General features: G+C 39.6%; 7 protein-coding genes across 16 annotated transcripts; 5 read left to right on the forward strand and 2 right to left on the reverse strand.

The window, feature by feature from the left end:
• The first annotated feature begins 17,242 nt into the window (after window positions 1–17,242).
• chn1 (chimerin 1) lies at window positions 17,243–28,430 on the forward strand. 3 transcript variants are annotated; one of them, XM_031297333.2, is made up of 7 exons: window positions 17,243–17,982; window positions 19,330–19,414; window positions 22,355–22,528; window positions 24,004–24,081; window positions 24,966–25,103; window positions 27,082–27,187; window positions 27,621–28,430. In XM_031297333.2, the coding sequence occupies exons 1-7, from the start codon at window positions 17,731–17,733 to the stop codon at window positions 27,790–27,792; spliced, it is 1,005 nt and encodes a 334-aa protein (XP_031153193.1). In that variant the 5' UTR covers window positions 17,243–17,730; the 3' UTR covers window positions 27,793–28,430. The 3 variants fall into 3 exon arrangements, with proteins under 3 accessions (XP_031153193.1, XP_031153202.1, XP_035860386.1); XM_031297342.2 differs by lacking the exon at window positions 24,966–25,103 and having other exon boundaries at window positions 17,731–17,982; XM_036004493.1 differs by lacking the exons at window positions 27,082–27,187; window positions 27,621–28,430 and adding an exon at window positions 25,901–25,938 and having other exon boundaries at window positions 17,731–17,982; window positions 24,966–25,288.
• Window positions 28,431–32,093: 3,663 nt separating this feature from the next.
• Window positions 32,094–41,291, forward strand: LOC116048322 (acetylcholine receptor subunit alpha). Of its 2 annotated transcripts, XM_031297362.2 has the most exons (9): window positions 32,094–32,335; window positions 33,416–33,558; window positions 33,648–33,692; window positions 34,004–34,113; window positions 34,552–34,747; window positions 35,839–36,076; window positions 39,978–40,201; window positions 40,441–40,680; window positions 40,773–41,036. In XM_031297362.2, the coding sequence occupies exons 1-9, from the start codon at window positions 32,293–32,295 to the stop codon at window positions 40,899–40,901; spliced, it is 1,368 nt and encodes a 455-aa protein (XP_031153222.1). In that variant the 5' UTR covers window positions 32,094–32,292; the 3' UTR covers window positions 40,902–41,036. The 2 variants fall into 2 exon arrangements, with proteins under 2 accessions (XP_031153222.1, XP_031153212.1); XM_031297352.2 differs by lacking the exon at window positions 32,094–32,335 and having other exon boundaries at window positions 33,367–33,558; window positions 40,773–41,291.
• Window positions 41,292–42,595: 1,304 nt separating this feature from the next.
• gpr155a (G protein-coupled receptor 155a) lies at window positions 42,596–49,902 on the forward strand. 3 transcript variants are annotated; one of them, XM_036003882.1, is made up of 16 exons: window positions 42,596–42,902; window positions 43,122–43,641; window positions 44,302–44,701; window positions 45,048–45,216; window positions 45,316–45,471; window positions 46,140–46,223; window positions 46,350–46,470; window positions 46,592–46,676; window positions 46,816–46,906; window positions 47,009–47,204; window positions 48,204–48,298; window positions 48,444–48,578; window positions 49,002–49,097; window positions 49,179–49,243; window positions 49,378–49,509; window positions 49,680–49,902. In XM_036003882.1, the coding sequence occupies exons 2-16, from the start codon at window positions 43,170–43,172 to the stop codon at window positions 49,873–49,875; spliced, it is 2,493 nt and encodes an 830-aa protein (XP_035859775.1). In that variant the 5' UTR covers window positions 42,596–42,902; window positions 43,122–43,169; the 3' UTR covers window positions 49,876–49,902. The 3 variants fall into 3 exon arrangements, with proteins under 3 accessions (XP_035859775.1, XP_031153236.1, XP_031153249.1); XM_031297376.1 differs by having other exon boundaries at window positions 48,204–48,296; window positions 48,448–48,578; XM_031297389.1 differs by having other exon boundaries at window positions 48,204–48,287; window positions 48,445–48,578.
• A 167-nt stretch (window positions 49,903–50,069) lies between these two features.
• On the reverse strand, window positions 50,070–54,171 carry scrn3 (secernin 3). 4 transcript variants are annotated; one of them, XM_031297423.2, is made up of 8 exons: window positions 54,041–54,171; window positions 53,640–53,806; window positions 53,325–53,506; window positions 52,914–53,113; window positions 52,261–52,473; window positions 51,997–52,159; window positions 51,718–51,898; window positions 50,070–51,614 (listed from the first exon to the last, which is right to left on the reverse strand). In XM_031297423.2, exons 2-8 carry the CDS (start codon window positions 53,793–53,795, stop codon window positions 51,453–51,455), a joined length of 1,257 nt encoding a protein of 418 aa, XP_031153283.1. In that variant the 5' UTR covers window positions 53,796–53,806; window positions 54,041–54,171; the 3' UTR covers window positions 50,070–51,452. The 4 variants fall into 4 exon arrangements, with proteins under 4 accessions (XP_031153283.1, XP_031153274.1, XP_031153264.1 ...); XM_031297414.2 differs by having other exon boundaries at window positions 50,070–51,609; window positions 54,022–54,164; XM_031297404.2 differs by having other exon boundaries at window positions 54,022–54,164.
• Window positions 54,172–54,916: 745 nt separating this feature from the next.
• On the forward strand, window positions 54,917–60,910 carry cir1 (corepressor interacting with RBPJ, CIR1). Its single transcript, XM_031297444.2, has 10 exons — window positions 54,917–55,132; window positions 56,436–56,530; window positions 56,767–56,840; window positions 56,986–56,999; window positions 57,139–57,191; window positions 57,295–57,343; window positions 57,737–57,857; window positions 58,717–58,823; window positions 59,156–59,241; window positions 59,729–60,910. Exons 1-10 carry the CDS (start codon window positions 55,061–55,063, stop codon window positions 60,432–60,434), a joined length of 1,377 nt encoding a protein of 458 aa, XP_031153304.1. The 5' UTR covers window positions 54,917–55,060; the 3' UTR covers window positions 60,435–60,910.
• A 2,050-nt stretch (window positions 60,911–62,960) lies between these two features.
• Window positions 62,961–65,111, reverse strand: sp9 (sp9 transcription factor). The gene is made up of 2 exons (XM_031297459.2): window positions 64,865–65,111; window positions 62,961–64,317 (listed from the first exon to the last, which is right to left on the reverse strand). Exons 1-2 carry the CDS (start codon window positions 64,883–64,885, stop codon window positions 63,019–63,021), a joined length of 1,320 nt encoding a protein of 439 aa, XP_031153319.1. The 5' UTR covers window positions 64,886–65,111; the 3' UTR covers window positions 62,961–63,018.
• On the forward strand, window positions 63,978–118,277 carry LOC116048374 (obg-like ATPase 1). Of its 2 annotated transcripts, XM_036003883.1 has the most exons (12): window positions 63,978–64,229; window positions 65,273–65,302; window positions 68,465–68,556; window positions 73,547–73,690; window positions 74,852–74,979; window positions 96,101–96,276; window positions 99,887–99,967; window positions 100,318–100,415; window positions 111,238–111,378; window positions 111,929–112,025; window positions 115,688–115,810; window positions 117,809–118,277. In XM_036003883.1, exons 5-12 carry the CDS (start codon window positions 74,973–74,975, stop codon window positions 117,908–117,910), a joined length of 825 nt encoding a protein of 274 aa, XP_035859776.1. In that variant the 5' UTR covers window positions 63,978–64,229; window positions 65,273–65,302; window positions 68,465–68,556; window positions 73,547–73,690; window positions 74,852–74,972; the 3' UTR covers window positions 117,911–118,277. The 2 variants fall into 2 exon arrangements, with proteins under 2 accessions (XP_035859776.1, XP_031153332.1); XM_031297472.2 differs by lacking the exons at window positions 63,978–64,229; window positions 65,273–65,302 and adding an exon at window positions 68,145–68,356.
• The last annotated feature ends 3,417 nt before the right edge of the window (window positions 118,278–121,694 follow it).

Consider the following 121,694-nt stretch of genomic DNA (forward strand, 5'->3'; position numbering starts at 1 on the left):
GATCCTGTTTTCACCTTTGACCTAAAGAAAGTTATTCAGCTGAACCTTTTTTCTTTTTTTTTCTTCTTTTTTTAGAAATTATACTTTATGTTTGTGACCTGCTCTCTGTGCTTGGGGCTGAGAGCCATAGACAAAGTAGGGAAGTCAGAATGTATTGAAAGATGGACTAACACATTGTTGATTATGGTATTATCATGGGATTGCTTGACAATAAGACGAATATAGAATACAGAATTATCTTTTAAAATAAACTATTCACATGTCCTCTATCTATCTCTATCTGTGCTCTATCTTCTATTCTGTTGCCCAGTATGAATTTTCAAAGCTGCTGTCTTCTCCATCTGCATTTCACTTTCTTTGTTCATGCCAGTATTTAAAGGCAAAAATGATGTTTGTTTCTGATTTATAATTCATAAACATTGATTCTCTGATGACAGCGGTGGGATTGTCTTCTGATCTCAGTGTGAGGACAATTTATTTTTTAAATGATTTCAAAATGTGCTGTCGAAGTGCCTCCTAAGATGTCTCTTACCTGAAGCGCTCACTGACCTTTCGCTTCAACATGCTTACACGAGGGAATCTTCTTCACTAACTGCTGATCAGTGCAAAGCCTTATTGATTGTCAGACACTTCAGCACGGATCTGAGGATTGATTTCTTTTGGAGAGGTGTCAACAGGAATTCTTATTAATTGCAATAATTACCATATTTATGTGGATTTATTTGAAAGTTTGTGCTGATTTATTTTATGGTGAAGTTTAAGAATAAGTCAAATTATGCATGTAAAACGAAGCTTTGCTCTTTCAGAAACCATAAAACATCATCAATGTGCTCTTGACATTGACTTGCAACGTCGACCCCCGTGTCTGTCCCCCTCCCCCCTTCCGTCCCCCCCCCCCCCCCCCGCTCCCTGACCAGTGGTACTTATTGCTCCTGTATCATTGTAGGCACAGTTGTGTTGATTTATTGGCTCTGCAGCGATCTTGATCCCCCTCATTAGCTCTTTCATTACGCTGTCGATCATTTCATGGTGGGCCATATTGTACACTGACTTTTATTGAGCCGGCTCTGAGAACATTCTTGTGCTCGGTGGTTATTATGTTAGATTCCCTATTTTCTCCCATTTGAGCTCCAGTTTTTAGTCCCTTGTTGTCAGAAATAACTAAAAACAGTTCAAGGACCAGAAGAATTTCCTCAGTTTACTTTATAGCATGTTGATAGTGGATAGATTTGACCAAAATAACTATTGGACTATACGTTATTAATACTCAACTGTTATGAGACACACACTTTGTTTCTGCTTATACAAGTGCAATAACTGTATTTAACACTGCTATCTGCAGACATAAGACACTTTATCCACTGCCCAATTCCATTACCTCAAGTGCAATGTTTGTCTTTTTTATTACTACTTCCTTTATTCCTTACTGTATGATTACACTTTACAGTTACTACCTATGTATGTTGGGTGTATGTATTGTAGTTCTAGATTAGTTTCGTTTCATTTTGTATAGTAGTTGTTCATAATGAATATAGTATTTCATGTGATCAATAAAGTTTATTTTCACCTTAAATTCAGAAGTTTTTCACTAAGGTTTTGGTCTTTTCTTAGCTCTACTAACACCCAAACAAACAACCAAACAAACAAACCCATCATACTACATCAGGGAAGTGTTAAATAGGTCCTGCTCAACTAATCGTTTGAGCATCATATGGAATGGGGGAAGGTTTTAGTTTCTAATTTGATGTGATGCAGAAAATAAGCAGCTTTAAACATATCTGCAAATAAGCCCGTGCCTGCTGCTGCTGCTGCTGCTGCTGCTCTGTTCATTTGTTCATTCATTATCAAAGCATCAACAAACTGTACACCAAATTCAAGGTTGAATACAACACATTGCTGCCTGGACAAAGCGTTTTTCTCTTTGCTTTGTATGTGTCAATAAAGTTACTGATTTATTACAGATATCTAAAAGAAACTCATTGGCTTCTAAATGATGCTTGGCTCCATTGTCTCTGCAAAGCGGTTGTCTCAGGTTCGACTCACCGTTGTGCTTACAGAGTGCAGCGGCACTGAAATGACCTTGTAGGATATACATAGGTGAGAATTCATACATGAGTCACATAAATACAGAATGCAAAACACACTTTTTCTGCTGTCACTCTGAATTATATCAATCAAGACACTCTGCTGTTTTCTACCACTTAATGCAGTTATTAAATAGTTTTCTTTTCATCACTAACCATCTATCTAAACTGTCTATGATTGTGCTTCTGCAATTTTTATTTTCATCATGAGCCATACAAAAAATGAGCCAAGTCAATTTTTGTCACAACAGCTGTATCTTCCAATTTCTTCAGCACTAACTCAAGTCAGTCACACCTTTTAATGGGATTTCCATAAATCAACTAAATGGGTTTAAAAACCGCCTAACCCTGATGTGGATTTCAAAACTCCTTATGTGGACGAAAATGTTCTTAAGATGCACAGAATTTGTTCTGTCTCAGCGAGCTCCTCATGGTCTCGCACCCATTTTCTCCAACGGTTAAATCGTGTCTGAGCTTGATGAAGTTAATGGGATTACAGAAGAGGCTGCTAACCCAGGATTTAACTATCAAATGTTTAAGAGCAGCGCCGAGCTAATGAGGGCACTTCTCATCACACATGAAGGGGAGCGGGATTACTGTGGTTTATCAGATGACACGGGGGACTGTGAGGTCACCGCTTTTATTGGCGGTATTAAAGTCTGTCTCGTGCTCCTCATGCTCATAAAGTGTGTTATAGCGAGGTGAAACAGGGATTGTGTCTGCCTGACAAGCCGACAGACAACATAAACTCCTCAGCTCTTCTGTGCCAGCTGTTGACAGAATCCAAACACTGAGCTGTGAGAGGGACAGGCATGATATCAGGAGATATATTGTCCTCAGTTGTCATACAATGAGCACCCACTGTTTACATATCAGTAATCAGTCATTTAAAAGGTCTAATATATCTTATTTCTCTGTGCCATAGAGCACCATTGTTGTCCATATAAATTAAGCACACTGTTCCTTCATTTCACACACACACACACACACACACACACACACACACACACACACACACACTGTAGTTTATTTTGAGTCAATCCCACATACACCTGCTGCTGTAAATACTTGTTAGAACACCAAATGTGTATTAATCCGCTGCTAAAAATAGTCCCCAACAAATACTCCTGTTTTGGTAATGTTTGCTAAAATACTACAGTGCCCAGGTGTTTTAGGAAATTACTGAGCCTCTCAAAAAAAGAAGCTATTCTGTATATATGCTGCATGAATGTGAGTATGAGTGAGTATGGATGGGTGATGAAAAGGAACATTATATATTTGTTTATTTATTTGAGCACAGTACTTGGGTGCACCTAAATTTCCATTGTATTTTTTTTTTTTTACAATGACAATAATGTCTCTATCTCTATTTTACTTAAGTGCCACTGTGTCAGCATGCATGATAGCAGGACCCTGAAACTGGTGAGTGGAATAACAGACTGATCTCATGAAGTATGCCATTATTGGCGTGTTATCAAGACGCATACTTGCTTTTTAGCATGTTTATCAACGCCGTTTGGCCTCCATTGACTTACATTACCTTGTGATTGTGTGTGAATTTACGCCGTAGCGAGTAGCGAGTAGTATGAAAGGGCGAAAATCCGCATAGGGAGGAAGGCTGGGGTGGTTGATGGGTCAAACACAGGACTTTCACGCAGGAGACCGGGGATTGTGTCCCGCATGCCACGTTTTTGGCAGTTTTTTTTAAATCAATATTTCTGGTATTAAGTTAATCTTGTAGGGGTCTCTTTGACTTTATTTTGGACATGGGGAATACAGAGATTTGCTTTTATGATCCACTGTCACAATATTGTGATTGGCTGATGAGAGCAACTATGTTGTGTTGGCTTTGTTAATTAGATCAGCCAGTATAAAGAGGAAAAAGACCTTGTCATCCACAGCCATAAATTGGTCATCATGCTCCATTTACATCTGTTTACAAAAAACATCTTGAATGCAAAATAACCTTTAAGAAGCCACATTTTATAAATAATAATTGAAAATGTCTTTTTAAATACTGGCAGTCACAGAAACCCACATGTAGGAGCCTTGGATTGTTCCCAAACCTGTGACATGGACGGGTCCTTTGTTTTAAATGACATCAAAAGATGACATCTCTTTAAAGCGTAACAAAGAAATCTCTCATCTACTCCTTTAAAGTGTTTCAAGTGATTTGGAGGAGTAGGCGCACACAGATTTGATTCTTGGAAGAAAAAATCCAAACAGCAAAAGAAATCAATTCATTAGATGCAGCATGGAGTCATCTTGTTCCTTATTTTTTACTCCTTTCACATCTTCCATTTCCATTCCCTTCTGTCACATAAAGGTTTAGTAATGAATTGGATGTGAATTTTGAATATTTGATGCAGTATCTATCTGCGTGGGAAATGCAGTGTATAAAGCACAGTACAATTCAAAGCACAAGATTAAAATTTGAAAACACCAAAGACATGATCACCATTAGAGGCAAATAGAAAAATATGTTGAATCACAGTTTTTTTTTCTCTTTTATAAATTCCAAAATCATGATTGATAGTTTTGTGCTCTATAATATCTTTCCTTTACAGCAGACAGTTGTGAAGATTGCCGTGTTGTGATGATTGTTGCCACTGATTAGCAGACTCGCAGCTGCTTGCTTTCACACCAGCGAATGAATTAATCAAGACAACAAAGACGAGCTAATCACTGTTTTAACATTCCCCCATTAAATAAAGTGACGGCTAATTACTGTTTGTGCTTTAAGACTGGCTTTCAGGAAATTTCAAATTGCTTTGAAGTCAGATATCATCTCTGAATGATTTTTAAAAGATATTGTATTCTATCCTTACACTGATGCTTGCATCTTTTTTTCTGTTCATGTGCACAGAGATACATAATCCACTTTATTTCATTTATGTACTGTATGTAATATGTACATGAACTAAATTCTCCCAGACATTTACACTTACAGTATGTCAGAGCATTTAAGGGCATACAAGGGTTAGTTCACCCAAATTAAAATAAAACACATTGTCCTACTTCTGCTCTAGTGGTGTCTGGCCATGCAAATAGTTTGTCCAGGTTATAGTGGTAACAGCACTGGGGAGATAGTCTGCAAGACTACAATGGAGGTGAATAGGATTTTGTGTGTGGCATTCACAGTGTTAAACCATTATGTTTAAAAATGTTACTACAGTCTCTCCACCAGGTACTCTGTATAATCCACAGAAACTATTTGTTCAGTAGCAAATAGTCAGTTGAAAACTGTCCTGAGTAATATAGGATATTTAAAAATGAACTTTAATCTCAACCTTTCATCCAATGTGGACAAAAACATCTTAAAGTGTTCAGAAAATGAACATTTTTGAACATCTGTGATAATTGGGCAACTCCATCTGCTGAGTAAGATCATGTAATACAATAGAAAGTCACAGAAAAGCCACTAAATGGACCATGTAGCGCAATTGTTTGGTAAGCTATTTTTTCCAATTTTTTTTACTTACCATTAGAGACAATTGCTAGTTTTTGTTTCTTTCCCTTTTTTCATAATTTTGGTTGAACCTATAATCTGGTATAAGTAACAAAGGAAAGGTATATTCATGTTACAGGCTTGTCTCACCCAAATTACAAAAAACATCTAGTTTTATCACTTACCTTTTTCATTGTAATTACTTTCTGAAAAAGAAATAATAACTATGAACACTTTGTATTTTGTCAATTATCCAGACAAAGTAACCGAGACGACATATGATTTTTAAAATTACCATTACACACATGCTATCCCAATCACCTCCATTGTGTTGGTGTAGTGACAGATATCTCCAAATTTGGGCAAATCAACCCAAAACCATAGGAATATACCACCAGAGGTAACTGAGAAATGTGTTTTTTTTTAATTATTATTATGTCGTAAAATTACCTTTAAACAATTAGTTGAATTACTTACAGGCAATCCAATGGCCACTAGCTGGTAGTGGGAGTTTACCTTTTTAGATCTAACAGAAAGCATTTAACAGTCAAAATTATTATTTTGTACCTTTTAGTCAGCAAATCTAACAAATAAAAACTTGTGATGTTATGAACAATGTTAGTCTATTTACAGTATGTCAATTTCCTGTTAGCAACTGTTCCTGTTATTCTGACACACTCTGGACTCTCCTTGTGTAAACATGCAGCTCTGGTACATGTCAGCCATGATGGATATTGATTGGTCCAGACATGTGGTGATATTTTCACCCTTTTATTACATTTATGTCTCTGTGCAAACAAACCCAATGCCTTTCTGCCATGTGTCAAATCTAAAATTGCAGTTCTCCAATATTTCCTGGTCAGGGTATCAATAATGGGGAATTAGTGCTTATCCACAATCTTTCTATCCACCTCATAAGCTAGGCCTTGTAAAGACTTTGACATTCTATATGCCACAGAGTGTGGTCTGAACACCACAACAGGAAAACCATTCAAAGAAAATGCAAATGCCATATCTTTATTTCACATGCAATTTTATCTACTGCATTCCTGTATTCTTCATTTGATCCATTCATAATCAATTCAGATTCTGAGCTTACTGACTGGCTGGGCGGGAAACAATCAGAGTGTGATCAATGTCGGTCTGCTGTGTTCATCATCAGGAGAGGCTTGCCCAAACAATCATATAGGGGGCCCGGATAATCAAAATGAGAAATGGTTTCCACATCACTACCTGCAAGTCCGTGGCTTCCCACAATAGCCATTTATTTGTCAGTTCACATGGTACAAAAGTATTAAAAAGGTGCACCTTATTTCTAGTTTGCTGTACAATTGTACATGCATTGTATTCACTCATAGAAACACTAAAATAGCGTTTTTGTTTCACCTGTAAACTGGGACTGCATATAGAAAGTAAAAGGGCTCATGACTACAGAAGTGCTCTTGAAAGTTATTTCTGGAAATTATGTAACAATGGCAGCAGGGTATCCATTCATCCAACATGAAATAGGTATTGTGCAGAGTTTCGATGTTACAGTACAGACTGAAACAAGTAAAACCTTTGCTTATTTATACTGAACACTGATCCATCATGAGTTTGAGCGCAAGTTGTTTACTCATCCGATGGATACAAAGGATGCTAAATTAGCTCCAACTCTCACAGAGACAGGCCTCCGGAGGAAAATGCAGCCCTCAGACAACCAGCCAGAGGCAGTCAGTGTCGACAATGAGGGAGATTGTCCTTGCTCAATGGCGCAGGAAGAGATTACGTAGAAACTGACAATTTCACATGGCTTTAAAATACATTCAGAAAATGGAGCGACCTCTACTTTCTTCTGCAGTGTGTTCTCACAGTTCAGGGGATTCATAAACAAGGTTGGATAATAGTGGTGGTGGTGGAGTTCAACCCTTAGAACAAAGAGACACAGTTTGAAAATCTTGGCAGATTACATTCATTAGCCCAGGGCTTATGTAATGTCTTATTGTGGGTTTTATGTAAAGTGAAGGTGTTTTCATGTGGATTAAAACATCCAGACAAAACAATATTTTTTACAGCTCAAATGATTTCAGTTTTTCTCTCTCTGTCTGACTAATACATTTCTGCCTTTGATATGCTAACAAGCAGGCTGCATGGGGAGAGTATCATCCACAGACACCGGTTGACCAGATGTCTGCCAGTCGCTGTGCTTTGGGTAATTTCGAATGATTTGATATTCATGGCCTGCTGATTTGAAAACTGCCTCGAGCCAAATGCCTTGGAGTGGATAGAAATACATATATACAATTTCTAACTGCTGGTTTGTTGTTTATGGAACAATCAATGTCAATCATTTTGCTTTTGCCAGCTGCCATGATACCACAATCCTGCATTACTGTTTGACTTGGGTACCACTGTTAACAAGATGTTTTTAATAAAGGATAATTTCAGGCAAATTAGGCCTTACTTTTATATGTTTGGCCATTTTTGTCTATTGGTTATTGTACTCTCAAAGCTACAACAGCAATATTGTTAAAATGTCCAACAATAAACCAGCAACAATAAAAACGTCCCACAGGGCAAGAAACACAAGCAGTCAGAACAGTTCAGCCAGATTATCTAAACCACTATAATGGGGTGGGGGTGGGATGAAATTGAACGCACCCATAATGTCAATAACCCTTCATTGGAGAGAAAACTGTGCTGGCAAAACTATGGCAAGTACTGTACAGTTTATTAGTCCGTTATTATTATTATTACAGATAGAAACAATGGCCCAAACTACAAAAATAAGATCCAAGCTATAATAAACTTTAATTATTCTTTTAAGTGTAATCTCTGACTTAATTGTTATTGAAAGCTGAACTCACTTTGAGGCACATGACCAATCTGGTTTTTGCTCACAATCACAGAATCCAGAGCAGTCAAACGCAGAAAGTGACTGTATGTGAAAAACACTTGTTTGAAAGGAATTTGCTCAAAAAATCCTTTAATTAAATGATTTTCACAACCTTTCCAGTCTGCACTTATTTGAAAGATGTGAAAAGCAGAAACTGACAAACGCTAATAAGAATCACAAGTACAGGCATCATTTTACAGTTGATTATAGGGAAGAAAGATGACTATTGCGAGCTTGATCTGATGTGTGAACATAACACAATGTAGCTGTCTGCATTTCAAGATGAAGTATGAAACTGTTCTGCATTAAAGAGCCAATGGTACAGTGAAGCTATCACATGTTAAGATGACAGGACAGACATTTGTGATTCCTAGATGATTTATCCTAATGACTTCGAGATCTCTTGACTTTTCCTCAGATGCCACAAGCAGATTTTTTAAGAGTGAAAATGAGAGAGTGAAATGCCTATTGGATTGATAACACAGACCTAAAGATGATTAACCTGCAGAACACCAGCATGCTAGCATTGTCATTGTGAGCATGCTAGCATGCTGATGTTAGCATTTAGCTTAAAGCACCGATGTGCCAGAGCCACTAGCATGGCTAAAGATTCTTAGTCTTGATACAATGTCCTTTAAAGAAACTTAAGACAGTCCCACATTTGGAGCGGCGACACAACCAGAAACACAAAGCAGTTTCTAGTTTTTATAATCTCTATTGCCAATCTAACAGTAATTCCTGCAGTTCTATATACATTTTGGTGACGGTCCAAGCTCTGGAACATTGGGCAAATAGAGAAATAAGCAAGAAATAGAAATAGAAAGAAACAAGAGAAATAGAGCAACACAGAGGTACTACCTTATGTAGTTATTTCACTGTAAGGTAAAACAATTGCTCTATAAATATATTAAGCATAATGAAGAATGATATATGCTGCAGAAGTGGTTTGAGAAGAACTCTTTACCATTGACTACTCACTGTAACGAAATCAAGCTTTTTACTCAACTGTCTGCCTCCTTTCCTTAAAGGTGCTGTAGGTAGGACTGTGAAGATCCAGGACTTAGCCAAAGAATTTGAACATCGACAACTTCTCAGTCCCTCCCCCCCTTTCTGCTAAAGCCCAAACGGTCTCCTAAGCCCCTCCCCCCACAAGGGAGAATGAATGTGTGTGCATGAGCAGTGATTGACACGCACTTAGACACCCCCCCTGACCATGATTGGAGCATCTGAACAGGGAGCTCTTATAAAATTACATTATTAGGTCTCATTGTGCTCGCTCAGTGATTACTTGTATTGTTTCCTTCTGGTGTTTTTTTACAAATGTGAGATGCACTTTTTTCTAAAAGTTACATAAAACACTCTGTTGCTCAGAAAGCAATATGTTTGCAGTGCAGTGTAGTATAAAGCACACTACGGAAATTATTCATACATCAGCACCTCTAAAATACCTATTAACATCACCTCCTCATGGGACCAGTCAGCTAATTTCAGCTGGTAAGATAACCAGCAGTGTATGAAAGAAGTCCACCAGCTCAGAAACATTGTTCTCATGGGAACCTGGCACTCTAAACAGATGCTCTTATTCTACAGCAAGTGAAACATAATAAGATACAATATGGTCAGCACTCCACAGGTTTGTGTCCTCTTCAGCCAGAGCAGACAGCCAGCAGATTACTGATCAGAAAGTCGAGCCCCGCTGCCAAAATTTGACTCTGGGCCACCTGTCCCCAAACACTGAAAAATAAAGCTAGAGGAGCAGTTCTTTTTTGTACTAAAACATACATTTTTACACTTCTTTTATGTACTGTAGCATGCTGTTTGAGCCTGTGAAGCTGTGAAAGCAACTGACTGTTGACAGGCGAGAAGCTGGTGAGGGATCATGTTCTTATTGCAGAACTACTAAGATAAGATAAGAGAGACTTTATTGTTATACATCTGTATACAGTGCACTACAGTACACAGAGGAACAAGATTGTGTTCCTCCTGGTCCCCACAAAACAAAAAGAATGAAAGATGCAATATTCAGTGGTAGTGAAGCAACATTCAGACTACATTTAAGGTGCAACATGCAAAGCAAGATACAAAGCAAGGTACAAACAATAGTGCAATACGCAGGACAACTATACAAGATGGTGTTGTAAAAAACAGTATAAACATAAATGAAAGTATATGACACCAGGTCAGTCAAGCTCTTCCACACCAAACCTGGAAAACCATTTCTTTATGGACCTCGCTTTGTATATGGAGGCATTGTACCGTTAATACAAGATAGGGTCTTCCCTAGTCTATGTCTTCGACGTTCCACTTCCGGGATTGCTCTGTATCCGACGAAAATTCCGCCGGATTTCACTCATTTAGGCCGGATATCCGTTGCCTTGGGCTTCCTTTGTGTTGGCATTTTAAACTCTGGTTAACCTTTTCTCAGATCTCTGCAAGGTAAATCCAGACAGCTAGCTCGACTATTTGTCCAATGTGAGTTTCCTGTTGCGCAACTAAAACAACTTTTGAACGTGCCAAAACAAGTTCCTTCCCAAGGCTATTTTGCAGAGGCGCCGTTGCTCCATACAGCGCTTAACGCCTCCCATGACGATTGTGATTGGTTTAAAAAAATTCCAATAAACCAGAGCACGTTTTTATCCCATCCTGTGTGGACTCGCCAGACCCTCTGCCGCAGCGCCGCGGTGGAGGAGGGTCTGGCAAAGCGAGACTAGGTCTTCCCCAAACTGTTGAACACCATTGAATAAAATGTTATTTTATTTTGCAGCATTTAGATTTCCTTTAATTGGAACTTTTAGGGCCTATAACCCAAACCACGAAAAGAAGGCTAACATTTAATTAATGTGTCTGTTATTTCCTTGTACTGTAATTGTCTAATGTTTTCTTGGTAGTTTCCTGGAAAGACCTATGCAATTGTATGTGTGCATTTTTGTTACACTAGCTTTGTAATTGATTAATTGGAAGTGTATAATTTGTCACTGTCACAGTCTCTAATTTATTTGTATACAATATATAGTACCAAAAGACATGCATTTTTCCAAGACACCTCCTAAGAAATTATTTGGAATCAACAGGCCCCTAAAATAAAGCGTCACCTAAACGTGTCCAAATCCTTTAAAACACATGGTGTATGTGAATCTAATTCTTCTATAAATCCGGACTACATGATAAAATCATTGAATCTGTTGGCAGAATGTTTTCGGAGTGGTCGGGTGGCCTCTGTATTCTTTAACCAAAATGCTTTCATTATAACTAACAGGATATGACATGATGTAATGACGCTGAAATAATAGTTCGATTAAATCCAATTCCTGCTGCACACCATGCTATTAATCTGGATGTTTAAACATGTGTGTGTAAATGTGCTTTTGTCTTGATTCCTATATGATGAGAACAGAAAGAACCTCTGACCTGGTGCCTGTTATTGATAAGATCCAGAACTGATTGATGATCGTGAAGCCTCGCTGTCATTCAGGAAGCTGCAGGGGACTTCTGGCCTATTTCTCTCCAGAGATTCAATTCAATTCAATTCAATTTTATTTATAGTATCAAATCATAACAAGAGTTATCTCAAGACACTTTACAGATAGATTAGGTCTAGACCACACTCTATAATTTACAAAGACCCAACAATTCCAGTAATTCCCCCAAGAGCGAGCATTTAGCGTGACAGTGGCGAGGAAAAACTTCCTTTTAGGGAGAAACCTCGGGTGGTGAAGAAAACTTCCTTTAAGGGAAAAACCTCGGACAGACCCAGGTTCTTTGTAGGTGGTGTCTGACGGTGCCGGTTAGGGGTGTGATGAACAGTGGCAATAATAGTCACAATAAAGATAATGGAACTATGACTAAAAATAGTAGTTGTAGTAGTTCATTGCATAGCAGGGCACTGCAGGGCGTTACAGGGTGTAGCAGGGCACTGCAGGGCATAGCAGGACGTAGCAGGGCACTGCAGGGCATAGCAGGACGTAGCAGGGCGTAGCAGGGCACTGCAGAGTGTAGCAGGGTGTAGGAGGGCATAGCATGGCACGGAGCAGGACCACAGCGACAGCTGCAACCATGATTTAGGTGCCACCCTAATCCAAGGAAAACTGCTGGGCGAAAAAACATAAGGACTCCGGGGAATAAGCTCCCCACAGCTAAGTTAGTAACAAGCATTTCTGGGACATGGATGCACACAGATGGAAAGAGAGAGGTAGAGCTCAGTGTGTCAAAGGAAGTCCCACAGCAGTCTAAAACACTAACAGCATAATTAAGAGCTGGTGCAAGGCAAACCTGAGCCAGTTCTATAAGGGTTGGTAGATGAATCTGACGACTATGAAGAGAAGCAGAGAAGAGAAACTGACGTGACTGTAGCTATACACCCTCCCCCGCCGGTCTGATGTGAAGGAGTAAGGTACAGTTATATAAGAATGAAAAAAAAAATACATAGCTGATATAGCTGCTTGATCCATCTATGATTATGCATGACCAGCGTGTGATGTTCTGCACTCAGATATTCCACACTGGACGCTCACACAGGGAGCTTTTCAAGCATTTATAAAGCACTAATAATCTTACAGGCTTTGCAGATATCATATAACATTTATAAAAGCTGTACACATGGTAGGAGACTTTACAACTTTGTTTTTATGACTCCCTAAAATATTTATGTTTAGGGAACAGTTTAACATGGAACAGTTCAACATTTTAAGAAATACTTATCCACTTTGCTTTGGTGAGCAAGATGTGAATATCGATAACAATCTCACGTCTGTGTCTTAAGTAAGGAGCTGCCAGGCAGAAGTGGAAGAAGTACTCACATCCTTAACTTAAGTAAAAGTAGAAATAACATATGATGACATGAACGCTCAGAAGTATGCATGGGGGATCTTTTCCATCGCAGCCATCCATCCCATATGACATGAAAACAGCAAACACACAGACATGAGATTGATATACATTCACTCATGGAAAGAAACATAATTCCAAAACTATTCCTTTATGTGAAACGCTTTGCTGCTGGAAAAGTAAATAAACCTGATCTCTTTATATTCCACAGATTTGGCAATCCTTTGCTATTCTATTAAAACACCCAAAGACTGACCAAATATTTCAGACATTAACTAAATCATCCTATCCTGTTATCATCACCCTGTTGCCAAAATAGCCGACACACAATGAGCCATTCATCATGCTCTAAGCACTGTTATTCCGACTGTTGTTGGGGGAAACTGCTCTCTGTAGAGCCACACAGAGATAAAAGACCACTCAAGTCTTTTAATTATTCCTCACAACCATTTGTCATTCCATATAATACAGTTGTTCTTTATAAAAGTAAGTGATTCCTAAGTAGATGGCTTTGTGGTTACCATAATGTTTCTCAAGATAGAAGTAATTGCAGCATTTGTACATAACTGACTGTAGTTATTTTGGTTGTGGGAACTCCCCTAATTCACATAAGTATATAGTATGAATATATAAAGCAATACCAATATTTAAGACTTATCTTCAGGATGACTGTATGTGAATGTAAGCTTTTACATTGTATTTATTTCTACCAGTAGTAAAACTCCATAAAAGGTAAGTGTAAACAGATAATACACATTTTAAAGGATTTCTATCAAGGTTGTGTTGCTCATTGCAATTGTGAACTGTGACAGAAGTAATGTGATCGCTGATTTGTTTCCATGTCATTGACGCACTGAGTCACTGTTTTGTTCAGCACTTTGACATTTTCAGACTATACTGTTACTGTTTGAATCAGAATCACAATCGGGTTTATTGCCAAGTAGGTTTTCACATACAAGAAGTTTCCTTTGGTATTTTGGTGCATAACAATAAACACAGTGAGAGAAAAGAAAAAAACAAGCATTGAAAAAGTAAAGAATCATATAAATGTATGATAAAAAATATTGAAGATATATAAGTATAATGTAAAATACATCTGTTTTAAAATGAAATGTGCACATATACTGCATATATGTGTGCATAAAATATATATTTTATACAGGGTTTTGCTTCTCAAGAGTAAAATCTCATGCTAGGATAAATCCACAGTTCAAAATGCAGATGTAATTATAACCGTACACTACATTGTCTCTGTATATTGTAAAAAGTGTGTCCTATGTATGTTCTGACCTTGCTGTGCAAAGCGTGATAGCAGCATCCCATACATCACTGTCAAAACGCAGACTGTTCCAGCCACATCCAGGTAATCTATTTGGCCCGGTAAAATATGGTGTAATTTGTTCCAGGTTTCTTGCAAGCCCAGCTAAAAAAAAAAAAGCAAGGATTTAAGCTGCATCGTATGCATATGTGGTATTTCCCGGTGCTGGTGGCCAAAAGTATGTAGCCTTTCTTTGTCTGTGATTCAGATTGTACTCTTCCCTCCCACATCCAATGATGAATGATTGTAGAATGAATGTTATATGTTATTTGCTTTATTATTACTATTATTAAGTACAGTCACTCCTGTCACAGTATGAAGACCTACAATGCATGACAAGATTTAAATTTATTGTGCTCATTTCACAAATGTAATGCCATGTAGCTCTACTGAAAGCTTTCAGTGTGCAGGCTCCCTCGATTTGACATCAGTCCTCTATATTCTTAGACTCTACTACGTGTTGGCTCTCACTCTTGTCATCATGCTGTAGTTTTAGGTTATATAACATTATGTAACTTTGTGATTTGCAGCTTTACTCAAGGATGAGGTTAGTGGATCAGCTTTGTGTATCACTATAACTGCATCTCTTTATTTTGGCTTTGAATGAATTAGGATTTATAGATTTAGATTATGATAACTGTTATTTATATATCTTAAACAAAGAGTGTTATGTGAAAGATAGCAATCATGGCACGGAGAGTTCATGAGAGCGAACATCGCTGTCCTCTTAATGAGTCTTTATGTCGGTGCTGGGTCAACAGTGCATTAGAAGAACATTTCCTCATGTAACAACCCTCCTAACCCACAGAAATAGTCACTTCACCATCTTAAGAGCTTACAAGAGAGTGGGAGGGAGTGAGGAAATTAAATTTGAACAAAGAATGTTTTGAGATTTTGTTGATTTCTGGGTTAAATCTGAATTGAATTGTTTAATAGCAAGATTGAATTATTGTTTTCAATCCTATATGTGGCTGGATCCAAACATTCAAAGAAACTCACTTGTCCAGGCTCGACACAGATGGACATCACAGAGATGTAAAAGATACTGCACGGTATACATCCATCCTCAAGAGTCCAATCTCTGGATGTGTTTGGGAAACAAGCAAATCAATCAGTGTCAATTAGAGCTATGTTCAAAGTAAACCACATCCTGGGAGTCAGACTCTCGTTCTGCACTTAACAGCAGGCAACGCAATTACGCTGCAAAACCCTTTAAAGTGCTCAGGGTCTGAGAGGATGAACGGGTGCATTTAAAAGCCTCTCACTGTCTTTTATCTATACCACTCTCGGGTACCATCCTGAGCAGAGACTTTCCCTGAGCATGAGAGAGGAGAGCTGCAGCACTGGAAGCCTTTTCACGTCTTTAATGTTGTGATCTGTACCCCGTCAAACACCCCAGTTCGGGATGCCATTCTACATAAGTACACTGATCTTCAAAGCCCCCTTTTCTGCTCCCCTATGCTGTTCATACTCTCATTTTGATACCTCTCTGCTGAGATGGGGGCAACAAGAGCTATAACAGTCCTCATTGATTTCTGAAGGAGAGTCTGTACAGTCACTTCCTCTCCAGCTGTCCTCTGTAAAAAGGTGAGAACATTGCACTTTCACAGCTGAGTCTGAATTAGACTCTGAGACGTGGGAGCATAATCACATGTGACTTGCAGTGTGAATTACAGAAGCAGGTTGCGGATCCTTTCTCCCACATCGCTATCATGATGCTATATTTGATACTTCATTTGCATGCACACAACACAATGCTTGTATCTCTGTAAACCTCAAGGAAATGAACATTCAGACAAAGGCTGCAAAGAAAGAAATTAGGATCCAGACATAGGTTTTTAAATTCTTCATTGTATATTTTATCAGAATGTAAGAAGATGGAGTAAGCTGTTGATAATAGCGAATATTGATTTACGATACAAATTATTAAACTGGATAATATTTTATACAATTTCAAAATTATATAATTCCTTTTGGGTGATGTTTACATTGTTTATTTGTAAGGCAAGAAAAGTGTATTTATATTGCTTATTTCAAAACCTAAGGTAATTGCTCATGTGCTTCACATGATGCATAAAATACATTACAATTACATAATAGTGAAGTTTTCTCAAGCAGAGCACTGGCATGTGATGTGTTTTTGGTGCATTAATATGTCACAAAGTGGGGATTTTTAAAGCTGTTTCATCACTGTATGGTGGATCAGAAACAATGCTCTACAGAAACAGAATTATGTTCAAGAGTTGCTTTATATTTCTGTTTATTTTTCATCAATTTCTGTTTTGGTTTCCTCTTAATTTGTAGTCCAAATACTACACGTAGAATATGAAATTCCTTTTATTTGGTTGAAAGCTCCAATAATTTGTTTGTGGGCTTGGTGCTTTTGTGTTTGTACTTTCTACTTTGTATCGTGGTCTCAGTCATGGTCAGTTTCTGTGGCAACATGATTTTGAAAATAGCTCCTCTCCAACGGCCCTCTGCTGTCGCAAATTCTGCAGGCAGCAGCCCACTCTTGATGCATGACTCATTCATTGCTCATTATCATCCCACTCTCATTTCATCCTACCCAGGGTCCCCTGCTTGGATATCTGATGGAGATGGTTGTGTGGGGGCGGGGTGGTGGCTAGTATAAACCTGGTGTATACATGCTGTGATTGGTTGGTGGGATCCATTTAATCTGCTGTGACTACTACAGGGTCCGCCTCTGTACTCCTCCCCCTCGCTCTGCCCGCCCTGACGGCATCCATACACAATAGTGTGCTGTCTCTGTTCCAGGGAGAATATCAGCTCTGCACAGGGAGGAGAGGATTAGCGCAACCACTCAGCTCATCTGCATATACGTTCCCAGAGAACCACATGAGCACCCAGGGCTGCACTTCTTTTGTATAAAACCTGGCACTCCTGTTACAGAGACTCCACTTAATCTACGGTCACTGCTGTGAGAAGATTTAATAAGGACCACAGTTTTTTTCCTTTTGGATTTTTAAAAATATTTTCAGACTCTTTTTTTGTCATTCACATTTGCAATTTTCTGTCTGTGATGTCTCTATTTAATTGGGACAATGCAAGTAATATCATTTGATATAGTCTTGCTCTGAGCATCAAACTGTTTTCTCCTCCTTTTTTGGGACTCTCCACTGAGGTTGTTCCTTCATCTGCTTTGGGAGACTACAGCACCAGAATGCCATCTAGAGAGTCCTACGAGGTCCACAAGGAAGAGAAGTCCCTGGTGCAAAAGGCCAAGCGAGAGGCCAATCAGGAGGATATTCTGGCGGCAGCTCTAGTGATGAGGATGGGGCCACAGAAACCTCCAGCCACTTTCTGGCAGCCACTTAAACTATTCGCCTATTCACAGCTCACCTCACTGGTTCGCAGAGCCACACTGAAGGAGAGCGAGCGGACACCCAAATCTGAGAAAGTCCACAATTTCAAGGTGAGACTTCAAGAACTCTAATCAGCTGTTGCATCTCCAAAATGTTGCTTTAATTTCATCATGTGTGGCCAGAGGGCTTCTTCTCATGCTTCTCTTGTGGGAGATGGGAGGAGGAGGGGGGAGTGTTACAGAGTCAGAAAGAGGGGATGAAAAACAGAGCTGTTTTGGTCTGTCCAGTGAGCCTTTATCAAAAGAAAATCTGTTGGGTGGTCTGTGAGCACCAGATGGAGAGATTAGGCCGATGGAGAGGGGAAACCGTGGAGGAGTGTATCCCTATTTGGCTCCAGCTCACTGTCCTATTTTGGCTGGTTAATGGGATGGAGAGCAGCAGGAGTAATATTACCTTCAAGGCTAAGAAATTGCTGATGCTTACCAATCTCTTTCTGCTGCTTTGTTTGCGAGGACTCGCAAGAGTGTATAGTTCCTGTGTTGAAAGCTCCCACAACGAAAGGATGATGTATAATTTGAGTGAAGTAATAATAAAGAGAGTATCAACAACATCTGGGCGTTAAAACAAGTCTTTTAATTTAAAACATTCCAAATTAAGCTCCCTGAGAGTTACACACCACATGTCAAAATGTCAAATTAAAGTACATTTTCATACCCCACCCTCTTTAATTAATTACTCTAAAGAAATGCATTCACCACCTGCATTTAGACGGTTCTCTTGCCTGTGAACAGAAAAGAAAGATACAGACCAGAAGAATAATTATATGACCATTTAAACATCACAAATTGATTAGATACATGTGAAATTGTACTAAGATTCTGTAACCATGAAAAGAAATGTCAGATGACATCAATCTGATGAAGGCAGACTGTCAAAGAACTTAGGTGAAATTTTTTTAACACAATGATCAAACTGCACACAGTGTTATGCCAACCAGAAGCAGGTCTTGTCTGCTGTATTTTGACTAATTGCAAAGAACAGGGAGAGTTGTGGCTTGCTCTCGGTCCCAGAGGCCTTCCTGATTGGCCGGCTGCTGTCACTTGGTGGAGTGTGGGGCTCCATTTCCTTCACCAGCAAGGTGGCCTCCTACTGTTTTCATAGCAAGTCTCACTGACAACTTGCACCTTCACTCTTGTGAAGTGTCAAATCCTACTCTGCCATGATGACAAAGTCTCCCTTGCTCGGAGTCACAGCTGCACCTACACCTCAGTATTGTCAGTTTGAGGGTCTGTTTGAACAACAATCCTCTCCCTAATTTAAAGCAGCAGCACCTACATATTTCCTGGACAGGTAAATAAGGGTCTGGGGTGTATATGGAGCAAATGGCAGCAAATCCCCACTGTCTTCTCATTGTACTTCATCACTAATATCTGTCACTGTCCTCCTCTCTGTTGTAGGTCCATACCTTTCGAGGGCCTCACTGGTGTGAACACTGTGCCAGCTTCATGTGGGGACTGATGGCTCAGGGGGTCAAATGTGCAGGTATATCTTGTTCTCATCAACACTTTGTTATATGAACTGCTTTATGGTACATGTTGCAAGCATGACTGTATATGGGTTACTTGGTTTTTAGTGCATCTGGAGCTGGATTATTGAGTTTTCATCGATAATCCCAACAGTAGTTTGTGGATTAGGGGTTGTATAATAGAGTGAAATGAGGGCTCTAATAGCTATGATGTAACATGTACTTTACACTATGTTAAAACCTTAGTTTGACCTACTATTTTCCTCACTGTTTGGAAATGGAGTGATCAGTTCAAACAAGCAGAATAATGAGTTTCAGCACTGACAGTCATCACTGACAGATTATTTTTAAAATCTTAAAGTAGCTCTTTATTCTTTTCATAAAATAATGACTACTTTGTTTTTTAGCTCAGGGCTCGGGTTGTTCTTCACATCCTGTTGTCATTATTACAGAAACAAAAGCTATCTGTGTTTGTACTCCATGATTTTGATGGATAAACATTTGCTGTATTATAAGTAAACACGCAACGGCAGGCTCACTACAGCAGCAGACACACACAATAAAGCTCAGTTCTTTGTGTTTTTTGAAAGACATTTTCTCAATGTGCTCCACGGTGTGAGCATATTTTGAAAAATATCTAATCATTTTCAGTCCTTTGTGAATATACCTTTACTTTGTGTAGATGTAACATACACACATTGTTATTGTGAGGTAAATGCTTCTGTTATATTTTCCCGTCAGTTTGTCAAATACTGTGATGAGATTTCGGTTTCACTGTAGCTGTTGTTGGAATTCGTTTCACATCCCAGAATAGTGCTATAATATAGTCTGATGTGTGTCTTTGATGTTTTATTGATGAAACAAAGTATGTCACACAAATCTGTGGGAGCTCTCGCGTTAATTATTAATGTCTTGATTTTGAACGCTGACAACATAAAAAAAGGCACATATGTTTGGCTTTATAAAGTCTTATGTTGCCATTCCTTCAATCTCAACCACAGCTACCAGAATCTAGGGCAGTGAAGTGTCACATGATGCTCAAATTTGCATACCAAAAAAATGTTCTCCCACCCCCTTTTTCTTTTTGTATGTGTGAACTGTTTTTGGCCGTGTGCCAGAAAGCCAGCCTCTGCTTGTGCTTGTTGTGCCACAATTCCTCATCAGAGTACGCCCCCCAGCCTCATCCCATCATGCCCATGAAGGAAAACAAAGCTGGCATGTCTCTTTAATGAGGAGCAGAGCTCAGAGCGTGGGGAAGGAACTCTGTTTCCACACACATTACAATTCAGCAGCTTCAACCAAAGAGCTAGGTCAAGCAGCTCAACCCCTATTTAACTTAAATACTTGGTTAAAAAAAACAAAACAAATCATCTAACAATTACAAGTGGTGTGTTTTGTTTTCAGATCCAGTCAGAAAGGGACCAGTTTTAACTGGTAGCTCTGCTGGTCGACATGGTGATAATGTGCTGATTAGAAATTAGCAACCAGTCACCATTAAACCTCTTCTCAAAGCCCTTTCGCCTAAACTGAGCTGGAGCCTCCTCCCTATAGCAACGGAGACAGAGCTGATGGTGCAGTAAAGCAGCATCCCCTGTCTCCCGGCTCCCGGTGTCCCTGGGGTCCCTTTCTCACCCTCACCCGCCCCACCTGGGACCCGGGGCCGTCAGTGTGCTTACATGGACAACAGGAGATCAGCAGACAATGTGTCTGATGACAGGCCATCCTCTATTATATTGCCTGTCTCATATCCTTAAGAGAATCATCTCTTAAAGTAATTACATTTCTGCATCAATGCATATAAATGCAGGCTGCGTAAATTTCTCCAGGGACCCATATTAATCTCAATATTGTCTGAGTTCCTCCAGAAGCATAGATTCTTTTGCTCTTAGAAGTATTTTTTTGTTAAAAAAATTATTTAAAAAAAATTAGCGTTTCTTCTGAGAAAATGTTATTTTTATGTTTTTGAAATCAAAAAGCAGATAGAGCGACGCATTGGTAAAAAAAAAAAAACCCAACCTTTTAGTAGTTGGAGACGGCTCAAAAGATCTAAGAGCTTGAAGAGCTGCCCCATTTTAGTCTGGGAAACTAGGTCTAGTGTAGCCTGCAGCGCCTCAATTGCTGCTTCCACAGCCATTGTGTGTGAGCTTGGATCTGGAAAAGAATAGAGCACACAGCAGCAGCATTGACTATCCCTCCTCCAGGCCACAGCATTTTCAGTGTTCCTCTAATTCCCTCCATGGGTCTCTGTTACAAAGCAGAGCTGCAGTTTCTCTCTGTATCTGCTCTCCACGGGCTTCTCTGTTCCCGACAAGGTGAATCCTGCCCTGAAACAGCTGTGCCTCAGGCCCCATCCGCTGTGACTGAAGATAAAATGCAATGTGGGATACCTAAACTGACATCATGACTAATATGCCATTTAAACACCCATTGTGATGCATCCTGCATCTGAAAACATCATGTAGGAGAAACAAAACAGAAATGTAATTATTATCAAATGCATTTTTTTGTTTGAATTACTATTAAATGCTTTCATACAAATTGAAAAAAGATACACACGATTATTTGATAGATTAATGTCCTGTCTTGTGGTTAATCATTGTTTTATATTACTGTTTTTAATAAACAAATGGCCCTGTTGAGGTGACTTTGGATCTGCCCATTGCTCAAGGGGACTCCAGTGCCATGTGTGGGGAAGAGAGAGGAGCTCTCCAACGGTCCTGTGACATTTAGGGGGCAAACATTGATCAAGGGATTTAACACTCTTCTGCAAGCCAAAACACACATGAAACCAGCCAACCAAATCCAAATGAACCTGATGTTGAATGGGAATTTGCATAACAGTCCTCAGTAGAGAGATAAAATGACTGACCCACAGGACTTTGTATTCTGGTTGTATAATAAGAACTCTACAGAAGATTCCTGAACTTAACCTCCTGGATGTCTTTCTCTCTCTGTAGATTGTGGTTTGAACGTCCACAAACAATGTTCATCTTTGGTGCCCAACGACTGCAAGCCAGACCTGAGACACATCCGTAAAGTCTACAGCTGTGACCTCACGACCCTGGTGAAAGCTCATAATACAGCGCGACCGATGGTGGTGGACATGTGCATACGAGAGATCGAGTCAAGAGGTCAGTTTAGGACGCGCACGTGTGTGTGTGTGTGTGTGTGTGTGTGTGTGTGTGTGTGTGTGTTTTTCATATGTCTAATATAAGACTATTTCTTTTCCAAGATGAAAATATGAAAAATGCAGTATATACTAATTGAATACATGTTAAACCCTAACAGCTATCTGATTTGCTGATAATAATTGGGTGAGGGGAGGCTTTCTATTGAAGGATTACAGTATAGCTGACCTGCTGCAAACTTAAGAGGAGGAATTATGGAAGCAAAGAAAGGCCATAATTATTTAAATTTGACAAGCAACCGAATACCTAATTGTGAAATTTAGTCACTGCTGAATGTTTAACATTCAAACGATTAACTATGGTTGTCCAAGTATGGGTGTTCAAGTTTTATTTTTTTATTTTGAATTTGGTGCCTGAATTTAACAAAGACAATTTGAGGAACCTGATTTCTTTCATCTGACTTAAATTTTTGATTTTTAAGAAAATGACCAATTGAATCTGAGCATCTTGGATATTGGATGCTTACGTTTTCTATCTGTGAAACCTAAAACATAAAGATTAACATCTGGGTTTGGAAATTGCAAAATTACCCTCGGAAATGTCCACATTCCAATAGATGGTTTTCAAAGTACTCAAAGCTATGAATTAAAAAGCATTTCAATTTCAATATTTAGTAGGCCTAGTGATTCAATTTCATAAATATCCATTACTTATAAGATCCAAACCTTTACCGCCTTTCTTTGCTTCCATGAAGACATTTAATAATTATTCTAGGACAACTAATCAAGCTTATGTCTGGTCAGGAGACTCTAAAGTTCTTCTGAAATTATATATTTTTAGAAAATGCAATAACTAAATTTAATTACTTTTAGAATTTTAGCTGATTTTATGCAGGAGTCTAACCCATTTGAAATTAAGTTTATGGATCCTGTTTACTATATTTAAGATGCTTGTTGTAAAACAGTTTATCTCTAATTTTGTAGTAAGCGATCTACAATATATAATTTGAGGTGTTAAAAGTCTGCTTACATTGCTAACTGAGTTAATGTTTTTGGGCGGGGGAATGACTGAGTGGACTGATGAGTGTACTGGTAATTGTGAATGTGTAATGAGGAATACATTACTCTGTTTCCTGCTGCCTTATTTGATCGCATTTCAGTTAAATCATTCAACTATGTAGGAAACCCATTGCTCCCTCATTGTCTGCCCTCTAATATATGTCTGTAGCTAAGTTTGATTTATGTCTCTATTATTTTGCCCAGTCATGCAGAAAACTATTTGCATCTGCCCATGTTGTTCCAGTGTGTGACATTGTGGACATTTTATCCTTAATTCCTTATGCATATTTAAGGGTGTTTAATGGCATCTCCTAAATTACCCAAGGCGATATATGCTGGTGAATTTTTTTTACATTACTTAAGACAGCCCTGACCGTGTCTGAAAGGTTGTTTTATTTTTTATTATGTATGTTCCACAAGGACTAAAGTCTGAAGGCCTCTACAGAATATCTGGATTTAGCGATTCGTTGGAAGAAGTCAAGATGGCGTTCGACAAAGGTATGTGTTCCTTTTTAGATTTCTGTAAGCTCATAACATGACATTGCATGCTTTCATATGTTTACATAAGACACACAGAACACTTCAGATTAATGGGAAAGTGACACATTTGTGGAAGATTAGTGTCCATCTGGGAAGGCAGATCCTATCCTGACATGTCCCTCTCACGCAGGGTTTCACAGTGTGGACAGACAGGGGGGACCTCAGGGGATACAAACCATGGATGTACTTTCACTACCTTAACCAAAGCAGTAAAATAAAATAAAAAAGGCTCTTCCGCTGTGTTGGGATTCAGTAGACTTAGTGAGAATGAGCCTGTCTTTGCCCAGTGAAGTGTGAATTTTAACTGTAAGAAAAACCCTGCAGCAGTGGGCTAAACTCTTCTCCAGATCCGCATGTGGGAGATCATCCATGACAGAGTGTCATTCCAACTCACAGCGCTGTGATGTTCAGTCTGCCAGCAAAAGTAGACCATGGCCTGCTCTGGAAAGCATGCATAACTGAGGGAAAGTCAGAATAAAACAGGCCAGGCGGATGATAGCAGCTACTTTGCAAAATACAGAGCGAGAGTAGATTTTTTTCCCACCCACAGTAATACAATCTCTCTATTCCTCAATCTACACTGTAGTGTCAAAGTGTTGATGTCAGACATGTTTACAGTGTGAAAACTCTCTTCTTCTCCTCTCCTTTCCATCACACATCCAACCAACAAGCAAATGTAGCACTTAAAGTAGATCAGTATATTTGATGTATTTGATGAAATTGCATATACTTGCATGATTCTTGCACTTTTAGGGTTGTACCCACATGGTTCACTGCACTTATTGTAAATCACTTTTAAAGCATCAGCTAAATAAATGTAATGTAATGTAACATCCACACAGATGGCGAGAAGACAGACATCTCAGTGAATGCCTATGAAGACATCAATATCATCGCGGGTGCACTGAAACTTTACCTCAGGGATTTGCCTGTTCCCATCATCTCATACGATGCTTACCCTAGGTTCATCGAGGCTGCAAGTAAGTTACAACAAGACAAATTAGTCAGAAACACACCTGTTTCACTGTGTTGTGTTTTGCTGCAGTTAAAGATAGCAGTCCCTGTAGCAGTTAAAATGTATTTATGTAGTTTGCCTCATGTGAGTCACATTACAGACATTAGTGTTTTTTATCTTTAAACATCTTTTATTTGCAGAAAATGCTTTGCGTAAAACAGTAATTCCCAAACTGTGGTCCGCGGACTACTAGTGGTCCGTGAGGGTACTGCAGGTGGTCCGTGGAGAAGCAAAATAAAATATAAAATAATAGTTTTTTAACCTTCATTTTTCCAGGAAATTCCCATCAAAATTAAGAATATGTATATTGGTATACAATTTAAATTAAATTGTCAAGTTATTGTGTGATTACTAAAATAGGCTAGTGGCGCTCCCCTAACCCTAAACCTAAAATCGCCAAAGGTTTTGAAATTTGGACTATATCCAAGTGTACATTACTCATTACTGTATAGATTTAATACTCCATTGCTGTGGAAATAAGCCTGTTGTTCAAATGAACCTGATTATGCCCTTGGGCGCTTGAGTAAATAAATAAATTAAATATGTGGCAGCCGTTGTGCAGTAAACTTTCTTTTAACAAGCCTGTTGTACTGAGGTGATGACCAATTATAGTTTTAATGCTAGTAGGCCTATTAAAAGATGCGGATTCATTCAGGTAGGACTGTGTGTAGACATATTTTATTATGTATATTATGAGGTGGTCCGCAAAAATTCTTGATTACAAATAGTGGTCCACACACACAAAAAGTTTGAAAACCCCTGGCGTAAAACACAAGACAGATGTCAGCCACAGTGTAATAACAATGTAATAACCGCCAATAAAAACAAATGTTTGATTTCTGTATACTAAGTCCATAAAGATGAACATATCATATCATATATATTAATATATATATATATATATATATATATATATATATATATATATATATATATATATATATATTACACGGCTTGGTTGAATAATTGATTCTCACTGGTCAATCACAGCATTCTGTGGTCTGCTATTTCAGTATAAGAGACCGTTGCGACGGACGGAGTTTGGATCATAGACTCTGGCGGACCATTTTCTAATCAATAAAATCTTTTTTTAAATCAATATTTGTGTTAATATGGAGCTCATACTGCTGATTAGCTGATCACAAAGGAAGAGAGAGGGTGGGGAAAATGTGGATCATTAACAGAGCTAATGGGAACAGTGCAAACAGAGCATTAGTTAGCTCCATGGTTAGCTCATTCACCGGGTCCACCTGGCTTCCGCCGGAGAGCTGTGTTCATCAGCAGTAAAGTTAACCGTCCTGACCTGGACGCAGGCGTCATCAGTGGGTAATCTCTGTATGAGTAGCCGTGTAATAAGCCGTGTAATAAGCCATGTAATAAGCGGGATAATGTAGAGCTAGCTGGTCATGATTGCGAATTAGAACCCCAACACAATATAGAAAATGACGGCTCGCTCTACATTATCCCTTACAGAATGTATACATTATTAAGGCTGTAGTTTGCAGGGTTGTTGTGTTTGAATGCACTTTGCACAACCACAGTCCTTTTCTATTCTAATTTATTAAAAAATATGCTTAAACAGATTTTGTGTTTGTTACTTATTAAAAGGAAAACATTCATTGTTAATTTTCCTCAGTTGCAGTTGTAACAGAACTGTGGAAATGCAGCTTAATGCAACTGACTGCCCATGACTTTGAAAGTCAACACTGACCTTAAGTCCTGAATAAGTATTCAACTCCATGCCCCTAATTTGCAAAACACAACAGTCCAGAACACATTCACAATGTTTATCTGCATTAGTCATCTCAAGCAGCCTCAGACATCCTCTCAGAGACAAATGGCTTTTATTACCCCACAGGAAATAACATTGATTCCTGCTCCTCTGAGGTCAGAGAGTGTATTCTGGCCACTCTAACAACACACTCCTTTATGTTTCTGTTCAGAGCTCACAGACCCAGAGAAGAAGCTGGAAGCTTTCCGTGAGGCTCTTGCTTTGTTGCCACCATCACACAGTGAAACTTTGAAGTACCTCATGGCGCACTTAAAAAGGTGAGCAAAGCAGTCGAACTTTGCAAGAGCTAAGGGGCTGTGTTTAAATTAAAAGGAGGGAGGGGTTCCAGAAAAGTGGGATGATTATGCATTTTTTCTTTTTGATGAAGGTAGAGTAGTATATAGTATAAAGTAATATACTATTGTTTAAATTGGAGTACACTATATCAAGTTCTTTGCACACTTTTAGTTATTGATGGCTAAATTAACTGTATCAGTCAATAGTTTTACATTACTTTGAGATATTGTTGGGAGGGTGTTGCAAAAAGGTGCAGGTCCAATACTAGTAACAATGGGTAGGGCCTTGCTTTAAAAAAAGAAAGTTTTAAAAGTAGAGTAATTTTCATTCAGTCCCTAAAATTGGATTTATTTCCAGAATCAGTCTATGTTTCTAACTTTTTAATATTTTTTTAATTTGAATACATATTCGCAGGGTGACACAGAATGAGAAATTCAACCTGATGAATGCAGAGAACCTCGCCATCGTTTTCGGACCCACCCTCATGCGTGCACCAAACCTGGACGCCATAACAGCACTCAATGACATCCGCTACCAGAGACAGGTGGTGGAGGTGCTCATTAAAAATGAAGATGCACTCTTCTAAACACTTTTATAGAACAGCTAATCATTCTTTTGTGTAAAGACTTGAATGACTGTGTGCATTACATTGATTGATACATTTTTTTAAATGCCCTGCGTATGGACTAGTGCTGACCTAACATCTGTCCTCCCCTGTTTCGGGTGTGGACGATGAACTTTACACTTGTACGTACTCTATGTCTCCCCATTTTTGTCGGGGGATTTTCAGAAGCTGACAGGCCAGCATGCTCGGTGCGTGGTCTTTGTTGCTTTGTAGTCGTAACCCAGCATGTGATAAGATCGTGTAGCGCTGTGATTTGCTTTTCTCTGTTCTGTAGTAGTCATAGTCTACATTCCTAGCTGCCTGCTGTGCAGTTTTTTTCTGTTTTCTATAGCTGGATGTACAAATAAGCTACTGATATTTCTGGGGTAATTTCTATGATGCTGTATTTTTTTACATCCTCAACTGTTTTTATTTAGCTTGAAGTAGTTAAATTAGCCTTTCCTGTTAATGTGTCTACACTGGTGCATTTGCCTGACCTTAACATTTTTATTGTGTTATAAACAGCATTATTTGTGAATTTTATTTTTTATTGTAATGTTTTTGTACCCAACTTGTGCATGATCACTTTAATTTATTAAACCTTACTCTGAGAAATAAAAGTGCTTATTGAGTACACTGACTTACCATAACAAAGATCTACATCATATTGTGCATTAAACATCCATTCATTTTTTGGGGGACAGCAGAAGCAAGCTGCAACACAACTTACTACAGTAGTTATGGCAAACATTATCATTCATTTAGAGTCGTGTTTCTGGCCACCTGCCAATTTTGAGTCAAATATTTGCTCTCATTTTAGTTCTGTTTTTGGTCTCCACCAACTCCTGAGGCTGTGTTCACCAGCTAGTTGCTAACTGGATCTGTCAGACGTTGCTGCCATAAATACTCACTAAAGCACCAAATGTGTAATAATCCACCGCTGAAAATAGTCCCCAACCACTGCACTGTTTATTCCTGTTTATACAAGCTACAGTGCCCAGCTGTTTTGGGAAAATACTCTACATATTGGTGGTTCTATTTTTTAAAGATTTTTGTCTTCAGTAGAAAATTATTTTGAGGCTGAACTGAGAATTGATTAGGCAAACGCATGTTAGCAATAAGAAAACTATTAACATTCACAGCATCTGTATCCTTGGAAATACTAAATAATATATTGATGCTTAAAACATTTGACCTGAGTAACATACTTGTTTGTGGCTGCAAGATGACCCTGGCAGATGACAGACTGATAGTCGCTCTGCATATTCAGAATGACAGTTGTGCCTAAAAGCCTCACATTATGTGACTTTACCCCTCTAACAACACATCAGTCACACTGATTCACTGTGAGATTAAAACCAACACACAACACCTAAGGCAACACCACTCTTGCACTCCAGAGACTGTTAATTATTGGATATATGTGCAAACAATGTCACATAAAATGTATGCATTTTAGGTTTAATTACCCGCGGGTTATGTCTTTCCAAACAATTTCTACGAACCAGCCATGCACAGCCAGCAGGGGCTCATTACACGACCACTGTCTTAATTAAACTGTGTAGGCTACAATAGGAGTTATTTGGATAGTGTCTTCATTCCAAATTTTGTGTTAAATTATATATTTTTTTCCGTTAGCTTTTAGGTGTGATTATTATTGTCAGATATAAAATCTGATGTGACCACATAGTTTTCCTACATGTTGTCTGTAGGTTCACATTGAGCTGTTCCCTGCATTTAGGTTTTATGCTTTAAATTTCCCCACAAAGCATCTGAGAAGCGATCACTGCTTGATCACTTTAGTTTTGTGACCACATCACATTGAGTTAATGTAAGCCAAATTCAGACTTGTCTCTGGTGATTGTGTGGCAAAATTGGATTTTCATCCAACCGTTTAGCCTCCCCCGCCATTATCAGCCATTTTAAATATATCATACCTTCATCTACATCAGGCAATGACTTTGAAAGGGAGTAAACCACACCAATAAAGCTATCGAGCTTTCTATTCCTCAGTCAGATGCTGTGATAACACCGTGCTGGAGTAATGTCTGCCAAATGCATTGTGCGGTGGATGTGCCTCATTCACAGTAATGAGACTAAATTTGAAATGCTGTGATCCATGAGATAACTGACCTTTCTCTGTTGACTGGATGGCAGTGTTTTCCTCCCTGCAAACAGCTGACCTGAATACATTTCCAAATGTTGAAATATAAAGAACTATTCAGTTTAACAATGTGAAGCATTTGAAATGAAAACATTTATTATGTTTGTATAGGCTAATCATTTTTAGCATTTCAGTGTAATCATATTAAAAGATGATGAATGTTGCTGTGCTTGAGTTTTATATACAATGTGATTTTACATTGAACAGACCAGCAGAAATACTTCCAAAGTATACGTGGCAACAGTGAAACCACACATATAATGGCTTAAGATCATGAAAATAAAAGATTGTATAATGTTGATTATCATGTCCAGTGTTAGACGTTTCTATATTTATGTTATAACATAATGTAAAATATACCACTCAACACACATCATAATCTCTACTATGAAAAATCTAATCCTCTTAATCTTCATTGAGGCATAAACATCCAGTATGTTGTCCAGTTTTCATCCACCCCCCTGCAAATATTACATGGACGCTTTCATTCAGATTCAATGAACATTTAATCACTTACAGAGCAGATAAAAACACACAGCTCATAGTCCTCTAGAGACTGGAGTTGTGGTGTGAGCCTTCAAAGTGTTTTAATTAACACTGGACAGAGCACCAAAACGCCTGGGACTACAGGTCGACTGAGCAGATACAATGCTGGCTTGTCCTGTGTTACATGACAGACTTGAAGAAAGCCAAAGCAGTACGTTTGGTGTAAATTCAGGTGGCCTGACTGATTGGAGATAGAGAGGGGGTGGGTTGAGACAAATCTCTCTTAATTCAAACATTGCCAAAATGGTCATTTGTCCCTAAGTGAGATGAATGAGGCGGGCAGTTGAGTGACTAGCTGATTGAACGCATTCGGGATATAAGGAAATTGAGTTGCCTGACCCATCACGGGCCCAACAGGGTGGGGTAGTGCAGAGCAAAAGAGGGAAAATTGGGTGTAACACCTGGCCCCCAGGAAACACACCAGGCTGTTTTAACATCTGAATATAAATCTGAATAATCTAGGATTATAATATAATTAATTTTTAGGGGCAACTGGACATGAGAGGCACTATGAGAATCCTTTCAAAATAAATAAAACAAAGCTTCATCATCCACACTGAAAGGCTAACTACCTTACTAAACAGAAAACACTGCAGTATATTAACATTTGATAAATTGTTTAAAACACATTAACATGTTGATGTAAGCAGATATGTTAGTCAGAGTAACCATGTATTAATTAGCATTACTCAAAAAAAAATGTTTTACCTTCACTAAAACTCTTATTAAGGTTAGTTAAAGTATTTAATTCTATTTGCCTTAAGCATAATTTCAAGGTTTAGGAAGTAATGTTCAAGGGAACCTTTTATAAATATGCATAAACAATTCACAGATATACATATAAACATTTACGTCTCATATCGTACATTTTATACATAGACAAAGCAATGCTCTGGGGTTTTGTTGATTTTTTGCATGCCAGATAGTTAAAGGTGCTGTATACGACATGGAGGGGGCTGAGCCGAAATGGCAGCGCCTAGTGGCGCCAATGGTCCTAACAGTACTAACAGCGCTAACAATGGCAACAGTACTGACAGAGCTAATGTGGTAATGGGGCTTAGCTCATAGTTTCAAAGCTAGGCACTCAGATGCACTAACATGCACAGGCGGCCGGCCTGGCTACCAAAACAAAGAACAGAAAGAACAGATTTAGTTAAATAAGTCAAACACATGACAAAGCTTTCTTATTTATTTATAGTCAAGATCAGAAGCTCTAAACTCAAATGAATGTCACATGTCACCCAAACTAAAATGATCACAACCAACACATCACATGAAACCATCACTCATAGAGTAGAAAGCTTTCCTTGGAACAAGCCGATATAGACTATACTATACATGTAAAATCATTACTCAATGTGTGTTTTCAAGGGGCTACACATTATTATATGGACCTGTATATGCAGATTTAAAGACAGCAATGATAGTTTATCAAAAAAGCAGCAGCAAGCATGTGCTCTTCTCACCTCGAGGTTGTGTGTGGCCAAGTTCACGATGGGATATTTCAGTGGTGGATTACTCTGGCATGTTGATCTCATAACAGATGACAAAGAATGTGGTGCTCTCAAATGACAAGCATTGACAGCCAGTCACTCACATTCGCTGTCAGACAATAACAACAAGGCTGCCAGTGGAGAGCTTGGAGCTTGTACAGTAAGTCATTTGGCAGTGCTGAAAGAATGTTTTAGGTGGGTCAAACCTTTCTTAATTCTCAAGTGGTCAACGGGCAGCGTGTTGAAGTTGGATCTTGGTTTTGGTATTTATTGGCAAGAATGAATACTGTATTTTTCATTTTTTATCTAGTCATTCTAGCAGGTAAGAACTTAAGAACATGTGTGTTGGTTACCTGTGGAAATAAATGTATGTCTACTTTAGTTTTTAATTAATAATGAAGTTAGAGAAAGTTGGAGTCCATAAAAACGATTACTAAACCCTGTTTGCATTAATTATGTTTATTGAAACTGCTCTGTAGTCAGTGAAAGCTGATCCAATTCAAATAACAAAACTAATAGTAATAACTAATAATTTGAATTCTGTGCAAAGTGGCTCTTTGATTGACAAGGGCATGTGTGCTGTTTTCATTTTGCTTTTTAACCTTTTGTTGGTCTGTCACTACATGAAGTCACCTGCATAATCATGCGATTCCTTAGTTTACTGAGTTGTATGTCTGGAGAATCATTCAACCATTCAAACAACATGTTGCTGTAAAATGACCTTTGTTTCAAGGTCAGCTAAAAAATGAAAGGGGATCCTGCTTTGGCTTGTGACAGATATGTAGCGGAAAAAGCATAAGAACATCTCTGTTAACAACCTTACAGGGGCGCCATCGCATGTTTGAGTGCAGTATTACCAAATTTAGAGCCCAAATACATATATGCAAATACATACATTTACTCTACAGGCCTACAGGTTTCAGAACATGTGCTTGACTGAAATTCCCTCATGATATTCTCTGCTATATAGCCTGGAAACTTTTCTCAAAACCTTTAACAAATTAACATATAGACTTTTTTTTAAATCACCAAAATGTATGTATTTAATAACCAGCATTTTTAGTGCTTTACTCAATACACACTTTAAACACACCAAGTAAAAGTGGGACCTTTTCAGTCTACTTAAAAAAAAAAAACATAGTACATGCATATATTCACCAACACCTTACACCTATAGTATGACGCTTGCTACATCTATTTTTAACTCACATTAAATGAACTCATCTCAAGTCAAGCCTTGCTCAAGTATCAGATGTTCTTAAAGCGATATTCTACTTTGGCACAACATGATCATTATCCAACACACTCAAGAGGCAGCATGAGGAGTAAAGAAAGACATATTTCACCGTTGAAATGCCTTCGATAACATCAATGAGCCTGTGTGGTGTGTTTTTTATTTTAGGTGCCGCCTGGGCCTCCTCTGATGAAACACGTCTGGTCAAAACCCTCTTCACTGGCTACAATAAGGTCGTCCGTCCTGTCAATCACTTCAAGGACTCGGTGGTTGTTACTGTGGGCCTTCAGCTCATCCAGCTCATCAGTGTGGTGAGGTCTCATGTCACATACCACATCACCCCATCTGTATTAAGATTCACTGTCATCAACTGTCTAAACACATTTATCTGGATTCACAGGATGAGGTCAACCAGATCGTCAGCAGCAACGTGCGACTGAAACAGGTTTGATACATGTTGGTTTGTGTTGTTGTGAATTCATAAAAAAAGACTTTGAACACACCATCATATTACAGAAAGCCTCAATAATGTATACAAATAAAAACGAGTACGAAAGGGATGGGCAAAAATGCATCATCATGCCTCTAGCTACAAACTATAAATATCTAAAATGTGAAGAAAAAAAAATAATGCTTCCAAGAAATATAATTATATTATATATATTATATCAATATGTTTGAAAACACTATTAACATTTAAAATGTTATTACATACTATATACTGTCTTTTGTTCTGGATGTCTGGATTTTTTTCAGCAATGGAAAGATGTGAATTTGCAGTGGAACCCAGAGGATTACAGTGGCATCAAAAAGATCAGAGTTCCCTCTACTGACATTTGGCGGCCTGATCTGGTTCTCTACAACAAGTATGTTACCAGGCTATATTTGATCCATGTCATGTCCCTCTTTTATTATTTTATAAACCCTTTTTTGTTCATTACAATTAGTGATACGTGACGTAGAGCATCCAGACCTCTAGTAACAATTAACACACCTATCAGGGATGTTTTGAATCACACTTTTCTATACTCCAGTATGCAGCGTGCAAAAGCTCAGATTTCGTTAGGCTAAATCTGGACTCTGTATTGCAGGTCCCCCCTCCTCCCACCATATGCTGCATCTGACACCCTGCTTTTTTCCCTGACAACCCGCTCCGCTGCCACAACAATTTGTGCCAAGCGGAGCGCTGTTTGACTGGGGTGTGACAGCAGCATGGACCCATCTTCAGGCCCTGATGGCCCCCTGCGTCAACATTTAACCTATTATCTCCCATGTTGATAATGCCTGTGTTTGTGTGCCCCCAGTGCTGATGGAGACTTTGCCATCGTTCATGAGACCAAAGTGCTGCTGGAGTACACAGGAATGATCACATGGAACCCACCTGCCATCTTCAAGAGCTACTGTGAAATCATTGTGCTGCATTTCCCCTTTGACCTCCAGAACTGCAGTATGAAGCTGGGTACCTGGACCTACGATGGAAACTTGGTCGTTGTCAATCCTGTAATTCCATTCAGACCATTTCTATTCTTCTTTCTAGGAATAGTTCTACATTTTGGGAAATGCAGTTATTTTTCTCACTGAGATTTAGATGAGAAGATCGATACCACTCTCATATCTGTTTATATAATATAAGGCTACAGCCGGCAGCCAGTTAGCTTAGCTTAGCATTAGCATTAGGGAGAAACAGCTAGCCTTGCTCTATCCAAAGGTAAAAATCTGCCTACCAGGACCTCTAAAGCTCAATAATTAGCATATAATAGATTGCTTGTTTCATCAGTACAGAATCCGAAGGGGAAAAACTCCTACATATTACGGTTTTATGCGGGGGTTGTTCCAGACTATTTCTTGGCTGGGAGTAGTGACTTCCTTGAGTCCCATAAAAACAAAACGGTTTGTGTACAGATTAAATAAAAGAGATATAACGTATTAATTAGTGAGCTTGTACCTTTGGATCGAGCCAGGCCTGCTGTTCCCCGCTGCCTTCAGGCTTCATGCTAAGCTAAGCTAACTGTCTCCTGGATGTAGCTTCATGCCATAGAGACATGAGAGAGTGGCAATATTGTCATCTAACTCTCGACAAGAGAGCAAATAAATGTATTTCCCAAAATGTCATCGTATTTTCCAATATGCCCTTTAAGAATACAAATGGTGTAAATCGCAGTAATGACTTTATATGATTCTTGACTGTCGAAATTTATCAGAACAAATACCACAAGTCCTTCTGAACAACATCTTGAACACCTCTTTATTGCTTAAGAACTAGGATACACTGTTTACCATCTTAATTCTAATGTTGATGTGTTTTGGCAAATAAGCCTTCATCAGGGCACCATTGGGCAGTATTCTCCTCCTTTTTTTTATAAAGAATAAGCAGTCTTCCCCAGGTCAACAGGATACTAACAAACTTTGCAACATAACATCACAACCCTCTCTAAAACCACATTTTATAGAACAGATTCTGTATACTCAGCTGTAGGAATACAACCTAAACACAGTTTAACGCCCGTTCTAACAAACACAATTCAGAGTACAGTATATAATAATAGAAATATATAAAGAATTTGAATGAAATCATCGTTGGTTCTTACCAGGACAGTGACCGCCCTGATCTGAGTAACTTTATGGAAAGTGGAGAGTGGGTGATGAAGGATTTCCGCGGCTGGAAGCACTGGGTGTACTACGCTTGCTGCCCAGACACACCTTACCTGGACATCACCTACCACTTCCTCATGCTGCGGCTCCCACTGTACTTCATCGTCAACGTCATCATCCCCTGCATGCTCTTCTCCTTCTTGACTGGCCTTGTCTTCTATCTTCCTACAGACTCTGGTATGTTGACACTGATTCCACATTGTTCCTTTTCACTGCATAACACTAAGTATCAGTTAATAGAATAGTGGCATTATGACATAAAAGAAACATCAGCACAAAGTTGCGTTTTTTCTGATTTTCAATAAGAAGATTGATACCACTGTCATATTTGTCTGTGAAATATAAAGCTTCAGCCAGGAGGCAGTTAGCTTAGCTTAGCACAAAGACTGGTAATCAGGGGGAAACAGCTACCCTGGCTCAGTCCAACAAGCTCACTAATTAACATGTTATATTTATTTTGTTTAATCTGTCCAAAAACAGTTGGGAAAAACTGGTTTAATGGGACTCAGCAGTCACTGTTCCCACCCAAGTCTGGCACAAAATCCTCCATAAAACTGTATCATGATGTTTTTACATTTCCGTTTCTGTATGGATTAAACAAACAAGTTACAAACATGCTAGTTACCAGAGCCAGTCTACGGAGGGCCATTTCACTCCCTATTTAGCCCCATTCGGTTGCAGTTCCACCAGAGTTCCACTGGGGGTGATTGCAGGCAAGTGCAAAATGAATGGGACTCTATGGAACTAGACGGCTGAATTTGTCTCTTTCGCCTGATTGCTGTTGACAAATCTCAGATTTGATTGTAGTCTTTGCAATTTCAACATGGATTCGGATAGGTCGAAAGTTGAATGACTGAGTACTTATGTCCTTTCGATTTCTTACAGGTTGAGTCGTTTTTGCCCATAACACGCTAGTATTCTGTTAATGAATGCTGATTGATCAGTGAAGGACTGATTACGACCAGAGATCCTGCTTGACGGCATCCGAAGCGGAACCAGAATGTCAGAGTGAATATTTCGGCGTGGTCTTTAAAACATTGGCAAACCTCTTTCTAGCACGTGTATTGACAGGGAGAGCCTTACCTGTTAGCTGTGTTGTCGAGGCCTCGAGAGAACAAAGGAAGCGACTCAGAGCTTGCCGTAAAGCAGTATCTCTGGCCGTATATGTGTATGACGTCATTGACATTTTAAAAGGCTTTTTAGAACAAAAAAGCCACTTTAAAAAAATCTAACACCCAGCAGTGTGTATTTTCTTAGCCTCCCCTTTCGAATGCAACATTCAAATTACTAGACAAAAAATTATATCCTGAGAAAAGTGGATTTTGCGGGGTATAGCTCCATAGACCACCATTCATTCACACAATTGCACTCGCCTGTGAGCGCCCCCTATACGGAACCAGAGTGGAACTGCAACCAGTTCAGAAGCCGGAAGTAACGAGAGAGTGGAACTTCTTCCTTTATTAGAAATTCTTTATAGTTACTGAGGCTTCGCAGATTTTTAACTTTGAACAGAGCCAGGCTAACTGTTTCCCTAGCTGCCTATCAGCAGTGTTGGGGAGTAACGGAATACATGAACCGGCGTTACGTATTCAGAATACAAATTATGAGTAACTGTATTCCGTTACAGTTACAATTTAAATACTTGGTATTTAGAATACAGTTACATTGTTGAAATCAATGGATTACATGACGATACTTCTTTGTTTCACGAGTTTATTCACTCTCGCAACTACATGCATTTCCCAGAAGCCCCAATATGAAAACGAAAAAATAAGCTATTTGCGTGATCACTGATAGAGGTAGAGATGGAGCCGGAACCGGCACAACAGAGCCAGGGCAGGAATGCGGAAATTGGAAATTGGAAATTCAAACAGCATTTCACATTAAATAAAGAGAAGGGAGAACGAAATATAACTGTGCAGTGCAACCTCTGCTTGCCAGCAACCATCTTCCTTTCAGCGTCCAAATTCCTCCACCTCCAACCTGAAGAAGCATCTTAAAGTAAGTTTTTTTTTTTAATTAGCCAAGGGTAGTCGTCTGCTGTAGTGTTACTGGTCACCTTGCTATTTTGTAGTTGACGTGCGACTTTACATTCTCCTACGTGCTGATTTACTATCCCCAGAGCCGTTGAAAGACTGACTAGCCCCGTGTGACATGTTCGCTAACGTTAGCTAAAATTAGCTCTTGGTAGCTTAGACTGCGGTTAGATTTTTGTAGTATGCAGTTCGGGACTACAAATACAACAATCTATCTGCTTGTTTAGGTACACATTCAGCCAGTTGGAACAGAAGAACACACCAGAATAGGCGTGTTTCATAAGCTGTATGTGATGGCAGCATTCCTACTTATAAAATGCAATTCAATGTGGAAGTAATCCAAGTATTCAGAATATGTTACTCAGATTGAGTAACGTAACGGAATACGTTACAAATTACATTTTTGGGCATGTATTCTGTATTCTGTAACGAAATACGTTTCGAAAGTATCCTTCCCAACACTGCCTATCAGCGCCTTTAAAGCCCAATTGGCTCACCGTCTGGCACATTCTTGGTGACGACAAGACTCCAGGAAATCACTGTATCCAGATAAGAAATTAGATTTAGTTTAAATTAGTGAGCTTTCGAGGTGCTAGTCGGAGCATTTTGTTGTCTTTGGTAGGAGCCAGGCTAGCTGTTTCCCCCTGTTTCCACTCTTTGGGCTAAGCTAAGCTAATTGTTTCCTGGCTGTTGTTTCATGTTTAACCCACAGACAGAGGTATTTTCTTAACTTTCAAAAGGAAATCAAATAAGCTTATATCCCAAAATGTAAACTATTTCTATGTATGTATGTTTGTGTTTATGATAGTAAATGTCAATCAAAGGTCTGATTTATTTTGTCAAAAGTAATTAGCTCTGTTTTCATGATATGATATGAAAACATAGATATGATATAATAACTTACATCGTGTTAGACAAATCCTTGTTCCTAATTCTGAGGTGCTACATCGGCTGCTGCAGTAACTGCACTGCTTGTGTGCACATCTGGCTGTGTTCCCAGTGTGTAGGTCTGCCTCATTACCCAGGGTCCCTCTGTGCTGTCATGTCTGAAAGCAGACCTTTGCTTTAATGTATAATACATCACTTGATCCCAGTTTCTGATATGGCTGCTGACAGAAAAGTGTAGAGGAGAGGCTGGTGCCAAAATATGCTCTCTCTGGCATAACTGAGCAACAAAAACATGTCTTACTTTTTACTTGTGAAACGGTGTCAGAATCTGTTTACTTGTTGGGTTTAGAAACAACAACTCTCACTCTTTAAATGTGATTTGCTGGTGTGGGTGAACAGTGCATATTGTGTTGTTGTGTTATAGAGGTGGAATCCTGATTGGATGGCTAGAACTATTTACTCATAGCAACAGCTCTCCCTTGTGGCAGTGTATTACGGTTGCTCCACATTTTCCACTCCGATTTCAGGGTTATTTCAATGTGTCCTTTAAAGTAAAGATGTGTTTAAATAACACAGAATGTTTTTTAGTTATCTTAATTATCTTACTGAAAACACAACGTGTCCTAACTACATCTATGTTCAATTAGAATTATGCTTTGTGGCCCCTCAAAATTAAGCAATGCTGATTTGTGACCCATCATCCTTGGTTTCATGTTTATCAGTTGTGACCAGTTCACCTGAAGAACTATTTATTTTTAATTATTTTTTATGATTATTTGAATGATTTGAGTCCTCAAGATGTATTATTCAGAAATTAACAAGAAAAAAGGCAAAAATTAGAGGAAGGTCTTAATAAATGAGTGAATAAGATATTGTGTAGCAAAAAAATAGTTTTTTTTCTGAGTTTAATTAAGTTGATATCAAGGACCTAGCTGTTTAAAGCTTTTGATAATCTCACATACGCAAATCCATCTGCTGGTGAAGATTATGTGTTACTAAATGGATCTTGAGTTGAGATTGTTTTGTCAATTTTTTTTTCTGCTTTCCAATTCTGTTACTAATCTCACGCTCCCATTAGATTCATCCTACCCTTCTAATCGACCAATTAAAAAGTTGGTATAGAAGCAGTGAAGATGTCATTTTGTGTCTCCCAGGTGAAAAGATGACTCTAAGCATCTCTGTCTTACTGTCTCTGACTGTGTTCCTGCTGGTCATTGTGGAGCTGATCCCCTCTACCTCCAGCGCTGTACCACTCATTGGGAAGTACATGCTCTTCACCATGGTCTTCGTCATTGCCTCCATCATCATCACTGTCATTGTCATCAACACCCACCACCGCTCCCCGAGCACTCACACAATGCCGGACTGGGTTCGCAAGGTGAGCACATAAGCAGATGAGAAACAATAATGACATATATTGTTTTGATTGTAGAGCTGAATTACTGGAAATTAATCAGTCCTATTCCCAAGCTTTGGAGAACAATCCTTACATTTTTCTCTGTATCATATTGCCATCTAGTGGTATCAGACAGAACATCTTTATTTTTAATTGAATCCAACTGCTTTCATGTTGTATAATCTTTGACATGGTGCATATATTTTGTCGTTCTATGACAGGTTTTTATTGAAACCATTCCCAACATCATGTTCTTCTCAACAATGAAACGCCCAGGGAAGGAAAATAAGATTAAATCTAGTATCTATGGTGCTGATTTTGATATCTCAGACATCTCTGGCAACCAGACCTCTTCTGTTCACTACCAGTCACCCATCACCAAGAACCCTGATGTCCGCAGTGCCATTGAAGGAGTCAAGTACATCGCAGAAACCATGAAATCAGATGAGGAATCCAACAATGTAATCTTTCTTACACAGAAAGTGTCACTAATATGGTTATTTAATGAGTCTTGCTTTTGTGTAGTGACACATTGTGCATTTTCTCTTTCCAGGCTGCTGAAGAGTGGAAGTTTGTGGCCATGGTGTTGGATCATATTCTGCTGTGTGTGTTCATGGCTGTCTGTCTCATCGGCACGTTAGGTGTGTTTGCAGGCCGTCTAATTGAGTTGAGCATGCTCTAAGGGCAGACACCTTATGTTTTGCCGGTTTTACTTCTCAGATGACACGTTTGTTGCTCAATGTGAAATGTATGACCTTTACTTTTGAAGCTGTAGGCTACAGTGCCTTCAGTTGCCTTGCAGCATTCACAGTGTATATTACCTGTCTCTGTTTACTCTTTGGTGTTTTGGTCCTATTTGTGTAAAGGATCACGTTGTATACAGTAGTACAGTATATCTTCAGTATATTTTATGACATAGCAGTGTTGCTTTTCTTTATTTAGGGAATATATGTGTGCAATTTAAATGTTGAATTCATTCAAAAGAAAACGTTGGATTATTTTCCTTGACATGTTTATAGGGAACAACTAAATAAAAGGGGTTTTGTCCGTTTTTCAGGGTGATTGAAGTGCAGTCTTGCTCAGTGTCCTTACTGTATATTAGAATCTTTATGACCTGTAACTTTGGCAAACTGACCAGTTATGTTGCACATTTTTAAATATTTCATTAATTTAAAGGTGGAAAAGTAGAAATTTTAATATGTAGGTACCATACAATCACACATTAACTCTGATATGGAGTTTGGACTTTTGGCTGATGATACTTTTACACTTGCCCCTGATTTGTAAGTGATCTGTTGGACAATAGAAACACAACCTTTCTAAAGCACCTTCGCCTTTCCAATTATGGCTTTTCTTTATGGATTGTTCACCACTGTTTCACACTGCATGTGTTTATTTTCCTGTCAACCCTTTATTTGACATTCAAAAACAAATGCCAATGTTACCTTGCATTATAAGCTCAACACATGTTTAGAGTTGTCTATTCACAAATCCAGCAGACATGAAGCAATGACGCTGATGAGACAGAACCAAAACAGTTAAGTTGTGGATTTCAGTTAAGTTTTAAACCGCTAAATAACCGCTGTCACATTACTACGGCAGCGCATTGCATTAACTTATCATAATTACGAGAAAAGATCTCGTAATTATCAGGTACTATCTCATAAATTGTCTAAATTATTTTTCTTTGGTGGATGCAATGCACTTCTGTACATTATACAGTCATACAATACATTGTTAACATTAAGATATTGATTACTGCAGCTTTAACTGAATAAATAAAACATTAAAACTACAAAGGATTAAAAAAAACTTGGGTGGATGTGTACAGGTATCATATGGTGTGGGGGTGTACAGGGGGGGTGACATTGACACATGACCTGTTTCCAACTGACTTTTTGTTGGCAATTTTTACATGTGTGACTCTTTATTCTGTGATGAGGAATTTCAGTCAGTTTCCCTGACAATTTGTGCCACCCCTTAAACATAAGGGAACCTTACTGTTTTTCTTTATTTAACAATATCATAACACATACATCTTTCACCTGCCAAATACATGCTGCATTTTTGTGCAAATAATAATTTAAGTTTGTATGAAATAAATAAGTACAAAAAATATAAACTATTTAACAATAATGGTATGACATATGAATTCAAATACATAATAATTGAAATAATCAATTTTCAAAAACTTACCAAGCAACTCTTCACAATACAATGCATACAAGCATTTTTTTGTTGCTTATGGCAAGGCTGAGGAGAGGAGTCTATCTCAAAGCCATTCATAAGAGGGGAAGACTTGAGTTCTTAAACCAACGTTAAGGTGGAGTTAGCCCCGCCCCTCTCCCCCTCTGGATAATGTGATTGGTTAAATCGTTGTTGTCAAATCAGGGATAACGAAAGTTGCTGTGTGGGAACTAAACTAGCATTAATACGTAACTAGCTATGTAACAAGACACATAATTAAATAGCTAACGCTAGCTAGTCCATAGTTATGCGGACAGTTTTCTAACAGTGGACTTTATAGTTTTTACTCCACGTAGTATTTTTTTTGACTCCACCGTGAGTCTCGGTTCGCCAACTAGCTAGCTAAACGTTAGCTAAAGTTAGCTGGCTAATGGTAACTCCTACTGACGTTTGATTGACATTTGATAGCTAAATGAGGAGGCACAACTGTAGTCAGATGAGCAACTTTAATTCAAACATGAGACATTGAAATGCTTGTTGGCTCTATGGTAACACTTCGCTTTACAATCGTAAAGGAGTCAGTCATATGGTGCTGTTTCGGTAAACTAACTTTAACGGTTATCTGATTATCTTTGCACCAGCCCGTTCAGCGGCTGTAACGGCTAACGTTAACCACTTTAACTCCTACTTTGACTGTAGCTTATTCCCCTCTTTTAGTATCTGGCAGTGCCGAACAGGACTTTAACATGACTGCAAACCAGGCATGACAGGTGACACTGGAGGGAGGATCATCAACAACATCATAGAGGAAATGGACAGAACCACCAACTTCAACTTTTCATATGAGGAGGAAGACCCTGACTCCTCTGCTCTCTCATCCAGCATGTCTATTGACAAGCTCTTACCGGCTCTCTTGGAGTGCTTTGGGATAATATTATGTGGATACGTCGCAGGGAGGGCAAACATCATCACGCCCACCCAGGCCAAAGGATTGGGGAATTTTGTGTCCAAGTTTGCCCTCCCAGCGCTGTTGTTCAAGAACATGGTACTGTTGGACTTTGGTAATGTCATCTGGCCATTCCTATGGAGCATCCTCATTGCCAAAGTGTCTGTATTTTTCATTGTCTGCGTCCTCACGCTGATAGTTGCCAGTCCTGAGAGCCGCTATAGTAAGGCTGGGCTTTTCTCCATATTTGCCACCCAAAGCAATGACTTTGCCTTGGGATATCCCATTGGTAAGTATAATACCTTTAGCTAGGCCAACACCCACAGTGCTTTTCATTCAATGCTGCAACAGCTGTAATCATGCTGCCCTAATGTTTGCCGATCCATCAAAGCAAAATTATAATTATCCAGGTGTTACACTGTAAACTACCTTAGCAAACATAATTGTATATCACTGCTTTCAGGGCCCTCCCTTATTAACATTGCCTTCATTCAAAAACAAATGTTCCTATACTGAGAATGTAATAGTTTCTAAACAAAGTGGGATTCATTATTTTGTACTCACATACATTTGCAGAAATATAAACACATCTCTGACCATGTTTATTCTCAGCTAGCTGTAGTTGAAATGGAAAGGTGTACATGAAACCCAGCAAAACTGGCCCAATTGTCAAATTTTGAGGGAAAAAAAGTAATGTTACTGTGCATTAATGGTCGCTTAGGCTTCAATAGTCATGCTGTTATCAATAAAATAAAGAAACCCATTTAAGCATGATTGAATAACTGCCAATTATTCAAATTTCAAATAGAGTGGATGTTTTTCAGCCATTGATCTTCATTTAAGTGTGGCAGAATTTATAGCAGCATCAACTTGCTCCCAAGACAACAACAAGTCAGATGTGCCAAGCAGGCTTTAATATGGAGTCATTTGTCATCCTCTTTATCCACAGTTGAGGCCCTTTACCAGAGCACATACCCAGAGTACCTCCAGTACATCTACCTGGTTGCACCTGTGTCCCTGATGCTTCTAAATCCAATTGGCTTTGCCTTCTGCGAAATCCAGAAGTGGAAGAATCAGGGAAACCGCCAGCAGAGAAAACTCCTGATCATGGGACTTGTAGTTTTACAGGTCCTGAAGAACCCTATAGTGTTCATGGTTGTCATCGGCATTATCGCCCATTTTGCACTGCACCAGACCATCCCTCCCTTCATGGCTGAATTTGTGGACGGCTTGGCCAACTCTTTTGGGGGAGCAGCTCTGTTCTACTTGGGTCTGTCCATGGTGGGACAGTTAGGGAAATTAACCAGATCCACAGTCGTGACACTGATATTACTCATCACAGCAAAACTGTGAGTGGAAAAAACGAACAATTTTACTGCACCTGATGTTAATTTTGTAAACGTGATGGTTAAGTGTTATCAGATGACCTCTTTATAATGAGACATGTTCTAGGAGTGTAGAGAGTCAGCAGGTTAGAGCTTTGTAAAGTGCTCCAAACATGTTGTTTTGTGTTGATGGTTTGGGTGACTCAAACCTTTCTCAGACCACAAGCCTTTTACCAAATGGATGACATGTTAAGAGGTCTCAGGAGTGCTTAGCAAGATAATAGCTAGTGTATGTAAATATTTTCAGTGTAGTGTTAACTAACCCCTCAAACAATGGTTTATGACACCAGTCTTTTGATTTGACTTTCAGGTTGCTGATGCCGCTGATTTGTAAGGACATGGTGGATCTGTTGGACAATAGCAACACCAGCGCTTTGAACCACTCAAGCCTCTCTAATTATGCCTTTCTTTATGGAGTGTTTCCCACCGCACCAAGTGTGGCCATCTATGCTGTCTATTATAACGCGGAGCTAGAAGTTGTGAGTTGCCTACATCTACCTGCCAACCTCCTATCTTCCATTCATGATACTGAACTGATTTCTTTGTAACTCACCATTTTTTATTCTGCTTCCTAACAGGTAACCTCTGGGATGGTGATCAGCACTTTTCTCTCAGCTCCAATAATGTATGTTTCTGCCTGGTTACTTACAATGCGCTGGATGGACCCTCAGCTTTTGATGAATTCACTGCAGAATGTCAGCTTTAACATAAGCATAGTGAGCTTAGTTGCACTGGTGAGTTGACACTTAAGTGTGACATATGTAAACTTGTTGTTGACTTATGTTTTATAATTGATTTTATCAGCTGGTGCCTTCTTTATTTTGTTTTATCTCAGTATGTGGAAACTGATGTCAGTGAAGTCATGCTTCATAAAGCATTTGTTACAGCATGTTCCTCTTCATAACTGAAAGTAGTTTGGCCTGCCAGGATTTTAGTTAGTTACATCCATAACATGCCACACTTCTCTATTGATATTACACATCTCCTGTTCAATGTAAAATGAAAAGAAAATACGAAAATATGGCTTCTTGTTAGATGCTTGAACCACTGAGGCAAGTTAACATTAAAAGGCTCAGTCATTTAGAGGATGTGTGGCCAAACAGATGCTTTACTGACATATGGACCTACTTCCTCATTAATTTCCACTTTCAGTGTATCTTTTAAGGAGCCTTAAACTCATTTCTGAAAACATTGAATAACCTTTGTAGTGATGAAACATGTTCACGTGTGTTTGTATTCTGCAGTATCTTATACTTTAATTGTTTATATTTTGTGTTTCTTAAATATGTGAATAATTTCACATTTCCTTTGCTTTTAAATGGAATAACCAGCCAACAATATTTACTATTAGTTGTATTTAGCATCTGTGCAAAAGTGTAAAAAAAATTGTTTTCTCTGACAGGTGTGGACAATTACTGTTATGTTTTTAAGTAAGAAATTCAAGAGGCTACCTCACATGTTTACAGTCAACCTTTTCTTGGCACAGGTGATCACACATGCACATACTCTCTAAATTGATTTTATTATCCATTAATTAAATTGACAAGCCATCTACCGTTAACTATAACTTCACATGAGTAAATGCCTGTATTTGTTATGGTATGGTTTCTAGTTTCTAACTTGTTTTGGGATGATCCTGTGGAACTTTGTGGTGAAAGAAGACAACTTCATCGGGCAGGTCCTGACGTTCACATTATTATGTACCTCACTCTACAGTACTTATGTTTGGCCAGGTATGTTGTGTATGCACAACACCCACATTAACCTCACATTACACTACATTCATTTATCTTGGTGAGCTCTGAAATCTGAAGTTTGATTGCTAATTCTGTAATGTGTATTTTGTCGTTTTAGGTTTAATAGCACTTTCTCTTGTGCTCATGAAAAGTTTTGAGGATGTGAAAGTTTCACCCAGCCTGTTTGTCATTGCTGGCTGGGGGTGAGTCACTTTAAAGGAACCTGGTCACAGAAATTAAACTAAGCTAGTTTGTTTGGTCCACTAAAACGTATATAGATAGATATCCACAACCAGTGTCAAATCAGTGTTGTTGTTGTTAATGTTTTCTTTATATTAACAGGGTTCCAGTCTTAGTAACTGCTGTGTTGCTAATCTCTGGGGAAAAAATGCCTGACACGATTGACTCAGCATTCTTTTACGGCAAACCACAGGTAACAGCATAAGTTGAAGTCATTCCTATTTTCGGCCATTTTAGAAAAGTTTTTCAACCCGCAGAGAATTACTTAAAAGTCTGTATGCGTGTTCTTTGACAGATGATCTGCACCACAGTTGTAGTTGCCCTCAGTATACTGCTGGGAGGAAGCTCTCTTGTGTGTCTCAATAGAGGAAGTTGGGCCCACAATGACCAAATTCAAGAGGAAAACGCTGCAGAGGATCTTGTGACTGAGGTTGAACCAGAAAACCAGACTCTGTTTGAGCCAGTCACCCCATCAGGGGATCTCAACAAAGGTACTTTCTCTTATGGAGACCATTTAACTGAGACTTTTATTCATGTCATCTTGATGGCACTGAATAAATACCAGGTTGCCAAGTACAACAGTTTGGTAATTAATATAAAAGTTTAATCTAAAGTGGTTTGTCAGTTGTCAAAGCCCAAGTTAAAAGGAAAGGCCAAAGTCAAGACTAACCCTTATCTACAAGTTGTCAACAGCAAACTGCCACGTATGCAATGTAACTTCTGTCTGATGTCCCCCCCCCACACACAGATAATTTTCAATTGCATAAGTATAAAAGGGCCTTTGCAGTTACAAAATCACAAAGTAAACACTGAAAGAAGTAGGAACTAAACCTTGTGAATGTAAATATCTGAATGAAACATCATATCTGAAGTTCCTGATAAGTTTAGTTAGTTATTTAAAGTTAACAATGCAACACTGAACACATCATCTCTCACAAATGATGCTGTAGAAACACATGACTTGGACCTCCATGGTCTAAGTCTATTACTTTAAAAGGAGATGTTAAGAAGGGAGTGGTTTGATTCATTGGTCTTTTATTACAAAAATATGCAAACCAGTTCTGCAAGTGTTGAAGAAAAACACTTATTCATTATATGAATGTGGTTTGTAGGATACTAGGTTGTTACAGTATATCACGATTTTAACTTCATTGCAACAAGTACTGTAAATAAATTAATAAAAGTAAAGTCAGTGGTAAATAGAATACAGTAGGAGTGGCTTAAAAATACTCAAATCACAAAGGGAAATTGGCTCTGGTCACATATGAAGTTGCATTAAAACATTTCTGTTGACTCAAGACATTCAAGATATTTTGATACCAGCCAATGAAATGTGAAACTGCATGCACTAGTATTACTCTCAGCTTTATTATGATATTACTCTTGTATTACTCATATATTGTATTCACTTTCTGCCTCCAGTGTGAACTGGGAGGATATTGTATAAATATGGTAAATAATCACTCTCTCTTTTATCACTTTGTTATCAGCGTGCCTCCTATGTGACTGTGCACCACCCCAACCCATGCCTGACATGATCATCAGCACAAATATGAACAACACACCACCGCTCACACTCACAGGTATTGTATTGATAAAGCAAAATACATTCATTTTCATTCTGCGAGAATTTAATATGCACTAGCACAGAACAACCATAATCATCGAAGAATATACAGCTTTTCTTTGCAATTATAATAAGATTCAGTATTTCAAATCTGCTGCCACCCTCAGGTCAGTGTGGGAATCGCTGCGAGTCCACAGACTGCCTGCTTGTCCAAGTGGAGGAGCTCCAACAGGTTGCAGATAGACAAGTGCCCCGTCATGTGCTCTTATGTCTGCTTCTGACTGTCAGCTTGCTTGCTGTGAGTAAACCACCACCTTTCACTTCTACAGTGACATGAAGTCAGTCTTACTGCCTGCATCATTATATTCAGTGCATCACAAACCAAATCAGACACAAATGGCTGAGCTGTGTAATTTCCAACTCACTCACTCAGTATTGGTGGAAGTCTTCTCCAAAGGAACCCATTAATTCTTATATTTGGAATATTATTTATTGGTCTTAACAGATAATGAATATGTTAAATAAGACTAGTAAATACCAATGAATATTGTGTCATGTGGTTAAATGTGTGTTTCTGTAAATCAAAAAAATGTTGAATAAACTGAATGCACGCATTTTTAAAGGCAGTTCATTTATTTTTATGTAACGGATACTTCTGTCAACAGGATTCGCTAGTTTTACATCTCAAACATAAAATCCCTCTAAATTCCTGTTATGACAGAACCTGTCCAGCTGCTTGTGGTTGCTCTTGAACCCGGTTCCTGGTAGACTCTACTTGGAGCTGCAGTTCTTCTGTGCTGTGGCCAACTATGGACAGGTTGGTGTTAGAAATACTGTAGTACCAAGATTGTGAGCATTTATTGTCCCACCGATGTCATGCCATGTTTTCTGTCACCAGGGGTTTCTCTCCTTTGCTCTGTTTGGACTGGACAAACATTTGATTATACTGCCATTTAAGAAGAGGTAAAGAACATTTACGTAACAAAACTAGGTTAACGAGTTTTTAAAACACACAACATACAGTGTGTACTGTGTATATATACTATGTGTACACTACAATCAGTGGATTTATATTTAGTTTTTGTGACTGTGTTTAGGTTATATAGTCTGTGGTATGGAAAGAAGCAAGAAGAGCAGACTGATTTACCTGATGAAGTCAGGATGACCTGCACCCAGTTCACCAAATATCACAAGGACCAGTGTTTTCATGACATCGTCAAAAAGAGAAGGTGAGCGCACTGCTGCTCTGGTCAGAGGTTGATGAGAAATGTCTTGAATAAACATGTTCTCTGATGTGCAGAGAAACATGTCCTGGTAGTCGTTCATATACAACAATACCTTTTGTGTCTACCCTTAAAAAGTCAATAGACCTTGGGTGAATGTTCGTTTTGACTTTCAGGTGTGGGAAGAGGACAAAGGTGGACTGTTTTCTTGGTTGTGAACTTGTTGAGTGGCTCCAGCAGGTGGGCTTGGCTCAGGACCATGGTGAGGCCGTACTCTACGGGACACGGTTAGAGCAGGGTGGTGTGCTCCAGCACATCAAGCAGGAACACAGCTTCCAAGACAGTCGCCTTTATTATCGCTTCATGACATAAGATGAAAGGTCCACATTTTATTTTTTTCATTAGCCCTTTTTAAACCACCTATGTCTTACTTTTGCAGTTTTACATTTAACATTTCACTCACCAGGATAATTGCTGAGATCCTGAGTTGCGGCAACATTGCTACAACAGTCAATCAGGACAGAAACATGAGCTGTCAGATGATCATACATGTACAGTAAACCCAGTTTAGCCATTTTATCAAAACCATTTATTTTGCAGTAAAACTTAAAAGTGGGAGTACCTGAAATGGCAGTAATAATACCTACTACCAACTACCTAACCTAACTACTTAGTACTGTAGAGTTCAAGAGTTTAATCAAAAAGTCAGTCTTAAAATTATTACTGTCTGTTGTAGACAATTAGAATTTGAAGATTTGCCAGTGCAAATAAATATGGTACTCAGCTAGTTTATTTACATGTCAAATTGTCTGTTTTCAATGCCCTGTTTGACCTGGTTGTAGTGATGATGATCCATCCTTTAATCTGCAGTGAGTAAAATATTTACATAACTGAAAAGGATGTCCAAAACTAAAACAATTAAAGCCAAGATTTTTTTCTTTTAATATGCATTTTCAAGAATAACATAACGGGTATAACCAATGTTAAAGGGTGAAACAAGATTTTGCTGCTTTTTTAAAAGCATTTTTATACAGTCAATATATGCACTTAGGACTCAGTTGTTTAATTTGTCATTTTGGGAGTGACAATGCACAAAGAGCTTTCCTCATAAAACAAACTATAGTTGCAGGCAAAATATCCCACTCTTCTGCTGAATGTATTATTTCATTTACTTGGACACTTCAGAGTGCATTATCATCTTCTTCCGAAGCTACTTTGCCAAAAGAGAAAAAGGGAAGATGTGGTTAAATTTGCATCCATTTTTAGTTTGTTTGTAGTTAGTTTAACTTATGATTCAGTTAAAGTTAAAATTGTTTTATTACTTTTTTAGCAAACTGCCACTTCAAAATTAAAAGGTTATCATTTTTAATAAGTGATAACCATTTGAAATGAGTGTCAGAACTCAGACGGCATTAATGCATGTGTTTACTTGAAAGTGTTCACATTGGAAGTTGGGAATGTATGAGTTGCTGTAATTCATTTATTCTCTCAGGTATAGAAATATAAATAGAAAACTAAATTATATTTTTTGTGTTGCAAGGGTTTATTATTAACTCAATCATGTTGAGAAAACTGGTGTAAAAATTGTCTTTAATTAAAAAAAAATACTTTAATAGTGTGTGGCACACAAATTCAGTCAAAGACTGCATATTTATGATATGGATTTGTTTAAAAATAAATGTTATTACCGAACCCTCAAAACATGTCTCACATAATGAATTTGTTCCTTCCTGTATATGATTAAATACATAAAAGTCAACATTTGATTCCACATTGTACATCAACATATGTATCCTGGGCTGCCTTATGTTTTTTAATACAATTATGTTAACTACTATTCAGTTGTGATCCGATTTATTATACAAGTGTGTTTGTACTTATACCTGACTAAAAGGTAAAATGCAGAAGCATATACTGCTAATGTCACCCTGGAGACCTGTTTTGTGGTTTCAGCTTTTTCCGTACACTGCCATCTCCTCTCGAACAGAGCTTGGGAACAGATTCGCCAAAAAATCTGGTTCCTCAATGCCATGTGAAAGAATCTCCTCCATCTGGGTCATCTTTTCTTTCTCCAGCTTCCTCATGCTTTCTGTGATCTTCTTTCCTCTATCCTAAAGACAAAAAAACAAACATTTCTAAGTACATTTTCAGCAGACAAAGTAAAGTTACAAATTTAGGTAAATTGCAGTCCCAAATTAAATCCAGTAGTTAAACCTTGTAGGATTCAGTGATGGCAGCCACAAGTTCATGTTTGACAAACAACTCATGTTTGCGGTCAGGCTTGCTCTGGAAGCGGGGTTTCTTCTTCACAGGGTCATCTGGACCGTAACTGGGAGAAGACGTCTCCTTCAGCTCATTAATGTTCTTCACAAAGATGAAGGGTTTGAATACAGACCTGTTGTGCAAAAGAATGTCTTAAATCATCATTAACTGCTGGCAAAATGAATTCAAAGGATGCTTTATCAGCTGTTGAAGTTAGATCAAGTGCTGTACCTTTCAGGGTCTGGAGTTGCTGTAAAATAGTGAACCCCTGGCAGAGCAGGATCCGTGGGTATCACAGACACCATACTTCCTGTTGTCATGAACATGCCCTCCATGTTGATGCCACTGTCTTTATCCCTCAGGATATCCATCATTGTCTCAGCAGTGATGTGACCTTCAGTAAATAAAGTCAACACATGCATAAAGAGTGGTAGAAGTCGTGTAACTTTTGCCTCCTGTGTGTCAATTCTCCACAGTGAAGTGTGCGTTACTAACCGTTGCTCTTATCCAGCAACTTCTTCCCCTCACAGTATCGGCTCCCAGAGGCTTCGATTCTGGCTGTAGTGGTAAAGGAGTAGACCGTGGCAAAGTTGAACTGGGTCTCTCCATCCCACCAGCCCTGGCTTTGTGCATAGTCCCTCATTTTTGGATGTTCCTTGTCTATCTTAGTTGTTATGCCATACTGGTTTGAGATGTTGCGATATCCACCTAGAGAAGTGTTAAATGAGATGATTCGCCACTAATATTAAAACTTACCTTTATTCGACTGCAACCTGAGCAAGCTTAACAGTAAAATGTACGATTAAAAATGTACCAGAGGTTATATTAATGGCAGAAAATTTTAAAAGAGTTATAACCATAATATTGTACTGAGTGGGAAATTTTACAGTTGAAAAATTAACTTGCCAGCGCTCTCTGGTGGACAAACTATATAATGGTTACACTGGTTTTAAACAACCTCAAACATATCCTTGCCATTTTTGTACTGCAATCTCAGCCGACATATAAACAGATACCAATATATCCATATTCATTAAAGAATAATCTGGCAGACTCCAGTTGCAATGTGTTTTCAGACTTCCTAAGGTACATTTCATTGCCTTGTATTTTAAATAGGCACCTATTCATATTATTCTTTTTCTGATTACCTTCCACTCTCTCTGCTGCCCAGTGCTTCCCTGACGTTTCCAGCAGCCACGCCTCCTTCCTGTCTGAGATGAGGAAGCTGTTGTGGTAGGTGAAGCTACACTCATCCTCCATGCAAGATCCTCCCTGGCCATATTTCTCCAGCAGCTCAGTAATAACATCCACAGCTTTCTCAGCTGTATTGGCTCTCTCAAGTCCAATCCTGGAAAATTGTAGAGTCACCCATTTTTGTTTTGCTTTGTCTTTTAGTGTTTCTCACAAATGTATTCTGACATGACAACACAAAATATATACTTAATTGTTTCTGGTTGATACTATGTCATTAAACTTCTCTTTGCACTTTAATTTGAGGGTAGTTTGGCGAGTAAAAGAAGCTTGGAAATACAAACAATTGCTTTGTATAGGGGCTTTACCTGACAAGATCCATGCCGAGAAGAGCTTCGTCATCATCTGCACTCTCTCTGCCCCACACTGCTTCATTTCCAATACACACTTGATGCTCATTTGCACCCATTTCTGCGCCCCATAGCCATGCTGGTTTGCTCAACACAACTGCATAAGTATGGGCAACTTGCTCAATCTCTATGTATGTGCACTGTTCACAAGAGGAAGAAGACACAGGGGCAAAACACTGTTAATGGTTATCCAATGGCACTTTCACCAAGGAGCAGTCACAATGTGGGAAATTGATGGTTGGAGGTCAATAACAAGCCGTCTGTGCCACCTACCTCAACCTTCTCCCCTGCACCATAGTCCCTGGCAGGAAAATACACCACCTCCTGGACTTCATCACAAGGCCTGTCGGAGTTTTTCCCAAAAATGATGCGTTGTCTCTCAGTGGAGGGGGGCAGAGCCACAAAGGTGTCACAGGAGTAGGGGTGCATTTTGAAACTTGCTGAGAGTTTACAGAAAGAACAATTCATTGGATAGGTTATTATTCATATTTAATGATCAGATTCTAAGAGTTACCTTAGCATAAGCAGTCAATGCACTTGCAACAACTTGAACGTTACACCCCACTGATCTGAAATAAAGGTGTAAGCTACACCTTTGAGGCCAGAAAGCCAGATAAGAACATGCGTAGTGCCATGTTAAACATGGTAACCTTACCTATGGCTGTCAGGCTTACCGAGCACTGCCGCTGTAAGTTTCTATTTCCATTTCTGTTCCCATATGATCTCAGTTCTGGCCAAGCGGAAACAGTCCAGTAACGTGACCGAGCTGAAGTTCGTTTTATATTCGTAGTGAAGCCAGGATAGTCTCGCATTGCTAGACCTATCTCCACAGCGCTCTCAGCAGTTGTAATGACAGCGAACAAATAATGTGGAATCACGCCGGTTCTCACATTTTTAACATATTTGATGGTTTAATCTGTATTCCTCATCCTAGATTATTACGATATAAGTGTTCATTTAAAATAACTATATTTTTTATCTAGCCTATTTTGCTGAGATCAGATAGGAAATAATGTTATAGAAATAAATAATAACTGCGCAATGAGTTACTTATACTCTTTGATTTAATCTCTCATCTGTCATTTTCATCATCGAAACAGCTGTGCACACCTTAACGCACATCCTGGACTATTATCCTTGCATATTATTACTGTGAACTTTTCACATACCCAGATTAATATTTTCGCACACCCCACTAGCTATAACTGTACCGCCTTTCTTCAATGCCTTTCTATAACTGTTATAATGTACATTTTGTTATAGTGTCTTTTTACATACTTTTTTAATGTGGCCTAATATTTTGTATTTAGGTGTCGATAGCTATTTTGACGTTTTTTAATTCCCCTTTTAAGCCTACACCAAGGCAAATTCCTCAGTATTCTGATTCTGAAGCAGATTACCCGACTAACGTTGCATGATCAAAACCAATTAAATTATGTAGTTTTTAGTTATATTGTCCAAATAATGTATCTTAATCTACACATTGATATGGCATTGTAGTTTTTGGCCTAACGATTTAACCATAGAAAGTATAACAAGGATTTAACGCATATCTTCCGCAGTTCAACAGCTGCCAATACACCAATACAGAGCTGTCTTCATGCAGACGGATTTGTTTACATGCGGAGGAAGATACGCTAGCTCAAAAATAAACGCTAAGCTTTCCACTCAGTTGACGTTATAGGTTGTCAGCCATGGGGAAGTCGTTTGCCAATTTTATGTGCAAGAAGGATTTTCACCCTGCGTCGAAGTCAAATATCAAAAAGGTGAGTGCTACCTACAGTTAGCGTTACTGCTTGAGGCTAGAATACATCAATTAGTCTACTAGCTAGCGATAGCGAGCTATGCTCACCGTGTTTTGCTTTTTCTAGCCCACCTTGCTACTTAGCAGGAGCTAACATGATCCACTTTGATAATTAGCTAGCTACTTGATAGAACATGTTGACCCACGAGTAGTTTTTCTGTATGAATCTTAGACAAACCATCTAAGATGGCTATCGTACATTGTTTGCACTGTTAAGTTAGCTAGGGTAACGTTAGTTGGTAACTTAGCAAGCTAACGCTATAGCTACATAGCTAACCTGAGGTTACAATGGTAACTTCAGCTGTCTTTAGTTTACTTTGCTATCATGGTCTTTAGAAGGATGGCAATGCTTAATATTCTGAGCAAGTTGTTTAATTAAAATCTCCATATATAAAACAAAAGCTGACCAGTCATGGCCATATGTTGTATTTAACGTTACTGCATACAACTTCATATGAGTAAGAAATCATATCCCATAATTAAGTTTGGCTGGAATAAATGAAGATACTATTAGCTAATAAAATGACTGTCGTAATATTTTTGGACTATACAAATATACAATATGTACAGTAACGTTACTATTGTGTCTAGATAATTTAATATGAGAATTGGCTCTAAGCCTCCCTGGTTGTTTATACACCTTACAACCTTTCAAATGTAACGTTACTTTACATATAATACATTAAATAAGCAAATAATTCCATGTGTGTATGCTCTGCTCATTAATCAGCTTTAGGTATGTAACTAACATAATTATTTCTCTCTATTGTGTTTGTTACTCTCCTGATTAATCGTTTGGCCTATACAATTTTGAAAATGATTTAAAATGCCCATCACAATTTCCAAGAGACCAAGTTGGTGTCTTTGGATCGCCTTATTGTTCAAATAACAGTCCAGAACCCAACTATATTCAATTTACTTCTATATAAGACAAACCAGAGCAGCAATTGTTAACATTTAAAAAGCTGAATCCAGCAAAAAATAGAGTAAATAACATTACGTTTAAAATGTGTTGCTGGCTACTGGCAATTTTCAGTCGATGATTTATTCATTATTCAGTAAATGGACTGATGATCTCCCCTCTAATACTCTGTAAGGGTGAGGTTCAGTTTAGTAATTGCATATAGTGCACAAACAAAAATTTAACTTACAAGTTACTTGTATAAGTATTTGTATGTCAGGCAAGTAAGCTGACCCAAAAAATGTTTGGAAATGTATGAAGAAGTAGGGAGAATGTGTGCCGTAATCCTCCTTTTCATTTACAGGTATGGATAGCAGAACAGAAACTGACCTTCGAGAAGAAGAAGCAAGAAGATCTTATGCAGGCGTACATGAAAGAGCAGGATTGTTACAACAACAGGTTAGACAAATATACATGTGATAACTTGTGCCTCCTAAAAACTGTTCTTTTAATATCAGATTTACTTAAAACAAATATTTTTAGTTTATTGATGAATACATACTGTTTAAATGGAAAGATTTTAATTAACTCAATGTTAACTTTGGAGGTATTTTCTAAATACCTCCTTCAACTTCACATGTTGTAAATGTTGATAATCCCCATTAAAAAAAACATGTTTATTTTCTCACCTCTAGGGTGTTGATAGGGGATGACCGTGTTAAAAATGGCCTCAATTTCATGTATGAGGCTCCACCTGGAGCATCCAAAGGTAAATGATCACTTGAGCCAAGCAGCTCTGATCCCAACTAAATATTTGCTTTCCAAACACCTGATTTTTAAGAAAATTATCCTTAACATTTTACTTCTTGTTTGTTTTATCAACATAATTGTCCTGATGTCCTTATGTCCTGAAGAGGAAACTAAAGAGGTAAAGTAGAGCAAATTATGAACCTATACAATTTCACAATATGTATACATCTTCTGCATGTTGACTTATTCTTTCCACTCATTTATAACTAGAAAGGTTTACATACTAAATGTATATTGAAAATGTGTTTGTTTTTCAGGAGGGGGAAGAAGAGTACAAATTTGAGTGGCAGAAGGTGGCTCCTCGAGAGAAGTAAGTAATTGATTTTTTTTTATACGAAATAAAACTTTCTTGTCATATTGTCAGCACTCTTCCAGAATTTGCAATCTTTTTAATCCTTAATTTTCTCATGTAGATACGCGAAGGATGACATGAATATTAGAGATCAGCCATTTGGAATCCAGGTGTGTGATGATTTTTATTTTTTTGAAGCATAAAGACTACACCAGTGATTTGCCATCTGGGGGTTAAATCTAAAGGGGTCACAAGTTGATTAACAGAGTAAAAAACAAAATGAGATGAACGTCTGTTTTTTCTTGTGAAATACTGGGTACTTTCATCTCCTCAGGTACCTGAAAATTCTACAAATGTAACCGTTTGAAAATGAAGTCGCACTAAAGAGTTATAAAGCTTTAAAATGTAAATCAGAGTTTGTCAAATCTAAAACATTAATGTAATGGATTTTGCCTTATAATTAGGTGTTGCCATAATAAAACAAAAATTCATAGAGTATTGTGTTTAAATAATTATGCATACATCTCCACAATTTGCAGTAATGTCTGTTGTTAACTTCCCAGGTGCGCAATGTGCGATGCATCAAATGTCACAAATGGGGCCATGTGAACACAGACAGAGAGTGTCCTCTCTATGGGCTGTCGGGTATCAATGCCAGCTCTGTGGCCTCAGAGGAGGCAGCAGGTAGAGTACATACCATCATTGTCTAAAACAGACATTTTAAACACCTTCTCCTGCAGTTTCCTTGTTTATTGATGTCATTAAATGTTAATTTGCTATGTGTGTGTGAACAAACCACTACCTTTTCATATACAGATTTTATTTCGATGCTATTGAATTAAACGGGAGTAATTTCTTCATTGAAATAAGCATCATCATATGAGCACATGTTAACATTATACATGTAAAATAAGTGATCCATAAATGCATCGCATAACATAAGTAATCATTACAAGTTGAATTGGTATGTAGAGATTTAACTTGCTGAAATATATATTTCTGTTAAACATGGTTGTTGTGCAATGGGGGGGGAAAAAGGTCAGTAGAATAATTGTACGTAGTACAAAAGAACAAGGAGCCAAAATATCAGTGCTGCTTGATATTTGTGGCGAGTGTGTTAGCTTTAGTCACAGACTGCAGCAGGTACACCTGCTGTATCTTTCATCTCTGGTTTCAGCTGGAGCTCCCCGTCTTAAGCTGATTCTGACTTCTGCAATCAGCGAGTTGAGTAGTAAAGTAATAATGTTTACCCTGAGAGAGTCCAGTCAGTACATGGTGTTGATGGTGGAGTGCTAATGCTAATGGCTAATGGTTCCCCTCCTCTGCCGGGAAGAAAAAAATATAATTATTGTGTATTCTGATTCCCCTAACTGCTGCTTTGGCAGAGAATGATATTGTATGATTTGCTCAGCCGGAAGTGGAGTGACTTGATTTGATGTCCCATTCTGTTAACAAAGCCGTCCCTGAAATTCCCACTGTGGAGATAGTGGTTGGCATAGGTTTGACATCAATGGGACTCTGTGGCTGTGATTTGTGCTAACAGGTCCGTCGATGCACCCCTCGGAGTTAATGGCGGAGATGCGAAACAGTGGGTTTGCCCTGAAAAAATGTGTCCTTGGTAGGAATTCTACTGTTTGTGATCCATCGCAGGTAATTGTCTGTCTCACACTCCCATCTTTGCACACATAGGAGTTGGACGCTATACTAACATACACACACATATACTCTACCCTTATGAGAGTTAAGACTATCTTTGATATGTCCCTAGCATAAATTCTGCAAAGGGGCCAGTTATTGTAGCTACTTAAGTCAAGTGAACAGATTTTATCAAATAAATTGTATCACTGATTAAAGGTGTTCAGCTGATGTATTCAAATATAGATTTGCTCAAATTTGCCTTTGAGAGTTGTATTTATCTGTATGTTGTCGTTTTTATTTCAATGCCAATTTCGATGTGCTGTGTGTTTTTTTTTTTTTTTTAGGAATATGTTGCCAGTGATGAAGAGGAAGATCCCGAGGTGGAATTTCTGAAGTCATTAACAACCAAGCAAAAACAGAAGCTCCTCAGGTAAAAATGTAGCACAATTTACAAATCTTAATGTAGAAAGCCTCAAGGAGTAGAGCAAAATTATTATTTTTGCAACATTGTGTGAATATTTTTAAAGCCTCATATTGATAGAGCAAACTAAGGGGGGATCCTGATACACGATCTGATAAATGACTAGGTTACTGTGATGGTTTCTTATAAATGTTTTTTTTAATTTAAAAACAAAAAACTCATTTATTTGTAGCTTAGTAATAAATACAGTATATCAGGTGTATACTTCTAGTTTTTTTAATCGGATTGTTACATTGTTTAACATTCCTTTAACTTATATTTTCATGTGATTTATAGACTATTATGTTAATATATATTAAAAAAATCTATCTATATATCTATGTGTATGTATATATATAGATAGATAGATAGATAGATAGATAGATAGATAGATATCTATCTATCTATCGGCTGCCTTGTTGAAGAATAACTAAACGTTTATGTACCTGTTTTACAGAAAACTTGATCGCCTGGAAAAGCAGAAGGCCAAGAAGAAGAAGAGCAAAAAACAAAAGAAGAAGAGCAAAAGAAAACACAAGAAAAATCATGAAAGTAGTGAGAGCTCGAGTGACTCCTCCAATAGCAGTAGTAGTAGTGATAGTGGCTCAGATTCAGACAGCCATGGCAAGTTCAAGAGCCAAAAGAGAAAGAAGAACAAGAAAAAAGATTCCTGTCGGGATAACAGCTCTAAGAGCGAGCGGCGAGTCAAGTGTCAGAAAAAGGCCTCCTCTCATAGAAGCAGGTCACAGAGCCCTCACACTGGACAGAGGCGGCCTGAAGAGGAGTCCGGAGATTATAGACAAACAAGGACAGAGAGGGGAAGGAGCAGGAGTCGAAATCGCAGCCCAGAGAACAAGATCAAGCTGGAGGGAGGTCAAGAGAGAAAGAGACACAACAGCAGGGACAGGCAGAGACCTAGCAGCTTCAAGTCTGGCTTGGACAGAAGTAGGAGCTGCGAGAAAGGCAGGGAGGACAGAGGTAAAGACGGGCGTCACAGTAGTGATAGTGAGAGGAACAGAAGTAGCACAGATGGAAGGAGAGGCAGAACAGCAGATGGGAGGAGCAGAAGCAGGGAAAAGAGGAAGGAAAGGGAGGGCAGGGTAAGAAGTAGGAGTAGGGAGAGAAGAGAGAAAAGCCAAGGCAGAGCTAAAAGAAAACACTGACTGTTTGTTTTTCAGTTCCCTCTTACAATATTGGACAAAATGTGTTAAATGTTTTTTTTTTTTTGCGATTGCTGTTATGTACAGTTCTTGGTAATCACACATTGTCCCTCCATTGAAAAATGCAGATATTGTGCAGTAGGTCTCCTTTTTCTCCAGTAGAGGGAAGCAGTCGACAGAAAATATCTAGCTGGAGCTCATTGTACCCTTGTGTTGTCTTGTAATGTATGAAATAGTCTAAATTAATTGATTACCATTGGAAGCAATTTGCAGCTGTGATCCGTTGATGGGAAAATATTGGACTCATTTTAATGGCAGTTGGCCGCTAGAAAGACTATTTCTGTCGCTGCAGTTTTTTTCTTATCTTGCATTCATTATTGTGTATTTTTTGGAAATATTGACATTGTAACATGTAATGCTTAAACGGTTGATTCCTAAAAAGAAAATTTTATGATTAAAATTGTAATCATCTCAATTTACTTACGTGTGTTTTGCGATGGATGAAAAGAATGTCAACGTCTGATTGTCGTTAGTGTACTCTCACTAAATACTAAATTGTTCCAGGCATCTGATAGCAGCTTAATACTATTACTTTTTTTTTTTCTTTTTTCCTTCCTTCTTTCTTTTTTTTTTTTTTTTTTTTTTAAAAATGCTTCTAAATACTTCTGGCCGGTTAGCCTAAATGGCATGACACAATGTGTGTTCTATCACTAAAGCTGTGAAATACGTGGGGCTGATTCCATAGCTGTTTTATTTTTGCGGGCGTCAAACAAAACATAATTTCTGTCCAAATATCCAGTGGAAACAGTCCAGAAACGAAAGAAAAGCTGCACTATATTTTTTATTAATGCATACCAGAATTCTATATTTTGATATGGAAAAATCGGTGTAGAATTTTAAAAACGAGTATATAATGTGTTATCCACATTAAATATTAGGCCCAAAATTACATATTGTATTTGACAGAGTCCATCATGTAGACTCGAAAAACAATTTTACTTAATATAAAATATAAATTGAATTTTATCTCAAAAACAGATTTACTTGAATTCTTAAATGTTGCGTCTAAAAGCTTACATTTCAAAAAATGTTGCTTTTAGCTTTTATTTTTTGATGAAATTCAAATTGGCTATCTAATTTGGTAGTTTTCACTATCTGGCCGTTTCCTTGAAACTGCTGTTGCACAAAAGGAAATGAAAATAATTTCCCTCTATTGCCTTCTGGTCAATTTAACATCCTCTTCAAAAAAAGAGGGTGTCTGGGTGAGATGCTTTTCCCTGACGTATTCCCAGTCTTGGACTCACGCTGTAATTATTCCCCGGCTTTTTCTTTGAGAGTCGGACGCTGCACTGGGTAAGCACAAAGAAGGCAGAGAGCATCCTTGAACCCTTTCAATACGGGGCCACTGATATTCAAATAACATGCAGGCACCATTTGACTGCGCTGAGCAAAGAGCATTTCAAATTCAAACATTTGCATGTGACTCTTTGCCCCTTTTTTTCCTAAAGTTTAAAAAACTGTTCCCATAACATCTATGTGGCTTTCGGCAAAGAGAAAGAGGCAATATCCTTATTCTCGGTCCATCGATTGGTATGCAAATGAAAGCAGTTAATTTGGACAATTAGAATAAATATTCAGGGACCTTTGTCGTCAAACCCCCTTGGAAACCCCGCGATAAAGTGAAACTGAACAAAAGATGTCTCGGAGATTAATTAGATATTTGATAAGACACGAATCCCTAATCGCAAATACAAGACACATGGGGCTGCGATGTGCTCCAAGTCATAATTAATACCATTTAACAAGATTTTCATTTGGGCATGAAATGTTTTTTTCCGGGGCATTAAACATTGATTTATTCCATAGAGTAACCTAAATCGTGAAAGTCAAGGTATTATAGGTGATTTTAAGAAGAAATAGCTCATTGAACAGCACTCACGCTTTAAAATATATTTCCAAAAATAAATCAAACGTTTTAAAATTTAAACCTGTCCCAAATATTAAAACTAAAAATATAAACTCTACATCACACAAGTACAGCCTTTTTTAAAGATGTTTTAATTACGATAAAATGAAAGTCTTATACGTGTGACTTTATACAGGTAAACATTTATATATAGATATTTTTTAGCAAAGAAATAAAATGGTCAACCAAAGTGGAAAAAGCTGTTTACATACATATCCACAAAGTGCGTCGAAAGTAAACTCCCTGATTTCCAGGATACCAACACGAATAAAACAATCATAGCCTAACATTTACATGAAAATAACACATAGTTTAGTCGTCAATATACAAGATGTAACTCACATTGTCCAACCAAAATTCAACAGGTTTCGCGCACCCTTAGCAAACATCCATTTCATTTTCAAGTTGCCTCTAAAAATCCCCAAAGGCCTGCAGTAAAATCACTGTTTTTTCTTTAGATGGATTTACGAATGAAATACTCGTTACGCCTGTGGAGAACATATTTTTTAGACTTTGCAATCGCTTCTTGAAATATATTTTCTCCTTTTACTGTCTGTCAAATAAGACCCGTTTTCAATGCTGTGCAGTTTTGAATCTGGTTTGATTTTGGGTGAAGCCTCATTAGGGCTCGTCGTGAGGAGACGGATCCTTAACAGCGATTCTGGGATTTACCCCCTCCAAAATAAGTTCTGGGGACTCGGACCTCGGGGTCTCCAGGTTACTGGTGTCGGTGTCACTGTCGCTCCCCTTTTTTCCTCCTCCACCGGCCGTGTGCGTTTTGATGTGCTTGCTCAAATGGTCACTCCGCATAAAGCGCTTGTTACATACCGGGCAAGCAAACCTTTTCTCGCCGGTATGGGTGCGAAGGTGTCTTTGGAGCTCATCGGACCGAGTGAACCTTTTGCCACAGAAAAGCCAGTTGCAGACAAAAGGCCGCTCGCCGGTGTGCCATCTCAAATGTGCTTTGAGGTGAGATGTCTTTCCGTACACTTTACCGCAGCCGGGAATGTGGCAGCTGTGGAGTCCCTTTCTGCGCAGGCTGGCCCCGGCGGGTCCCAGCCGCTCAGCCTCCTGGCAGTTCGGACAGTCACATGTTGCTCTGCCGGAATACCGCCGGGACGACCTGGAGGAGCTAGTTATTCCTGAACTGCCCCCAGAAATCATGGCGTTGGCGGCAGAAGCGTCTGTGTAAGTGGGGATGACTGTTTTGAAACCGTCCTGTGTTAACAGGTGCTGACTGGTGGACAGTAGATGAGACGCAGTGGGGCTGATTCCAGTTGAGCTAAACGCCGAGTGCGTCAGCGAGGAGAAGTCCGGGTTGTAGCCACTCAGCTGGGAGTGGATGGCTTGAGGCGTCCCGGAGTGCAGTGAGGTCTGGAGGGTGCTTGCAGGATTCTGGACATCGAGCCACGAGCCAGGATTAGTGTGGACATCCCACCACGAGGACGCACCGTTGGCAACATCGCCAGAGATGGTCGAGTGGAAACCGGACTTGTACCACGACTCGTACGGATGCGCCATCCCCACCCGCGGGTACAGAGTCTCTGCTGATGTGTGGACTTTGGAGATAAAAGCTGACTGTCCAGATTCTTGAGATGTGACGCTCGCAGAGTTGGAAAACAGACCGCTGTACTCTGTGGAAAATGCAGACGAGGTCGGGGAGGTGGAGGCTAAGCAAAAGGCACTGTTGCCTGTGCCACTGGTCGGTGTTAGTCCTGTCGACGAGCGGCTTGTTGCCACTGTGAAACCGGGCAGACTGGATCCCAAGTTACAGCTGGAGGAGGATCTTTTCCACGGATGAAATCCACCTTTTGAGAAAGCGCTCGAGTCAGGTAAAGTTGTAAGAGGACTGGTGTTGCCAATTTTGTTGCAAGTTGCAGCCAGCATAGCTAGAGGTGTAGTTCCAAACCGTGGCTCTTCCTGAAACACACAAACAAAGGTTGGACTTAAAACGGGCAACAACAAATACTTGCTGAACGATTTTAGTTTAGCCCGGATATCTGGGAAGCAAACGACTGATTCGAAACAACACAGGACTTTAACAAATACATTATAGAAAAACAACTGCAATTCTTACTATAATTTGAGCTCAGATAAATGTGTTTGGAGAGAGGGGAGAAACATGTTTTAACACGCGTAGAACAAATAAAACAACGTAGGCTACAAGTATTTTTAACGATTAACATTTTTACAAACTTTCTCAGAATATTAGCTGCGTCAGATATCTGCTGTGAACATTCAGTGAGTATTATAGCCTACTACAAACACTCATCTAGATGCCTTTATCGACATTTAACCGTTTATTTTTAATAATAATGAGAAAAGTATAATCGTAATTAACACACTAGGAAATCATAGTAGCCAACTTGAAAGCAAGTATTTTTATGAAAGCAAAAAACAGCAGAAGAGAGCAGGCTACCATAACTTTACGCATAACTTTTACGCATAAATAAAAAGTCGGACTCACCCCAAGTATAGACGTTGCCATATCCAGGGTATGTGCTGTGATGACAGTGTTCGCGATTTCAATGCTGTAGGGCTCCAATTTGATTCAGACTCACCGTGTTTGACTCAGGTCACACGGTTTCTCTCTTGACTCGCGGCTCCCAACACTACCTAGTTGTAGCGAGCGTGTTCTTTGAAGTACAGCTGGCGAGAAGGCGCAGCCAATCTAATGGCCGCATTCATGGCTGGGGATGAAGTCAGCCAATGAGAGACCCGACCGCAGACAGAAACACCAAAAACCCCGCCGTCAATCATCTGTAGGGCAGCCTCTGCTCATACTGTCATACAAGACACGATTTGGTATTTTTTCATACATACAGTTATTTTTATGTATTCTCACACGAAGGCTCAATGTCTCCTTTCATTGCAGAATTGAGTTCACACGTCAGTTCTCCAAGAGGTAAGCTTTTCACTCATTTTGAAGCGTTTGTGAATTCTGTATAGTTCCAGGTTTCCATTCGGAGTTTTCAATATTCAGATCATGCGCAACACGTCATTGAGAAATAGTTGCTATTTAAGCACATAGTATTCTGAATAATGTGATCGACGCTGCTGTTGCTGATGACTTTATCAGAACAGTGTTGAGCCAGTGCATGCTTTTGTGTGTTAACTGGTGTAATATGCTGTATCCTATTTTTTTTTAAAGTGCTGGTGTTAATATTGGAAAATCACAGATGGATTAAGTTTAGTAAAGAAGTCCAGAAACAGGCCTGAGAGGACGGACCTCACTCACTCTCCAACCGCGGTTAGATCATTTAGGAGTCCACAAATACATGAAGGGCAAAACAGATAATGACTCGTAATGGATCAAGTCTGTTTACTTCCAGACAAAAATATACGCGCGTCTGTGCTCGTGCGTGTGGTCGTGTTCACGCGCGGCCATACGCGCCACCTCCCTCCCTGCTAACTTGTTGGGGGAGTGCAGGTGAGGGGTTAATTACAAATGACAGCTTGCTTTATCAGCGCGTGTAGTATGTGTTTTTAAAAGGCAAGTATTTTATAAGCGGAAAAAAGTTTCAGCTTCCAGGGGATGCCTGCTGTAAGGCCGCCAGTCATCTCCATTAAGCTGCTGAGGCACGGGGTCTTGCAACCGAGAAATAAAATGTAATGCCACTCTAATCACTCATTTATTAAATTGAGGACAATTAAGAGGATGCCGTGTTTCAACAATTTTACTAAACTCGCGACTTACTTTCTTTTAATATCACAATTCCATAAGCCGCGTATTGTTAAGGCGCCCGGGGATAATGGCATAATGTAAAATTGACCTGCTCTGACGTGAACCATCATCCCTTTAAAAGTTAAAGCAATTTTCCAGAGAAATGCTTGACCGAAAGATGTGCATTACAGTATTCAACGGGCAAATAATGCTCCATTATAGAGTATGAAAGCTTCCAGTCAACACAGGCGCAATTTGTTCAAATACTCTTTTTGCTTTAAAACCACCACCTTTGGAAGAGTGAATAAAATAAGTCTCAAATACTGAGCGCTGCCAAGAAAATGGAATCATTTCTGCAATCATGGCAAACAGTGTGCTGTTAACAGTATTTAATGTCTATTCTACATTCTACAAGTTGATTGTTCCTAAAGAAGTCATATTAATTCGAGCATTAAATGAAAAATGAATGCAGAATGCTAGGGCATTTATTTTCACTGTTCTTTTTCATAACATAAAAAATAACCCTAACCCTTTAATTAAGAATTAACAGTTATTTAAAAAAAAATGATTTCACTGAATTTAGTTGCCATTGATAATAGATATGTATTACAGTCTTCTGTCCATTTGTTCAAATGATAATATTCTTGTGGACATGATTATTATGTAGCATTATTGTGTAGTAATAGGCTATCTTAAAAAATAGCAGTGTGACCGTTCAGATAATGATCCTAACAAAGAAATCTACATAGGAATCAGTCTTTATGCACCAATAAATACTGTACCTTAAATGTATACGAAAGGAAATGTGTTTGTCACAGTAACCTAGAATAATAAATAATAGTGATTTTTCAGACGATATTTACTTGAGACAAAAGGGGAGAACATGGTCTCGCCTTGTCATTCAAGTGAGAATTTTGAGTTGAATCTGTAATTCTGGACTCCATTCTTGAGCACTTCTCAGTGGCAATTAGGAGCCTATTACAAGCCATTAGATTGATCAATGTACCTTAAACAATGGGAATGATTTATTTTGTCGAACAAAACGCTCTGCATCTATTGTGATGAGTCTAAGTGGGGGTGCATCCATCAACAAAAGATAAATGATTAATTCAGACCTATTCATTTGAATTCTTTTTACAAAGCCATCCTCACTTGCCTCAAATCCAGATTATTAGAGCCTCATTTTCTGCATGTTAAACCAGACAGGCTGCTGGGTTGGGTGGTGGTTTTTGGTTGTGCCCCTGTGTGCTTTAATTTGTATTTCTGCTGAGGGAAGTTTATTTGAGGACATTTAACTAATTGTTGTAATTTTGTGTGCTCATGTGGCTACACCTGTTTCTCTCAAAGGGGGGTTGGAGGAAACTATGAGTGCAAGGAATGTTTACTTTATTTCTGTGGTGATGAAGCTGTACAATGTTGTAGATACGATACGATTACTTGTATCATCAAAGGATGCTCATTGAGTTGAAAAAATGGACACAAGTATGGAGATTTGTCAAGATGCTTTAACTTAACATATCTTCATTTTGTTGCAGATGTTTTTGGGTTGTGACATTTATTGTGTTGTCTTGTAAAATGCAAAGATGAAGATAAAAACAGTATTTTTCCTTTTGTGTTAAATGACGTCTGTGTCTCAGCTGCCATTTACCATGAGTTTGTTCTTGCACTTTGAGGTTGCCAGGTTTTCAATGTTTATTTTGGTGGCAGGTAAATAGAAACAACAGCAAGGAAATACAATTCTTACACATTAAAGTGCACTGCAAAAAAAACTGCTTGACAAAATGATTTATTGCTGTAGGAAGTTGATGAGCTATAACACAAGGGGAAATGGCAAAATTGCTCGGCCCTGTCTGTATAGAGACGGGACTCGTGGATGTCTTTAGTTGGACGACAGTCAAGACAGATGATTCAAATGTTAATAGAAAGCAGGCAGCTGTTGACAACACAGTCAAGCCTCTGTTAAAGATTAACTACACTTTCAATACACACATTTCAAGCAACAGTTCTGTGTAAGATTGATCTCACAACAGCTCATCAACCTGCGTCAATACTATCAACAGCTAAATTTGGAAGTACAGGTCAGCTTGCCAGTGTACAGTGTCAACTTTCATTTCCATAGGCTGCATGTTCTATTTTTAACTCGGGGGAGTGAGCCAGTTGAAGTGCGGTCGACTGGTTACATTTGAGGACTTAGCTTAGCACATTTTCTGTCAATGAATGTGGGGTTTTCTCTGAGTTGGTGAGCTGTTGTGGAAGTCAGCAAAAACTTAACAGTGGGAAATGGCTCCAAAGAAGGTGCAGGTTATGAAGAATAGCTCCATTCAACAAAAAATGAGCATGCAAGATTATGTAATGGTATTCGGCTCGTTCTGACTGCAGACATCTCCACATTTTCTTTATTAGGGAAAGGGAGATGATGCAACAAAGCCACCACCACTGATTGGAAGGTTTGGCACTTCATTGAAAATAGGAGTTGTTGGCCTGCCCAATGTTGGGTAAGTAAAGGGTTTTTATTTACATAGATAGTGTCGCCTTCTCACCATTCACACTGCATGCACCAGCATGTGCTCTGTCCACTTCTAAACTCCGACTCCCATGATACCATAAATATAAATGCATGTAAGGCAGGATGTAAGCCGAGTACAGTTGAATGCGTGACTAAAAAATAGAAATTAGATTTATATATACAGTCAACTTCAGACTTTGAGTTATTCAAGTTTCTCCAAAAGGAGCTTTCACACCTTGTGTATGCCACATTTTAGACTGAAACATGCAATAAGACATGTAGCATGATGTGTATGATTTTAGATGTACATAATAGCCAGAGAGTCAGATGACTGTCCATGGAAAATCTTTCAGTGTTCTTTAACAACCAGAGGAGTCTTCCTAAGGCTGTTAAGTGTCTGGAACCACTTGTTCCCAACTAGCTTAGGATCAAATCCCACAAGAGCTTTGTCTTTCCTTCCCTGCATCTTAACTTTATCTCTGTCTCTGTGTAAATAAAAGTGTTAGCTGCTCAAACTTATACAAAATTCTTTGAGCATGTCCGTTATAACAGATAAGTGTTATGACTGAGGGTAAACCTGCATCTTCAAAGAGTTGGAGTACGTCAAAAATCATAGTTTTAATAAAATAGTTAAATCATTTTACAATATATACTTTGAATGTGTGTCCTGTATTGGATTTATGAATGCGTTTTTTTTTGTTTATCACAGCAGTGTATTCTTTTAATTAGAGAAAATAGTTTAATTGACATCTTATTAAATAGAACGTGCCATGATCCATCTATATTTGTATAAAACTGTACGACAGCAAGCAAGAATAAACCTGCCACACTGCTATGAATGCGGTGAAGAACTTTGAATGAATGAAAAGCAAAGCAATTAAACCCGGTTGTCCATTGGTTTTAAATACCCACTTATCACTCATGCACCGGTCAAAGGTCAGGGCACATCCTAGAAAGCTCTCCGGTCCGTCACATGCAGTCAAATACTGTCACCATCACATTCATATGTCAAGTAATTTAGTCTTTCCAGCTCACCTAACCTGCATGTCATGTGAGGAACCACATCACAAAGTGAACACTCAGACACAGGACTCTCAGTACCACTGAGGCACCTTGCAGGCCAGTCTCTGCTGCAACAAATCATGCGACTCTAATATCAACGTACGTGTGTGTGTGTGTGTGTGTGTGTGTGTGTGAGACAAATTTACTTCGGGATAATAAAATATATCTTATCTTATCTTAACAGAAACAGCACATTGACAATACATGGAATACATATTTGAGGAAATTGTATGAAATTCACTTGCGTGGACAAAGCAACCCAACTTTCTGCTTTCATCCGTCAGACACTATTACACCTGCATGAAATAGTACTTTTCAACATGGCTATTTGCCTGTAGTTGCTTGACAACACATTCTCACTCCCATCGTGTAAAATACGGACGCTTGGTCAGGTGCCTTTGGCGTTGTTATTGACGCTAGAAGTCTTCTTTAGCGTCATATCTAAACGCACATTATCTAAACGCACTGGGTCGGGACTATTGTCATCACTTTTGACGCAGTTAGGTTTAGGTAAAGGTCGTGGGTGGGCTTATAAAAGGTACGTTTACGTGACACATGGGACAGTTGGGTTTAGGAAAAGAAGAATGCGACAGTTGGGTTTAGGAAAAGATGAACGGGACAGTTGGGTTTAGGAAAAGAAGAACGCGACAGTTGGGTTGAGGAAAAGATCGTGGGTGGGGTTATAAAATAAAACGGTCCAGTGACACATGGGACACAAACCCCGGTCCCTGGGGTGAAAGTCCCGTGGTTTCATACTACTCGCTACCGTTGTCGATCTTATTACTACGTCATCTTCACATGCTGCGGAGCTGCTGCTCTGCCCGGTGCGTTCCATACACACGCTGAGGGGTGCTTATTGCGTCGTATCTCACACTGAGAGACAATGACCAAGTGTCCATATTTTACGAGTTGGGAGTGAGAACGGGTTGTGCTTGAAGCAGCTCCCAGTCTCACAGGTACAATCAGTGACAATAATAACACAATAATTATGTAGGAGATACATTTTAAGATTAATCAAATTGTAATCTACAGAAAAAAAACATGTTTTAGATTAGTTTGAATGGCACTGGAAAAAAAGTCCAGCATGGACAGAATAATAAAAATCCTTGTTATATTTTTTATCATTGATCTTATGTCATTCTTTTAAATATTTTACTACTACAAAACTAGTTGTAATGTGCGACATATGCTTTGGTGTCTTGCATGTATGACATAACCTAGCTAACCTAAAACTCTACAGCCTAATGAACTGAAAGAATGCAAGCTGAAAACTGAATGAGAATAAGTTGCAGGATGTAAAACAGAGTCCCAGATCTTGTCTCTTTCTTCTATATCAAATTATGCTATTTTATGGGATAAGGAGGGTGCATATATAATGTTAGTGGCTAGGGTGTGTTTGAGGTGTATATGTAACTAAAGTTCACAATGAGCACCTAACAGTAAAATCAAAGAGACAGTAACTTAAAGGCAAATTACTTAAGACATAGACACAGGAAATGTGGAGTATGTAAGTCTATTTGAGGTGTTTTCAAATTATTGTTAGTCAATAAATCAATGTAATCAAACACAATTAATAGATGTGAAGAATGAAAACATGTTAGGTAGTTGAGGAATATTTCAATTCTTTGAAATATGAACCTCTGTGTCAAAGAGTTACTCAGTCTGTGAAAGATTTTTAGGTGGACAACTTGTCAAGAATCTGTACTACATGGCCATGTATTTTAGGAGGCTGACACACTGTCTGCATGTCAGACCTGGTCAGACAAATCCACCTTGTCAGCATCTACCAAGACCTTCAGCAACATCAGTGACAGAGCATAATCACAGGGCAGACCCAACATTACTTTCCTGCAGCCCCCTTTGAGCCACAGGAAAGGGCCACAGTGTTAGGTTATCTTCTGCTCAGCTGACAGGTTCTCATTTTTATTGTGCTGCTCCTTAAAACATTTTTGAGTCACTTTTAGCTGAACTGTTGTTTTTCAAAGTAGCCTAGAAAGATTTGTTAGAGCTAAAAACTGCAGGTTTTAAAGGGACAGAAAGGCCCAGGATGTTGAGACGTCATCCAGTTACTGCTCTGAATCAGTGAACTTGAGGCCACAGATATTGCTATAAATCATTGACAGGCTGAGAGTATTTTTCACAGAACTCATTTCATTATATATTCAGATACTGGATATTGATAACAGAGAATAAACACTATATTATGTTTGTGCTTCTTGACATGTAGTGTGTCTTAGCTGTTTTGCTGGATTTTGAGCATATTGCACAAAGATCCAACTCTCTAGAGTCCAGTGTTTTTATTTCTTACCCTAGCAGAACCACATTTTTTTCCTTGTATAAGAATTAGAACTCCTTGAGGTTGTGGCCTGCCATACCACATTTATGTCAAAGTACGACTAGTCAACCCTCCCATGGTTTCTTCATCAATGAACCATATTCAAATGCCAGCCTGCTGTAAGTTGGGTGTAACTGACCACTCTTCACACATATGGGAAACTTGAGAGTGTGATTCAGCCAATCTTGCAGCTATTTCTACACTTAGACCAGCACATGTTCTATTACTGCTCAGAGACACAAAAAAGTTTAGTCTTAGTCCATTTAACCCATTATTGGGACACACGGTAAAGTATGCACAGAGTATTTGGCCTAACTAAGTTGAGTCATTCTTAAAACTCAACAGGCTGTCTGAACGCGGCCTATCTACTTGTTCTCTCGTTGCCTAGGCCACAACTGTGTATTATTGACTGCCATTTATAACTGAAGAGTGAATTAATTGTTGTGTAGTGAAAAAAAACGTCATTAAGTGTCCCCAATTTTTATACTTGATTTGGATTTAGCTAGCTAGATAGCCTAGCTTGTTTGTAACTTTTGAATAGACTTTGATTACCTGGATTTATTATTAAAAAACAATAATTGTGAATTGACAAATATTTATTACCTGTAGATTTCATCCACTTCTCAGTCTTCATCAATCAGCAGTTGGAGTTTGCTCAATCCTCATGTATTCCATGTATTCATTGTATTCCACAATGCATATTTTTGTCTGCAACATTCCTAGTCTTCATAGTAAACCCAGACAAAAGTTTTAGGTTGATATTTGGCCCAGCCATCTATGCTGGATGTCTCACTTCCCTATAAGGAGTTTCTACCACCCACCAGTGGAAAAACACACTAATGTCTGGCTTCAAATACACATCATTTTATTCATTGACCAGCATATTGCACTCTAATATGTAAGTAAGTAATTTGCTGTGCAATTATTTAAGAATGTTTTTACACCTGATGATGGTTGTAGTGTTACCATGGTTTGTCTTTCTATTTCCCCCCAAGGTGACCCAAGATAGCCTTGAAGTATGATAGAGAAACAATTTAGCTTTATATAAGGAATTAATGCATGCACTTTACCAATCTTGTGCAATTTCATGCCTATAGGACTTGACAAACAATCATTTCAATGTGAAGCATCCAGTGAGGGGATACAAATTGAAAGTCCTGGATTATAGTTAACTGCCATGCCATTATTACTCTTAGACATTTGCCATTGTCTGTAGATTTTGAAGTACACTTGATCTGCTTGTGCCATACAAAATAAACCCCTCTGTGATCACAACATGGGGCGGCGTTTGGCTGATCCCATTCAACAGCTGAGATCTATCAGAAATGTAATTTGCCCCTCGATTTCATGTACAATTGATCTATTATGGGATTATCTGACCTTGTAATTGGGCAAAGTATTTCATAGAGTATTTTTGATTTTTGAAGCGCTCAAATATTCAATCCATTAGAATAACCTTTTCATTCTTGTGCAAAAAGCCACTCTTGCATAATTTACTGAAGTGTTTCATACTATCGAACCATTAGGTTCTGCACAGCAGCACTTTTAGATGGATTGACCTCACTGCTGTTTTTATTTTCAGGAAGTCAACCTTTTTCAACGTGTTGACAAAGAGTCAGGCTGCAGCTGAAAATTTCCCCTTCTGCACCATTGACCCAAATGAAAGCAGAGTGCCCATTCCAGATGAACGCTATGATTTCCTCTGCCAATTCCACAAACCTCCCAGGTATGTGGTCTCATCGTTCACGTATTTTTCACACTTCAGATGTGTAGTTGCTGACGGTCTTCTTGCAATAGGTATGAGAAAACATAACAATGTTGTTGACATGTAGCTGCCAGTTCTGTATGATGTATGATTGCTGCTCTACTCCAAGGTTTTCTGTTAAGGGAAAAGCTGAAACATCCGAACCTCTAACACCTGGTTATCATACACATTTATAGAGGCTGTTAAAGCAGGGTCAATTTAGATTTGCTGGGCTATATTGAAAAAGTACTAGCGAGATATCCCTTTTTGAATGACAAGAATTGGTATGTTGAATAGCACAGAGCATTTAAGTGCATGAATTTTAGTCACAAGAACTACGCTCCTACTTTTCAAAGAGCAGTATGAATCTCATAAGCTTGCTTGAACTTAGTTCTGTCCTACTTATGCTGTATATGCTCTGTACTGTAACTTAAATACATGCAGAACAGAGTCCACTGCTATTAATAAATAAATACACCAGCGACCATAAAAATATAAAATACAGGCAATCGCCTGTGAACATGGGTATTGTAGTTTAATTTGAGTCAGTCACATATAAATTATTGCTCTGCCGTAAATTCTAGAAAACCAAATGTGTATTAATGCATGACTGAAAATAGTCCCCAACAAGTGCACTGAGTTTTTAAAAGATTAACCGTTTTTAAAGATTTATGTCTTCAGCTGGAACTAATTTGCTTGAAGCTGAGGTTCACAGACATGGTAGGAAAGTCAGAAAGTATTGAGAGATTGATTAACATATTGTTTTTGTTTTCTTTTATGTTTGTTTATAGTATAAAAAATCTAGAATAACACCAGCCTTATCTTTTAAGATGTCCACTCTGTGTTAAGACTTATTTGACTATTTTTGTGTTGACTAAACTCTATGCCACGTTTTGTGGATATAATTTGAGATAGTTTTGTATTAAATACCACTATATTGAAAAGAATTAGCAATATGTTCAAAACTGTTCCAATGCAATCCAATACAACAACATCACAAACTACAGTCTCAAAAAATCATAGATTAATCTGGCAAAGAGTTTCAGAAACCTTTTAGTGGTTTCTGCTTTTGTTAAAATAATATTGATAATGTTTAAAGTCTTAAATGACTAATATGTTTTCCTTTTACTTCCTGGGTTGCAGCAAAATCCCAGCATTTCTTAATGTTGTTGACATTGCTGGCCTGGTGAAAGGTGCTCATGCTGGACAAGGCCTGGGAAATGCCTTCCTGTCCCATATCAGCGCCTGTGACGGCATCTTCCACATGACACGTGAGTCACAGGTTGAGGGTTGCTCTCCCTCATAGGTTTTCATATCATCAACAAATCACAGTATTTTATACTGCTAAAGCACTTGCATTGGCAACATTTGGTAACACTTAATAGACCCAGTACTGGCTATTTGAAAGCAAATGCCTTAGTTGTGCTATAGCTTTGCTAGTAGGGCATCTTGTGTGGTGCGTGCCAAGATCAACATAATAGTTATAATAAAGTCAAATCAGACCTCACTTTCCTACTGGGAGGCTCCCTAAAGAGTAAGAATCACAGAAGTGACAGGGTCTGTGCCTAGTTTAGGCTTCACACAATCAGTAGCACATTCTGAGGTTTGGAAACATAACAAGATACTTCAGAAGGAGCACCACATAATACTGTAATATGATTCCTAATGCCACTTTTGATTAAAGCAACACTATGTAACTTTTCCCGCTTCGGTTCCCCTACAGGTTGTCTCATTGGAACTACAGCTCACGCTACCCGCCGCTTCGGTCCCCCTCCAGGTTGTCTCATTGGAACTACAGCTCGCACAAAAAGTTACATAGTGTTGCTTTAAAGGGATATTTCACCGCTGGAAAGATGAATATGTATTAAATTGGGTCATTTATGTAGTAGAAATGTGAAATTCTTTTTAGAAGTTGGTGCCTTCTAGACCAAGGGCCAGAAAATGTATTTTTGGCTCATGTGGATGAAAGACAACAACTCCCAGAATGCACTTGCTTCGCTTCTTTACAAGTCCACTCCCAAGCCACGCCTACCATTTACAGACATAATAGACAGTGAGACAGTTAAGTCAACTCAAATGTGTTTTATTGTCATTTCAACCATATACATGAAACAAAGTTTCACCGTGGCTCCAGTGGTGTTATACATTTAAAATATATAAAAATGACAGTTGAAGTTGGATGTAGTCCAGTTTGTTGTCTAATGAGCGGACACTTGCAAGCAGGATGGATGAGACAGGTGGCCAGCTAGCGTTAGCTCTCCACCGAGCTCGAACTCCTGCCCTCGTCCCACTTTTCCGCTATCACGCACATCGCTTTAGATGTCCCCTTACCCGGCTAGCGGCATCTAGCGACACCGCAGGCTGAGGTGCTGGTCTCCGTAGCAGGCGAAGCTCGCGTAGTGTCGAGTATTCTGTCTGTAATAAAATTTCCTGCATATTCTCAGATTTGTACCAATGTATTCCGGTGGTACACATGTGCATAGTTTGAATGCACATAATTGTTGTAAAAGTTTGCTGCTGAAAAGAGAGAGCCTGTTATTAGCTTAGCTTCAAGATGGCTGACACTGGAGTCGCATCGGCTAGTGACAGTCCCACCCCCTATGGGCGGGATGAAAACATACGGAACTAGCTGGCTGTAGTCCATAGACTCTGGGCAAAAATGCCTCCGATGACGCTAAATGACGATTTTTGCGTCATCAGAGGCTTTTTTCCAGACCCACAATACAGAGAAGGCTCGCCTAAAGGGGACATGAGGGAGGGAAGCACGGTCATTCGAAAATACTACCGGGTTTCTACTGATACAAAGCTTAATGGTAATCGGTGAAGTATCCCTTTAAGTTTGGGTACAGTGGAGGTATGTAAGTTATTAATAAATCTTGTGAAGATTAAAGGCTTCCTTTTCTTTTCATTTTTGTTTTTTACACACTGCATACATTCCTAATAATAAGTATAATACTTTTTATAAAACTGTTGACAACAATAATAGTCCATCCATCCATCTATCATAATCTGCTTACCTGGGGTCGGGTCAGGGGGTCAGCAGGGACCCCAAACTTCCCTTTCTCAAGCCACATTAACCAACTCTGACTGGGGGATCCCGAGGTGTTCCCAGGCCAGGGTGGCACAGTAGGCACTCCATCGGTTTCCTGGTTTGAATCATGGCCTCAGATTTTGAGGTGATGATGCTCATTCCAGCCGCTTCACACTCTGCTGCAAACCGATCCAGTGAGTGCTGAAGGTCACGGATCGATGATGCCATCAGGACCACATCATCTGCAAAAAGCAGCGATGAAATCCTCAGCCCATCGAACCGTAACCCCTCTCCACCCCGACTACGCCTCGATATCCTGTCCATGAATATGACAAACAGGATTGGTGACAAAGCGCAGCCCTGGCAGAGGCCAACCCTCACCTGAACGAGTCCGACTTACTACTGAGAACCTGGACACAGCTCTCGCTTTGGACAGGGATTGGATAGCCCTGAGACGCGACCCTATACTCCCGCAGCACCTCCCACACTATCTCCCGAGGGACCAGGTCATACGCCTTCTCCAGATCCACAAAACACATGTAGACTGGATGGGCATACTCCCAGGCCCCTTCCGGGATTCTTGCGAGAGTGAAGAGCTGATCCGTTGTTCCACGACCAAGACGGAATATGCAATGTTGCTCTTCAATCTGAGGTTCGACTATCCGCCGAACCCTCCTTTCCAGCACCTTGGAGTAGACTTTACCAGGGAGGCTGAGAAGTGTGATACCCATGTAATTGGCACACACTCTCTGGTCCCCCTTTTTGAACAGGGGATCCACCACTCCGGTCTGCCATTCCTTAGGCACTGTCCCAGACTTTAAGCAATGTTGAAGAGGCGTGTCAACCAAGACAACCCCTCCACACCCAAAGCTTTGAGAATTTTTGGACAGATCTCATCAATCCTGGGGCTTTGCCACTGTGGAGTTGTATGACTACCTCAGTGACTTCCACCAGGGAAATTGACGATGATGATCCTCCATCATCCTCCAGCTCTGCCTCTACCATAGAGGGTGTGTTAGTTGGATTCAGGAGTTCCTCCTCAGTTGAGATTAACAGTGTCCCATCCTTACTGTACACAGCTTGAATGGTTCCCTGTTTCCCTCTACTGAGTTGGCGGACGGTTTTCCAGAAGCTCCTTGGTGCCGACTGAAAGTCATTCTTCATGTCTTCTCCGAACTTCTCCCACACCCGCTGCTTTGCCTCTTTCACGGCAGAGGCTGCAACCCTTCAGGCCCGTTGGTGCCCTGCAACAGCCTCCCAAGTATTCCGGGATACATATCCCGGTAGGATTTCTTCAGTCGGACGGCTTCCCTGACCACCGGTGTCCAACATGGTGTTCAAGAAATACCGCCCCTTGAGGCACCTAACACCCTGAGATCACAGCTCCCCACTGCAGCTTCAACAATGGAAGCTTGGAACATTGCCCACCCGGGTTCAATGTCCCCAACCTCAGGGATGCCAGAAAAGCTCCGCCAGAGGTGTGACTTGAAGATCTGCCTGACAGGGGCCTCCTCCAGACGTTCCCAGTTCACCCGCACTACTAATTTGGGCTTACCAGATCTGTCCAGTCTTTCCCCACCACCTGACCCAACTCACCACCAGATGGTGATCGGTTGGTAGCTCCACCCCTCGCTTCACCCGAGTGTCCAAAACATGCGGCCTCAGATCAGACGATACGATCACAAAATCAATTATCAACCTTCTTCCTAGGGTGCTCTGGTACCAGGTACACTTATGAGCATCCTTATGTACGAACCATCCATGACTAGCACAGAAGTCTAACAACAAACAACCGCTTGGGGTTTAGATCAGGGAGGCTGTTCCTCCCAATCACGCCTCTCCAGGTGTCTCAATCATTGCCCATGTGGCGTGCGCATTGAAGAACTATGGAGTCCTCAAATGGAGCCCCATACAGGACTCCATTCAGGGCCTCCAAGAAGACCAAACACTCCAAACTGCTGTTTGGTGCATATGCACAAACAACCCCCATTCATTTAATATTGTATGCGACGTTTCCTTTTGTGGGGTGCAAATGTTCCCCCAAAACAAGTTCCTTTCCGAAAATATTTTGCAGATCCACCATCGCTGTGACTGGAGCTTAGCGCCGCCCAAGACAATTGTGATTGGTTTAAAGAAATGCAAAAAACCCAGATTGTTTTTTTCTCCTATCCAGGAGTATATGTGTGTAGGGGCCAGACCTGACTCCACAGCGCTCCGGAAAGGACAACAATAATAATAGTGGTAATGATAATACAAATAATGTACTGTATATTTCACTATACTGCCTTCTGTGACTTTGTCGATGTCCAGATGTGATTATCTCATTAAATTAACTCTGTCCCTCAGTGATGCAGGTTTCAAATTACTTTCCAGGTCTTCCTCAACTTCCTCTAACACAATTAAAGCGTTACACACTAGAATAAATCAAATATCAGCAACTGAAATGAATGCAGAGCCCCTTTTAAAAATAGCTGAATTTGTTTACTGATTGAATGCTGTTATTGACTTTCCCACTGTGTGAAAGGAGCTCTGATTTGAGAGTCAGTGGTGGCAGGCTGGACAGAAAGGGTTACGATGAAGGCCATTTTGCTATATTCTTTGTAAGCTGTCTCTGTGTATCACTGACAAGTATATTATTTTTTGTCCAGTACAGTTTTCAAATAGCCTTTGACTCTGTAGTTAGTGAGAAGTGGAACTGAAAGACCACCCACTGCAAGACTTAGTAATGATTTACAGAGTGGACAAGACATGTAAGGGGAGATAAACGGGTCTGTTGTCACTTCAGTTTTTAATGACTTTTGGTACAATTCAAGTTAAAGGATAAGGCTGGTGTTATTCTACATTCTTCAGATTGTCAACAAAACCCTTAAAAAATGATCAAAACCATCAATGTGTTTGTAATACGTAATATATACATTATTGTTATTGTTTGCTTATTTACACATATACCCTTTTTTAACAAAACAATATTTAATTTGCAATGGAATGTGAAGGAGAATTGCCTAAAAGCCTTCCAGATGGTTGAAAAGTTGCATTCTCCAGGTAGCATATTACAGGAAATAATAATGTCAATGTAAATACACTACTTGTATGTATGTATCTATCAATAATTTTACAGACACACATCAAAAACACTGATTCATAATAAATGCAAGTATTTTATCAACTAAGGGCTAGATTTATCAAGCTGTTTGCGTCTGTTTCCAGGCATTAATTTTTCGCAAAGACTGACTTAACCGATGCGGGCTATTTACAAACAGATTGCCTGCCACATGAGGGAGAAGAGACAAGTTGCGCTTTCAATATGCGTTCGTGGGAGGGTCATGGGGAAAGTGGGAGTTCCACCCAAAAAAGTGGGAGGATACGCATAAAGTGCGCCTAATTATATATTCCGTGGTATTTACGAAGACGCCTCTATTCTGCGGGGGTAATTCTCCACCTCTTAAAAGCAGGTCTAAACCAGGAAGTGCGTTTTCCTGTGTGTAAAATTTTACCTTATTCAATGGCAGCAGACTAAAAACTAAATAAAAAAACTCCTCCATGTCGGTTCCATTTTTGATAAACAATTATTATTTAACTATATAACACTCTTTAATGACTTAACCCCATCGGTTGGGTGATATATAAATCATATAAACATATGTATACATACATGAAGCCAACACAACAGTATCATAACAGACCACACATACCTTCATTCTCTACAGAGATCTCAGCAGTATCTATGCCGTCCACACCTTCCACCTGTTCAGCAACGAGTGTTCGCTGCACCGCCTCTTCAATAGTAGATAGCGTGTCTATTTCTGGTGGACCTGAACCGGTTCTCCTTGATTGTGCCCGGTTGTACGCTACCTTCTCTTTTGTTCTGCGCTTTATGTCTTGCCACCGTTTTTTTTACCTCCTACACTTCTCTCCATGTAGATGATAAAGAGTTGATTTTATTTGTTATGGCAATCCAAATCATATTTTTTTTCCGAGGTTGTGGATGTTCTGCCCTGTAATATGTTCAGGTTTGTTATTACTTCATGCACTAATAGGTAAATTTCATTGTCACTAAATTTAAGCTTGCGCTTTCTTTTTCCCGTAAGAAGATCCATGATAGATACATGCGGGCCCATTCTTTGTTCTTTTAGAGGCACGCTAATTATGTTAGTGGGCGGAGTATGCGCTGATTGCCTGATGGGTGTCAGGTTTGATAAATACTGCGCAAAATGAGGAAGCTTAGCGTGTGCTATTTACCGAACTCGCATAAACAGACGCAGCTTAAACTGCGCTAGTGTTAATAAATCTGTGAGAGCGTATATTCATGTAAGTTTTCACTAGACAAGAAAGGCAAAGGAGGAAATAAATGCACACGAAAAAGGGAAACAAAGCAGTAATCATAATAGGCCTTTAAACATGTATGGCACAGGAAATAATTAATAATTAACATCATTATGTACATTGTTAAAACAAACCACAGGTAACATTTGATATGGGCCAAATGTATATGCCAGATCCTCTCCTATAACCAAATTCAAAAACCCTATGAGTGACTGAGGAAGAGATAGAGTGACCCTGCCCGGAGGAAGTCCGGGGCCCCCGTCTGGAGCCAGGCCCAGATGGAGGGCCCGTCAGCAAGCGCCTGGAGGCCAGGTTTGCCACGCAGCCCGGCCGGGCACAGCCCGAAAAAGCTACGTGGCACCTCTCTCTCCATCCCATGGGCCCACCACCTGTGGGAGGAACCGCTGGGGTCGGGTGTGCTGCCACATGGGTGGCGGTGAAGGTCAGGGGCCTCGACAGACCAGACCCTGGCGGCAGAGGCTGGCTCTGGGGACGTGGAATGTCACTTCTCTGTGGGGGAAGGAGCCGGAACTTGTGCGGGAGGTGGAGCGCTACCATTTGGATCTGGTGGGGCTTACCTCAACGCACAGTCTTGGTTCTGGAACCATACTCCTGGATAGGGGTTGGACTCTTTTCTTCTCCGGAGTTGCCCAGGGTGTGAGGCGCCGGGCAGTTGTGGGGATACTCACAAGCCCACGGCTGAGCGCCGCTAAGTTGGAGTTTACCCCGGTGGACGAGAGGGTCGCCTCCCTACGCCTGCGGGTTGTGGGGGGGAAAACTCTGACTGTTGTTTGTGCATATGCACCAAACAAGAGTTCGGAGTATTCAGCCTTCTTGGAGACCTTGAATGGAGTCCTGTATGGGGCTCCAGTGGGGGACTCCATATTTATGCTGGGGGACTTCAACGCGCACATGGGCAATGATGGAGATACATGGAGAGGCGTGATTGGGAGGAACGGCCTCCCTGATCTAAACCAGAGTGGTTGTTTGTTGTTGGACTTCTGTGCTAGTCATCGATTGTCTATAACAAACACCATGTTCGAACATAGGGATGCTCATAAGTGTACGTGGTACCAGAGCACCCTAGGCCGAAGGTCAATGATCGATTTTATAATCGTTTCATCTGATCTGAGGCCGTATGTTTTGGACACTCGGGTGAAGAGAGGGGCGGAGCTGTCAACCGATCACCATCTGGTGGTGAGTTGGGTGGGGGAAGACTCTGGACAGACCTGGTAAGCCCAAACGGGTAGTGCGGGTAAATTGGGAATGTCTGGAAGAGGCCCATGTCCGACAGACTTTCAACTCACACCACCGGCGGAGCTTTTTGTGCATCCCTGTGGAGGCTGGGGGCATTGAACCTGAGTGGACAATGTTCAAAGTTTCCATTGCTGAAGCTGCGGCGGGGAGCTGTGGTCTTAGGGTCTTAGGTGCCTCAAGGGGTGGTAACCCTCGAACACCGTGGTGGACACCAGTGGTCAGGGAAGCCGTCCGACTGAAGAAGGAGTGTTTCCGGGATATGTTATCCCAGAGGACTCCGGAGGCAGTTGCAAGGTACCGAAGGGCCCGAAGGGCTGCAGCCTCTGCCGTGAAAGAGGCAAAGCAGCGGGTGTGGGAGAAGTTCGGAGAAGACATGGAGAAGGACTTTCAGTCGGCATCAAGGTGCTTCTGGAAAACCGTTCGCCACCTCAGGAGGTGGAAGCGGGGAACCATCCAAGCTGTGTACAGTAAGGATGGGACGCTGTTGACCTCAACTGAGGAGGTAATAGGGCGGTGGAAGGAGCACTTTGAGGAACTCCTAAATCCAGATAATACGCCCTCTATGGTAGAGGCAGAGCTGGAGGATGATGGGGGATTGTCGTCAATTTCCCTGGTGGAAGTCGCTGAGGTAGTTAAACAACTCCACAGTGGCAAAGCCCCAGGGATTGATGAGATCCGTCCAGAAATGCTTAAAGCTCTGGGTGTGGAGGGGTTGTCTTGGTTGACACGCCTCTTCAACATTGCGTGGAATTTTGTGACGGTGCCTAAGGAGTGGCAGACCGGGGTGGTGGTTCCCCTGTTCAAAAAGGGGGACCAGAGGGTGTGTGCCAATTACAGGGTTATCACACTTCTCAGCCTCCCCGGTAAAGTCTACTCCAAGGTGCTGGAAAGGAGGGTTCGGCCGATAGTCGAACCTCGGCTTGAAGAGGAACAATGCGGATTCCGTCCTGGTCATGGAACAACGGATCAGATCTTCACTCTCGCAAGGATCCTCGAGGGAGCCTGGGAGTATGCCCAACCGGTCTACATGTGCTTTGTGGATCTGGAGAAGGTGTATGACCGGGTCCCCCGGGAAATATTGTGGGAGGTGCTGCGGGAGTATGGGGTGAGGGGGTCCACTCTCAGCGCCATCCAATCTCTGTACGACCAAAGCGAGAGCTGTGTCCGGGTTCTCGGCAGTAAGTCGGACTCGTTTCAGGTGAGGGTTGGCCTCCGCCAAGGCTGCGCTTTGTCACCAATCCTGTTTGTAGTATTAATGGACAGGATATCGAGGCGTAGTCGGGGTGGGGAGGGGTTGCAGTTCGGTAGGCTGGGAATCTCATCGCTGCTTTTTGCAGATGATGTGGTCCTGATGGCATCATCGGCCTGTGACCTTCAGCACTTACTGGATCGGTTCGCAGCCGAGTGTGAAGCGGCTGGGATGAGGATCAGCACCTCTAAATCTGAGGCCATGGTTCTCAGCAGGAAACCGATGGAGTGCCTTCTCCAGGTAGGGAATGAGTCCTTACCCCAAGTGAAGGAGTTCAAGTACCTTGGGGTATTGTTCGCGAGTGAGGGGACAATGGAGCGGGAGATTGGTCGGAGAATCGGCGCAGCGGTATTACATTCAATTTATCGCACCTTTGTGACGAAAAGAGAGCTGAGCCAGAAGGCAAAGCTCTCAATCTACCGGTCAGTTTTCGTTCCTACCCTCACCTATGGTCATGACCGAAAGAACAAGATCCAGGGTACAAGCGGCCGAAATGGGTTTCCTCAGGAGGGTGGCTGGCGTCTCCCTTAGAGATAGGGTGAGAAGCACAGTCATCCGTGAGGAGCTCGGGGGAGAGCCGCTGTTCCTTCGCGTCGAAAAGAGCCAGTTGAGGTGGTTCGGGCATCTGGTAAGGATGCCCCCTGGGCGCCTCCATAGGGAGGTGTTCCAGGCTCGTCCAGCTGGGAGGAGGCCTCGGGGAAGACCCAGGACTAGGTGGAGGGATTATATCTCCAACCTGGCCTGGGAACGCCTCGGGATCCCCCAGTCGAAGCTGGTTAATGTGGCTCGGGAAAGGGAAGTTTGGGGTCCCCTGCTGGAGCTGCTACCCCCGCGACCCGATACCAGATAAGCGGACGAAGATGGATGGATGGATGGAGGGCGGAGTATGCGCTGATTGCCTGATGGGTGTCAGGTTTGATAAATACTACGCAAAATGAGGAAGCATAGCGTGTGCTATTTACCGAACTTGCATAAACAGACGCAGCTTAAACTGCGCTAGTGTTAGTAAATCTGTGAGAGCATATATTCATGTAAGTTTTTACTAGACAAGAAAGACAAAGGAGGAAATAAATGCACACGAAAAAGGGAAACAAAGCAGTTATTATAATAGGCCTTTAAACATGTATGGCACAGGACATAATTAATAATTAATATCATTATGTACATTGTTAAAACAAACCACAGTTAACATTTGATATGGGCCAAATGGATATGCCAGATTCTCTCCTACAACCAACTCTTTTGTTTCTACTCACACAAAGAAGACAAACATCCCCAACTATCATAAATAGGGAGATCGAAAGCTTCTTCTGTGTGTGTGTGTGTGTGTGTGTGTGTGTGTGTGTGTAGTGTTTACATCTATCTGCTTTGGCATGCCATTGTTTTCACTTAAGTGAAGTCCTTGGAAACAATGTGGTATGTTTCACAACTTAACCATTAAACATAGCTGGTTTTGTTTTATAATTATATCTATCTGGTGTCAGGCAGATTGCAATGTTGAAGCCACTACTTTTATATAACTTGATTATATGGTTGTGGGGGATCACACTTTTTGTGTCTGGAGTGGTATGTTTATTTGTCTGGAAATTAGCAGAAGGGTTTATAAAGATACTACAGAGAGTTGCTCAGCGTTAGTAACATGAAACAGTAATTGTTAGTGCCAACTGAGGACAAAAGCAGTTGATTTATTCCCTATATTTGGTTTACATTCATTTGTTTAAAAGTTGTGAAATTTGAGCAATAGTGAACAACAGGTTTTACAAAGGTAGAACAGGCCATAGTGTCTTTACATCTTTTTATAAGAATCAACTTTTTTTTTATAGAGTAGTCTAACTGGAATTTCCAAATTATGTCTCAAAATTCCACCAGTGGTGTGCACGATATGAATATTTTTAAACCACTAATGACTTTGAAAAGCCTGTGTAAACAGTGGATTTGCTTTCAACAATACCTTCCAACTACTATTAAGGCGCATGATGACATCCTGAAAGCTGATTCTGTTGAATGGCTGGTGTTGCCTGGTCTCATAACAAAATGGTTTGCAGGCTAAGTGTTCCCAGTGCTTCTGCAGTGACTGGAACACAACTGGATCCTCACTGTCTGAGACAAGACACAGACATGTTCTACTTCATCTGCTCTTCTGTTCCCCGCTCGCTACTTTGCCAGCTCACCTGGCCTTATTCCCAGATGTTTGGTTTCCAGCAATTAGATGTTTGAATGCTCACACAGTGTCCCCCTCATTGCTGCAGGAATGCTCTGGTTCACTTCTAATGAAGACTTATTTACGGTTGCACGACACTCAGTAAGAATCTAGCCTTAAGGTACTGTGGTATAGCACATTTATCTTTAGGGACTGGCTGTGGTTTGGGGCAGCCGACTGGAAAGTAGCTGTTATTTTTGGCGTGGACTTTTCTCTCATTGGGATATTCATGCTTTCAGCACCTGTACTCCTGGTTAAGTTAAGCCTCTTCCCTCTCCTCTGCTACTGCCTGAAGCAGACACAAGAAAGTTCTCCCATTTTATAAAACAATGTTAGAGTATTTTAGTGAAACAAAACCTGATCAGTTACATGAGATCTTAGCTATAGAGCAGTATAAAGGTTACATTGCAGTATTCCTTATAGAGCTGAAAAATTTGGTTTATTGATTAATCAATTGATAATTGTTCAGCAACTAATTAATTGCTCAAGGCATTTAGCAAAAAGAAAAGTTTTGTCGGACTAAACAAGACGTCACCTTGAGCTGTAGGAAATTGTAATGGGCATTTTTTTTTATTTGTCTGATGTTGTGCATTGATTGCCATCGTAACTATAGTAAAGAATGCTAATAACGAGCAGTGTTGGTATGTAATTGTCATTCAGTTTGGCAGTGTTCTGCTTAATACAGTACCATACAGACCAAAGATGTAACACATCTGCAAAGATCTCTATTACAAACCGGGAATACTTTTTCAGTTGCAAAATTCATTGTAAATGTAAACCTGGACGTGTGCCTACAGCCAGTGGTGGAAGAAGTATTATGCTTAAAGTACTAATACCCCACTGTAAAAACACAAAATTTTACTAAGTAAAAGTATGTAAGTATCATCACAAAAATGTATTTAAAGTATTAAAAGTAAAAGTACTCAATGCAGAGAAATCCTCACATTTTAGAGACTGGAAACGATCCAAACAGTTCTTTATTTTTAAAGTAACTAGTAACTAAAACTGTCAGATTAATGTAGTGGAGTAAAGAGTATAATATTTCTCTCTGAAATTTAGTGAAGTAGAAGTAGAAAGTGGCATGAAAAGAAAAGACTCAAGTAAAGTACAAGTACCTCAAATTTGTACTTAAGTACAGTACTTGAGTAAATGTACTTAGTTACATTCCACCACTGCCTACAGCAACTGTAGCTGTGGTAACAGCAGCAACTTGTACAACATCTAACAGACCAATAGCCAATGAGCTACTACTGTAGTTCTTTAGTTGGTTTGCAGTCTTGGATACCTGGAAAACACCGTCATAAAATGTCACGGTTGACAGACTGTTGACAGACTTATGGAAATATGGATTTTTGTGTTTTACAACTAATTATAAAGACATAGGCCTATTTTACTCCTGTGTACAATTATGTATGTTAACAAACATAAGTAACAATTGTTAACTGCATCTGAGAATGTTAACTTTATTTAGTTGGATTTAGTTAATGGATCTGTTAAACACTTTGGGAGTGTTTCTAGGTGCTAACTGTCTATATTAGTTTTTGGTGTTGGGGCTAATGTGATCAAATCAAAAGTCAGTCAACATTGCCTCTCCTGAAACTGGTCCTATTCACACATCTCTAACAATGTTTACTATTTAAGGAGCTCTAATATCCTCATTGACTTCCACGTGAATCATCATTGCCTGATGAATATCTGAATCCGATGATAAAGAGTGAGTGATTGAATAAGTTTGCTTCACTTTGCTGAATCTGGTAGGACAGTTGTGTTTGGTTATTGCATCATGCAGGTGGCAGCCCACTAAACGCTTATAGTGAACAAATCAAACGGATTGTTTAGCTGCAGGCATTAGCAACAAACTGGATTGACTTTTCAGACAGAGATAATTTATGGCTAACCTGCCTCCTCACTGACGCCAGTAATGGCTGGTCTCCAGGAATTCTGCCTCATCACTCACCAACTCACCAATTCTCAAACATCCAAAAGCCCTCACCCAGCCCAGTGAGTTCCATGTGTGTGACTATCTAAACAGATCAGGCAATGAGTGAATCTCTCAGCAATTCAGCTGCTGAATCAGTTGTTGTGTTGATGTATTAATTTATACAACCAATAGTTACTATTAGAAATATAATTTTTATTTTGCCGCAAACATTTTACAGTAAAAATTGTTTAAAAGAAGGAAATCCTCCAAGTGCTTAATCAATCAATTTATATATAAAGCTGGAGCCAGAAAATAGAAAACAAATGGTGAAAACATGCACAAAATTGTTAATACATTTACAAAAGTTATGACTATGGCATGTTTTCAATCTCCTTATTGTGTGTCCAACAAATAATGAAAATTGTTACGATTTGGTTTTTTGCTTTGTTTAGACCCCGAGGCAGATTCAGACACTGGCACACTGGATTTAGAGTAGAACGTTTTTTATTTGGCCTAAGCCGAACTTGGTCCTTGCAAGTGGAGTGTGAAATAGTGAACAGGTGATGTGGCTATCCTGGTGGAAGCAGATGGCATCTGGTGGTGGGGAAGTGGTGCTGGCTGGTGAGTATTGTGGCACAGTATGGCAGAGGAACAGCAGGGGGAAGGTATAACTCAGGCGGGTACTAGAGGTGAAAGTAACACAGGTGAGAATATTCCCAGCACAGTCGCAACAACAGATCAAATAAGTTTCTTCACTGGAGTATAAGGGCCTGGAGAGTTACCACATAGAAAGCAGAACAAGCTGGCGATGAGTGAGTGGAGAGCCGGGTTTCATATACTGAGCTTGATGGTTGATGGAAGTTAGGTGTGCCAGGTATTGCTGAGCCACGCCCCTGCTGAGAAGCATGCACACGCACACACACATAAACACACACACACACACACACACACACACACACACACACACACATGGGAAAGTCTAGAGGTCACAGATCGGGCTGTGACAGAAAATTACAGAAATTACGTAAGTGATTGAGTGTTTTCACTAGCTAAACATATTCACTAAAAGTATTAGGTGTTACCCTGCCTAATGGTGATATCTCCTTTCATTCATTTTTGTCATACTAGTTTCCATCCCTATCGAGACGCAATTTGTTTGGCTGTTTTTTATTGCCAACAACTCCCATGAAAAGAATAAACCAACAATTCTTTAGTGAACGTAATACTTTCACTACTGAATACTTTCAGACTCTTTTACCCATACCTCTTAAGATGGAAATCTTTATAAGAAATAGGCGTGCAAATAGGGTTTAATTTTAGAAAGAAAAGTCTGAGTAACTTTCTTAAACAGCTAGACACTGTGGTTTTAGCACACATTTCTCAAACACACTATTTTCAGCAGCGGATTAATACATATTTGGTATGCTGGTAAATGTTTTCTGCACCAGGATGGTGTGTGTTTACCTTGCACGGCAGCTCTATTCTCGCGATATCACAAGATCACGCAATAATTGCGGGATCACATACAGTATCATGAAAATCCATCGATTAGTTGACAATACATTAAGAAAAATATAGAATATTACCAGATGTATCCTTTTATGTAGGCTATGCTGAGCAGTGAGAAGAGCCATGGATGTATATGGGATCAAGTAGCATATCTTTAAAAGGAGGGAAGTAAACAATAACTTTCCAGTGATGGTAGTTTAATACGCTGTTATCATTAGCTTAGCATTAACACTTTTTTACTGAACAAACATTTTAGCCCACATACATAATGGTTTTATTATAGCTGGAAGCTTTTTTTCTCATATTAATCCATCATCTCTCATGTTCCATCTTTGAATAGTAATAATAATAGTAAAATGCTATATGGTATATAATTGTATATTAGTAGGAAATACTGGGCTTCCGAAGCCTCTATGAAATATTGTTTTCTGCCAAGGTACCATTGAGCCAACACTTGTCTTTTTTGTCAAATTAATACTTCTGATGAAAATTACATTACATTATCAAAGAGGGAACAAATGCCAAGGTAAAAAGTCAAGTGTCAATTTTGGACAAATATTTACTTGTATGGTCTGTGTTAATGTTGGACTCAGTGTAGTGGAGGCTTTGGCTTTCATCAAGTCACTACTGTACATTTAAAATTAGTCTAAGTGGTGATTTTACACACTTTTATATATTGTGGCATTTAAGTGTTAGATTTCATCATATTGTTTCTTTATCTATTTTTTCAATGTTCAGCCATGATCCACTCTGTTGTAGCAACGTTAACTGGTTTATAAGAAGCAAGCGACCCACTTTCCACACTTAGACAAAAATACACTGTGTTGTACAACAGTCTCAGTTGGGTCCTAGCCTTACTGAAAAATGGTAATGTTGCATTGCAAAACAGTCACTGAAATAAGCTTCCCTGTGCAGTGTGTGTTACTTTGTTTATGTTAGTTGTTGTTGCATTTGTAAATCTAGATCATTTAGCTGTGGGGATCATCTTCCCTTTGTGCGTTTTCGGGGGTGTATTAAGGTGCTGTCACAGCATTTAAATGAGCATTTTGCTTCAGCGAGAATGAAGAGTTTTTGTCAGCCTCCACTCATTGTGGATGATTAGAGCAAAATGTCTACCCATCTTGACTGGAGATCGCCACAGCTCCAGATAACATGCCCGGTGATTGAAGGTCGCAATATTTTGAATTCTAATGGGGCTGCGAGATGAATTGCCTGAAATAGACTGTAGAATCTTCCTGCTTCCTCCTCGTGCCCCCCTTGCCTGTCCGCTGTGAAAAGAACCACTGGGAATGGCAAGGCCCGATGATCATAGAATTATTGGATGGTGATTCTAAACCCTTCAAAGAGGAGTTGCTATGGAGATCTCGCTCCAAACTGTGAAATGATTCACCTTTGAAAGGCTGGAGGGCCTGAAAGCTGAACACATCATTGTTCAGGTGGCGGTTGGTTAGGAAATTGCTGGTGCCTGTGCAATCAGCAGCACTATAGTAGTTAAGGATCTAAAAAGGTTTGTTCTCTGAATGATGTGGGACAACAGTGTGCATATGGTGGTTCCTTTCAATCAAGGCACTCTCATGCTCCATGGTTTAACAAAATAAATGGAATCAGAGAGGTTAAGCTAATGATAAGGGAAATTAACACTGTAGTTTCTTGTCAGAGTTCATGAAAACTGGAGCCTTGCCAGTACATTCACTTTTCAACTACACAAAGATCAGGCTTGTCTGAATGGCTTTTCATGTAATTGTTTTTAGTCAGTGATATCAAACATTTTGGAAAGATGCACCTTTAATACTGAGTTTGGTATGAGAAACTGCAGTTGACAGTAGATTACATAGGAATTGGAGACACCTTGTGAGGTACAGATATTCATGTAATCGAGCCCTGTGATTTCACTGTGATCTATTTAGGAAGATGGGATCATGTAGAAAACATGAATGTTTCTCTGATGGGCTCAAACCCACCATTTTCTGGTGTCAAACTGCTTTTTAGCAGCCAATATATTTGCCATAATTGACATACGCAAATAAACAAGGCTGAATATGCCACAAACTCTGTTACAGAAGTAGTGTATACAAATTGCTGTCAATTTCATGTATCTTTAAATTAATATCAAGAAGATATTTCCTGAATGAACATAAATACCCTTGTGTGCATTGCCAGTGTTTCTATGTTAGGGAGACATCCATAATGGGCTTTTCCTGACAGACTCGTAAAATAGCTTTTACTGCTTTGAATACCAGGAGAATTGCGGCACTGAGTTTGCATGGACATTTTAAAAGCAGTGCAAGGAATGCAAGTTCTTTAGATGTGCTCTTACCCATCTTGCATGTGAAAACATGCACAGGAAGTTAGAAGTCAATGAATACTGTAATTTAACTGAATTATGTTGACCACATATGCTCCCAGGTAGCAGCATCAGAGGAAGCAGCTCAATCAGTATTGATCTTGACTTGACTCAGATGACTGCCTTGTCTGTGTACCTGACAGAAAAGTAATGATATAAGCCAGCTCAAGCTCACTTGGTAGTTTTATGTTAAACTTGTACAAACTGGAAATAGATTTCTAATTTAAAATGTATTGATAAAAGATATGTTCTTAAATGTTTTGAGTGACATTTTGCATGAGGTCAATGTTAAAGAAATTGTTACTAAAAGTTACTAAAATGTATTTATTTTATTTTTTTTTCTTTTCTAGATGTTTTTCATTTGTAAATGTCAATTCATGGAGTTATATCTTCTCATGCTGCACCAGCCTGCAGTGCTGCTCAGGCTCTAAATCCATAATTTTGCAGAACTTAGTCTGATCCCTAATCATGCCATTGAACACCACTCACCCTCTAGAGACTAATCCTTTTGTTCTGTCAATAAAGGAGCACCTGTTAATAGTGTCTTCAAAACATCATAATTTGAAATGAAGCAGTAAAATTCAAATTGTAAGACAGACCTGACTCCTGAAACTGGGCCTTTCCGACCTCTTTCTTCTTTTTTGTCTGTTTTAACTGTCTTGCATGTGGCTTTGTGTGGCGCCACAGACTCATAAGAGCTGTCTTCACAGAGCCCTACCCAGACCCATTTGTTAAAGGACTAATTGTGAAGATTGCCCCCTCAGATTTCTCTCCTCTCTTTCACCTCGTCCATTTGTTCTCCAGCTCTAAGCCTTGAATGGGACGTTGGTAAAGTAGATGTGAATGTTAAATTAGGCGAAATTAATTAAAGCAAATTACTTTGGAATATGTGACAGTCAGAGGAGACTGTCAGTTGATGACTAAATAGTGAGTGATCAGCTGCTCCTGCTCTTTGAAAGCCACTTAGAAATTTTGATTTATCAGCGTTTTATTAGGGATGTATTACAATAGTTAGAAACTGCCGATTACTTATTTAAGAAAGTAAAAAATGTGTTACGAAATGATTGTGCTTGCTTTAGGCATTTAAACATTTTAATAAATGGACTGACATATAGTCATTCTCATGCATTCATTAACAGTGATTTGTACCAATCATAAGTGGTTTATTAACCACGTGAACCTGTTTTAAACCTCTTGGTTCCTCATTAATATGTACTAAATTCAACAACTGGTATGCATTTTCCATTTTGAAACACAGTGTATTAAAACTGTGCATCATAATTGTTTATAATATATGTATGTTCTTGCAGCTAACAAAATGATTACATTGCATTATGTTTTCTGAGTTCATACAGACACAATAGCAAATTTTCATTCCAATCAGTGCTGAACAGGGAGCTGGCAAATTGGAGCAGCAAAACAATAATTCCACTGATTAGCCCCTTTCTGTGCGGCGTAAGTGAACTGTTTATACTGTGGAGTACCTCTGCAAGAGGAGAGGAACCAAAACAGCCTGATTAGGCAAAGAGTAATTGGATAAGTTCATTTTACCATGAGGACAACGCACAGGATGACAGCTTGCACAAAAGTCTACAGCTTCTGTTGACTCACATGAGTAATAAGGTTTTTTGGTTATCTGTCATTTTTGTTGTTAAGCTTTAATGTTTTAGATGTGACCGATGAGTGATGCTAAATTATAAAAATAGTTTAGTTTAGAAAAAATCAAGAGTGTGTCACATCTTAATCTAGTAGAAGAACAATATATGATATTCTGTGCATGTGGAAGATCATTAGAGGGCTTTATATTGGTTCAGGTAACAATTTAGTGTCCTTTACAGTTAAATAACACTCTGAGCTGGTCTCTGAGGTCTACAGCTATGTGAGGCTGTGCTTTTAGCTAAATGCTAACATCATAATGCAAACATGCTCACAATAACAATGCTAACATGCTGATGTTTAGCACATTGTGTTTACCATCTTACTTTAACGTGTTAGCATGCTAGTTACAGTTCGTCCTATGGAAAACAGAAATGTCTCCAAAATAATATGGCAAGCCAGTTGTCGATACATTTCACTCAAATGTTAAACTTGTGGGGGCACTAGAGAAACGTCAGGGGACCGCCAAAGTTATTACAATTCATTCTCCGGGAACCATGAATGTCTGTACAAAATTTCATGGCAATCAATCCAACACTTGTTATATTTCAGCCTAGACCAAAGTGGTGGACTGTCAGTGCCATCCCTTCAGCCATGCAGCTAAAGAACACTTAGAGATGGTCTCGGGGGAACTGTTTCAGGTTAGTGAAGTATCTGGCTTCATCTGTAGACAACCAGGACATGTATCTGATTAGTGAAGATGCAGGGGATAACTTTACTGTTCAGACTAATATGTCTGATAACTTCATACATAATGTAGCTCTGCAAAGTTTTGCCTGAATCTTAGGTATGTTGTTGCCCATGATGACTAAGCACATACATGAATCATCAATATTTCCGACATGTATCACTGTTAGAACTTGTTGAGAGATGATGTGACAGCCTTGTGATGAATAGTGCGAATCACTTTGGTGACGTTATTATCTCGCAGGGCCTCACCTGTCAACAGACCTTCACTGTTCAGGTGTCAACACATGAATATGGATTGTTGATAACGTTTAGTGACTCCACCATGCACATTCCAAACATAGTGTCCCTCAACACGGCAATACTTTAAACCAAGTCATCATTCACCTGACATCCACTGCCCTGTTGAATGAGATGGCATTCCCATAAGTGCAAAACCTTACGAGTCACTTTTAACTGAGTTACAAAATCAGAATCAGAATCAGAAATACTTTAATAATCCCAGGGGGAAATTATTTGTGTTACAACTCCAGATATACAAAACAACATATACAAACAACATATATTATCCAGACTTTAACATATATATTAAAAACAAATATACAGTAATAATATATTAAAGATCAAAATGTACAGTGTTAATGTGCAAATAGTGTAATAAAAAAGAGAAATGATTGTAATGTTTGAGAGATTACAGAGAGGGGGTGTTCGACTCTCCGAGGGAGGCGTTGTAAAGTTTAATGACCACAGGCAGGAATGATTTCCTGTGGCGCTCAGTGGTGCATCTGGGTAAGAGGAGTGTTCTGCTGAAGGTGCTCCTCTGCTGGGCCAGTGTGTCGTAGAGAGGGTTGTTGTTAAGCCATATTTAAAATCCTATACAGTACTTGTATAAGTCTAGCATGGATTTTCTCCAGTGGTGGAACTACTCAAGTAGTGTACTTGAGTAGTTATATTCCATGCTACTTCTTGAAAATCTTTTAGATAACACAAAACTACGCTTTCTGTTGTACTAAAAACAACAAACTCCTCTCAACTCCTCTCTCCCCATTTGCTATCCTGTCTTCCAGAAAGTCACCTCGATTTCAGAAGGAGACTTCACCATCTTTCCATAACGTAGTCAGACACTTCTAACAATCTGAGCCTGTCAGTTGCAAAAACAAGCACTTTTAGTGGACGTACAGTACATTGACCGTGCGCATTTGCCCTATAGCATTACATTACAGCCCGGTTAGCAGTAGCCAGTTTCAGCGTTCTTGCTCATTACTGGACTAATTTTAAAGATTTTTGTTCACATTAGTCAATTAGACACAAATGCATGGGAAAAATAGAGTCCAGATTAAAAAATACCGAAATTACCCTTTAAATAAAGGATCCAAATACTCCCTCCACCACTGAGGTGTTCTAAAATTGCAAAATGAGTGATCATTTTAAAAAACAAACTGTGCACCAACTGTATTCATTGTAAATGAAAGAACATAGTGCGGTCCACAACAGTTGCCACTGGTAATGTTAAAGTCTGTCACTCTCATGTGACAGATGTACACCCATGTCCCCCTCCCTCCCTCTCTGGAGTATCAGAAGGAGTCCTGAGAGCCGCTGCTGGCTAAATGGCCTGCTTCAGAGCCTCATTACCTAATCACCAGCACAGCCAAGACGCAAATGATTAGGGAAAGACTGTCGTCTGTTGTCTATGAATGTTGACATTTTTCTCTTAAATCGTACTCACTTTTGTTTATTTCTCATATTTTTTTAACTTAATGGCTAATCGTTTTAAGACAGAGTGGTAGAAAATGCATGACTAGACACCCCCTACGTCATGCAGTTTGACACAAGCCTGTTTTGTTGCACTTAAAGCTAATTTTAGTGGAACTTACTTTGACATTGTAAGCTGGTTTCTTACAGTTCTGACACTTGCACACTTAAAGGAAAGATTAAATATATTCCTGAGTATTTTATTGTATTTGTTATGACTTTCCTGTGATTACCACTGTGCTTTTTCATGTGAATGTTCCCCATATTCTCTGCAAAAAGCTAGTGATTTTTTTAGGCGAAATCTAATCACTGTTTCACATTCAATCTCAAGAAGTCAATTTCATTGATTCTGTGGCTCTGATTCTGTTGCTTGTACTATATGTGTTTATGTAAGGCAGTGGTGTTGTTGTTGCTGCTGAAAAAAATTCTATACTGATGCTCTCTCTGTGTGTTTGTGCTGAAGGTGCTTTTGAGGATGAGGATATCATCCATGTTGAGGGGACAGTGGACCCAGTGAGGGATATGGAGATCATCCATGAGGAGCTGAGGCTAAAGGATGAGGAGATGATCGGCCCTATTATTGACAAGCTTGAGAAGACGGCCATTAGAGGCGGTGACAAGAAACTCAAACCAGAATACGTGAGTCAATGTCCCAGCAGGCCCTCTGCTCCCCCTTACAACAAGGCACAAATAATAACCCTCCCACACACATGGCCAACGAGAAAAAAAGTATGTTTTTTTAATCTCCCTCCAATAGGTCTCACCCCTCCCCCTGCCCCATTTTTTTCCCTTTCTTGGATTGAAAGTGATCAGGGGTCAGGGGTTTTCTGCTGTAGAAATCGTTAATAGAGAGTTACTTATTCAGCTGCTGACCCTGGGTCACAGCACTGGGCTAATGAAAGTGTTTCCACACCGCTCTTTTCATCTTAAGTAATACTCAAATCATGGCACAGCTCTTGCTCATGCTTATACACCTACAGCAGCTCAGGAAAATGTATAAGGCCATACAGTGGGTGACACGTATGCCAATACCTCGCTATGAATACCGTAAATGTTTAGAATATTCTTGACAGAGGATTGCCCAGTTATATGCAGTGAGGTGCAGGGCCAAATGCAGGGTAAGATCGGGAAAAAAAATCCACATCCTGGATGTCAGATCAAAATGTATGTGGATGCACACTCATTCAGATTGTCATATTGTTAAGGTAATGAGGCTGAGCAGCCAACGTTAGCAACGATTTGGTTGTAAATGTCTCATGATGCCCCTCCAGCATCGGAGCAGGATAGGATGGGCTAGCACGCGAGGGGATCTGGCCTTTCACTTGAAGCGGCATGCCCAATTTCAGGCCCCGACACACCAAGGCTCTGACCACTCATTACACTAACGAGAGGGGCTTTTTCACCTGCTGCAGAGGCCCCATGTTTGGTTGGTTCCCCTCAGACTAACCCCTTTTACAGCCAACAGCACTTCCCCACACCCCTGTAGCCCCACAGACAGGAGCCATTCAGGCTAGGCAGGTGGCCGCTTACACACATAATTGCAAACAATTTTGGGCAATGAATAAAAATGATACATTACTTCAAATTACGTCAAAGGTTGTGCACACGTCGGCAAGTGAAATCTATAGAAGACCTCTTTAGATGGCAAAGAATGGTGCTTATCAAAGGCTGCAGCAAGCTTTTAGATGGGAGGGATTGTGTGATTGTCTCACAGGCTGTGCCTGGCGTTTGACATGCTCAGCTGTGCACAGACACATATACATGTTTATGTAAGCATCTATAGCCAGAACATGTGCATCAAGACTACGTTTAAAAAAATGTACATTTAAAAGAAACAATAGTGCTTGTATTTTCTTCTGTAGAGCCACAACATGGTATTAAATAATGGGGAATTCTGTGTAGATTTTGATTACTTCCCCAGATTTTCCTCTTTGCTGAGATGTCATTTCCATTGTTGCACTCACTTTCCTATAAGCTCTACAGGTTTTTATGTGGCCTGAAATTCCATGAGCAACAACTGCTTTTATCTTGCTTGCAGTAAATTTAAAGAATTATTTTACCATTTACATATCTGCTTATTGTCACATAGTATACCTGATATGATTCAAGATGACACATTCACACTTATAGAGCTGGTTTAGTGGACACAATAGTATAATGTCCTAAAAGTTCTACATTCGTTTTTTAAACATAATCTTTCACATTTTTATTCTGTCAGTGGAGGTGAAAAAAAAATAAATAAGTGATTTGTTATATGAGAAAAAAAATATTAAAATGATGTGAAATTCTGGAGTAAATATGATAAAACCACACAAATATCTATGTTGCATATAGTAGCTTCTTTCAGAGAAATGTAGGCAGTGTAGGGAATGTCCTGTATATTATTACTGCTAAACAAGATATAAACACTACCTTACCATATCACTCTGAGAAAGAATTAATGTATATATTAGTTTTTAATATGCGGTATAGTGTAATACCTTGTGCACAGGATAACGAATATTTGAATAGTTGAATATTTGTGGTTTGTGACACAAATGAAACATAAAGTGTTTTGAGGGCATCTTGCTTCTTTCTTCTATGTACTTCCTGCTGAAAGAGGACGTTGGGGAAAGACAAAACACATACAGTAAGGGGATGATTAATATTGTAAACTAAAAAGGATATCTGTTAGCGAAAGGATTGCTGTTCTATCAGATACTAGTTGGGGGATTTATGGAGAAAAAAAACTGTGAAGGTTTTATTGGTTTGAGTTTTCATACTGCTGCAGATCACAGCTGAATATATTAAGAAAATGTGATTTTGTAAGAAAATAAAATCAGAAATTTGGAATTTATTATAAAATAGTATATTGTGGTTCCAATTTGCTGTCAGGGTGAAAACCTCACTGAATATTCCATTGTGAGTTTCAGCTAAATTTATGTGCATGCTGCAGCACAGGGCTCATATGTATGCGTTGTTATAAAGATTTAAATAAATTTTTCCGGTGCTGTGTTTACAAGAACAATGTTTCATTGCTTTTGTCCGTGTGAATCCTCAAAATCCCTATCCTTACAAAACAATAATAAGAAGCCGGCCCACCAGCGGCGCTTCATGGTGGCAGGCATATGTGTTTGACCCCTGTGGGACCTATATGCCTTTTATTAACACCTGCCTGTTAGAGGAGCGCTGCACGGCGGCTGCGAGCTGATGAGGGAAACCTGGAGCGGGTTCAGCCTGTGTCACTGGCCGTTTGCTGTTTCCATTTCACAGATGATTAATCTCTCTGTGAAGACTTGGGACGGCGCGGGCGGAGTGTATGCAGCTCTTCCTGCGCTCTATCCCGCTGGCTGCACTCTGGCTGCCTGACTAAAAGGCCTTTAGAATTCCTGTGGAGAGAGATGTGCAGAGAGTGAATGCAGCTGGCTGGGGGTCAGTGTGTGGAGCTTTTTCTGCCATTGTGTAATTGAGGCTCTGGCAGGATTTTTTTCCTCAGTTCTTTCAAAAGGGAGTGTGATTGTGAAGTGCTGCAAGGGTTTGGGGAGGGAAAAGGAGGTAGGGGAGTGTTGCAGGGGGTGGGGGAGTTTTTATACGAAGGGGGAGGTCAAGTTGACAGGAACAAAAAGAATGTGTTCCGCTAATTTCTTTGGGGCTGGATCAACAATAATAGGCTCAATTTCTTTATTACAAATTTTATAACTACCTCCCTCCCATTTTCCCACCCTTTTCCGCTTCCAGATCCTGTCAAGACCCAGTCTTGCCTGTGGTCTCAACCCACAAGTACCTCAGCAATGAATGTTGCATACATAGCTGGAAATGCTCAATATTTTCTCCAGAAGAAACAGTGAATGATACCTCACTAGTGCTTATTCAGTATATAACTACATTCTGCAAAGTGCCTGAGGAAGGACCAATAATTTACACCTAACTAACCAAGTTCCAATTAGTTTCCAGCTATTGCCAATTCAGTCTCCTCTCTCTTTTCTTTTCATTAAACAGTCCCGATGGAATATTGATGTTCAAAACTGCGACTTTAAGCGAGACACCCCAGAAGGCATTTTGTCATGATTTAAAGGAGGGAAGGGGGCCCTGTGCATGCCATCCCTGTCAAAGCCAGGCCACTCCTGCTTGAATGCGAGCACAGCCATTGTTCATTTTGGCATCAGGATGCCATGCATTTAGGAAATAATTACCCCATACCCTGCTGGGTTTATATTCTTTTTCATCTCCTTTAATGGCTTCTTGTTCATTCTCTTTAAACCCCAAACAGGACGTTATGTGCAAAATCAAGAGCTGGGTAATGGATAAAAAGAAACACGTCCGCTACTATCACGATTGGAACGACAAGGAGGTAAGCCTTTGATGTTACAGTCAAATTTATTAATGTGATTTATCTTGGTAATCTTTTCATTTGATCTAAAAGTACAACTGCTGTTTCCTCCTCTTTTTTCCATTTTCCATTTGTGCAAATCACAAGTTAATATTATGCAGTCTTTTGTTGGTTGTATTTTGACATTACTTTTGTACAAGCTAATGACATCTGGCCGTGCTGATCTTCATTTAGAGGCTTTATAGTCACTCCCCACAGCGCCTATACACCAGACCCTAATTTGATTTGGCTTCAATCTGTTTGTGCTGTTTTCAAAGGCTACTTTGGAAAGTTTGGATTCTCAGTACTTGCCCTTTCTGTCTTTGTCACAGATCGAAGTGTTGAACAAATACTTGTTTTTGACATCCAAACCAATGATTTACCTCGTTAACCTCTCTGAGAAAGACTACATCAGGAAAAAGAACAAATGGTAAGTGCTTCGAAGAAAGGCGGGAGCCGACTCATTGCACTTATTAATCATCACCAAAGAGCTTTCCTTCTACTTATGTACAGAGTTACATTGATTTCTACTAACTTTGATTTAATCTGCATTTCAGCTATAAAACGTGTGTCTGCATGCGTCTGCGTATGCGTGTGCTAGAGTGTGAGAAGTGAGTGTGAGTTGGCCTCGCTGATCCACTGACTGCGGTCTCCTGCTGACAGAAACGCTCGTATCTTTGTGAGAGGATCTGCCTAGAGGTGGCACTAAGTAAGCTCTAATACAACATCCAGCTCTGCAAACCCCAACCAGACTCTGCACTTCATTAAGCACATACAAGGACATACACATATATGGTCCCCATTTTCCATCCAAATTTGTCATATCATATGGAAGGCTTTAAAGGACTAAAATCAAACATTCAAAGCCAAACAAGCAATTAATATCATCTGGAGAGAGCCAATAAATCATAAGGATAACACGGTTGGAATATTATACTATGTAAAAATGTTTCGCTCCAAACATTTGGTTTTGTCTGTACATGTTGTTGCTCAAGTAGTTTTACCAGCATCACTTTACAGCCATACAATTCCCACACATCACAATAACAACTGAAGAAAAATGGCATATGCACTTTATACGTGCAAGATTATTAATAATGTGAACTTACTGAGGATGACCATAAATGCACTAAATATACTTCTTATACTCTGTCAAAAACACTTTGTATAGTAATGTTGTCACAATGTGGCCACAGGGAGAGCAGATCTAGAAGGTTGCTGTTAGACATCCATTATATCTGAATGGGCTACTTTTCCACACCACAGCCATTTTGTCAATAACACTAACTTGTGGATTGCTATGGCACTTTTCCAATTGCCCTCTAGGCTTATGGTGTCAGTTTGTACAAAATTTGTTTTTAGTGCTTTGCTTGGCAGCGTTGTATTACAAGTGAAGTTGTTTACCTATGACTGTTTGTTAAAATGTTCCTGACATGAAATTATGAGTTTCAGACAGAAGGAGGGGGAAGATAACTCATAAATCAAATGATTCATAGCATGTGGAACATCTGTCATCAGTAGTAGGAAGAGTTTTTTTTTTTTCATGTTGCGTGTGTGTGCCTTTTTTTTTAACTATGTCAAACGCAATAAATCTTCAGCATTTTAAACAGCCAAACAGTAGTGCTCAGGTGTCCTGAGGGCGCCACGATGAACAATGCTGACATCAAAGTGTTGATGTTTGACAAGTGATGAGTCACTTCCCTTGTCCAGAGAGGGGCTCACACCTGTATGGAGATGATTACAGGTAGATCTAGCTGGCTCTAATTGTACAATAAATGCTGCTCTCAGCCCTAATGGCAGCTAGTCTGCAGCAGAGACGCCAGACTGCCATTTGGCTGTCGCCATGCTCCCGTGTTTTTCCACCAGCACAGTTGAGATGATGATACGGTTAAGGACTATTCAAAGCAAACAGCAAGACAAACTGCAATCTCAGCTTTAATGTGTGGAGGAAAAGAGGGCGAATCCTGGAATGAGGCAAACAAGCCAATCTCATCCGTGTCTCTCAGGACATCCATTCAGGCCATTTCACAGGTTTTTTTCAAGTACTCTTTTATATTCTCAGTGTTTTGTTCAGTGCATGCTGCCAGTCAGGCTTTATGTTTATGTTAATAATTTTAGCAGCATGCTCCACCGAACATTATTTTATGGGTTGAATGTATGTAAGTTAATTGATATTATTACAGACACTTAATTGCAGGTACACACAATTGATTATTGCAGTAATGCTTTGCTTTTTGTCTCACATGGTAGAATACAGCAGTTTTATCAAACTTTTTGAGCCTCTATGAACAGTCCATTGTTAACTAAGATCATCCTGTTTGGAGTGTGGGAACCACATACCAAGCTGCCATTGTTTAGACAAGAATACACAGTATTAGCTTTAGCAAGGCATCATTAATGGAGGGATCAGACGAGGAGCAAGGCCTCCTTTCATCCCCAGGTTCTCTGCTGGAGACAGTACATCATTTACTGTTGAGAGGAGCACATGGCTCCAATCCTATACAGTCTATGTGTATGTGTATGAGAATGCGTACATGTGCATGTTTGAAGTCTGTTTCAGAGGCGACTCCATGCTCATTTGGATGCTGGCGTAATTGCGGTGTGGAGATCAAAGGTTCGCTGGCCGAGTGATGTTCCAGAGGAGACTTTACCACACAACCCTCTCCTCTGTGCAGAGGGGGCCGCCTGCTGCTCACCGCTCCCCTCTCCCCTCTAACCATGCACTGCCCCCTGCACATCCCCGCTCGTAAAAAATGATTAAGGCCGCATTTGTCATGTGTTTATGACTGAGAGGCATTGCGTGATAGGGAATGGCATCTACAAGAGTCTATCAAGAGGCTTTCTCCTCTTTCCTCGGCGTCAGTGAGCTGCCTGGAAGACTTTTTCTCTGTGCCACATAGTTTGTGTGTTAGAGAGTCATTAGAGCACTGTTGATGATGTGGTGGCTGCAGCCTGCCCAGTGTTAGCGTGTTTTCACTTGTCAGTTAAGTTATTGTTTATTTTACAAGCTTGTGGTCTCGTCATCTTTATCAGTCTTTATTTCTTTTAATATATTTGATATCAGATATTTATTCAATCCTCCTCAGAGAACTAAGAGCAGTCACATTTTGGAATGGTAAAAAAGCACAGTTGAGAATAATCCAGATATGCTGTGATGTGTTTCTTTCTTGTCATTTCTTTTTCTATTTTTTTCTTATTCTTTTGGACAATGTGCATTAAAGTAAATTGGTGCCTCTTAAGTAGATGAGTTGACCTTTAAAGAAACCAGCCAGCGTGACCTGTCTGTGAGTGCCTCTGCCGTGTGGGTTCTCCTGGTGAGTGTAAGAACTGCAGGGTACCATTGCTTGGAGCTTTTATTAAGTGTGTGTGTGTGTGTGTGTGTGTGTGTGTGTGTGTGTGTGTGTGTGTGTGTGTGTGTGTGTGTGTGTGTGTGTGTGTGTGTGTGCGTGCGTGCGTGCGTGCGTGCGTGCGTGCGTGCGTGCGTGCGTGCGTGCGTGCGTGCGTGCGTGCGTGCGTGCGTGTGTGCGTGCTTCTTTCTTTAGTCTGTATAGATGTTCCTTGAGTCTTATTATTGCACTCCTTTTTACGTATTGAATACTTCATCTCTTTGAACATTATTTGTGTGTGTGTTTTACATTAGGTACCTCTGTCTTTATGTTTGGGAAACCACAACTGAAATAGTTACATGCCACAGCTGCTCTTCCAGTCAGCCTTTTTAATCATCTTTTCTTTCCTGCCACAAAGGCATAGATTGATCTTTCATAATTAATTCCCCACATATTTGTCTGACATGGTGTAATTCAGAAAATCACATGCCATGCGTGTACTCTCATCAGCCATTTCTGACTATGATGTTGAAAAGACAGCTTGTGTCTGGACAACAATCAGTGTGTCTCGCCACTTCAGGAGACTTGTGATCAACAAGTCCTTGTCCGGTTTGATCTCTGGAAAAAGGCTTGCTTCATGTTAAAGTGTTGTTAAGCAAGACCCTGTCTCAAGCCCTGTCTACTTTACTCATAAGTTAGAAGATACAGTTAGCGATATTCTGTATTTTTCCTTATTGTCAAGAAATCTCACGAAAAGACCCAACCCAACATTTTGTCTTTAGTGCTCCATTTTTAAAAATATGATTTTTTTTCATGTATGCTCTTACGCGGAGCTGCCTTGTGTTCTTTTGTTTTGCATATTCTGATTGCTGTGTAATGATATTTATCCATTTTCATCCCTTCCCTCCTTTAAAACCAACAATGAATTGATCCTATTATAAAGTATTGCCTGTGTAGCCAAAGCTTGCTGCGTCTTATTCCTCTGTGCCATAGAGCTCCACTATTAAAAACACTTTGATGAGCCACACCGTTGCACTGGGTGACATGTTCCTTTGTTATAATGAACATCGAACACTCTAGTTTATTTTGGATCAATCCCACATTCACTGTCGTAAATACTCACTAGCAGACAAAATGTGTAGCCTATCAATCCGCGGCTGAAAATACAACAACAAATGCACTGTGTACTCTTGCTTGAGTTATGGTTGCTAAAAACTACAGTGCCCAGCCATTTCAGGAAATCATTAAGCATATTTAAAGAATCAAACTATATATTTGTGACCCATTTTCATAGGGATTTTTGACAATAAGAAAAATATGGAATAACATCAGCGTAATCCTAAACCTCTGGTGAAGTCTCACTGCAGTGACTAATGCAGTGAAAACACGAGCTGACATCTTTGGTGCTATAATAAAAAGGAGAAGAAAATATCTTTGCTGAGTCTGATACTATAGTTGGCCTGTAGGAGGAGCTTTTTTTGTTTAAGATTATTTTTTTTGGGCTTTTCTGCCTTTAATGGATAGGACAGCTAGGTGAGAAAGGGGAGGAAGACATGCAAGAAATCATCACAGGTCAGATTTGAACCCTGGACCTCTGCGTCAAGGCATAAACCTCTATGTTTATGTGCGCCTGCTCTACCCACTGAGTCAACCCGGCCACACTGTAGGAGGAGCTTTGACAATTAAAGTAAAGGAAGCCCTGACAGCATGTCAGTTGTCTTGAGAGCTCATACAGTACCTATTTCCCCCTCAAGCCTTCTCCAAACAGATCATGTAAATCCTTCATCTGCTCAGCTTTAGTGTTGCCTTGTATTTTGTTACATGCATTTTTTTGGTTTTGAAGAAGCCAAGTAATAACTTAAAAATGCATTTTCTTTTTTGTGTGATCATTTTTGACAAACAGCCAGCCATTTTTGAGTACCCGTCAAGATTCAAAGACCGAAGAAAAACTGAGATGGGGGGAGACTATTATGATTCACTGGAAGCCACTCCATGAAAGCTGTCTCTGCAGTCGACTTCAGCTACTCCAAACCATAATTCCCATAAACACAACTGAAACTTTATTGAGTGCAAAACCACTGACTCCATACAAGTTTTTAGGAACTACTATCTGGGGAGTTAGAGTTCCTTTTTCAAAGCTGTGAGGGAGATACACAATCACTTGCTCCTTTTTTTATTTTTGTGCACAATCCATTTATCGTGTGGGATCCTGAAAAACACTTCCCCATGGTAAGATGTGTACCCTACTACCCACAGTCAGTCCTAATGGATGCCTTTAGCTAGCTTTCAATGGGAGAAAACAACAGGAGAGGCTATATAGTAAAACTATAACAGATGGTGCTAATAAAGTCCTGTTGGTCCAGTTTGCCTGGTTATTGACTGTCCCTAGCCCAGGTAATGAAAGGACACTGTTGACATGTCAGCCCGTTGTCTTTGTTGTGTCCTGGTGGCGAAGACACAGCGCTGTTGTTGTAGCTAATGAGACAGACCCTAAACTTGAGACTAAAAGAGACATTTACTGTTCTTGTTTGTTCTTTAACGACCCTGCAAGAAATGAGTTTGCTCTCCAAAATGCAATAGCGATTGTCACTTTCCCCTCATTTATCATGCTTAAGCCAAGTACACTAATGCTGAGTGAATCTCCTGCAGTTCGTGTACTGTATGTAGACACCTCTGTAGCAGTGCAACATGCTCGCTTTCTTCTGAAGGCGCCCTGGGAATTGTTTTCCTGCAAAGCCAATGTTTGGCATTGCAGACATAAAAAGAAATGTCTGTGAGTTTCAAGTCTGTCTAATGATACATTTTGATAGCTTTGGCTTTGTTGAGCTGTGCTTTTTATTATCATTGTGATAAGGTTAAGCCTGAACACACATCCCACAGTGAGTTGCCTGCGGTCTCGGCAGCTCTAATGAGACAAATAAATGAATTTAGTGTTGCCACATACAGCTCCTAAATGCTTATTATCAGGATTATTGTTGAAATGTTATGAATGGGGGAGGAAAAAAATATGTGGGATTGGAAGGGGACATGATTGGCTGATGTTACATATGTCCTTGATTACCTTCCTTCTGCTTTTATTCTAATAAGTGGCATTCTTTGTACTCCCTAGGACAGCTAGACAGTCTGACACACGATGAGAATAAATATTGCATGTGGTAGACATTAAGCTGTCATCCTGGGGGAAAAAAAGAGATGGAGAAATCCGTGTGGTGTTCTTCGGCGCTACACTTTGCCTGCTCTTGTCACGATTGTCACATCTTGATGACTCCCCCCACTCTACCACAGCCCCCTTATTTTCTCTCGCCCAGTCAACTGCTGTGAATGACAGCATGGATACCCCATATAGAGAATTATTTTGGGTGATTTTGAATGTACTCCTTTGGGTTACTGTTTGAATTTCAAATGTTTGCCTTTTTGTCACCCCCCTCTCACAAATACCCTTAAACAAGGCCATAGCTTTGATAATGTGTTCTCAACAACCATCGTAAACTAGGGGAGATGGGTTTTTAGGGTTTTATCTATCATGTGCAAACATTTAAAGTCACAAGTCTTGTCTTTAAAAAATTTAATGGGTGTAGTTATCAAAGAAAAAGTTGTTCAAAAAAGCTTGTTACCAGCACAGCCTCGAGGTTTGTTTAAGATATGATGTGAGATGATGCTCTTAATTAAAGCTGCTCCCATTGTGCCTGCGCTGGGTTCTGTTTCCTCCAGCCTGTGTGATTTCTTTGAAGGCTGAAAGAAGTTCACAGTATTGGAGATTGTGTGTGTGTGTGTGTGTGTGTGTGTGTGTGTGTGTGTGTGTGTGTGTGTGTGTGTGTGTGAGATCTCCTTCTCAGAGACTGATGTGTAATGCCTTTCAATCCAGCCATGGCCATAGGGAGCAGAGAGCGTCTGCACTCTTGTTGCTCAGGAGCTCACCGCTGGGAGGATGAAAAGCTTCCCACAGAGCCCCCAACTTCCAAGCCTCAAAAGCCACCATGAGCTCATACCTCTCATATCTGTCTCCCTTCACAGAGGAAGGAAGAAGGAGGGGGTTTGTATGTGCTGTGTTGCGCAGCATCCTAACTCTCTAGGATGCTCGTCCCTGCAACTGGGGACCAGCAAAACAGAAGGGACCCCAGGTTTATGACTTGATGAGTCTGTGCCTGGCATATAAGCCAGCAGCTGCCAGTAACACATATGGCTGGTTGGGGCGGCCCCAGCGCCCTTTGCCTTGGTACTGTGTGCAGCTGAGGTGCCATTGCTGTAACTGGGCACACCTGGCCAGTGTTCTTAAATTAGCTAAACCTGCCTGCCCAGACGCCTGTCGCTGATCTCTTCATCACTCACCAGGTTGGGTGTGTCAGTGATGAAGCTATGGTGGATGCAGGTAGTGGATTATTCTCTAGTTTCGTCACCATTCAATTGCATTTGAAAGGAGTACTCAAACTGGAGGTGATGGCCCACCTTTTACAGGCTTACCTGGCTAAGCGCTGCTAATAAAGCCAACCTGTATGAATGTATGTCAGACACAGGCCCAAGTCATTGTCTCAGGTAGCTGCCCCTGTACTTTAGAAACTCCCATTGTTTTCCCCTCCTGAGCCTTTTAAGCAGATCAAAGCTGTGACAAAGCCCAGGGAAGCCCCAGGCATCGAGAAACACAGGAATTATTCCCCCCTTAGGATTCCCACACAAAAAGACAAATAGACTAGCCCCAGAGGGTGGCCCCCTGCGGGACATCTCCATTCAGAGCCAGCCTGTTGTGGAAGCTCCAATTGTTTTTGTTTTTTTACCCTCATTTTACATTGTGCTTTAAATTGGATGTATTGTAAATACAACATGCATCAAATCTTAAGCTTAGAACAAATATGGCATATTTATCTAGGTGTAAGATAAACAGATATTGCTTTATAGTGCCTTGTTTTTTATCAGTTAACATAAACAAACAAAAAAATGTTTTAGATTTGCAAAAGTTTGAATAGAGAACTATTTTTCTCTTTGAATCGAGAGCAGCAGGAAGAGCACAAACATGGCTTGTTCCTTAGCTTTGTTTGAGCCTTCAAGCTGGTGAATGATTAGCAGAAATAATGTCCCTGTCACCCTTAATCACATTAAAACGTGGTTAACATTTAATTTTCCCCACTTGATATGCAAAAATTTCCACTTGGTTTGCAGCAAAGGCCATTGGAATTCCATTATAAAAAGAATAAAAATTTCAGGCATCATTTGTTCAGAGAGGGATATCAAGACCAGAAAGTGCTGAATCTTTCTATTAGCGAGCAGTGAGAGATGGCACTCAGTGCTGGGACATAATGGGAGACTGACAAGACACACACACACACACACACACAATCTCGCTCACAGATTTCTTTTTCTTTTTGTAGCTTAGACTTGTAAAACCCTTCTAAATGTTTTACATGAACAAATATATTATTTATATTATGGAAGTTCACAAATCCACATAGAGTATTTCCAATTTTCAAAGATGAGGATGCTGCATTAAAAAGTCAATTTTAAAGAGAGGAGATACTGATATTATGCCATTGTGCGGATTTAACTGTTAACAGTCCTTGATGTATAGAAAACACTTTGATTTTCTCTGAAATACAGATTTACATGAAGACCCTTATGATTTAGAATTTCTTGAATGCCTGAAAGATAATAAAAAAAACATCTGCAGCATGTTTTACATAAACATTTCCCAATTTACACATGCACATACAATTTCAGACAAATAATTGGAAAGGACATAAATACAAATTGCAAAGTGGCATCAGTAGACAGCGGTGAAGTTGACACAATCGGTTTTGGGAGCCATGTTGACGGAGCATCAAAGCTCTTAATTGACAGTACGTTGTTTCTGGAATTGAGGGAAGGGGGAGTTTCATGTTCTTGTGGCAAGGTGTTTGTCTGGTCCTGTGTCACTCAGTGCAAGGACCCAGAGACCCCCATGCTCATTTGCTGCTCACGTTCTCTGTCTCGCCTTCGCATTATTAAAATCACCCCTCAGCCTTCTACCAAGAGCCTTTTTGTTACTTGGCTGGCTTGGCTCAGCTCTGTCAAGTCTTCACCAATTACAGTCTCAGGTACAATGGTCTATTCAAAGGATCACAGCCCTTGACTGGTGTGGAGAGAGTGATTTGTGAATCATTATTCAGCCGCCTGTAGAGTACGCAATACCTGAGGAATGCAAATAATGTGCCACCAAATAGACAGCTGTGCTGCTAAAAGTGACAAACTACAGCTGTTATTATCTCAGGTTGGATTTTTTTCCCCTATTGGAGCGCCCGCCATCTCCTTTTTCAGCTTTTTTGGCTTTGACTAAATGTGTTTTATTTTTCTGTCTTTTATTGGTGAGACATTGGCGACTACCTTATTGCGGTGGCAGTCAAACGTCAGCTCCACATGGAAATATTAGGTTACTGCTCTTAATAGATGTGCATCTGAACAGACAAAGTAGCATATGAGGTATTTCGAATTTACCCTGTAGTGTTATTCTAGCTTGTTGGGAAAAACACCCAATCAAAGCAAAAACTGGGCTCTCCCTGTCATATATTGTATATTGATAATCATTGGAGCAGTGATATGGTGCTGTAGGTGATAAAGCAGGGACATTGTTATTGGAATAGATGTGGTATTGAGGTGGTCGGTCCCTCCCAGTCTTTGATTCTTATGGGCTTTAAACAGGAAACTAGCATTACAGATAATGACAGGGACCCTTTAGAATCAATCCAGCCTAGGAGCTCTGTCAGGGCCACCGTGTGAAAATGGATTTCTGTGATGCTGTTTTTTGAGACCTGTCCAATCCCAGCCTTAGAGCTTGTGGTTCTAATCTCATAATTGCCCTAACCCCTTGTATTGTCCTGACTGAGAGTTACCATTAAGTGTGAAGCTATCTTTGTCCTGCAATGTCAGGTGTCCTGCTGCACTGGAAGACAATAAGAAAGAAAACACTCAGGTGGTAAAGAGAATGACAAAGGCATTTATGAGTAAGGAGACACTTAGCGGTTCGTTTTTTCTTCTCCTTCATGGCATTATGGTACATGTTTAGCTGGGGTGAATAAACTGTCTGTTATAGTAAATATTAAGCAAAAGCTATGAACTGGATGGAAAGTTACTAGTACATGTACTCAATTACAGTACTTAAGTACAATTCTGAGGTACTAGAATTTCCATATTGTACTACTTGATATTTCTACTCCATAGGTTTCAGAGGGAAATGTTGTACTTTTTACTCCAATACATTTATTTTACAGCTACAGTTACTTTGCAGATTATTTTTCATACTAAAGATATGATCAGCTTCTAAAACATGAGGCATGGTCCTCTTACAATTAGTTAAGTATTGTCTTACAATACTTAATTTGTAATGAAGTCCTTTTAATCTTATTCACTAATACAAATCAACTTTTTTTCAAGTATTTTCTCAAATCATGTTTCATTTTTCACATTTCCAGTCCATTTCTTTACCGCATACAAAATCATCTTTGTGGATCTATGCCCTTTCGTATAAGCACATGTCAAGTGAAAATGTTTAGTTGAAAACTTTTATGGAAACAAAGTCAAAATCCTTATAAGAAATGCCACCTTTGGGGCGCCTGGGTAGCTCGCCTGGGTAGCTCACCTGGTGGAGCGGGCGCCTATATGCAGAGGTTCGCTTCTCAATGCGGCGGCCGTGGGTTCGGTTCTGACCTGCGGCCCTTTGCTGCATGTCATTCCCCCTCTCTCTCCCCTTTCAAGTCTAAGCTGTTCTATACAAATAAGGGCCTAAAATGCCCAAAAAATAATCTTAAAAAAAGAAAAAGAAATGCCACCTTTGGACTGCAGTCTCCTGCAAACACTCGTTTGTTCAGCTGCTCTCATGAATATGAATATACCAGCAGATAACAAATACTTTCATGTTAATCAAGTCCTCCAACTGGTTTTGTGGCTGCTGATTTTTACCAGGTTGGTGAAAATCAAGGAGTGGGTGGACAGTCATGACCCCGGAGCCATGGTCATCCCCTTCAGCAGCGCCCTGGAGAGCCAGCTACAGGACAAGAGTGAAGAGGAGAGGCAGCAGCACTGCACAGAGCACAAGACGCAGAGGTTAATTAGCATTCAGTCTCCCCACACTTTATTATCAGCTGTGTCCTCCATGCACTCCTTTAATTGCATGTGCTGATAGAATAATAAATGGCAGAGTAATTACCATTATAAAGCAAAGGATTCCTCTTCTTACTGAACAACTCAGTCAAAGGGTTTTCCTCTAAATTAAGTTTTTAACTGTCATCTGTCATCTGTAGGTATAATTATAACTTGGGCATTTTGGGTGTATTGTTCTCGTGTGAAAACCTCTATGGAGAGAAAAATTGTGACAGCAGATGTTTTTTTTTTTCTCTTGGTGCAGAACGAGGCATCGGGTTGAATTCTTAAAATTTCTAAATGAGTCTACAAGCTTTCTAATTAATCAAAGAAACCATTGGAGAGTTGAATGTCTTATGTGAAACAAAGTGACCCATCTTATTCACTTAATGAGTATATATTGAAATGAATGGGGCCTTGCCACTGAAGTGAACTTTGTCTCGGCATCAGTGGCAATAAATAATACTTAAACAGTTCAGACCCCTCGATTTAAACTGAAATTTCTTTCCACCAGCGCCCTGAGCAAAATCATCAAGGCAGGCTACGCAGCCCTGCTGCTGGAGTACTTCTTCACTGCTGGACCAGATGAGGTCCGTGCATGGACCATTCGGGTAAGAGCCTGCTGCCTGCTGTACACACCCACACACACACACACACACACACACACACACACACACACACACACACACACAAATGAACGAATACACACAGTGTCCCACGTTCCACCCTGCTGGCACCCTCACTGATATCACACACTTTCAACTTTGTCATGGTTGTGCTTTAGCTAGTCATTACAGGCCAAGGATAACTTCAATTACTGGTGAGCTGCTGAACAGTGAAAGTGGGGGCTACATTGATTGAGGAGGGCAACAATTGATTTTGCCCATTACGTCCATGAGAATGTTTCCATCCTGTGCAGATCTGCCTGCCCTCCTCCTGCCGCTGGAGATAAGGAGCCTGTGCATTGTGCCTGCCTAATCTGTGTGACGGAGGTTGTCTGTGCCAAAATTGATGTCGCTTTTCATTCGACTGTTTGTGGGCCTTGCAGGGGGCTCCTCCTCCCTGTGTGTTTCAGTTTACTGAGCCCGGCCGGCCAAGAGCTTTGTGCAACAGGATCACAGGATTTACATCAATACAGATGCTGGCTTTGCATGCTGGTACTGTGTAAAGAAATATGTTTTTCTTCTTGAGAAAATAGAGGGATAGAGGGCAGATATAATATGGTATTTCACTGGTCAGGAGTTACACATTATAGGTTCATGTAGACATTAAAAAACAGTGCAGTGTCACTTTTTGAGAAACATTTTGAAAACTAAAGATTTGGGTTGTATCCTGTCGTACGTAATCATCCATTTGAAATCAAACTTTTCACTTTTTTACTTTCAATCCCATAATCATAACTTGGATGACCATTTTCAAAAAACATTGCAATTTTCCACAATGACATCTATTCAAAGAACTTGTTGCCAAGCAGATCATTAAGGCTTTATTCCCTGAATGTGAGCTACTTCAGCTTTCACATTTGAATAGCAAATAATCAGGAAATTCTCCAGGTTGTGTCTGTGCAATTTCTTTGTTGAATAGGCTGCTACAAACTACGTTTATTTACAAGCAGCAATGAGAGAAAAGCAGTGGGTTATCATTGCAGATACTGCTTTTAAATTCTCTAAAATTGACATTATGTTTTAACTTACAGGGCACGAGAAGCTGTTTTTGTGTTGGGCATTATATATCTTCGACAGGACACAACCGTTTTTACAAGATGTTTAAAAAGCCAATAGATCTTTTTAAGCTCTCTACCTGTTTTCTTGTTATTCTCTTCAAAAGTAAAGAACTTTTAAGAACAAGCATCCGGTTGAAAAATATCTATAGATAATGATACATCAATTTTAGTGGTCTTAGTGGTGGATGGATGAACATCATTACAGCTTATTTTATTATAAACTAGATAATCACCACCAAATCAAACATTTTACTGTAGACAATTTCATTTAATTTTCCTGAAGTGCAAAATAGATTGATGTATAAAGGAGCCCCACCTCTGAGGTAAACACGGCGGGACAACACTAGCTGGAATATGAGCTCTGAGTCTGAACACCAATTATAGATCCAGGGATTTGACACTAAAACAAAGCACAAGAAAAAAAAAAATTTGTTTCACTATAAATCCCTTTTGACATGTGTTAAACTTCATTTCCAGCTATTATATCGTAGGACATTTCCAGTCTTTTGGTGTTGGAAGGTCAAAATATGAATAACAGATCTCTATGTTGCCAAACTGCCAAACTGTGTTTATGTTTCAGGTTTAGAGTCAATATGTAGTGACAATACAGGAATTCATCACATCATCTGATATTTTGGTGTTATGTTGCAAAACGTAACAAAATACAGACTCAGTAACCCATACTGTGTTTTCTTTTTTAAAGATTATTTCAGGGTGTTGTTTTTATTACTTTGTTTACAAAGAAGAGAAACAGGAAGTTAAGAAAGCAAGAGAAACAAACCCCTTCTGGTCAGATATGAACACAGGACATCACAGTTATACAGTATTAGCCTCAGATCTCCTGCCAACAGGACGCCCCATGCTGAAAAATATTCATATTTTGATCAGAAATGCAAATTTTATTTCTGTGCAGCAAATTGTCCGTATTCTTTTGCCACTGACTGGATCAGATAATTATTTAGTGCTGTACTTCACATGAATATGAAACTTCTATTTAAGAAACAGACCCCTTCAAAAAGACTAATTTGATTATTATTTGAATTATATGAATATTAAATGTAATGTTGCAAATTATATGAAACATGTCCACGCAAGTTTGTTAACAGAAACCATTTGGTAAATGTTTTTAAGATGGCTTCTCAGACTGTACAGGCCAGAGGGGAAGGTGAGCTCACTTCCTTTTTCTTTTCTTTTTTTACACAGGACACATTACATTTTAGTCAGGTGACATCACCGGGTTTATGCACACACTCGTCTCAGCATGTCCTCGCTATTTACAAAAAAAGTCGTGAAACACTTCAAAGGCATCCTCAAAAACACGCTTGTCCTCGTCGACATAACTGATTATATCCAGCCTTGATTGTGTTTGAGGGGCATTTAGTCAGGTAAGCATCAGTGAGTAACTATATTAAGCCAATACATCTTGCATTGTAAAAACTACACTCAGTAATGTCGTGTTCCTAAGTCCTTTAACATGCTTTATTAGGCAGCCTCGAGGTGACCATTATCTATCAGCCTGCTCTGCATAGCTCTTAACTAGGACAATGTGGATCTCTTGTAATGCTCCATATGAAGAAAAAAAAATCCCTCCCTTAATCTATTTTTCTCCAGATAGACAAACCTTGATGCTGATTAATGGTAGTTAAACTCACAAGCACTCCGTCAATGAGATTGCAAAGAGATGGTAATGTATTAGAGTCATTAAATACGCATCATTCTTTTGGCATGAAATATGTTGACCCCAACCTGATTATATACATAATTAAAACTGCTCAACAGTTCCTGAGCACAGAGCTGCAGAGCAGAGAGAGAGAGAGAGAGAGAGAGCGAGCAGGTCGACAGGCAGGAGTCATAATGATACACAGCATCCACGTCACTTATTTGGGTCATTTGTCATTTCCGCCTTGCATTATTTCAGTGCATATAAATTGCACATTTTATCAGTCACCATTTGTGTGTCTTATAGAGTTTTAAAGAGTATTCAAGGTACAAAGAATTTATAAAGCTATTAAATTGTTATTTGGTGTTTTGTGAATTGGCATCTGAAATAGCTTTAGGGGCACCTCTAAATTAATGTTTTGGATATAAAATCATCATTCAAAGACATTTTTACATTATTGAAGGTTTGAAATGAATTTCAGTGACCAAACTCTGCTGTGCCAAAATAGTAAGGCCTAAAGCAATGAGGCCTATACCACCCTGGCCTCTCACTGCAACACTGGGTCTTCTTGCTATCATGACCAGAGAGCCGAGCAGCGACCCACAATGAGGCAAGATTGCTTGGACAGAAATCAATACCACCACGGAATGGGAATCAGAAGGCATTGATAGCAGTGCTGGGTCCTTATCGGTGTCCAGACTGCCCTAGCAGAGCACAGCCGAGTGGAAAGCTGTCCAGAAATCAGGACTGAGGCAAGAATACCCTGACTGAAAACACCTCCAAGTGATGCTCACAACGCTATCACCCTATCAAACACCATGTCGCTCGCATGCTGTAATCCATCTTCTCCAAACAATTCATTTGTCCTCTCTTTTCCTTCCTCGTGACAGAAAGGAACTAAGGCTCCACAGGCTGCGGGGAAGATCCACACCGACTTTGAGAAGGGCTTCATTATGGCAGAAGTAATGAAATTCCAGGATTTTAAAGAGGAAGGCAGTGAGAGCGCTGTCAAGGTGAGCAGTCAGGGTGCCAGAGGAGATGAGGGGAAGTCTCCTGTGATCAGTGGAGTTGACAGTCACCACACAGCTCCTACTGAAAACTGCTCTTCACCTTTACTCAGGGGAAGAAATTACTGCACACACTCCAGCACCACTCCTGACAAGCCGACTGATTCTGGCTCTAAACACTGCCATTCTGCTCCAGCTGTGCATATCTTTATCACAATGTGTCTTAACTGGTTGATGGCAGCTCTTGCTCGTGGCTCAGCACAGTCGCTCAGAGGTAGCACTTCGTCACCTCACCAGGCATTTATCAGATCTATAGAGTGCGCTGTTAGCTTAGAGCTCTCTGTTGCCAAATCCCCAATCCACTGTAGGCATGTGACAGTGATATAAAGCGGCAAGTTAAATAAAGTGTGAAATTCCTCAAATAAGGCCTGTTTCATGGATGGGTAGCACAGAAATGTAACATGCATATCTTATTTTCATGATGGCCAGTGTTTGTTTTTCACCTTTTAACTGTAGTGTGGGTTGTTGTCAAATGTAATAACTGATTTCATGGTGAATTTGTAAAGACAATAACTGGGCGCCAATTACAGCAAGTACTTTGCAAAATACTTCTCCTTTCTACTACAAATGTTTTAGTTTTGGCATTCATTTTGTTTCTTTTTAGCAAACTGCAATTGAAGGTACATAGTTAATAATCCTTTAATCAACGCTGTAGGATGCCTTTTATATCAAAGATGCTCTTTTTTATACTTTAATTTCTGTACAGACAACAAATTGAATCCTCAGTTAATTAAATGAAAGCAGAAGTGACTTAAACCTCGCTATGTGTGACATTTGTGTGACAGCAGCAGTAAAGTAAGCCATGATGTTACAGTCTCACTATTGCATCATCAACTCCATGTGCCCATTTACAGACTCAACTAATGTAATTATGGTGACACACAGGACGTGCAGAGACCAGTGTGGAAAGGAAGCACTATGAAAACATTTAAATCTCTTTATTATTCAAGCCTTTTTAATAAGTATTTAGAATTTAATGCAGCAGCAGTGTATTGTCCACACCCATCGTAAGCTGCAAACAGAGGGTGAAACATGTGAGTCTCTGGAGAGTTCCACCATTGTTATCCGAGGTTGAGATCTGAGTGTCAGGTCCTTACTGCATGCTCTCTTACTAATCCCTTTTTGGGCCTCATAAGAACATGGAGCGTTTCTGACTGTGACATTAAAGTCTGTCCTATTTAATGCCAGTTGTGGGAATAGGCTGTCTGAATAGGGCCAGTTTACGGGGATATCACATTATTAGTAATCATATCTGCTTAAGCCAAGCTTGCTGCTCCAGATGGCTGCTTTCAAGTGCAAATGAACCAGTTAGACGTGTCTGGTTTAATACATACTCAGGAATCACAAATAGACATTGATTTTTTTTCCTGTCTCCCTCTCCATCCAGTGTTTCTGGTGGTATTGAGCTTGGATTAAATGGTCTCCTGAGCCTTTAAAGGGACATTGATTTATCTAATTAATTGTGCGCTGTGCAGAACCAGAATGCATAAACCTGTCCGTATTAGCACTTCAAGTCAATTATTTTTGAGTTTGCCGGGAAGGAGAACAAACACTTACTGTATACAAAAGAAATGTTAGAACTTATTTTGTTTCCTTGAGAAGTTTGATAGTGCTGTAATCAAAGACTTATTAACATTTTGTGCTCGTGCACATGAAACTGAAATGGGCAGAAGAATTATTTATTATTTATTAATTATTTACCTAGTGTGTGTGTGTGTGTGTGTGTGTGTGAAGAAAACATGGATGTGTGTGTGTGTGTGTGTGTGTGTGCGTGCGCGTGCATGCGAGCGAGCGAGAGCGAAAGGGCGAGAATATGACATTTGCAATTGGAGTAAAGTAAAGTATTTGTAGGTGATAAAATAGATTGTATACTGAACTATTATTTCCAATTATTATTCACAATGTGCTCTATTGTTAATTAGTTTTTTCTTTGTTATCTTACAGGCGGCAGGGAAATACAGACAACAGGGGAGAAACTACGTTGTTGAAGATGGAGACATCATTTTTTTCAAGTTCAACGCACCAAATGCACCAAAGAAAAAGTGACACAAGAACAATCTATTTGTTTACGTAACTGACTTGTGCTTGTTACCCCCTTTTTCTCTTTGGCCTGATACCCACTGCCACATTCACTTTCTGTAGGATCAAATCCCCCCTCTGATCCAAAGCACAGGTTCAGTAAACTCTGACAGCTTTGCTATTTAAGATCAGGATCGGCCCCCACTTCAAATCGTAGCAGCATTTGAAGGAGCATATTACTCTCCAGATACCTCATTAATCTCCATCACGGGTGCCAGCACTGACACAGCTGACAGCAGGGACAATGCCACCTGCTCTTCTCCCCCTTCTGCAGATAATGCATGTTTTACAGTAGCCCAGATGTCTACACTCAATAAAACATTTGACAAAACCAGTCTGTGTGTGTTTTGGGATGTCTGTATTGAGTGGGAAGCTGCATGGGGATGGTGATAGCGGTCCTGCCGACCACTGATTAGAGAATTAAAAAACACAGCTGACATTGACTGTAGCATAGAGGGGACAATTATAATTAAATCTGTTAAGTGATGCTGATTTTAGAAGGGCACATGCAGGTGTTTCGGCCAAAAGAACTGGTCAGTTTAAATGACTATTTGTAAAGTGATTGAGGTAACCTTTCATTTTAAATTTCCATTTCATTTATGATTGATGAATACGTGTGTCCTCTCTTTAGCTGTCCCTGCAGTACTCCGCTACAATCCTCAAATATTGACAAAAATAGCATCCTTGTTATGTTTACAGTTTTTTTCCTGTCCCTGAGCAATGAAGGCAAATACACACCTACAAATAAATAAAAAAAAATATTCAGTCAAACCAAATTTTCCACAAAAAGTCCACATTTTATAATATTCTGTATAGTATGAAAATAGAAGGTGACACAATCCACAACCAGAAAACGATTCCTGTTGTCTGAAGTAGTGTTTTTCTCGCCCCTATACTTTGTGTGTAAGTGTTTGTGAAGCGTTTATGCTGATGGAATTGTATGGCTGCAGCCGCAGTGCTCCAAAGTAAGATTGTATTCTCTGTGGGAGTCCGAACAAAGAGCTGTAGATCAGCAGTGCTTTGGTGAATATCGTGTAACCATTAAGACTGCAGAGAACAAAATGCCCTTTTGATGGGAACAAAAAGATTGAATAAAAATGGTCATTTCACAGAGATAGTATTGCATATCCAAGTTTTAGAAAGGAACCGTGTCTCTGCTAGCACTACAAAGAACAGTGTTTGTCATGGAAATAAGGTGGATTATAGTCTTTAAGGTTTGAGATCAGTGGCAAAATATAGGATAGTGTTTATTGTGACGGATGACAACGCGTATGAAATAACAATAAGCGTACTTTGCTTGGTAACTTTAGCATTAACCACTGATTTTAATCACTTAAAGATATTTCATGGAGCAGACCAAGGAAGTCGCTGCTACTAACATTTACAGCTCTCATACACTTATATCTTCTATACAACAGGCTGTTTTTGGCTCACTGTTTTCTAAGTGAAACCATACAGATCCTCTGGAGAGCACAATAAGGGCTTGAGACAAAACTGTTTTTGCATTCCTCTCAGGGTGGTGGTGGTGTTGGCCAACCTAAACCCCACATAGAAGATTATTCATCTTCTGTAGTTTTGAGGCCCAGGGATTGATGAGTTGTTCCCAGTGGTCTGGGTCGTGGACTATTTTGTTTTTCATAAAGTGACAATAAATCTTCTCAGAGCGAGTAATAAAGCTATTTCGAATCATGCAGATGTTGTATAGGAACAAACACCATAACAAAGTCTCTAGTTCTATACGTCCTCAACTATTTCGGGGTTGGATACTAAGAATTTTGCTGTCACAGGAGAGGCAAGAATTAATGAATTATAAAGTCATTCAGTGTCCTTTCTGTCGTGACACCATGGAACACATTTCAAAGTATTCACACAAACATAAGCACCAGTTAATGTGTATGCAAGTATTCATAAACATTATCAGGTGACGTAGGTGGATTGTTAAAGCAGTCTAACTGGTCTAACCTCTAAGTAATAAAAACAAGTCCAGAAATGTGACAGATTCTCTGTTGGTACAAATGTTCTGTCAGCACCATCAATCAAGCGGTGCCACTCTGCTCCAAGGCAAACCACAGTGGCATCAAACCAAGAAGGGCACAGAGTGGAAAGCTCGCTTTCAAACACACACACCCAGGAAAACCGACCATGGCCTGCTGTTGTAAATCACATGCACACCAAAGACCTTTGAAGAATTTAAAAAAGGAATGTATGAGTTATAACAAATAAACATATAAATAACAACACCACTTTTCAGAGCAGTTACAATGCACAAGGGATTGTGTTGGGAAATTCAATGGTTATTGTAAAGGCATTGTATCATATCATTACAGAGAGGAGATTATCTCTGTTTTGGATGACAATAAAAGTGTTGCCATGTTGTAATTATTGCTATTGTAGGACTCCTCAGTCTGACACATGCACTATATACTAACAGCCATGAAATCAATATAGAATCAGAATTTGACTAAAATAACACTTCATGTTCATTTATGAGTTTATGCAACAATTTCCTCTCATCTGTGTTGTACTGAAACAATGTTTTTTGATTTATTGCCATCTCTGTCAGAGTGATAAAACACATCTGCAGTTCTCATTGCATGTGTCTGAACTACTTTTAATGGTTACCTGTGGTATTATAGCATTTTTGGAACATGTTTAGTCTTTTAAGTGTGCACACAAAATGCAGCAAAATACTATTTAAGCATTAAAACTATATTTTCTAAATGTTTCTTTACTCGTGCCATAACGCTCACACAATTAAACCAGCCATGTGATAGTCAAAAACAACTTCTATGCAATAACCCTGTAATACATACTGTAACTGTATGTTAACTTTTTATTGTTAGTCTAAGTAGGCTGTTCAATTATATGTTTATTACTGAGGTCAAAGTTAAAGGTGTTGTACTGCACTATAGAGGAAGCAGAAACTTAGATGCACTTCTGAATATAATGCTGTCCAGTACAACAACACCACCTCAATGTTAAAACATATAATTTAACTACACAAAACAACATTATAAAAGTGGATTTAATGGCAGAACAGTTGTATTGGATTGGATTTGATTGTACAGGTGTACCTAATTAACTGGTCACTGAATGTAAATTTACTTCTCAACAAACATTATCTCATCTGTACATAGAAAAGTGTATTATATACCATATTTATTCAGAGTCCTTTGCACTGCCATGCTTGTAATACACACTTCAACCAGACCTCAAACCCTGTTTACAACAATGATTCTGTATAGTATATACAGTAAAGTGTATGTTTGTTGTCTAATAATTGTTTATGTACTATATACATATTTTACATCCATATGTTAAAAAAGATGTTGAACTTCCACAGTAATAATTATTATGAAAACCTATCATGCACCTCTTACTGTATGTTTAACAGGTACATTCTCAGTTACTCAAACAAAGAACAGTATGATTGTTTCTTTCTCAGGTGCTTCAGAGTTAAAGTCTATAACACACATTTGATATTCCATCCACATTTCTCCGTGCTGCACCAGTTTCAATTCTCTCTCAGGTCCCATTTACACTGTCCCTCGAGGTGCTTCCAGCAGGGCAGTTTCTCTCTGTGGGGTCACTCTCTCTTGGACTGGCCATCATGAAAATGACTGTCAATATGTTAATATGAAACAGTCAAAGCCATTATGGACTCACTCTGTTACTCCTCTTATCTTTCACATTTCTGCTCTGAAGAATGTCCACTCCTAGAAGTTAAAGAGAAGAGGCTCTTGCATTTAAA

The sequence above is a fragment of the Sander lucioperca genome, chromosome 8 (genome assembly GCF_008315115.2).
Source record: "Sander lucioperca isolate FBNREF2018 chromosome 8, SLUC_FBN_1.2, whole genome shotgun sequence".
Lineage (NCBI taxonomy): Eukaryota > Metazoa > Chordata > Actinopteri > Perciformes > Percidae > Sander > Sander lucioperca.

Excerpts from the sequence above, each read along its gene's own strand:
- scrn3 (XM_031297423.2), bottom strand. The coding sequence starts at position 53,795 with ATGCACCCCTACTCCTGTGACACCTTTGTGGCTCTGCCCCCCTCCACT. Across the intron at positions 53,507-53,639 it reads GTGCAGGGGAGAAGGTTGAG|TGCACATACATAGAGATTGA; the intron begins GTAGGTGGCACA and ends TCTTGTGAACAG. Across the intron at positions 52,474-52,913 it reads GGCAGCAGAGAGAGTGGAAG|GTGGATATCGCAACATCTCA; the intron begins GTAATCAGAAAA and ends ACACTTCTCTAG.
- sp9 (XM_031297459.2), bottom strand. The coding sequence starts at position 64,885 with ATGGCAACGTCTATACTTGGG. Across the intron at positions 64,318-64,864 it reads TGGCAACGTCTATACTTGGG|GAAGAGCCACGGTTTGGAAC; the intron begins GTGAGTCCGACT and ends TGTGTGTTTCAG.
- gpr155a (XM_036003882.1), top strand. The coding sequence starts at position 43,170 with ATGACAGGTGACACTGGAGGGAGGATCATCAACAACATCATAGAGGAA. Across the intron at positions 46,677-46,815 it reads TTTGTCATTGCTGGCTGGGG|GGTTCCAGTCTTAGTAACTG; the intron begins GTGAGTCACTTT and ends TTATATTAACAG. Across the intron at positions 48,299-48,443 it reads CACCGCTCACACTCACAGGT|TCAGGTCAGTGTGGGAATCG; the intron begins ATTGTATTGATA and ends CTGCTGCCACCC.
- LOC116048374 (XM_031297472.2), top strand. Across the intron at positions 68,557-73,546 it reads GTTGGCCTGCCCAATGTTGG|GAAGTCAACCTTTTTCAACG; the intron begins GTAAGTAAAGGG and ends TTTTATTTTCAG. Across the intron at positions 73,691-74,851 it reads CAATTCCACAAACCTCCCAG|CAAAATCCCAGCATTTCTTA; the intron begins GTATGTGGTCTC and ends CCTGGGTTGCAG.
- LOC116048322 (XM_031297352.2), top strand. The coding sequence starts at position 33,367 with ATGCCTTCGATAACATCAATGAGCCTGTGTGGTGTGTTTTTTATTTTA. Across the intron at positions 33,559-33,647 it reads TCATCCAGCTCATCAGTGTG|GATGAGGTCAACCAGATCGT; the intron begins GTGAGGTCTCAT and ends CTGGATTCACAG. Across the intron at positions 36,077-39,977 it reads CTATCTTCCTACAGACTCTG|GTGAAAAGATGACTCTAAGC; the intron begins GTATGTTGACAC and ends TGTGTCTCCCAG.
- cir1 (XM_031297444.2), top strand. The coding sequence starts at position 55,061 with ATGGGGAAGTCGTTTGCCAATTTTATGTGCAAGAAGGATTTTCACCCT. Across the intron at positions 57,192-57,294 it reads AAGGTGGCTCCTCGAGAGAA|ATACGCGAAGGATGACATGA; the intron begins GTAAGTAATTGA and ends TTTCTCATGTAG. Across the intron at positions 57,858-58,716 it reads GGCCTCAGAGGAGGCAGCAG|GTCCGTCGATGCACCCCTCG; the intron begins GTAGAGTACATA and ends TTGTGCTAACAG.
- chn1 (XM_031297333.2), top strand. The coding sequence starts at position 17,731 with ATGCCATCTAGAGAGTCCTACGAGGTCCACAAGGAAGAGAAGTCCCTG. Across the intron at positions 22,529-24,003 it reads ACGAGAGATCGAGTCAAGAG|GACTAAAGTCTGAAGGCCTC; the intron begins GTCAGTTTAGGA and ends ATGTTCCACAAG. Across the intron at positions 25,104-27,081 it reads TAGGTTCATCGAGGCTGCAA|AGCTCACAGACCCAGAGAAG; the intron begins GTAAGTTACAAC and ends GTTTCTGTTCAG.